The 103,902-nt window shown below is 30.7% G+C and overlaps 4 protein-coding genes and 2 pseudogenes across 5 annotated transcripts; 3 read left to right on the top strand and 3 right to left on the bottom strand.

Annotated features, from left to right (window-relative positions):
* Positions 1–15,437: 15,437 nt before the first annotated feature.
* Positions 15,438–55,288, bottom strand: LOC149894382 (properdin-like). Its single transcript, XM_090099837.1, has 13 exons — positions 55,177–55,288; positions 45,623–45,686; positions 43,695–43,856; positions 43,242–43,412; positions 42,408–42,590; positions 38,263–38,436; positions 35,426–35,596; positions 22,064–22,246; positions 21,565–21,738; positions 21,080–21,250; positions 20,224–20,259; positions 15,762–15,837; positions 15,438–15,588 (listed from the first exon to the last, which is right to left on the bottom strand). Exons 2-13 carry the CDS (start codon positions 45,666–45,668, stop codon positions 15,585–15,587), a joined length of 1,551 nt encoding a protein of 516 aa, XP_089955963.1. The 5' UTR covers positions 45,669–45,686; positions 55,177–55,288; the 3' UTR covers positions 15,438–15,584.
* Positions 17,055–18,335, top strand: LOC149894383 (uncharacterized; annotated as a pseudogene).
* A 719-nt stretch (positions 55,289–56,007) lies between the features above and the next one.
* LOC149894379 (properdin-like) lies at positions 56,008–101,736 on the top strand. Of its 2 annotated transcripts, XM_090095898.1 has the most exons (13): positions 56,008–56,155; positions 65,647–65,710; positions 70,511–70,672; positions 70,944–71,114; positions 71,769–71,951; positions 78,180–78,353; positions 79,287–79,457; positions 94,442–94,624; positions 94,995–95,168; positions 95,473–95,643; positions 97,860–97,895; positions 101,325–101,400; positions 101,576–101,736. In XM_090095898.1, exons 2-13 carry the CDS (start codon positions 65,665–65,667, stop codon positions 101,583–101,585), a joined length of 1,557 nt encoding a protein of 518 aa, XP_089952024.1. In that variant the 5' UTR covers positions 56,008–56,155; positions 65,647–65,664; the 3' UTR covers positions 101,586–101,736. The 2 variants fall into 2 exon arrangements, with proteins under 2 accessions (XP_089952024.1, XP_089952033.1); XM_090095907.1 differs by lacking the exons at positions 70,511–70,672; positions 70,944–71,114.
* On the top strand, positions 67,448–69,066 carry LOC149894381 (uncharacterized). Its single transcript, XM_090069706.1, has 2 exons — positions 67,448–68,347; positions 68,537–69,066. Exons 1-2 carry the CDS (start codon positions 67,747–67,749, stop codon positions 69,064–69,066), a joined length of 1,131 nt encoding a protein of 376 aa, XP_089925832.1. The 5' UTR covers positions 67,448–67,746.
* LOC149894380 (uncharacterized) lies at positions 88,465–90,324 on the bottom strand (annotated as a pseudogene).
* A 705-nt stretch (positions 101,737–102,441) lies between the features above and the next one.
* Positions 102,442–103,383, bottom strand: LOC149894378 (uncharacterized). Its single transcript, XM_090078121.1, has 3 exons — positions 103,249–103,383; positions 102,772–103,053; positions 102,442–102,672 (listed from the first exon to the last, which is right to left on the bottom strand). Exons 1-3 carry the CDS (start codon positions 103,381–103,383, stop codon positions 102,442–102,444), a joined length of 648 nt encoding a protein of 215 aa, XP_089934247.1.
* Between the last annotated feature and the right edge of the window lie 519 nt (positions 103,384–103,902).

Here is a 103,902-nt window from a genome sequence, read left to right as displayed (position 1 = left end):
TTCCGTAAAGTAAAATCCTTCCAAAGTCGTAACTTATCCACTCCTGATTCACGTATATTCGGGATAAGATCTAATCTTTATTTTATTAATATATGTAAGAAACATTTTTGAGTACTTTATATAATTTTTCACTTTATACTGTTTAACATTTTATGTTATTACTTCTTTGACAATTATCAAATTAAGTTTCCTATAATGTTTAAATAAATGTTAATTGTATATTCCAGGAAATACTGAAGTTGTTAAGTAGAGCTATTTCAATTATGTAGTACTTCTCGAATAATGAATCATTATTCAAAAAAAAACATTTTAACAAATTTTTAAATAGTATATGATGACAAAAATATGTTTCTTGTAACTATATTTGATATGTTAAAACAAGTCATACTATTAAAAAACTCAAATTCAAAAAATCAAAATGTCAATGAGTCCATAAAAACCTTGCTTCCGCTAAATATATTTTTCTTCAATAACTCTCTATGCTGCAGATGACCGCAGCAATCCCTTTATATTCTAAAAGTATAAGTGTTAATTAACTGAAAAAAAAATATATCTCTTTCGAACTCAGTGAGACATTTTTTTCAGCTGATATTTAAAATAAAAAAGTATGTATATATTCTATATTACTTTAGAATATTCTTCGAATTTAAACAATAAAAATTAGGATGCAATTTTATTATCCAATATATTTGAAATATGTTAAGTCGAAAGATTATCTTAAAAGTAAATATCTACTTTAATTTAGATTAAAAGGTTTCTATTTTTGCTAAATAAAAATCTCTCGTTATTTAGATTTCTTTAAAAATAATATTAAAGTATAACTTCTTTTAACAATGCAACACAAAATATAAGATTCATGAAAAAACCATTTTTATTTTTTAGATAAATAATCTTTTTAATTTAATGTTTTTAAAAAGTGCACTATATTTATAAAAAAGTTGTAAGGAGTTTATTTATTTGTTGTTTTGAGTCACAGTGAATCATTTTATGGCTGGAAAAATAAACTTTTATAGCAAAAAATTTTCTTTACTGCGAAAGCGCGAGTTAGATATTTATTTAATATTATTGATCTGCCTCGAAACGGTTCATAATTATCCGGGACACAACTTTTAAATTACGAGACAAAATTTATGTCCCGATTTATAAATTTATTCCGGGACAACCTTTTCCTTTGTCTCGTTATTTTTTTCCTGGAAATTTCTTGTCTTGTTACGACTGTCCCGGTTCATTTCAAGAAAACGATTCCGAGACGCAGGCGCTTAATCATTACAAAAAAAAATTATTATAATGGGCAATTACTAAAAAAACATAGCTACACTACGCAATGACAAAGTGAAATCATTAAAGGCCCAGAAAAATGTTCGATAGATCAAAAATAGGCAAAACAACTTAATTTCAGTGATATTGTGCGCAAGAAATAATACAAAATTAGTGTCCAGTAAAACTAATTTGGTAAAAATTGCTTTCCAATTTTCCAAAATTTTTCCGAAATCATCTAAGAGATAATTCAAAAATATGATTCGATGTGTTACTTTTTGTTTAAACTATACCATGTGAGAATATTCCTGTATTAAGAAATGGTGTGGCAAGTTGTTTGAAGGGTTCTACTGGAGACAGCTGTTCTTTCAAATGCGATGATGACTATTCATTAGCTGCATCTTTAGAGTTTATTTGCCAATCCAATCGTCAATGGAGTGGAACGGTAGTCCATTGTCAAGGTAAACTTTGAGACTATCTTTAAGTGCATATTCAACATTATAAGGTGTTAAAGTTTGTTAGAAACTTTACTTTCTCTAATTGCCGTAATTATTATCTTGTTTTTGATGGAAAACCAAAGCGCATTTGTCAACTCCACCCATGTTTCAAACTTAATGTAAATGTATCATTTATTATTTTTTTCTAGCTTTACAACCTGAGAGAATCCCTCCAATAGCAAACGGTTTAGCAAGTTGCTTGCAGAGCTCTACGGGAGACAGTCGTACTTTTGAGTGTAATAATGGTTTTTCACTGATCGGTTCACCACAGCGCATTTACCAACCCAACCATCGATGGAGTGGAACAACAGTAAGTTGACGAGGTAAACTTGTTCCGTTTTATTTACTTAGTTTTTTAAAATGCATTTGGTTTTTGTAACCCATATAAAATACAAAAACTTTACAAATATAAGCAAGGTTTCTAATGGTAGTTAGATGAAAGTTATAATAAGCGAACGAAAATTTTTTTTTTAGTATCTCATCATTATTAAAAATATCATTTTATAATAAACTACAAAAAAACGTTATTATACGGTTAATTCGTAATTACTAAAAGCATATAGATATATAAAAAATAGAGAGTAAAAAGCGTGAAACATCCAGAAAACTATTCCATATATCAAAATTAAGCATATTAATTTTAATTCTAAAATTTGGTACGCTACGAATAATACAAAAAGGATCAGGGAGATGATTCAAGAATATAATTCAATATGTAATTTTTAATGCTGTTTAAGCTATGCAAATGGTGTGGGAAGTTGCTAGCAAGGCTCTACTGGATATTCTTTAGCTGGATACTCAGAGCGTATTTGCCAACCCAATCGTCAATGGAACGTAATGCTTGCCCATATTTATCTTAATTTTTTATGCTTATGTAATAATATAAGAAATATGTAATCAGTAAATAGGACTGAATAAGAAATTTTCTAGTGGTAATCATGGTTTATTTAAAAGCATCTTTGTTAAATTTATAATTTAGAAGAAATGTTAGAAAAATAGAGTTTTTGGGCAAAAAGACCGTCCTTCACAATCGAGATATCATAGTTGTATTAGTAGTACAAATGGTGGTAATTGCAATAAGCAATTAATTTCAGAATTTCAGTCTTTTAATGTTGTTGTTCTATGTACAGGTAAAAAAATGGAAAAGTTCTTATTATTTGCATTTTTCTCCCCTTGTTTAAAACATTTCATATGCTAATTAAGTCATCAATAATCGTTTTTTAAAGCAAGGAGCAAACAAAAATTATATTATAAAGTCCATAGAAAGTTTTAGATCTTATTTTGTGTGTTTATCATGATAATATAATTTAGTAACGAAAAAAAAAAGCTACACCTAATTTATGCTTTTTAAAAGGTATACTAAGTATTAGGATCTCTTGGGGTGAATGCTCAGAGTCCTGCAACTCTCTCGGAGATGGCCCTTACCAACATAAATACCGTCAGTGCATAAATTATTCAACATGAAAACCTAATTTTCTTGGCTGCATTGACGTAAAAACAGTTGACAAACGGATGTACAATCAAGATACTTTCCTAAGCATTGTTTCAAATAAAGAGTTCATGTGCCCAGTCAAAATCTAACATCGGTTTTTATAATTTTTTATCAAAATTTTCTTGATGAAAATTGTCGATCAGTAAACTTTTTTCTGCTTACGCATAGCGTGAAAATTTCAGCAGTTCCTAAGGTATAAACAACTACCAAAATGCAAAAAATGCCTAAAAAACGCGCAACACCTGGTCAAAAGATTGCAAGTTGGTAAATCAAAAAAAATATACAGCTCTAAGCAAAATTTTATTGACTCTTAAAACCTTTCTAAATACATTTACTTTCAAAATAAAGTCAAAAAATGACTATTTAAACTATATTTTTTACATTATATTAAAAATTAAAAAGTTTTTGATTGCGATTTAAGATGTTTTTTGATTTTCTTCACCAAAAATTTACTAATAAATAGCTCAATATACTCTTTTAGTTCAAATAATTTACAATACTTTTTTAAATGTAATATCAAAATTAATATTTTTTAAATAAACAGCATTTAAGGATTAAGTTGTTTAAAATGTTCATTATAAACCGTAAGCTATAATTTTCTGCTTCTTTTCTCTAATAACTCAAATTATGCTAGCAGTTCTGTAAAGATGTTTACTTTTTAGATCAGTTATGTAGCGTAACAATCTTTCTTTGTACCCTGAATGGTTATTGTTTCGCTTATATCTTGACCATTATTGATAAAAATCTTGATGAGCAGTTTCGACAGTGTTCACTTAAGGGCCCCAGAGGGAATCCTTTGTGACTGATAAAATCTTAAATGCTTTGAATTCAATTAAAATTTTTAAAAATACTTTATATTCAGGACAGTTATAAGGTAACGAAATGCTTCCCTGAAAATTGAGGTTCTCTTACATACGGATGATGCAAATTAGATTTTCTTAGACTGCAATGTCACATTCCCAATTTGGAATATTTTTTTCAATTTCATTTAACCCTACTATTATGTTGAAGGCCAAACGGGTTGTTTGTTTTTGCACGAGTTGTTTATTTTTGCATTATATATTAATGTAGTTAGTATTTTTTTTCAAAATTTTATGTATCTGTTAAATATCAGAAGATGTACAAAGACCAAAAAAAATTTTTTTTGAACATTGCTTCCTTTTTTTAGTTATTTTCAAAATATACATTATGATGTTGGGGGTCCATATGGATCCTAACATAGTTTTTCTTATAAACTTAATTGTTTTTCATAACGTATGCTTTTAAAAACTGTTTTTTTTTTTTTTTTTTTTTTAATTTGTAACTCAATCTATTTCTTTAAATAAAATAATCAAACTTAGATTTTGTAACAAATATTAGAACTTAAGGCTGAAACTAAAAAAAGAGTTTGTATTAGATACACTGCTGAAAAGGTTCAGGCAGTGATATTTAAGTTCTAAATATAATTTCAATTTCCATTTTTACTTCGTTCTTGTAGCATTGATTTAATTTCTAATTTTAATTTTACTTCTTTTGAATCAGTTCTGATGAAATTAATTTCAGTTCAGTTCTTATGATTTTAATCATTTTAGTTCTTATTTCAGTTACTAAATCAGTTCATATTTTACTTCTATCAAATTTTACAGCAATTAGTAGTCCTAACGACATACTTTTTTTGAAAAAATTAAAGTGTAGTCTTGAAGTCTACGAATTTGGGTAACTTGTACTAGTTACATTCATTTAAAAAAAAAATCTTATGGCTCCTTCCTGGGCCTTAAAAAAAGAAAAACTTGCCCCACCCCGGGGTAAGTTGGCGCAAACTATAAAAAAGATTATTAACGTATTAATGAGTAAAAATGTATAAAAATTATTTATTATTTCTATGAGCTAGTAGCAGTTAGTAGTTTGAATATGAAGCAAAAACAACACCCCACCTTTGTTCCTAGTAACAAAACAACACCCCACCTTGGTTCCTGGTAACAAAATCCCCTAAAAAAATTTTTTTGTAAAAAAATTCAAAAGTATTTTCTTTGTAAAAATAAATTTTTTCAATATTGTTAGAAATAAAAATTTAAAAAAAATTAATTTTATAAAGATATTTTTTGTTTTCCAGCTTCCCCTGTGAAAATTTTGCCAATAAACCCTAAAAGCTTTTCAATAAGCTGCCTAAAGATCCTGAAAAACAACAACTACTAAAACAGCCTGACTGATAATAGTAAATCAATTGTGACTGGAATATTTATATTAGTTTTAGTCGTAGGACCCAAGATGAAATGGTCAATTAGGAAAGTTCCTTGAGATTTCTGATACTTTTTGATAAAAGACTCTGCAGATAAACGCAATTCGTCAACTTACCCCTGCTGAAAACTAGCCCCGGTCTCCCCTATCATTATTTCAAGAAATAATGTAATACATAAATTTCAAGAAAAATATTTAAACAATTTTTTAACTTAGTAACCATAGTAACCACCTTAGTAACATCTAAAAAAGGATAAAAATAGTCATAAAATAGTCATTCAATGATTCAATTGAGTTATAATAAGAAATTGAAAGAAAATATCTGGTTGAATTTAAATTACAAGTTTTTGTTCAGTTTCGTAAAATTCTCATCTCTAATGATTTTTTCATTCGATTGTGGCGACCAACAGTTAAAGTTCCACAAAGTGAAAATATCCTTTCTACAAACGCCTGTGATGCTGGGGCGGACAGTAAATCTTCAGCCGAAATTGCAATCTTGCTATACTTGCTTTTGTTTTGTTTCCAAAAGAGCAGGCCGTTACTTGGCAGCGCTTCATCACCGCTTATGTCTACCAAATACCTTGACAGCTGACTTGCAACAGTGAGGTTGTTTTGGTTATAAATTTTTCTTTCTTTTGTAAAGATTTTATTTGACAAGAACTTAAAGCGCTTTATGGCAGCAAATTCACATTCAGATCCATTTGACTCAGCAGCAGCTTATAATTCTTGTTCTACTCCACAAACTTTTATTATATAAATCTTTGCTGCATGGAGCAAGGTGCCCATTTCCGGTGTGAGGATAAAGACAGCAACGGTTGGATCTAACAAATATGCAGCAGACGGAAGAGGATTAAACGTATCTGAGTCCGGCTGCAGAATTGTTTGAAACCGTTGACGTAGATCTCCAAGAAGATTCGCTATCAAAGACTTGCTGGTAGGATATTCTTGTAAATAGCATTCCAAATTGAGTATAGATGGTAGAACCTGTGAAAGAGACTAGGCATCGGTCTGAAGTATATCTGTTTGCACTGCAAAGGGTTCCAAAAGTGAAAAAATGTTTTGAAGACGAACCCATTCATATGCTTTGAATGTATCGATTCTTAAATTTAAGTAAACCGTCTGAAATTAAAGTTTACTAATAACAATTGTAATAACTAATAATTATCATTGATATACGTCTCTTTTTTCCATACTGTTGCAATGTGATTTAAAAGGCAGGGTAAAGTATTTCCGTGTTATTAGTAAACCTAATTTAAAGACTATATACCCTGTCTTGTTTTTTAATGATAATGACTAATGAACTTCTTACAATTTATAACCATTTTCGTTTTTTTAGTTTATATAAGGTAAGACGCAATTTTGTAGACTTAATAAAATTCCGAAAATAATTTATACACACTAATAACATAAATAATAAAATAATATGTACCAATTTCTATAAGAACTTCATTCACCGATGTCTTTATTTTAAACAGCCGGTCAAACATCTGATATGTACTGTTCCATTTTGAGGTGCAGTCAGTTATCACAGACTTCCCACACTTGTCAATAAGTTTCTCAATTGCCACACTTGATTTCCTAATTCTTGATACAACTTGTCTCGTTTCTAAGGTGGTTGCACTATAATGTTCATAAACTGGTTTTATGAGAAGCTGGAGTGTGTGAGCCATACAGGGCATTCGACGATATGGAATATGATCTGGCAGAAATAAATCAGTTTGTTCTGACTGAGACTGGATCTCTTCCTCATCAGTTTCATGTTCAGACTCGTCAGATTCAAACTCATAAGATTCAGATTCGTCAGATTTTTTAGCTGCATACACTTCCTGTAAGAGCCTGATGGCTTAAATCATATTAGACCCGTTGTCTGAAACAATCAACATAACTTGATTTTCTCTAATACCCTACTGGTCAAGACATTTCTTTAAACATTCGGCAAGCATCTCACCCGTGTGGGGATGTTGGAGTTCTATCAAATTTAGGAAAGCATGTCGTGCTTTATCAATGGTGGTGTCATAGAAACAAGCAGATATTCCAAGGAACGATGCTGTGAGACGTTTCTTCGTCCAACCATCAAGACAAATTGTTACTTTGCGTGTACGATTCATCAAGTCTTTCAGTTGTGCAGATTGTAGAAGAAAACGCTCGTTTATCCGCTAGTTCAATGTTGCAGACCCTGCAATATAAAATTTAAATCAGTTAAAATTTAATGCACATCAGTTTGTATTTTTAGTTACTATAGTGTTACATTAATGATACTATAATTACAGGCAAACATTTAAAAATTGTTTAGCATTGAATGAATTTAAAACAATAATTTAAAAATTTAGTTGTGTTAATTATAACCTGGCAATTTAAATTTTGGGTCAAAAGTTTTTATCATCTTTCAAAACGACGGCTGATCTAGCAATACCATTGGATAGCTGGTATTAACAATCATTTCAATCACGCTATCCTGACGCAATTGATATTCATTTGATTCCGTTGGCCACGCGGTGATTCGGTGTTCAAAGCACTCTCTTATTGTCTGAGTTTTTGTCTTTCCACTATTTCGGGAAGATATAGAATTGCTGTCATCAATTTTACGTTTCAAAAATATTTTTTCTGCATTTCGTTTTTTCTTTTCATCCGCGTAACATTTGTTTGTGTCTTTATGTATTCTCTGAATGAGCGCCACCAAGTTACTGGAATTTTTTCCGGCAAGAGATGCGCCACATACGCTCTCATTAATTATGTCCTGTACTAGACACGTGGATTTGTCATTTTTTTCATCGTAAACGAAGAATTTCCATACAAGACTGTCACGCTTCCTACCAGCCAACAACCTTGATAAACTCATTATTCTGTTATTAATTTGCAACTCTTAAGAATCTTTAGATGTTTATTTTATTTTACAACAAAAGATTGAACGCATTGAATTTATACTTAACGTAATGACAAGCACGTTTTGTGGTCCATTGATACATTCTATAATCATTCCAAATATCATCGTTATGGTAAAACATGTGCGTCAATTTTAAAGCAAGTATGCAAAATTTGTAAATTAATTGTCAAAAAAAACTAATTAGTGTATCGAAATTTCTTTTAATATTCAATAATTTTCGTTCGGTAATAATTCCTAATTCTATTCCTATTTTCGTTTTTTGATGCTTATATTCAATTCTATTTCAGTTTTCGTTCTTCAGATATATCCTAATTTTAGACTTTTATTCACATTAACGAAATCAATTATTTTTACTTCTAATTTTACTTCACGTTAATGAAAATATCACTGGGTTCAGGTACTATTGTTTGCATCGCTTGATAAAGATTCATTAAGTGAAGAAGAGTTAACATCTGATGATGATGAAGAGGAAGAAGAAGTTGTTGAAGTAACAACAGACAGCTCAGAATATACTGAGTCATCAGATGATGCTCAGGGGCGTGAACAGGAATTTTTTTGGGTAAGACGCAATATTAACCCCTCCCCAAATATGTTAAAATTTTAACATTCCCCCCTCCCCCCTTCCTCATTGACAAACGCATATATGAGGTAAGACGGCTTAGCAATCGCCCGATATTTTATCGCACATGATGCAAACCGTTATCAAGCATCATCGCTTCGCACGCTATCTTTTTTTAGAAGAAAATGATGATAACCATAGTTAGCACCAACGCTTAACAATTACACACGACCTATTCTTAAATAAAGCAAAAAAAATTGTCTAAAAAACTGTCTAAATTTTATGTTTAAGAAATGTTTAATAAATACATACCAAACAGGGTGTATGTACTGAGGGAAGTCCAAATTTAATTTTAAATGTTTAAAAGCCTTTCTTTCTTTTTACATTGTTCAAAATGCAAGTAATTAAAAAGATACACAGCTTTGTATAAAATAATTGGGGATGTCCATTGATATATTTTGATATGTGCTTGTTGTTAATTATGGTCTTCTCCTCCTGATGATAAATATTAATAGAATTTGACTAAAACTTTACTCAGGGTGTAATTGAAAAGGTAAGTCCGGAATTTGTTCTCTAAGAAATAATAGCTTTTATTTTTTTAAGATTAATAAAAGAAAATATTTAAGAAATGAAGTACTTAATAACTTAATAAAAAAAGAGATGTCCATTTAAGTTTCTTATTAATTTGTTTAAGTCAAAAATTAAAACAACCTCCGTTTAAATATATAAATCGTTTTTTTAAATAAACTTTAGATCGTTCTCGATTTGACAAGCACTGTAATAAAATACCAAACCGTTAATCTAACTGTTATCCCGGATTAATAACTTCTTACCATCCGTTCGAACAATTAACCTTGTATAGTTTGCTATAATTATTCGCTCTGTTTGCTTTTATCTACCAACGCATCATATTTATTCAACAAGATATTGAAGTTATGAATATATATATATATATATATATATATATATACATATATATATATATATATATATATATATATATATATATATATATATATATATATATATATATATATATATATATATATATATATATATATATATATATATACATATTTTGGGTATGTCCAGCGACGTAGCAGACACCCCCTAGACACGCCCCTGATGCTGATTTTCAAGTAGATACTCCTGCAATTTCAAAAGTATAGAATCAGTCAACACCAGTAGTAGGAGCTAGAAGATGTAGAACTCGTGGTGGAGTTAGAGGCACTAGAAGCATTTATGGTACAAATAGCCAAGGGAGAATAAGTTATGCAATTCAGGTATTAGAAAGAGGAACGATACATAATGACATTGCTGAGGAAAGAAGTCCAGGTAAAACCAATGAAGTAGTTGAAACTGAAGTGGAAGTTAGCAATACAACAAATCTTTATAAGTGCCCAAAAAGTACTGAAATATGGCAAACACAAAGATTAAACAATTCTAAAAAGTTTGCAGCACAAAACGTCATGAAATTAAAACCAGGATTAACACCATATGCAATACATACTACAGATTCAATAAATGCTGCTTTTCAACTATTTTTTACCCCAAAGATCTTCAAGATAGTTCTAACTAAATAAAACAAAGAAGGTGAAGTTGTTTTTAAAGAAAAGTGGGCACCAATATCTGAGGCTGAACTAAATGGGTTTCTTGGACTTTTATTTTTAGCAGGTGTTTACCGATCAGCAGGTGAAGCTACAGAGGAGCTATGGGAAATTAGTGATGGCTGGCAGATTTTTCGTTCTGTAATGAGTTGTGAGCATTTTCATACCATTTCAAGAGTTTTGAGATTTGACGACAAAGCAACTCAATAATTTAGACGCAGCAATTACAAATTTGCACTTATTCTTGAGGTTTTTGACATTTGAGTACAAACGCTTTCAAATAGTTTTAGACCATATGAAAATGTTACTGTTGATGAACAACTGGTTCCATTTCGTGGACGTTGTTCTTTTAGACAATATATAAAATGCAAACCAGCTAAATATGAGTTAAAGCTATGGTTATTGTGTGATTCTAGTACCAGCTTGTCTTGAATGCACAAATTTATACTGGTTGTGTTCATGGGGATGGCCCAGAAAGGAATCAAGGGCAACGAGTAATACATGATTTAGTTGAAGTCATAAAAGGATCTGGAAGAAATTTTACAATGGACAGCTTTTTCACATCTGTACACAAGAACTTTTGGAGAAAAGTTAAGGCTAGTTGGAACGATGCGCAAAAATAAAAAAGAAATTTCAACAGAATTTTTACCTACTCGAACAAGAGAAGTCTACTCTTCATTGTTTGGTCACCGAGAACAATTAACTTTAGTCTCATATGTCCCAAAGAAAGGAAAGTTAGTCATTCTGCTGAGTAGCATCATGATGCTACTCAGTAGAATAACTAACTTTCATCATGATGCAGAGTTATCAAACCGCCCTGACAAAAAACCACAGTTATTTCTGGACTATAATTCAACGAAGGGGGGAGTAGATACTCTTGACCAAATGGTCTCTACTTTTTCTACACAGAAAATGACCTGCAGAAAATTATAAATATAGCAATACTCTATATAAGTGTATGAAATCTATTATTTATTTGTCCATTTTTTATAACTTAGGTTGCCTATGGAAATCTTTTACAACATCCTAGACATATTTGCTGTTAATGCTTTTGTTATTTGTATACATTAAAATCCTACAACTCGGTAAATCTCTAGTAGCAAACCAACTCCAGTCAAGACTATTACTTCAAAATTTGTCTTTAAGCTTACACGATTCTATATGCAAAACACTTGCGATTATTTCATCACGAAATGTTGAATTAATTTTATCAATGTTGTTATATATATATATATATATATATATATATATATATATATATATATATATGCATGTATGGTTTTATTTGCACGGTTTTCACAAAGAATTTTGGTGTGTGTACAACATACAAAGTTGTTACATTTATCACAAGTAGTTCGAACTTTTTTATCAAGTGAACTAACACAGAGCTTGCATCTACCTCGTTTTCTTTTCACGCCAAAATAACTATTATCTTTTGCTTTATTCTCATCATTGCTTCTTTTTGTGTTATTTTGTGGATCGTTCTTGCACAAGAACTTTTGGAGAATGTTTAGATTTTTTTTCTTAATAGCAAAGTAAGAATAAAATTATGTTTTTTAATCTGTTTAAACAAAGAATTTTTTTTATTAAAAACATAATTATTTAGTTGGGTGTAAGAAGTGCAAGTCAAGTAGCGACGGAATTGTAGGGTTAAAGGGTTTTTAACGAAGCTAATGACGCACTCTGATAATTGACACTTCGATATATTTTCAATAGTGCTGATGACATTGTATATTTGAATGATTGCGACATAAATGGTAGGTTCAGCTTCTACAGATTGTGTCTCTGACAAGGTTTTTAAAATCATAAGTATTGGGAAATTTTTTCCGAAAGAGATTATTCACATTTGTAAAAATAGCTTAATGGGTGTTTTTTCTGCTTAAACCAATAGACTTACAATATTCTCATTTCTTGCTATCAGCTCCTAGCCCTGAGTGTTATGAGCAGTAGCGGTTAAAGTTGGAACGATCGATAGGTATTAAAATATGTCAGGCTATAATACCTTAAACTGTTTTTCTGTAATAATTGTCATTTTGTAAAAATAAGAGTTGAACAACGACCTTAAGAGGAACATTTATGGTGTGACTGTAACTTACGATGTTTAGACTTGTAAAAATGTCTTCTTGCTGACAGAACATTTAGGGAAAATCGGGAAACAACCACATATGTTCCAAAGTAAACTGGACTCAGTTGCTCATACTCTTCATATTCTTTTAAAGAGAGCAAATAGTGAAGAAAAAAGACACCTCGCTGCATTTTAAGAGGTCAATGAAAGTACCGATGAGTGGCTCGTAGGTCTCCTGCAAAATACGCGCGAATTAACAGTATTTGTTTATCAGTCAACAATTTTCAAGTAGTACTTTAGAAAGGCATGTAAAAAGAAGAAAATAACTTTCAAGAAAATGATATCATCCCCCGAACCCTTTGGAATTCAAAAAGTGCCACCATCAAGTCAATCATGGAAATCAAACCGGCTCGGCTCCTTTTTGCTGGGAACACAAGACAAGAATATGATGCATTGGGACGAACAGTAAGTTTTCAGAAACTTATTCCAACACCAGACGAGTTCCGAAAGCTGGAGATATACAAATTCTTGAAAGAGATTCGACAGATTAGCATTGTCCCCACCACTCACCTTTTGGTTTCATAACTTCACAATCTTCAGGGATTTGCCAATTACATCCTAAGTGTTTTGGAAGAGAGGTTTGCTCTTCAATTCAACGCAGAAGCTAGCGCCGAAATCAAAATGTTTGGTTCCAAACAAGTTGTCCACCTGGTTCCAAAAAAATGACCCTTGTTACAAACGAAAAACCATTTAAAAAATCTATTAGTAAAAAGTTTAACTAGCTGTAACTATTTTTTTGCAAGTTACCAATCCAGTATTAGAGGTGCCAATTGTCAAAAGTTACATTTAAAGTTGCTAACAATAATAAACGCTGCTTATGATCAGAAGTAGTACAATCAGTTGCGAATAACAAAAAAAAAAAAAAAAAAAAAACAAACGAGTAATTGGGAATAAATTCGAATAGTTGCAAAAATGTATTTAGCTGTAAATATTAGGAACAAACTCGGTTAAAACTTGTTAAAGAAGAAAAGTGAACTCTGAAAGTCAAAAAAAACTTCTTTGCTATAAAGTTGATGACAACAGTGAAGTTGAGTACAAATAAAGGCACACATAGTCTGCGAAATATGCAGGTTATGTATGCCTGCTATGTGCTTGGAACAACCGAGCAATCTTCGCTTTGGTAGTTTACTTTATACATTCAGAGTTTCATTAGTCAACCGAAGGTCAATCGTCATTTGACTTTATCAGTAGCACGTGGAGTAACATTGGTTTTCTTGCCAGTTTTTAATAAGGATATCTAAAATTATCTGTAAAAAGTTTTAAAAGATCACTCTAGCGCAATGAAGAATTTTAGGAACATTTCGTCTGTTGAGCCAAAACCGATTTCAACTCAACGGAAAAGTATTAATGCAGAGCAAGAAATTAAAGTCATTTAGAATTCTCTTTATTTGAGCAAAAGTATTTAACAAATTAAATTAAAACCTCTTTTAACAAATGAACACTGAAAACATAAGTTTGTATTTTACTTTTAATTAAAAATCTCATCTTATACAAATAAATTGTATTAAAGGATGATACTTTTTAAGAGTTGATATTTTTACATATGATATTGATATTTATACATAGTTATTTTTTGTTTCTTTTATGTAAAAGTTCTACGAAAAAACTCTAGAAAAGGGTTTTAAAAACTGTCATTTTTTTCTCAAAAAGTTCTCTCTTAGTACTTAATCAATTTGATTTTTGGCTTTTTATGCAGCTCCGAAGTTATTGAACATTCCGTAAAGGGAATTTTTTTTAGGGTTAATTCCACAATTATAATAATCCCCACAATGTGGGGTCTGCAGAGTATTTTTCTAATTGCATTCAAAGCTTCTGTTCGGTTCCGCTAACTGCTGATACTGCTGAGAGATCTCTTAGCGAATAATAAATTTTTCTGTCAAAACTTACATGCATTCTAAAGTTATTTAAAAAAGAATCAGTCAATATGCAAGTTTTTGAGTTAAAGCTTATTGGCAAGGAAGCTTTATTTTTCTAAAAGAACTTGATACACTTGTGAAGAAGAAAGCGCTAGCAGTTATATAATAGATGGCAAAGGGGGATATTGACTTTCAAAAAGTATGTTGAGTTAATTTCAATTCAAGATTTATCTTGCATTTGAGTATTTAATGAATAAAATCAGTCGTTGTTACTTTTTATTACTTTGATATCACTAGTTTGAATGGAAGAAAATTATTAAATCTAGACGATTCAAATTAATTTTTATCCAAAAGTTAAAAGTATTTTTTTTCTTTTTTGTTAAATATGCATTTATTATTAAATGATAAAGAATTGTCAAAAAAACTTGCCATTGAATAAATTTATCAATTTTTGGTAAATTAAATCAAGATTCAATTATTTCAAAGTTTATTTTATTTTTAATACTTTATTTTGTGACGGAGAGGGGGAGAAAGAAAAAGAGTGAATGAAGAGGGAAAGTTAAAAATTGCGGCTTCAAAGTACATACAGGAGGGGGCTCTAAAATCCTGTCTATGGCGGTGTATGTAACGTCTTGTTATAAAAAAAACCCGACTCCGTATACAAAAAAACGCAAACTGTGTAACATCAAGATCAAAGATCTAGAAATAAACAGCATCTTTAAATGATTTATTCCCTTAAGACCATTGAACTCCCTTAGAAAGCTAGAGGTTATTGAAAGAGGTGGACATCGTGACACAGCTACATCTACAATATTAACTACTTGATAATTTTTTATAATATCATCTAAAGGAGGATATTATACAATATCATAACTTTACCGAGTGAGTCAATATCGGCAGGTGTATGGTATACTTAATGTTATTTAGAAAAAATAGCCTAATATAGATATTAACATTTCATTTTCCTGTGAGTTTAGAAAAGTAAAAATCCAAAAATATACAATTTGAATTTGAATATTGTTTGATACGAGTACTTGTAGCAAGCGAATGTGAGAAGTAATCGTTGATAAAATAGTCGAGATTGCTGTGATCATCTAAAAGAATTTGAAATAAAATGAAAATAGTTTAAATTGGAAACTAGTTAAAAAAAAAAAAATGTTTACACAACTAAATGAGTCTTCTTATAAAAGAAAATTATAACAAAATATTACATGCAAAAATAAATTTAAATTGAGAAAATTGTTATTAAGTAACATATAGACAATACCTAAATGCAAATATTATGCACATTTGCAAAGTAAGAATCAAATACCATCCAAAATGACTCAAAGCAATGTAATGGGCTAAATAAGGAAAAAATACTGTAACTAAAAATAAGTTACACACAAAGTTATGCCACAACTTACCAATACAAGATACTGATAAGCTCACAGTAAGTAAAATATAAAAAAATAAATATAATTCTAATTATGTAAAAAAAATTTATGTGAAAAAAAGCTCAGTCACGCACTAAAATATGTAACCGTAAAGTCGCTTGGGTATGTAAAATTCTTATGAATATCGCATAAAGATATTAAATTTAACTTATCGCGTGAATTGAACATTACAGCTCTAAAACTGTTTTAAAAGTTTTAAATTGTTTCCAGATGAAAAATCTTTTTTTATAATAGTACGACCCACAGTGAGCCACTGGCAGCAAAATTTTGGAAACATTTATGCCCTATTTATAAGAAACCATTAGGAAACTCTATATATGTACGTACAGTAGCGTGCAAAAGTTTATAACAGCTAAACTTTTCAAATTTTTTCGCCATAAGTTTTTGACTTTTGACTAAAAATGAATAAAATTTTTAATAAGTATTCCTATTATGTGACTAAATAGTATGATTTATTCAAAAAAATGATAACTTGTAATCGAAGGAAGAAATTCAAATTTTATTGAAAACATAACCGTGCAAAAGTTTATAAACATTTCCATATCCCATTAAGAAAATAAAAATTTCATTAAGAAAAATATATTACGTTAAAATTAACTTATCGGATTTAAAAATTAGCTTAACTTGAACATAAAAAATAATGGTTTGGGATCTTTCAGTCGTGATTCTAATGGTCCACTTCATCGCATCAATTATATTTAGATAAAATCGATGCCATGAAGTGGATAAATAGAAACAAGGCTGAAAGTAAATTGAAGCATCAATTTCTTTTATAAATATATGCAAAACGATGCATCAATTATATTTAGATATAATCAACAATTTTATGCTGCCACATTGAAAAGAGAAAATGTCTCGTGCTTGGATTTTCCAGCAAAACAACAATCTAAAGCACCGCACAAGTTTTATCAAAACTTTTTTCAATTAGAAAAAAATTCTTATATCGGACTGACCTTTTAAAGATTCAGATTTAAATCCATCAGATCATCTCTGAGAATGTGACTGGTTGTAATGTAGAGAAAATACTGGGTATTGTAAAGATATCATCTGGCACTGGACTGGCACAAGCAAAAGCAACCTTCCAGTTACTGACCATATGGAGTTTTGCAAATTATATTGTCGGTATGTGTTTTGACACAACAGTGTCAAACACGGGTTCCAAAAATGGTGCATGCATCTATCTAGAGAAGTTGATGGAGAAAAATCTTCTCTACTTTGCATGCCGTCACCATATGCATGAAGTAATTATTTGGGAAATATACTCAGTTTTGCTTGGACCCAGCACTGGGCCCAACATAGCTCTATTTGAACAATTTCAAAAGTGTTGGCCAAGCATAAATCAAGCCAATTATGCTCAATTAGATGACGCCCATCTTGCTGAACTACAGCTTCAGCAAATTAGATCAGATGCTGGCTGCTTTCTGCAACTTTCTTATCTGATGACTCTTCGTACTTACCTAGAGAAGACTACAAAGAGATGATCGAGCTATGTCTTTTAATTTTAGGTTTTCCGTTATCAGACTATGCCACCAAGAAGTATCGCTTTCGCATGCCGGGAGCTTATCACATGGCTAGATGGATGGCTAAAGTCATCAATTGTATGAAGATATACCTTTTAAGAAATGAATTCAAGCTGACTATGAAAGAACAGAACAACTTGTGCAAATTTTGTATTGTTGCTGCTCATATCTATGTACCAGCATGGATTGCCTGTCCTATTGCAAGTGATGCTCCAGCAAATGACCTGATGCTCTTCACAAGAATTAAACAATATTCTGAGATCAACAAGGTCAATTCAAATGCTGCTACAAAGAAGCTTCCAAATCACACTTGGTACCTTGGGTCAGAAATGATTCCACTTTCATTATTTTCTGACAGGGTTTGTGAAACAGAAAAAAAGTTGATTGCTGAAGCTATGATTCAAAGTGGAGCTGGTTGGAGTGTCAAGGGTATAAAGTGTTCAGCAGCAGAATTAAACAAGTTGGAAAAGAAAGCAACTTCATGAGCTTGTCACATCATCATCAAATGCTGCTTTGCAGTCACTTGGTCTCGATGTAACCATTTTATCTGGAACCGATCCAAAGACCTGGGAGGAAAGTGCTGAATTTCGTTATACTAAAGCAATTGTTAAATCTGTGAAAGTTATCAATGACACTGCTGAGCGTTCTGTTGCTCTTATGAGCACATTTAATCAATCCATCACAAAAACTGAATCTGAAATGCAGAAACTAATAGAAGTTGTTGAGGACAACAGAAAACGCATTCCAGATTGCCGCAAAAGCATCTTGATGACATATGCCACTGTTGCTACAGACTTAACTTTTGGTCGTATAAATAGTGCAACATTTGAATGTTATTTGCATTCTTTAAAGAATTTTTTGAAAATGATTAATGGTATATCATAGCTATAACTCAAGTTTTTTAAATATTGTTGTTGCGGCGAATGCTTTTAACACAGTAAGTTTTTATTTTCCTTGAGCAACCTCTAAATATTATCCAAAACACCTAAGATTTTGCACCGATGTTTTTTTCAATCAAAGAAATAATATTTAAAACTGTACAACATTTAATTCAAAAATTTCTTTTTTCGGACACTCCCAATATATATATATATATATATATATATATATATATATATATATATATATATATATATATATGTATATAATATGATTAATGAAACTTAACTCAATTTTCAACAAAGTGTTTGTTAAAATACTTTGTTGGCAATTGTTATGTAAATTTATGAATAGTTCACTCAGCCATTATTGCTCATCATTTTTATATTATTACTCTGAAAAATTAACGGAAAAACCAGCTGAATAAATCCTTAGTACAACAAAAGAATATTTTTTTGTCTGAAGTAAAGTAACTCGATTATTCAGATTTCATATCTTAAGTCTTTTTTGGCCGTCTCCAATCCAATATTTAAGAGAAGACTGCACATATATTGGTAAAGCCATGCCATAACTAGTATGACACTGATTATGCTTTGCAATCATTAAATAAGTAAATAAACAAAAACGAGATTTACTTCGAAGAATAGTTTATGTTTACTATTGTACGTATAGTAAGATGTATAATACTAAAAATGATATATACATTACGCATATACAAATCTGCAAAGTCCAAGTTGCTCTGAGCGTAGCATAACGCATGTACTTTCTTTTTATTATACTATACTAAAAATGTTCGGCTCGAGAAGCCCGCTTAAATTCCACATCAGGAACATTACCCTGCAAAGTTTTTCCATGTCCAAAATATCTTGGTGAAATCATTCAGCAGATCACTGATTTTTCCATAATAATGCAAGAAAAAAGTCCTTGCATGATACCAGAAAAAGGAAATTAAGACACATCGTACACCAAAGAGTTTTGTATGATTGCTTTAATTCTCAAACAGTTTCATAATGTTCCGAGAGCATTGGTTACCAAGAAAAACTTCGATAATTAAACAGAATGTTTTTCAAGAAGCCACTTAAATGTTATCTGAAGAGTGCTTGTAGCTATCTCGTTAAGTAACTTCCATGTGTTAGGTCTTACAAAACTTCTGTATTTGATTTTTGTGAAAAATATCTTTCTAGACAAAAGTGGTGGTGCACATAGAGAGCACCAATAACTAAATAAAACAATTATTGTGATTAACATTACCTCTCGCTATTTTTTCGGGATAAAACGAGAAAATGGAATATCAGGGTTAGTGCAGGGACAACTAACGAGCAAGAGTTTGTAACATTACTTTCGGCTATGTATAGGGTGCTTTGGAAATTGTTTGAGGGAATATAATGTTGGTGGGTAATAAATAAAAATGGGCTTCACATTTGAAAGCAGCGTAACCGATAAAGTATTGAGCGTTTACAGCATCACACATGGCACAAACTTCTACAAAGCATTTGAAATAACACTTAATTATAGAACTTTTATTCTGTGATGAATAAGTATCAAAAAATAAATGTAGATCTGATTTTACGTTAGCTTCTTTTTCTGTAGTTAAATGTTTATCTAATTTATACGAGTAGTGAACCAGGGCTGAAGATACTTCAAGAGATTCTCTACCACTTAGTTTCCAACCAGGTTTAAATTAAAGTTAAATCTTAGTTTTGCTATTTATGAATTTTTGCTGAACTTGATTTTTTGATCATTGTACAGTAATATAAACAAAATGCCACAAATTGCTTGATTCAATTTTACGTAGTAGTTTTTTCTTTTTTAAACTCCATTAAAAACTTTTTATAAACAGTCTAAGTGAAGCATTTATCAAAATAACTGAAGAACAATAAAATTAGTAAAATACCTTTGCTTGGCGAAGATTTCCAATCCCATGTTTGTCCTTAAAAATAGTAAAAAATCAAAGTAAAATGAAACACCCACTCCGAATTATGTTAAATTTTAGATTTAAATTTGTATGAAAAACATCAATCCATTAATGAAAAAGTCACAGCTATGCTTGCAAAAAGCCTAAAGTAACAAATATTATAACAAAATAAAAAAAAGATTATTTATTAATTACGGTAAAAAGGATGAAAAAAAACTTTTTGAATCATTTTTTATATAATTAAGATTGGGTTTGACTGAAATGAATAGTTTTCTGGCAATTTTAAGATTAGTTTTAATTACTCCACAGGATGAAAAGTAAATCTGCATTAAAGGATTTTATATTCAGGTCATAAGAAAAAATGTTAAGGAATGTTAAGGCCTAGTTTTACCTGTAAAAAGTTTTTCAATATAACTTTGTTCACATTCATTCTAAAAGTAGCGCTCAATTAGATTGTTTTGATTTATCCAGCTACATCTTGAACTTTGGCTGGAATGTAATTACAAATCTTCCTAAATGGTTTTGACTTTCATTGCATGGTATGGCCGTGATGCAAGTATTGCTTTTTTTCTGATTGTATAAATGCATTATATAAAACTTTGTAGTTTTGCGTCTATAGGTAAAAAACCTCAGTAGACAGTATTAAAGATGCTTAGTTTCATGACCATTTTTTTAGCACTTGAAATAAATCATAGTTAAAAGAAAAAAAAAGATCTTCCATTGCAAAATACAATGTCAAAAGAGCAACAGCCCCGGTTGCCGAGCATGCCAATTTATAGAAGTGCAACTTTTAACCTAAGCACATTTATTGAAAAAAGAACAAGTTAAAAAGTACCTTTGCAATTATAGCTCTCACATTCCTCAAATTGTTCTAATAGATCACCATTGCACTTTCCTCCAAAAGTAAATTGAATACAAGAACGTCTTCTTGACCTTTGAGGGATACTGTCAATAATTGAACAGTCTTTAGTGCACTGTGACCATGTTTCCCATTCAGTTACTTTTCCTAAAGAAATAAACTTAATTCAAATAGTTCTTAAATAACGCTGGTAAATATCGCCGAATTTCTTACGCTGTTGTAAAAATTTAAAAGCTTTTTAAAATTAAAAACCTAAGTTTTCAAAATTTAAATAAATTATCATTGACTTTGCTGCACTTCTAATTTTAAATATAAACCAGCTTTAATCATTCCTTATGAATACTGAAATGTTTTATTTTATTTTTTTCTTCAGAGAGTTTATACAGATTTAAACTCCTTATTCATATAACATCCAATTTGCCTCCATTGATAAATAAAAGCTAATTAAAGTAGATTCATACCTGGGCATGCAACCAAACTATTGCAAGATTTAGTTTCTCGGGCATTTCCATCACAGCCCCCACCCATAATATCGCCAATGCATAATCTCGCTCTATACTGAGATGGTGAGTATCTTATGTCACTTTGACAGGTCTCCGAACAGTCACTCCATTTTCCCCATTCGCCGTACGTACCTGAAATATTCCGATATAATAAACTAAATGATTTTTTCATTAAAAAAGAAAGGCGTATTAGGTATGAAATAAGAACACATTGAACATACAAAAATACACATTCAAAAGCAGTTGCTTGAGGTTTAAAAAAGTTTAAGGGAGTAGAAAACTACTTAGCCAAACAAGAAAACTAAAATTGAAAAATTAACAAGTTAGATCTTAAAAATACACAAAAAATCTCAGAGTAAATTTGAAAGAAATGTAAACAAAAAAGATAAGTTTATTATTTCAAATGGAAAACTGAAAAAATGATATAGGAATTTTAATCTTAAAAATGGCGTTTAACCTTTGCAAGGTACTCTGCCGGAGCACGGTTCCTCTTCCAATCTCGTATATCCAACACATCCAGTAAAACTAGGATCATATGTTGAAAAGCCAACACATGTTCTCGTCCTACTGTGCAATGCAGTTGAAGCAGCAGAACACATCAATGGGCAAAGACTCCAAGCGCTCCATTCCATGATAAATCCTTGATATAAATGTTTAGGTCATAAATACACTAGTTGATATACAACCACAAATATTACTCATGACTGGAAAAAATTTTTGCAGTCATTAGTAATATTTTAAAGAAAAAATTTTTTTGCAGCTGTGAGTAATATTTTAATATTTCATTTTTTCTCTTATTGTATTTCTACCTTATTCATCTCACCCTCTTACTCGAAAGTTGTAACAGTGAGGCTAAAACTATGCTAATTTTTAAAATATTTTACTAATACTGATCAAATAAAAACTTGCTTTTTTATAAACAAAGGAAGATTTGGTATGATTACATGAAACCAACGCTTCCAAGTGTACAAAATTGATATATGGGTTGAAAAATGAAGTGATCAATTGCAAAACAGTGCTATTAAGCTTTATTTTTCGTCTTTAAATGTTAAAGAAAAGAAATGTTGTTCCTTTGATCATTATGTTATTACTAAAAAGTCATGACTTTATTGATATAATATAGCTTCGCCATATATTACAAAGAAGCCTCTGGCCAACTTCACATAAATAAAAGCTAACAATCATTTTAAAACCAATCAAAGTTTTCTAAAATAAATTGAAAAAATCAATTCTTGCAATCTTGCGGAGATTTGTGTACTAATGGTCATTTTATATCGAAGACAACCCCAGTTTAATTTTAAAGTATCAAGATTTATTAGGAGGTTAACTTAATTTTGAGGGTTTTTTGAAATTTTAAATTTAATTTGATTTTACGTTTGAAATTATAAATAAGCACCTAATCTTGAAAATTTAGCACAATTTATTTAGAAAGTTTAAACAAAAGTTTAATTTTTTTTTAACCAAAAATGACCAGTTTTGAGCTATCAAAAGATCATAAACGACATTCGCTGCTTTTATTGTTTAATCAAAAGAAATTTACAGCCTGAAGTCATCGTTTGGTTGCAGAAACTTATGAAAAGCATGCATGTTGAAACATGCGAGTACTGGTTTAGATGATGATTTAGATCTAAATGACAAGGAGCGCCCAGGCTAGCCCAAAAACTTTAAAAATCTGGAATTGCAAGGATTATTGGACTAAGATTCAAACTCTAGAAACAATTGTCCGACGCATTAGGAGTTACTGAAGCAGCAGTTAGTAAGCGTTACAATGGATGAGAAAGATCCAAAAGAAGGTATAAGGGTGCCATATGCATTGAAAGAATGAGATTTGGATAGAAGATTGGTTGCAAGTGAAAATCTTCTCCAAAGGCATAAAAGAACATCTTTTTTGCATTGATTTGTTACAGGTGATGAATAATGGATCTATTTTGATAGACATTTGCGATAAAAATTGTGTTGTGACCCTGGTCAAGCGTCTACATATAGAAAAATGCATGGTTAGAAAGTTATGCTTTGCATCTGGTGGGACCAAAGAGATGTGAAATATTCTAAGCTGGTAAAACCTGGAGAAACTATAACAGGCATACGCTAAAAAAAATAATTTGAATCAAGCTCTCAAAGAAGAACTACCAGATTACGCTAAAAGATACGATAAAGTAAATTTTCAGCACGATAACGTATGTCGCAAAATGTGACTATTGGCTTATCAGCAACATTTTGCAGCTGAGAAATAAAATTCAGTAAATATATTTTCAATAAAGGGAAAAAACCCAGTACACTTAAAACTGGTAATCATATTAATTGGTACAAATGCACAAGAATAAGCCTGACCAATAAGGTAAGATATATCATAAATTGTGACTTGTTTGATAAGAGATATCAACCTATTATTCATGCCAATGTTGTAAAAACTTTCAAATAAGGGTTGCACTTCGTGGGTTGCATGAAAATTAAATGTCATTAAAATTACGCTTAAACTTTTAGCTCAATAATAGAAATGCTCACATAAATTTCATGATTATCCATTAATAAAAGAACTGGCTTTTAAACCAAAGATCGTGCATTAGGAGGAGGACCATTCAGCGTGTATTTCTTAAATTTAGGACATGGAAATACAAGTAATAGTGGGATGTTATTTCTAATAGCATTAATGGCATTATGATTCTTGCACTTTCGCCTCATTCTGCAATAGTCATACTTCCTACTTGTATTTTGCCTTTTGAAGCTATGATTTTTGGTGGTATGTGAACAGTTAAAAATCCTGTTGCATCACAGTTTTAACGGTTTTAGGGTTAAAAACGAAAATATATGGAAACATTTTTACAACTTTTACATTATTCTTATGGTTTCTTTACTAAATGCAGAAGGTCTGCAAAGATACATCAGATGTTGTTTACGTAGATAAAACTTTCATCATTTTTAACATCTCAATCCCCATTAAGGTTAAGAAATTATCATATGAACTTTTCCATAATAAAAAAAGATATTTGTTAATGTAATAATATCATGCATTAGCCAAACAACTTCGTGTGACAGTTTGATCATCAAAATAAGATAAACACAAATATTTACTTTTTCAAAAACTATAATTTTTCGTGGATCAACCCAGTCTATTCCATAGTTGAAATAATTGTTGTGATCCGCTTAAGCAATATAACCCTTTTATATGTTTGATTATATATATTATTTTAAGATAAGTCAATAATGATATTTTTATACAACTTTAATGTAACGCGAATTCTAATCTCTTTTAAAGTCCTTCTTTCCTATTTTTATGCACGTTTTTTATAATGCGTTCCACATGAACGCACTTACGTAATTTGTATTACATAATTACGTAGTTATCATTCTCAACAGTTCCCCCTGTTTGGGAAAGACTTTTCTTATCAGATTAGTAGATCTTGATACTTAATGATAAAATTTCACAGGTCTATGATTTCGCTTGGGATACGATTTTCTATCAGCTTTTGTTCTTTCGTTATCATTAACTTGCATTTCCTTTTGTATAAACTCATCAGGTTTTAAAATCTTTTTTATAAATTGTATGTTACGCGCCAACTCGTTTCCTTCTTCATCTACTACAATAACTAAACTTTGCCTTCTTTCTTTAACTATGTATTTCTTGTTTAGATATTTTGAATCTAGTTTTCCTCCACGTTCATGACGTTTTACGAGAACCTGGTCTCCTACTTTAACATCATATCTCTCCTTTGCGTTGTGTTTCTCATCAAAGTATTTTTTTACTTTTGCATACATTTTATTTTGACTTTCTCTCTCACTTCTTTATCGTATGGTGATTTCTAAACTATTATTGAAGGAAATTTATTTTTGATGTTTCTATTGAATAACAATGTGGCTGGTGGTTTTCCGGTTATAGCATGAGGAGCACATCTATAATTTCGAAGCATACATTGAAGTTCCTCTCTCCAGTTTCTGCCCATAAAGTGAGTTGTTTTTATTGTTTTCACTATTACTTGCATGAATCTTTCTACTATACCGTTTGCTTGCGGGTATCGCGGTGTTATTTTAATATGCTTTATATCAGCATTTTCAAAATACAATTTTAAAGCCTCACTTTGAAATGGTGGACCATTGTCACTTCTTATTTTGTTAGGATAACCAAATATAGAAAACAGTCTTTCTAGTTTATTTATGATACTTGGTGCTGTTGTGATTTTCATTATGTCAACAAATGGGTATCTGGAATATATATCTTCTATAACAAATAAATACTCTCCTGATGGTAATGGTCCAAATAAATCCATCGCTAATTCATCCCAAACATGTTCTGGTAAAATTGACATTTTAATTGGTTCAGGACCTGGCATGCGTGAGTTGGCCTGACATCCAAGACATTTTTTAATATGTGATTCAATATCACTATTCATAATGGTCCAATACACTTTTTGACGCAATAATCCTTTGCATTTTTCAACACTTAAATGTCCTTCATGTGCAATTTGTAAAGCTCTTTTTTGAAGAGACTTTGGTAAAACAATTCTTGTTTCTCTTAATATAATCCCCTCATGATCAGTTAACTCATTTTGAAATCTACGATATGGTTCCAGTATTGGGTTGTCATGCCATTTACCAGACACTAATGCATTCTTTACTGCAACTAAACTGATGTCTCTTGCTGTCTCCATTTTTATATCTTCAATTGATATTGATTTGGGTGTCATTTTTGTCACTAAAAAGTTTACATAAGCCGCCACTTCATTTTCATCTGACTCGTTGGGTACCTCATTTGGGATACAGTTTCTGGATATAAAGTCTGCAATGTTCTCTTCTCCCTTCTTATATAATATGTCAAAATCATATGCCTGCAATTTGATTTGCCATCTTGCAATGCGTGCATTTATTTTAGAACTGGATGAAAAAATAAACTTGAGCGGTTTGTGGTCCACTACGACCTTAAAGTTTTTTCCATACAGATACAAATGTAATTTTTCAATTGCCCATACCAAAGCAAGAGCTTCCTTTTCTGTAATGCTATATTTTAACTCAGCTGCTGTCAGTGACCTACTTATGTAGCAGATTGGTTTAATTCCAATACCTTCTTTTTGTAAGAGTATTCCTCCTATAGCATGATTACTTGCATCAGTAATTAACTGTACTTCTTTGTGCGGATCATAAAAAGCCAACACTGATTCACTTGATAACTCATGTTTAAGCATATTGAAAGCATCATTATGTTTTTTGACCCACTTAAATTTTGTATTTTTTTTTTAATAGTTCACGTAATGCTGTTGTTTTTTCACTAAAGTCTTTAATAAATCTTGACACATATGTGCATAAACCCAGGAAACTACGAAGCTCACTTAAGGTTGTTGGTGGTCTTGCATTCTTGATAGCCTCTAATTTGTTTGGATCACGATTAATACCATTTTTGGATATTTCAATACCAAAAAATGTTATCTTCTTTTGAGCAAAAATACACTTTTTTTTATTTAGCTTTAAACCTAATGCACGTGTTTTGATAAACAATAATTCTAACTTCCTTAACAAATCTTGTTCATTTGATGCATATATTATAATATCATCACTAATAAACTTTACTCCATCTATTTTACCATAACTTTGTTCCATTGTTTTTTGAAAAATCTCGAATGAATTGTTAATACCATATACTAATCTTTTGTGTCTATAAACTCCCTCATCTGTTTGAAAATTTGTGATCTTTCTGGACTCGGCATCTAACTCTAACTGAGTATAAGCTTCTTTCATGTCTAACTTAGCAAATATTTTTGAACCGTACATCTCATCTATTATGGAATTCAATGTAGGTATTGGGTATCTTTCGCGTTTAATTGCTTTGTTGATGGTTCTAGCATCAAGACATAATCGTACCGTTTTATTTGCTTTTGGTACAATTACAAAATTACTAACCCATTCTTGCGGTCCTTCAACCTTTTCAATAATGTCAGCCTCTTCAAGACGCCTTAGTTCTGCTCGAATATCTTTTCGAAGGTGATAAGGATAGCGACGTAAATTTTGTGCAATTGGTTGTATGTTTTCATCTACATGCAGTTTGCATTGAAAGTTTTTTTTAGCTTACCATGTCCTTTGAATATATCTTCATAATCTGCAATCAACTTTAACAAATCATTTTTGAATTTCAAAGTCACTTTACAATTTGCATCAAAATAATGCAAACTATTATCTTTTTGATTTAGTGGAGATTTAATTTCATCATCAATACTTTTACACACATTAAAGTGCTGCTTGGTTTCATTTGATTTAGCCACTGTATTTACACCATTATCTTTGTTGAGCATAAAGTTTCCATTTTCATCAATTTTTAAAATATTCAGCTCCTTTGCTGTTTCAATTCCCATAATATTTCCAGCATTATTTTTATTTACAACATAGATTTTGTTGGTAGTTATTTTGTTTTTTGTTTCAATTTCAGCCTTTAAACAACCTATCAACTTTAGTGGCGTTGAAGCATAGGGAAATATTACTGTTGATGATTTTTTTAGTAATAAGTTTGGATTGTGGTTTTTAATCCTTTCAAAAGTGTTTTTGTCAATCAAATTCACACTAGAACCTGAGTCAATAACCATTTTTATTATAACATTTTCTACCAGCACATTTATTGATTTTGTTTTATAGGATTGCCCTCTTTGTTTTGAACTAAATGTTAGGGCAAGCGCTTCCTCTAATTCATTTTCTGAGCTGCTTTCACTTTTGTTTTTATTATTTATCTCTTTAACTTGCTGTATTGTCCTGTAAGGTGTTTTTGAAAAACTTCTGCAACAAATGGCTAAATGATTTTTCTTTTGACATTTATAGCATGTTTTCCCATTAGCTTTGCACTCTTTTTGATGTCCAATAAAATATTTTTCGCCACATCGAAAACATAACAAGTCATTTTCTCTTTTACCTATATTTTCACTTTGATTACTTCCTGATTTTAAATCTGTTGCTTGTTTTTGTCTTCTGGAAATAGTTAATTTTTTAAAATGATCTACCACGTCAATCTCCTCTGTGGATTGATTTGTTTTCTTATTTGACATTTCTTTTGCTTGTTGTTTTGATATTTCCATGTTGCGACCAATTTCAACACATTTATCAATGTTTATTTCTCTATCCTTGAGAAGTTTTTGCTTGAGTTTCACAGAATGACATTCCGATATAAATTGATCCTTTACTGCCTCAGCGACATCTGAAAACGCACAATATTCGGCTTGTTTTCTTAACCGAGTAACAAAGCTCACAGTACTCTCCTCTTCATTTTGTTTTATGTTCTTAAAAATATATCGTTCATACGTAATGTTTTTTTTTTGGTTTAAAATATTGATCGAGTTTTTCACACATTGCATTGTATTGATCAGTATCGTTTCCTTTTAGAGTTTTGTATATTTCTTTTATATCTTTTCCAGCTAAGTGCAACAATAATGCCTTTTTTTGCGCCTCTTGCGTAACTCCTGTCGCCAATATATATAGCTCAAAATCTTCTCTCCATATTTCCCAGCGTTTATCTATATTTGTTGTATCATTTTCGTTTATAATAAATTGTTCTATACCTGGTAAATTACTAATTGCTTTTGCCATGTTTTTATCTTCGTCGCCAATTGTTGTGATCCGCTTAAGCAATATAACCCTTTTATATGTTTGATTATATATATTATTTTAAAATAAGTCAATAATGATATTTTTATACAACTTTAATATAACGCGAATTCTAATCTCTTTTAAAGTCCTTCTTTCCTATTTTTATGCACGTTTTTTATAATGCGTTCCACAAGAACGCACTTACGTAATTTGTATTACATAATTACGTAGTTATCATTCTCAACAATAATAAGTTAAGAAGAGTCGCCATAGAGTAATATTTCAAATAGCACTTCATGCGCTTTCAAAATGATCATTTTAAGCCCACAGGACGAAGTAACTCAAGGCATGACGTGGTCAAAAATGCAACAGGTTCCCCTATATGATTATTTTAGTTGTTGTTTTAAATTGTTTTTTTTTTAAAACAACATAAAATCTCCGATAAGAAGGTACCATTGCCTGATACCATTTCTTGAATATCTACACACTTGGAATAACTTAAAATTGAAATGCAATAGCCAGTTGTCGCACAGATGAAAGTGGGTACCCTCGATTGTTTACGTTGCAGTTGAAAATATCATTAGCTAATATAAAAATGGTTCTTTTTGAAAATATAAATCGCCTTAAAAATTCTATATTGCTGTAGACTTCTAAAGGATTAGCTTTGTCAATAATAAACCTTCGTATGTGAATAGGCATATTTCTTCTTCTTCTTCTTCTTCTTCTTCTTCTTCTTCTTCTTCTTCTTCTTCTTCTTCTTCTTTGTGTTTATTACTGAATGGAATACATTTTTATACTATATTACATTAAAGTAATAGAAGTAAATCGTTTGTTTAAAGCAAAACAGCGCTATCTTATTATGAGGCGTTAGCGAATGATGCGTAGCTAACTAGCCATCATTTTTAAAAACAAATGTTAGCGAACGTTCAGATGTTCCTTCTCTTGTTTTAAGTGCTTTAATTTATAGCTGGGTTATCGTTTAACAAATTTAATTTAAATTATCAACAAAAAAATTTATTAACGTTGGAGAATATGCAATTACTTGGTTTCCATTGAAAAATTATGTTCGTTGCTAATAGCCGTTGCCATTTTGAAATTGTTGACTGTTTTTCGTAAAAATTGCGCATGCGTATAACAGTGCTACTAAACGAGCGTGAAAGAGGAGTAAGAGAGTATTTTTTGTTTTTTTATAAACATATTGAATGAAAGAGTTCTAACCACTACATACTAATAATATGTTTATTAAAATATACTGTATTTAAAAATATACTGAGGACAGCAAACACAACCTTAATCCTTTAACAATTAAAAATTGTCCATTCCTAACCAAACTATTCTTAAACCTCGCCCTTTCCTAACCAAGCATTCCCCACATCATCAGCCTCAATCCCAAGCTCTAAATTCCATTCCATAGAACCCATTTACCTATACCTCTTTTAACTTAAACGTTCGTAAGATTGTTTTACTCTTTATTACTATTGATAATAAAAAGTAACATAATATTATGAACCATAATCTGTTTAGTTTTAAAAGTTGCTCTGCTGATATTAGGTTTACCAGAATGTTCTGTCCGTTTTTATCAAAATTAGATTTGGCAGTTAAACACGTTTATTTGGCGCATAGGTGCGTCTGCCTTTATCTCTTAATTGAATAAATGTTGACGTAGTATTTAATGTAAAATAAAACTGATTCCCGTTAGTCTTGTGTGTGAAGAGTTAGTGAACCCATGGCGACTGATAAAGTTCATTTATGCCACTGAATTTTATGCGAATTTCAACGGTAAGAAATGCTACAGAAACAGGATCCTTTTTTGACAACATAGGAGATCGCAAAGATGATTAACTCAGCTCAGCAAACCATTTCAGAAAGTTTTGGATTATAGAATTATTGTGGAAATATTCAAAACGGGTATCAACTAAATTAAGTAAAAAGAATAAGGATAGTCAAGTTGTTCTTAATAGAAAGAACTTTATAAAACATCATTATAATGCGGGCCTACATGAAGCTTTAAAGACACATCAAAAAATTTCTAAAAACTAATCTGGATAACTTTCTCTAACCCACCGCTTTTCCAGAACGCAGCATTCTCCGACTACCTTGCTAACGCACTTACAAAACTTTTTAAAGGGCAAATTATTCAAAAATGAAGAATTTATCAAACAAGCACTAGTTACATTTAATTACTGATGTTTTTTGTCTGCAATTGGCGTTTAAATATGAGCCTGAAGTAATATGTAAAAACAAATCAAAGAATAATCGAAACTTTAATTTTAAAGGAAAGCTAACGCAAAATAGGTTTTCGTAAATACTTGATCCTGCCATAGAGAAATTTTAAATATACTAAACAGCATTATCAATAGGCTAATTTAGAGTTAAAATTGAAACATTTAAAGTATAAAAACCTTTGTGTTTTATTTAATTCCTCTAAAACCTCTAATACCTTTTAAATACCTTTTTTGTCTAACTTCTAATAAAAATCAGCAAGAAATAGCAATAACGCCTAAATTATGATATATTAAAATCACTTATAAATAGCTGAATGGATATGAAAAGTATTACGTATAAAAATTGATATTTAATTTTGCAAGTAGGAATTGAGGTTTATTCCCATATAATATAGACTTTTCTGATATTGAAATAAATCAATTTAGTAATAGACAATATTTTGAAATTTCTTTTTCTAAAGTCAAAAACTAAAATCTCTAGAAACCAAAAGCATTAAAACTAATAGTTATGGCAAATTCCTAATAACACTGTAAAATTTTTTATATTTATATTTATATTAATTAATCATGTCTTAAAATAAAAATGCATTTAAGTGTAATAAAGTTTAAATTATTCACTTTGTAAAAAATATTATATTGCTTTTATTCAATAACTTGATTTTTGTCGTATTTCATATATGCGACAATTGCTTTCAAAAATATATGGCAATGTTTTAGCGATTACTTTAACTATTTCCATGCATTTTAAATAAATATAACAAGAAAGAAGAGAGAATTTTTAAAAAAATCTCATTTCCAAACACAACCTATATAAAAAGATAAAAAAATAAAAAAGTAAAAAAAAAATTATATTGGTACTAAAATCAAAAAAAAGGTGTTAAAAATGTAAAGTCAATAATTAAACGTTAACTCTGAAAATTTTTACTCGCTTCGACCAATACAAATTTCAAACAAACTCAAAACTTGTATTTCAAGAGGTGTTTCTATTGGTTAGTTCTGGCACACCAGAAGCAATAAAAGCTCCATAGAACTGTCAGCTGAGTTTAGTAATAAGACTGACTACGTTGGTGCTAGTTATAGCACAGTTATAAGGTGCCTTAAATAAAAAAAGGTATCCACTGTTATATTGCTGCCAGTAACAGCATCATCTTTAGCGATTAATCGAATTTTGAGGTGGTTAATCGTAAATCAAGGTTGTTAAAAGATTAGGTTTAAGGAATTATAAGGAAAGATCTTGTGTACCAACAGTACTAAGATAGGTAAATGGTGATATATTTCTTATTAGGGGAAAGGCTTTCAAAATTTTTATACAGGGAGAATAAACCAGTATTATTACAAAGAGAATTTGTAAAACAGGCTTTTACTTACTGCTAGATCATTTTTTGGAAGACGCAAAAACTGAATTTTCCAACAGGACGGCGCAACGTAGCATACTGCCAAGTCGCTGAAAGAGTGTTTTCAAAAGTAACATATTACTCTGCTACCCTTGCCAGCGCGATCAACTGATCTGAACCCCATCAAAATTATTGGGTCATGGATGGATCAGAAATTATGAAGAGAGAATGAGGAAAGCGTTGCGCAATTGAAACTTACCGTTGAAAAAAAGTTGTAAACTAAGTTGCAAAGGAATTATGAGTGCATCTGATTGAATATATGCCAAACGTATTCGAGCCTGCGTAAAAACATATTTGGTCTTGCAAAATACTGAATTAAAGCTTGAGCCTTTACTTTTGACACATTTTTTTATTATGGGTTTTTTTGACCTGGTTCTCCTTTCTTGATTGCATTTGGTAGCAAATCGATATTGTAAAAATGTTTTATTTTTAGTTATACAACATAATCCAAATAAAAAATTTTAAAAAATCTGTCTTCTTTTCTTTTGCTTTTTAAAAAGCATGGACATAAAGTCGCTAAAAATCGATAAAAAATCTAAGTAACCTTATATTTTTGAAAGTCACAGTATATTTTGTTTAATACAAATTAGTTTCAGATAAGTAATGTAATCTCAATCCTCGTTAGGTTTAATCAAAAAGAAGCTCGGTAAGTTTTAGGTAAAGATTAAAAAAATATTAACGTATTACTCATTCGAGAAAAATATGATAAGCAAGGTGATCTAGCCTAGTATAAAAGCTTTTAAAGTAGGTTATTTAGCTCTTAAAATACTTCTATTTACATTTTAGTGTTTAAATAAAACTTCACACTCATGCTTATCAATGTTAAAAACATAATTCACCATATAAAGAAAAAGCTCAACAATTTCTAAGATGTTTCAATATGGTAAAACCTATTTCAGGAAAGTTCACCAACATAATGAAAAGAAATAAGGCCGTATTCTTATTTATGGACTTTAAAATAACAAGGATAATTGAAAGAAAAGTCTTCTCACAAAGAAAGTCTTACATGTGCAGATTTGCAGATTCTAAAAAATAAAAGTAATTAAGCTGCATGCGGTATTGAATTATGATTTTTAACAGAAATAATTTAAAATATACCACTTAGTTTAAGAGAACCTGTTAATAGTCACAAATAGTATATTTGCTAAATAAATCCAATGTCTATTCTTTTTTAATATCATTATCTTTTAAAGTCAACTTAATTAGTATATCAAAAATTAGTTCAAAATATGAACATAGACAAGCTTACTCTCAGATCTTTAAAAATTGTATTGAATGTAAACTGGATATTAAAGTTAACATTTAAGTTGATAATAAAGATCAATGGGACATAAATTACACTAAATAAAAGCCTTTCCATATTTAAATATTTGAAACCATATTTATCATTTATCGTTAAAATTCTATTATTCAATAGCATGTTGAACACTTATAATTTTTGTTCATTTTGGTACATCTTATAGATATTGAACCTGACTGTTAGCATAAAACTCGGGTAGAAATGGAACACCATGAGATTTTACCATTCTCCGTACTTCTTTTACTTTCCATTATAATTTTCGTCATTAATAATCTTCCATAGATTATGAATCGGATTTGAATCTGAATGCTATGATTTTTGTTCCGTAACTGAAAATAAAGAATTTTTCAAATACCAAACTATAGCACATTTTGCAGAATGGTTCGACCATTATCCTGTTGGAACGTCCAAACAAGACAAATTTCTTCACCAAATTTTTATCTTTGAGAAAGTCTAGACCCCCGAACTGATTATAAACTTCTTAAATTAATAAATATGTTTAACCAGGAATAGCAACCCCTTCTTATAATTTAAAGCTTTTACTTTTATCGTTGATAACTACTCTTCAAAGTCATTTAACAAACCTTTTCCAATGATCATTAAGAAAAATCCATTTTGATATCCTTTTCAGTAAATAATTATTTCTCTTTTTAAACGCAAAATTACAAACAAAAAGAAGTCTGAGATAATGTTGTTTTTCAAAATAAGTAGAGGTTTGAAACGGAGTTTTACGAAATTATTTGTGAGGACTCAAAACGGTGCAACTTATAGACGACTTCCAGTAAAACTATTACAGCATAACATTTATATAGATAAAAGTTATTAGCGATATTGCGAGGAATTCCTTTTCTTAGTATTGTTTTTAGTTATGATAAGGTAACTGGTTAGGGCTTTATTAATGATAATAATGACGAGAAAAGATGACTGAATAACATTAAAGAACTATAAACAATGAAGAACAGAGTATCCCAAGAACATTGAAAACCAAGAGCTATTCCCCTTTACTTTTTGACACCGCTAATGTCTAAAGTTTAGAAATGGGTGAGTAAAAAATGAGAATTAACAATTTGCATATTTTAAAAAATTGCAATGCCTTATCAATGTTGTAAACTGAACAAATGTAAAATGGAATAGTTTAAAAAAATCATTCCTTCTCCAAAATATATATGGCATTGATTAGCTAGTTAAAAGACACTCTGCGAAATGATTACGCGTTAACTTGTTAAAACATTGCATTATATAAACTTTAAAAAATAAATGTAAACTGAAGAAAAAGCAATATATCAGTAAATATATAAGAGATTTAACATGTCAAAATAAGATTAAGGACATATGTTGAGCACCTTCACAGACCACTGAATTGCAGGCCTGACTTTCAGTCTCTCTTTGACCATCGCAGCGTTGAGAAAAGGTCCCTCCTGAGCAATATCGATATCTTGACTTTTGGGGTTGAGTTGAAGTCATTTGACAGGTTGCCGAGCAAACACCCCACACTGTCCACGTTCCCCAAGAACCTAAAATATAACAACTAAAAAAGATGTACAATTTAAAAGAGCGTTGAAAAGGTCAGAAAAAGATTATTTGCACAAAGTTGCAAGTAAAATTTAAAGTGCTATAGTAGTAAACACGCGAGTTCAAGTTTAAAATTTGTCAGATTTGAAAATGAAACATTTTAACAATTTGAACTCGCAAGACGCGAAGGAGAAATTATACTGATCTCCTAAAGTTTGACAAACTTGATTTTGATGGTTATGACCTGATTTTATATTTGTTTTGACTAAGTTTATCGTGTTTTTCGAATGTTTAGTTTTTTTCAATTTTTTTTGTTTTCTGGTTATAAATATAGTTTTGCTCTCTTCAGTTCTTACATTACTGTTAAAAGAATAATTAAATTCACAGTTTTATTTATTTTTTCCCAGAGAGTAACAGGATAATCCTAAAAAGATTGAATTGCTATCACTGAATTTGTTTTTAAACCAATCCAATACTGACAAGTTGAAATTTGATATTAATATTCTTCAAGAATGTTTGCATGAAGGTTTGTTTAAATATTTCTGATGCTGAATTTTGGTGCATGTTACGCGAGAATAGAGCAAGTGTTGGCCGTCAGTGTACACCGTTACAAAATCATTGAAGTTTGTTTTACAGAAATTAGCTATATCGTGTAATCAGTTATAAACCTTTCAGTTTGGACCTCTGTGCTTAATTCCACAGCTAGCTTAGCATTGAAACCCCGATCGTTTAAACACAATCAGTACGTTTCTTCTTGAAGTTAGCCTAACTTTGAACTCTGGTATAATTGTCTTGGAAAAGTCTTAAGCCCACTTTAAAATCGTTCCGCTGAAACTCGTATTTAATCAAATGTGTGGTGAAAGACAAAAGCATCCCAGTTCCTGCTTCTCAACGCATCAGTTGTGAATGCTACGCTACCAAGTCTTTTGCATGACATTTTTACCTCTTGTTGAACGGCATCTTGAACCTAGTCAACAATAAAGATAGCTCCTGTTTGGAATAGATTGTGCTTGACTGTCGTTTTTGGATACACTGTGATTATGTTTAAGTGTAATTAATATTTGAAAATCTTGATCATAAAGTTTTTGAGTTGTGAAAACTTTGATCGATACTTTTAAAAAATACGTAACTTGAAATACAGAGGCAAATAAATAAAATAATGATAACAAAATAGACCAAAACGATAAGAGCTACGCTGATTAATCTAAAAACTTACTTGGTGTTGGATGGTGGACTTTTTCTGGTTTAGAGGAAAATATGATCACAATAACGACGGTTCACTGGGGCTGTTTTTAAGTTAAAAAACAGCTCCAGTGAACTGCCGTTGCCATTATAAACAGTTTTACGTATTTTTTAACTTGTTTTTGAAAGAATCCAACTTTTATTTTTGATTTAAGATTGTACAGCTGACGATTGGCATTGTCATGCTATTAATATGATGTTAACGAAGTGTTTACATGTTAAAAAAACGACAACTTGGTACTGGATTGATTTATATTCTCAAATGATTCTAAAAATGAACATCTATGGTTTTTCTGGTTAAATAGATTATTAACATAACTTATTATTAACTTTAGGTTCGTTGAGATAATAAATTATGTTTACGGTGTCTTCCAGTTCACTCTTCATATATTTTGTAACCGTTCGACGCAGGTCTCTATTGTACGTTTACTAGGTATGGTAAAAAAGGTTAGTGAGATTGCACTAAAACTAATTTCAAGAACTTCGATGAAAAAGATTTTCCACCTTTGAATAACGTAATGTTTGAGTGGAGCAAAGCTTTCACTCGTTTACATGCATAGGCTGGATTTCAACATGCTGATGTTTTCTAATCAAATAAAAACAACTTTAATCAAGATAAATTAGAGATAACGCAAACCGTCTAATCAAGCTATTCCTCAATCTATCTATTACTTACTTCTACTTACTACTTCAATCTACCTACTAAAGCTATAACACCATTCTTCATGTGATGAATGAACAACGGCAGTGATGAAAGATCAAGAAAAAGCAAAAAAAAAACAAGGGTGATAAAAGTTGCACAAAAGCAAATTAAGTAACCCCAAAATGTAAACTATCACTGAAAGTTGGTGATGAAGTTGATATATGTAATAAACATCTAAAAATGATTAAATCCAGTAAATGCAGAAAAACGTTTCATGATGATATGTTAACATTTTAAAACGTTATGTGTGACCACCGTTACACAAAAAGATGTTTTCCCAAATAAAAATGCCATCGACGATGAATCTTTTGCGAACGAATGTAGATTATCATTTTAACATTGTTTTCACTGTTCTTTTAAGTGTAGTAGAATCGATGGATTTTAACCTTATCTTCAGTTTAAACACGCCAGTTTTTTATAATTTACTTTTATTTTTCTTGAAACTTAAAGTTTTCAGTAAAAAATACAATTTACATTAATGTGCGGTTTTCAAATTTCTTCAATAATAAAAGAGAACAAAAGTTCAAAAATCTCATTTAATAAAATGTAACCGCGTCTATTATCGGGTAGGACCCGTTTACCACGGTTTACTTTTCGAATTTATTGAATTTACAAAAAATTTATAGCTCTTTTGAAATTTGTTTTTTTTTTTTTTTGATTTCGAAAAATGAAATGATGTTAGCTTCCACTTAAAGAGTTTTGAAACAAAACTAAAAAATAAACCTGGACATGGAACCTGCTCGTTACAGTTCCTTGATTGCTGGTTATTTCCAGTGCAACCTCCTCCAAGATTATCTCCAACGCATTGCCTTACTCGAGATTGAGATGGTGAAGCATTCAAATTGCTTTGACAGGTTTCTGAACATGAACTCCAGTTTTCCCAATCTGTGTAAGTGCCTGGGTAATAAAATGAAAGTAAATAAGTTATATAGATTAGTGAATGATAATGATAAATTGGATTATACCAACTTAAACTTACAACATCGTCTTGCATTTAAAAACTTTCTTTCTAACAATTCAACCTATTTTTACAACAGTAGATTCAGCAATAACAGATGCTAGTTGATCAAGTGTGTCTACGCTATTAAGTGAGAGGTAACGATGGAATGGAAAACTAGTTTATAGAGGGGCTGGTTTAGCAGGATGCTTGAAATAGAAGACTGCTGGACTAAATGTTCGATGCTCTTTACTCAAATAGTAGCTTTAACTTATATAAAAATGTAGCCAGTCTCTGTAAGCAGACTTAATTGTTTATACTTCCAAAAACTGCAATTCAGAATCATATCGCTGTTAAGTTTCATTCTTTGTCTTCAAAGGGATGGATATTTATTGAAATAATTAAAGTTTTGAAATGAAAATCCATCAATTTTGTTCCTTTTGGAATTCTACGTTCTACAAGAATTTAAATTTAGAAACCAGTTCATGAAACTGTATTTGGGATCATTAGTTTGAAAGATGAAAAAAGCTTTTATTTTTTAAAACTGTCATTAAGTTTGATTAAGCAGGTGTAAATAAAACTTGAAAATATGGTTTTCAAATTTTATTTACACCTGCTTTCAAATTTTATTTACACCATTTAAGAATATTGTTACGAAAAGCTATGATCCTTTTACATAACAAAAAAAAAAAAGTAAAAAAAAAAAATGCTAAAGGCAATCATATTTAATAATCAGTTTTCAAAAGAAAAAAATTTTGTTTTCTTTTTAGTAGCGCAGCAAAGTTAAATATATCTATATCTTTTTTCTTACAAATATCCATCATAATTGCTCTGACTAAAAATGAAGGCATAAAATTTACACCCGGTTTATAAATGTGTTCATTCAAAAACGAAATTCCGCAACAATTTCTCAAATAATACTCATGACACGAATTATTCTTCTGATGATGAAACATTCTCTAATTGACTAAATCTAAACTTAAGTTTAGGAACAATGGGCTTATCTGCAGTCAAGTTTCACAGCATCGCGCAGAGTAGACATGAACTGTAAGCTAAACAAGTTTTGAATTAAGAAGTAAAGGGTAAATGAATGAAACACCTGGTATTGCTTTAGAAGAAACACTTGTTCAACTAGTTCATAAATTAGAAATATCAAGTAAAAAGTTACCTTGGTCAATCTATCTAAAGAAAATACATTTGAAGTATTCAGCAGAGAAAAGCTTAACGATATTTATGGAGTTTGAGTGCATTCGACTCGGAAAGTATAGTATCGAAAAACAACAATTGCCAATTTTATGCCCTCGTCTTATGTGCACCAGAAAATACTCTTTCAATAGTCGCAGAATGGTACATATGAATTTCAGAAGTATGCATAATACAAAGACCAAAAAAAAAGTAAAGAACAAAGTTTTTATTAAAAAAACATATTCATGGGATCAGTTTCCACCCAACAGTTGTCAAAATATTTATGTATGTCCCGTTGCTCTTGGTAGCTCTCCTGCATTATCTTAATATATCGGTGAAAGAGTTCATTTTTTTCAGCATATACTTTACAAAATGAGTCAGAAGTTCATTGAGATGGCTGTCGAGAATAATTCAATTTTATGTTAATGCGTTCCAAATGAGAATATCTTTCATGAACCGATATTACGAGATATTTCTATAAAGACTGTCTTTTTAATGACACAAGTATGGCGTTGAAACTGAAACAATATGGCGTTGAAACTGAAACAATATGGCGTTGAAACTGAAACAAGTATGGCGTTGAAAAAAACACAAGTATGCCGTTGAAAACGACTCAAGGAAGGCGTTCAAAATGACGCAAGTATGGCGTTAGAAAAGACTGTCTTCAAAATGACGCAAGTATGGCGTTGAAATGCTAGACACCTTGTTTTGGTGAGACTATTATAAACCCTTCTTAGTTTGCATTTATATGTGCCAATTCACTCTTTGTTGTTTCACTGATATATTTTTTTCTATCAAAAGATAGGCTCCATAAAAGATGGGTGCCTTTTTGTTAGTAGCCATTCAAAACTGTGTTCTAACGGTTGTTTCTCAGGCTTGTGCGTATTGTTTTAACAAAAATAAAATGGATTTTAAGCATCGTTACTATAAATGTTTCTGAAGCTTGTGTTCATCGCACACTTGCACAAAAACGGCTGTAGTAAAGATGAATTGATGATAATGGAAGTTCATAAAGTAGTTATGTAAAGAAGAAGATAATAAAAAAGGCGTCTTACAAAGATGTACGCACGATGACTTTATATTGTCAAGTAAGGAAACGATAAGTAGCCGTTAGTGCAAGTGAAAAAAAATTGTCAACGAAATTAAGAAAACAATAAAGTTTTCAAAAATTAACTGAAAGTTTGAAAGAAATATAAAAAAGAAAACAAATGATAAGAAAGTTGGCTAAAGCAAAGTCAGCGAAAGCTCTGCCACTAATGATAAAACGAGGAAGGAGAGATTCGTTTAGATAAAAGCTAAAACAGCAGAAACGGGGAAATTAACAAAAACAATTGAACATACACGTTTTTTTAGAAGTAAGAAGATACTACTTTTATTTTGTTGATGTTGTGAATAATAGAGCATAAACCATTATGCGTTAAGAAGAACTTGAGAACCACTGAAGTTATAACCCACTGAGGAAGAATAACTTAGTTCTAAGAAGTAATTCTTGCCCTTCCCAAACCAAAAAGACTGCGGAACCTTAAGCTCAACACAAGCCTCCATGCTTCCTCCTTAAGTTTAACAAAGTGTATTGAAGCTAAGGGAGATAATCTTGAAATGTAAACTTTACTTCATGTCAGAGACAACCTTTTTTTCGTTACTGTGTCCCGTTACCATGTAAAAATGGATTTCATAATTTCTTCATTTGCATTCCCGAAATGGTTTTTGAAAACATCGATAATAGATATACACGCTCTTTGTTTTTGTCAGTCTTTGAGTAAGTAAACTGTGAATCTTTTATTACATTTCAGAATTTTGTTTCATCAAAAACACCGGCTGGTTTTTCAGAACTCACAGGTGGAAATGCAAAACTAATGTACCCTAACTAGTCACATTTTACACATAGAACTACAAAGAAGTTGCCATGCTTGTCATGGGTCTAAATGTGAGGAGTTATTGTTTCATCCCTATGTTAATGTGAACACTTTATGATTGATTCAAATCAATATGTTCAGTATGAATAAGTTAACCTTGCTCTTCTTTTTAGTAGCCGATTTGCGCTTTGAGATGGACAGAGTAACTAATAGTTGCCTGGATAAAATAAAAATCGTATGGTGATTTACTTAAATCTTGCAAAACTATGCTTAGAGCAATCCATATAATGAAATGATATTGAGGCAAAAACTGATTCACAAGATGGCAACTCTAAATTAACTAATATCAGTTTTCAAAATTAAAAAGGAAAAATGAAATTTCAACCTTGATGATTGTGTAATCAATACAATCAAATCAAGAGCAATTTGGGTTTACGAAAACCACCTTTTAGACACAATAAACTTTATACAAACGAAAAACCGTTGTGAAGAAGCCTTAAGTGACTTGTTAGCAAATATCTTACGGCATCTCGCGTTTACACTGATGTAAACAAATGGAAAAGCAGAATTTTGAATGGCCTCTTTGCTGTCGTAAAATGAGTCGCATTATATTTTGAAACTCAAGAAAGTACAACGGTTAATTAGTCGAGTATCGAGATAGGGGACTTTTCAATAAATACAATTTCAATAATGACAAGTATGTTGGGGTAAATTAAGAGGATCTAAAGTTTATAGAGGTTCGTTGTTTATAATTTTCGAAATTAGGAAAAGGAGGTAAAGAAGACGAACTTAATGTCCTTAAGTAATGCAATAATAAGGAAATTAATTATCTCCCTGCAAACTGAAAATATGTTGATGGAAAATTATCCATTGTATAAAAGAAATCTTACCTTTGCAAGGAAATTTGCCGTAACACGGCTCTTCCTCTGATTTTATTATTCCTGTACATCCAAAAAAATTTGGATCCCACGTTGAATAACCAGAACATGTTCGCGTGCGTTTACGCGACGTAGTTGATGCAACGGAACACAGTTCTGGACAGACGCTCCATGAGCCCCAGTTCGATATTTGTCCTAGAAGCGAATATTCAAACACTCAAAGTTTCACACCCAAATAAAGTTACCAACTCACCGAAATTGTCAAATAATTACTCATTAAAAATAAATTATTTTTCTTAACCTGTTTCTTGGTATTCTAAGCAAAAATGTTTGACTTTTAATGAATATTTTTAGCAATATTGATAACAAAACTTTATGATGGTTTTGTTTTTAGTGATGATAATGTAGCTGGTTTGGATTTTGATAGCGATGATAGTGATAAGAACAGGTGACTCAACAACGTTAAAAAACTATAAACAGGGAAGGACAGAGAACACATTAAAACTCTTTGAAGAAAAAGAGAGTTTCTTTATTTTTTTAATACCACTAATGTCTGTATTGAGTGGGAAATGAATGAGAGTTCAATTTTTACCATTCCGTATAAATGATGTTTATATAACGAATGTAAAAGCGAATGGGTTAAAAGTCGCTTATTATCGAACATTTACATTGAATTTCCTAACTATTTAAAAATAATTCTGTTAAAAAGTTGCACATTGATTTATTTAAACTCTGCTTTTAACAACCTTTAACTATAAATAAAAATGAGAGCAAAAAGCAATTTATCAGTAAATAATTAAAGAGATTCAACAATCCAAAGTAACATTGAAGATAAATGTTGTGCACCTTCACAGACCACAGTATTACAGGCCTGACTTTCAGTCTCTTTCTGACCGTCACACTTTTTTTCAAAGTTACCACCTGAGCAAACTCGGTATCTGAGTGCTTGTGGTTGAATTGATGTTATTTGGCAGCTTGCCGAGCATGCTCCCCATGGCGTCCATAATCCCCAGGAACCTAAAGTAATCAACTGTTTTATATATAGTTCCTTTAAACGCATCAGTATTCTACATTTATAAGTTTTTTCAAAGATCGACATAAACTAAATCATCATAATTTAGATTACTAAATATTTTCTTGATATATCAAAGCAAATATAAAGTTTGATTGGTTTGAACTATTAAGATAACTAATTCAGCAACGCGTTACTGAACCACAATTAAATAATAATGATTAATAGATAATTATTAAAAGTCCATTAATGAACAAACTTAAATTAAATATATTTCAAATGCCTACCAGGACATCCAACATGAACATTACAGGATCGGGTCTGAATGGTGGGACCACTACACCCACCTATCTGACAGTCATTCGTCCGCACCTGAAGCGGATATGTATTGGGATCAGATTGACATGTTTCTGAGCAGGAACTCCATTCACTCCACTCAGAGTAAATACCTGTAATTGTAAAACTTGCATTCATGTTATACCTTTTTTACGATCACAACTTGCATTCATGCTATACCTTTTTTACGATACAGATGTTTACAACTAAAAGTTCTTTAAAAGTACGATGTATTAGCGATATTTGTTTTTTATCAACAATATTCTTTTACTAAAAAAGCAACTGGTCACTAGCGCTTCTTATTTTAATTGTTATTTAAAGATTATTTTCAACGAGACAAAATGCTTTTACCTATTTAAAAACTTTTGTGATGCGTTTTCTGCATTTTTTTTTTGGTTCTAACAAAATAAATATTAATGAACTTGAAATATCCTCGCATTATCGAATTCTTTCAAAAAAAATACTGTCTAACTTTGGCAAGGTTGCTCATAAAGTGACTTTCACGCAGTTCTCTAGGCTCATGCGCTTTAACTATTTTACCGCTGATATTAATTCCTGCTGCACTCCGTCTCCAAAGAAAGTTACATAGTTCTCTCCACCAAAAACTCTGGATATCTCACTGCTTTGATTTAGTGATACTAGTCTTAATACTTACGGTTATTGCTTCTTTTTATTATACTCTCTTATTCATAAATAAGTCATTGCTGTATTGAACGTCAGTATTAACAACAAGTAAACGCCAAAAACACGTCTGATATAAAACATCCCATTCTCTTGCCACGTGATTTAGATATTGCTGAAACATTTACTCTACTACAAAGTATGTTTTGGCTACAGTTACTGAGAAAACATTCCAAAAATCTTATTAAAAGGAACTAACCCTGATGTTTTCCCTCTTTTTAAATAACTCACTCTGATGCTTTCCCTCAATATTTAAGTAGACTTATTAGATGATCTTGCCTTTAAATCAATGATTGTTGACTAAGAAGGCCTTTCGTGTGTTTAGAATGTACCTGAGAGCACTTATAAAGTTTCTGTCTAATTTTCTCAGGACTTTTTCGCGTCTAGTGGTATATCATGGCATTTCAACTCCGCAACTGACCCTAATGTAGGTTAATCTTTGCTTCTAGACAACCAATAAACTTTAAATTGTGTTGCTTACCAGAGCAATCAAATTCAAAGCAGTTACTGAAGTCTTCATAGAGTCTGATAACGCCATATTGCGGGTTTATCGATTGCATTTTAAAGCAATATTTGGCGCAGTGATAAAATTTAATGAGTTGACGTGTGTTGCATTGTTGATGAGTGACACGTGCTGCATTGATCCCGTATCCGAACTTTAAACGCAGATTGTGAAAAACAAGAATAACTTAAATACTAATACAGGAACAGAGTTATTAGAACCACTTTTTAATGAAGAGTTAATTGACACGACCCAAACAAACAGCAACTGTTGATAAATGTATAAAACTGATTTTAAATTACGTCGGTGACTCATTTGATTATTTAAAAGTTATTCAAAAGAATTATTCAACTTTTTAAAAAGCATTTCTGCATACTTTATCTAGCATGAGAAAAAAATTCACTTCTTTGTTTAGATTCTTCGCTAAAAAATTAATGTTACCAACTTTTAACATCCTGATAATCCACAATAACTTAGATATGTAAAAAGAAAAGTCTGAAGGCAGTAAAATTAGTAACGGTACTTTAAATAAAAACTAACGCAGAAACCGCTGAAAATGTGCTTTCTGTAAATCAACTCAGGCATTTTTTATACTTTGTAAATTACAAACTTGGTTAAAAAATTAGAAAAAATATGCAATAGCAAAAACACTAAAAAAGCTCTTTAAAACATTCTTTCTTGAAAGAGTTTTCTTACCTTTTATAAATAGTACAATAAAGGTTAAAAACATTGATGGCTTCATCACTGGAGTCAAGTTTCCCTGCAAGAGAATTTTTGTGAACGCCATAATTGAGATATTTGAGAAATTATGTATGCATTAATTTATACACATATAAAAGAAAGAGAGATGAGCATCCGAACAAAAAAGTTTATGAAAAACATTCTCAGGCGAGTTGCTTCAGAAAATTATTAAGCTTTTAAAGAAAATTTTTATGATTATTCTGAAAACAAAATTTGATCAAGATTTCAGAAAACAAAAATGAAATTATCTTAAATTTATTCGGCCAAAATTTAAAAAAACATTCCAACTTTACAAAATTTCAATATAAAGTATCCGAATAATGATTTTGAAATCTAAAGTTACTCCTATTAAATAATTTTTATAAGTTTTTTATTATTGAGTTGGACCAATGTTAGCTCTAATGACCTCTGCGATTCAATTTTACATTGGTTCAACTAACTTCTATATCATATCTGAATCTTTTTGAGTCTAAGCTTCTTGAAGCAAGATCTTTAGCTCTTCTTTCTTTTTAATTCATCGTGCGCCGGCTTTTTACTCCATAGTAGCCAACAGGTGTTTAATTGGATTGAGATCTGGACTTTTAGCCAGCCATTCAAGTATCTCAATTTTTTTCTGAATGAAAAACTCTTTCATATATTTGACATCTGCTTGGGGTCTATTTTTTGCTGGAAGATAAAACATTTTCTCATTTGCAGTTTTCTAGTTTAGGCCGGAAACATTTTATTGAGAATATCGACATAAACCTTAGAGTCCATAGATACACAACAAAGTTCTTCTGTTTAACTTCAAGTCTTCGATCCCCACACCACAAAACTGCCTCCACCGAATTTCACTGTCCCTTAAATGCAACGATGAATGAGTTTAAATGCTTTGCCTTCCATTCTCCATAGATTTTGAGCTCCATCGGACTTGTAATTAAAACTTGTTTGATATGTAATTAAAACTTGTTTGATATGAAATTAAAATTCGTTTGACATGTAATTAAAATTTGTTTGACATGTAATTAAAATTTGTTTGACATGTAATTAAAATTTGTTTGACATGTAATTAAAATTTGTTTGACATGTAATTAAAATTCGTTTGACATGTAATTAAAATTTGTTTGACATGTAATTAAAATTTGTTTGACATGTAATTAAAATTTGTTTGACATGTAATTAAAATTTGTTTGACATGTAATTCAAATTTGTTTGACATGTAATTCAAATTTGTTTGACATGTAATTAAAATTTGTTTGACATGTAATTGAAATTTGTTTTAATATGTAATTAAAATTTGTTTGACATGTAATTAAAATTTGTTTGACATGTAATTAAAATTTGTTTGACATGTAATTGAAATTTGTTTTAATATGTAATTAAAATTTGTTTGACATGTAATTAAAATTTGTTTGACATGTAATTAAAATTTGTTTGACATGTAATTGAAATTTGTTTGACATGTAATTGAAATTTGTTTTAATATGTAATTAAAATTTGTTTGACATGTAATTAAAATTTGTTTGACATGTAATTGAAATTTGTTTTAATATGTAATTAAAATTTGTTTGACATGTAATTAAAATTTGTTTGACATGTAATTAAAATTTGTTTGACATGTAATTAAAATTTGTTTGACATGTAATTAAAATTTGTTTGACATGTAATTAAAATTTGTTTGACATGTAATTAAAATTTGTTTTAATATGTAATTAAAATTTGTTTGACATGTAATTAAAATTTGTTTGACATGTAATTAAAATTTGTTTGACATGTAATTGAAATTTGTTTGACATGTAATTGAAATTTGTTTTAATATGTAATTAAAATTTGTTTGACATGTAATTAAAATTTGTTTGACATGTAATTGAAATTTGTTTTAATATGTAATTAAAATTTGTTTGACATGTAATTAAAATTTGTTTGACATGTAATTAAAATTTGTTTGACATGTAATTAAAATTTGTTTGACATGTAATTAAAATTTGTTTGACATGTAATTAAAATTTGTTTGACATGTAATTAAAATTTGTTTGACATGTAATTAAAATTTGTTTGACATGTAATTAAAATTTGTTTGACATGTAATTAAAATTTGTTTTGTCAGTCGACAAACTTTCTTTCATAATGAAAGCGGTATGTTTACATACCACTTACAGTTACGGAAAAAAGTATCCGGACAAACTACTTTTAGGTATAATTCTATATTAAATGAAGGAGACCTCATACTGTTATATATATATTTGTAGCTCTCTACGAGCTCTATCTAAATGTACCATCAAACATTTACTACACTAAGTAGATGTCTCTTTTGGTAAGAAAAACTAAAATGACTGTGGAAAAAAGTATCCGGCAAAAATATATATATATTTTTTTGTAATTCATTTCTTTAATATTTAGTCCATCCTCCTTTATTAGTTAATACTTCGTCAATTCTCTTAGGCATTGACTCAACCAGACTCTTACACCTCGTTATATCTATAGAATTCCTGCATTTTCTGCTTCCTCAATATCGTCATTTTTCGTCAGTATGAGCTTACAAATTTCTTCCTTGACTACTTTCCATAGGTTTTCTATAGGATTCAAGTCTGGACTTTGTGCTGGCCAATCTAATACCTCGATATTTTTGCTTTGGAGCCAGGCTTTGGTTTTTTTTGCCGTATGTTTTGAGTCACCATCTTGCTGGTATAAGAATTCTCCATCGAATAACTCTCGAGCAGATGGTAGCATATGATTTGAAAGCATTCTAACATACTTAGGGGAAGTCAATGTATCCTCTATAACATGCATACGCCCAACACCATTCCAACTAAAGCATCTCCAGGCCATGACATACTTGTCATGCTTTATTGTCTGTTTAACATGCTTTTGTTGCATTAACTCACCTGGTCTTCTCCATGTCCAACGTCTACCATCTGAACCATTAAGGCATATTTTTGTTTCGTCTGACCATAATACCTTCTTCCAATCATCTACGGTCCATTTTTGATACTTCTTTGCAAACGCAAACCTCTTTGCAATATGTCGTTTGGTAAGTAGCGGTTTTTTGGTAAGTGCTCTACCATGTAAATCATACTCATGCAGCCTATTTCTAACAGTTCGAGGACTTATATTGACTAACTCGAGTTCTCTGAGTTGATTCGCAATATCTGTTACACTTGGTTTCACGGAATTCTCAACCAAAGTGAGGATTTTTCGATCAATCTTCGGAGTTGTTTTTCGTTTTTGTCCAGATCTTGGCAAACTTTTGAGTACTCCATGTTTTTTAATTCTCCCCAGAGTATCTTGAACAGTTGATTTGGGCATACAAAGCTGTTGAGCTATATCTCGAACAGTTTTGCCTTCTTTTGAGAGCACTTCAACCTCTTTCCTAGCAACTTCTTTCAATTCTTTACTTTACACCATGGTAACGGTTGTCAATAGGTTCTAAATGTTATAGAAATAGAAATTATGGTTTTTATCATTTTTACTTATATTATCCTAAGCTACTAGGATACTTATAAGATATTATGCCATTAACTTTATTGAAAATCTTGACCAAAAATTAGCAGAAAGTAACTGTCCGGATACTTTTTTCCACAGTCATTTTAGTTTTTCTTACCAAAAGAGACATCTACTTAGCGTAGTAAATGTTTGATGGTACATTTAGATAGAGCTTGTAGAGAGCTACAAAAATATATATCACAGTATGAGGTTTCCTTCATTTAATATAGAATTATACCTAAAAATAGTTTGTCCGGATACTTTTTTCCGTAACTGTAGCAAACGCGAATCCTCGCTCTCGATGGGTTTTTTAAAGGAATGCTTTCTTGCGAGGAACTCTTGCTATAAATCCAATCTTTTTCAATCGATTTTGAATAGCAAACGGGGTCACTGGAATTTCAAGTTCCTTTTCAAGAAAGTTTGACGCTTTTGATGGTGATAAAAACTGGTCTTGCTGCATCATCTTTACTATTTGTCGTTCGATGTGTCGTTTTGCGCTTTGCTCCTGATTTTGTGTAACTTTTCACGTATTCAAACCTTTTGTGTTTTTTAAATAACTCGCTGATGGTTCTTAATGCCATTCCAGCCGCTTTTTGTTTCAACCTGAATGTTTTACCATGTTTGAACAAGTCATTAAGTAAGTTGCGCAGAGCGTGCGACCATTCCTTGGTTTTAACTCAACTCCCATTTTTGATGGTTTTAATCACAGATGAAATAGCTTTGAAATATATCAACCGATTATTTGCGGTAACTCATTTTTTGATTATAAAATAACTTGATATATTGCTTAAAGATACCTTTTAATTACCGAGGCAAGTTGGCTACGGTCTTAGTTTTTGAGTTCTGTGCATTTCTTGGTGAACTTTTTTGAAGATATCAAACTGCAGTACAAACGAGTATGAATTTGGCAAGCATGTTCAAGTATCAATCATTATAAAAAAAATTAATAATGGCCCAAAAGGGGCTTCCAAAGATGAAAAGATTACGTGCCAACTTACGCCGGGCCGGGGTAAGTTGCCTACACCCTCAGGGTAAGTTGGCTCACCATTTAAAAAGAGACAAGTTTAGCAACGTTTAGCATCTGTTTCAAGTGTATCTTTTTCTACGAAAACTCTTGATAATTTTTATCCAACATTAATTTTTTGTCTTTAAATTTTATTGCCCTTATGTCAATCGATTAAACTTTCCTTCTATAAAAATAGCATCAACGGCACTTTTTGCAACATTTTTGGAATTTACAGGTCAGCCTACTTTCCTTTTTATAATTTCACAAAATAAAGTTTATAAAATTTATGTCTTTAGATCTGCAGTGTTATATAACTTTAGTTTAAAAAGTTGTAAGTTGTCACTTGTTGCTAACTAGCCCCGCGATCATTGTGCCAACTCACGCCAAAACCATTTTGCTCACAAAATGGCCTATTAATCCCCAAAAACGCGAAATATTGAGAAACACAAAGTGTGACTGTTTAGAGTGAACCATACAACACTTATATCTATTCGAGTTTACATGTAGTTTATGCTATTGCTTTTGAAAATTGAAAAAGTAGTAATTTAGTAACAAAACTACAAAAAAAAAAACACAAAAATCGCTATAACGCCTATGCGCATGTGTTTAAAGCCCTAATACTTCATTGAAAGATGAATTATTTAAGTAGGAAGTTCCATGTGAATTTTTGGAAATTTCTGGGGAAAGTTCCAAATTTAAACGCATCTGTCAACTTACTTCTGTAGTCAATTAGCCCCGGTCTCCCTTAAACTTTGTAAACGTTTTAAATACACTTTAAATACACTTAGAAAACGTTGTTTATGTTCGGATAATAATATATCGTCGAGATTTTAACACGCCTTAAGAAACCGTTTATTTAAAACGTAACTTTGCTTTTTAAATCTAAGTAATTTATTTCACTTATGGCACTGTTCTACTTGCATATTTAACTTTTAAAATGAAATTGACTTTTGATCAGCATTTGTCATTTGTCATTCTTAATGATGGTACGCAAAATGATAGAAAACGGGGAAGTTTCCACTAACAGACACTTAGATAACTCTCAATAGGGTAAAGGGGTATTCTATCGAATGCTTGTAAACAAAGTTAGTCATACACAAATAAAGCGGAACGTTTTGCTTCCAAGATTAATTACTAAATTTTAGGGCTATTTGTGGAACTTCATGAAAATTTTTTTAAACATACAGTGGAGAAAATAGAATTAGCCTCACCATGTGCTGATCCAATATTCTGTAAACAAGTTTGTGTGGTACAACTTTAGTATCCACACACATATAATTACTGTTACAAACAACAACTTTTTAGATTATAATATAGCATAATTAAATTGCGGTACATTTGATAAAACCATAAAATGTATAATACTTGATATTTGCGGTAACAATTAAAATTTGCCTCATCAATAATTATTTTCAGTTTACTTGTATATTTTGATCTGGTGATACGCATTTGTGAGTTTTTTATTATTATTTGTAAGTTAAACAAATACTGTGAAATCAGTGCTCATAAAGTTTAACATTTGGTTTTTGATACCTTAATTTGAAATGGGACGTGGTAAGCGTTTAACGAATGAAGAATTAGCATTAATCAAAGCATACAAAGATACAGGCTTATCTAATCGGGAAATTGCGAAGAAAATTAAAAGATCTCCAAAAGTGGTTAACAATTACTTCAAGATTGGCGTTAATTATGGAGCTTATAAGGGAAGTGGTGGCAAACGTAAATTGATAATCGTACTAAACGAGTTGTTGTACGTCGTGCTGCTGCTCAGGACATGACTGCATCTCAAAATCGTGCTGATTTACAATTACCTGTATCTGTTCAACGTGTGAGACAAATCTTACATGAAGATCCAAGTACAGTTTGGAAAAAGCGTAAACCAAAACCAAAATTTACTGCTCGTCATAAAAAAGTTACAATTGCGAAAGAACACATGTCTTGGCAAAAGAGTGGCATCAAGTTCTCTTTAGTGATGAAAAAAAGTTCAATCTAGATGGTCCTGATGGCTATCAATATTACTGGCACGATCTTCGAAAAGAGAAAGAAACTCGGATGAGTCGTAACTTTGGGGGTGGAAATGTTATGGTTTGGGGGTCTTTTTCCTTTGCTGGAAAACTTCCACTGGCATGGATTTCAACAAAAATGAATTCACAGGACTACATTGACTTATTAGAAATAAGTTTCCTTGAACATGGTGAGGAATTGATGGGTGAAACTTTCACTTTCCAACAAGATAATGCTGCTATCCATGATTTAAAGCTTACAAAAGCTTGGTTTAGAGAAAAAAATTTTCACGTAATGGAATGGCCCGCACGTAGTCCAGATCTTAACCCAATTGAAAATCTATGGGGAATACTTTCTAGAAAGGTTTATGAAAATGGTAAGCAACTTGAATGCACCTTGGAGCTGAAAACTCGTATCAGAGAAGCTTGGAATAAAATATCTATAGAAACTATCCAAAATCTTGTGACTAGTATGTCAAACCGCATATTTGAAGTCATTAAAAATTCAGAAAGCTATACTAAATACTAAATGAGCGTAAAAACAAAATATTTTCTTTGTTTTTTGTATATAACGTTTATGAGGCTAATTCAATTTTCTCCACAAATTGAATATTTTAAATTTTTTTTCCATTTGGAATTAATTAAACATAAGAATTTATAAACTTTTTAGTTGTAATAGAAGTAATAAGAAATAAAGTAGATTTCATAATTATTTACCTGCGATTTTTGTTAAATTAGAACAAAAAATAAAGGTGAGGCTAATTCTATTTTCTACGCTGTAGTAAAAAATTTCCCAACTTGTTAATAAAAAAGAAAGAAACTTTGTTTTTTGTTTGCGTTTTAAAATTACCGGCTAAGCGAGGAAAGGAAACTAAGTAAGAAATTATTTGAAGTGTTTGAAAAGTTTTATGGGTCTTCGGATGCTACTGTCTGTATACAACGAAAGAAAGTAATTACAACTATACAAAATCTAAAGCTGGAACTTCTTTTTCTAGCTTTAGATTTTGCATTTTGGAAAGCTGCTAATTCAGTCTAGAATGTTTTAAACATGAAAGACAAAATAAGACGCAAAGAAAAAAATAATAAAAATTGAGCCTGTGCTGTTAGCAGCATTCTCTGTAGATGCCGTACTGCATTTAAGCTTTTTGAAAGTTGCAAAAAAAAATAACAGAGAGAAAGCTAATTTATTTTTTAGCTGAATCAAGACAAGTGGTCAATATTGCCAAGTTATTAGAAGACGCGTTGAAGATTTGTCGTAAAATTGTCAGAAAGTTCATTATCGAGATTGCGAGCAGGTATGGACCCAATAAAGTTTATGTTGTCCAATTACTCAAAGCTGCAAGAAAATGATCGTAGGAGCAAAGAATCTGCAACCTCTCCCCTGAACAACGGCGGAGTTAGTGATTAAGTGATCCCGACTTATCTTTGTGAGCAACTGCTCAAAAATCAGCACATGTCTTAAGGGTTAAGAACTGTAGTTAAAACATGGAATGGACGGTAGGAAGTTGGTTGTTTTATTTTTTACCAATAGTATTTGTAAATATGTTTTAAACGGTTTTTAAAGTCAACTTTTGAGGGCTTTTTGTGGGATTTTATAAATAAACGCGAAAGTTTGCGAAAAAAAGATTTTTTATTAAAAAGAAGGCATCTTATTTTTGTGTTCGGTGTAAGAAAATTTGCTCGAAGAAAAGGCAAGTCTGAAATACCACTTATGCAGAAAGTAATCTGTTTGAAGTGCAAGAATCTTTTTGGAAAACAACTTCTGAATGTGTCGATTCAAGCAAAAAGTTCTTTTAATTTGATCTCAAGTTTTTTGCAAACAAATCAGCATTATCTTATATATTTACATTTAATACGTTTTCACCTATAAATCAAAATTTGACTAGATACTCAAAAAACTTTTTTAAACTTGCAATAATCTAGTTTAGGCGAAACTTTGTTTTCAATTTGTGCAGTGGCTTTTATCTTAAAAATTATCATTTTAATGGTAATCATTTTCAATTTAATTTATAGCTCACGAAATTTTAATAGATGCTGCGTTAAATTTTTCCTATTAATGAATACTTTAATCTTTTTTCACATATTTTGGCCTGACAAGGTGATATTAGTTATCAACAATTGGTATATCATTATAATACATAGCTCATGAAAACATAATGGTCAATAAGACAATGAAAGAGGTCAAAAAATTTAGCTATAAGTTAAAAACACTGCTATAAAGTAAAGAGATTTGTTGAACTTGATATGAAAGAGCCAGTCTTTGTGTTCCAGTAAAAGATAGATTTTAGGATCTATCTTTTACTGGAACACAAAGACCTTGCTGAAACTAGAATCTCATTATTTAGTTATCATATCTTGGATTTATTTTATGAAAAAGGTTTGCACATTTTTGATCGTTATATTTGCTACATATAGTTATTGTAATAGAATTTTCATGTATAGATATAAGAGAGATTTAGAAAATTTGTTTCATTTTTATTTTTAGATTTATTGCAGGACTCAAAATATTTGCATTTCTAGTGATGCCTGAGCACGCGTACTATTACAAAAAATAGTTTTTCGTAATTTTAATGGTAGATACTAAATACTAAACGAATTGATATGTATTGAAACGTGTCTTATTCTAGAGAACATTTACCTATATTAATTCTATTCTTTTAAGCTTTTTTCACCCATTCACCAAATGGTCTATTTCTTAAATATTGTTTTAATAACTTAAAAAAACCCACTTTGTTTTAAAGCAATGATCTTAGAAACAGAAAGTGACTTCGATTACTAAAAGAAAAATGAATTATACAAAAATAAAATACTCAAGATGCCTAAACAGCATTAATAGCTCGCTCTAATGAGCCTTGTTATAACAATTAACAATCTAGTAATTATCACTTTCTCTTTCCCTTTCCATAAAAATACTCTTCAATAAAAAAAACTTTTTCTCTCGGAAGTCGCAGAAAAGTATGATGTAAAAGAAAATGTTATTTTCAAATCTTGTATTTTGAGTTCAATGTTTCAAATATTTTATAAAGTAACAAAATTACCTTGAAGAACTGTTTACCGCTCACTCCTTTTAGTATTTTTAATAACTTTAAATGAAAAGTACTTAAAAAATGGGTTTCGAAACTAGTATTGTTTTACAGATTAAGTTTAAAATGCTTCATGATAAACCTTGATAAGAATATCTTTGATGAAAAGAATTAAAGTCTTTGTTGCTTCGTTAAAAACTGTTTGCGATTACTTTTAGTTAAAGCGAGTTAATATTATGGTAAGAATTAGGCACCCGTTTTACATGACGGTGGTAGCAATTTTTAATTGATATTTGTTCTGAAATATAACACATAAAAATTGTTAAACCCACAATATTTGTAAGTAGACGTAATAAGGTGATTTATCTAAATGCTAGTAATCCGAAAATTGCAAAGATCATTAAAAACGTTTATTTCTTAAAAAGTATTACAGCCATGCAAAACTAATTCCACAACTGGTATCTGCAACCTCAAACTTTTTAAGTAACATACAAACAACCATTCAAATAAGTTGTTTGTATGTTACTTAAAAAGTTTGAGGTTGCAGATACCAGTTGTGGAATTAGTTTTGCATGGCTGTAATACTTTTTAAGAAATAAACGTTTTTAATGATCTTTGCAATTTTCGGATTACTAGCATTTAGATAAATCACCTTATTACGTCTACTTACAAATATTGTGGGTTTAACAATTTTTATGTGTTATATTTCAGAACAAATATCAATTAAAAATTGCTACCACCGTCATGTAAAACGGGTGCCTAATTCTTACCATAATATTAACTCGCTTTAACTAAAAGTAATCGCAAACAGTTTTTAACGAAGCAACAAAGACTTTAATTCTTTTCATCAAAGATATTCTTATCAAGGTTTATCATGAAGCATTTTAAACTTAATCTGTAAAACAATACTAGTTTCGAAACCCATTTTTTAAGTACTTTTCATTTAAAGTTATTAAAAATACTAAAAGGAGTGAGCGGTAAACAGTTCTTCAAGGTAATTTTGTTACTTTATAAAATATTTGAAACATTGAACTCAAAATACAAGATTTGAAAATAACATTTTCTTTTACATCATACTTTTCTGCGACTTCCGAGAGAAAAAGTTTTTTTTATTGAAGAGTATTTTTATGGAAAGGGAAAGAGAAAGTGATAATTACTAGATTGTTAATTGTTATAACAAGGCTCATTAGAGCGAGCTATTAATGCTGTTTAGGCATCTTGAGTATTTTATTTTTGTATAATTCATTTTTCTTTTAGTAATCGAAGTCACTTTCTGTTTCTAAGATCATTGCTTTAAAACAAAGTGGGTTTTTTTAAGTTATTAAAACAATATTTAAGAAATAGACCATTTGGTGAATGGGTGAAAAAAGCTTAAAAGAATAGAATTAATATAGGTAAATGTTCTCTAGAATAAGACACGTTTCAATACATATCAATTCGTTTAGTATTTAGTATCTACCATTAAAATTACGAAAAACTATTTTTTGTAATAGTACGCGTGCTCAGGCATCACTAGAAATGCAAATATTTTGAGTCCTGCAATAAATCTAAAAATAAAAATGAAACAAATTTTCTAAATCTCTCTTATATCTATACATGAAAATTCTATTACAATAACTATATGTAGCAAATATAACGATCAAAAATGTGCAAACCTTTTTCATAAAATAAATCCAAGATATGATAACTAAATAATGAGATTCTAGTTTCAGCAAGGTCTTTGTGTTCCAGTAAAAGATAGATCCTAAAATCTATCTTTTACTGGAACACAAAGACTGGCTCTTTCATATCAAGTTCAACAAATCTCTTTACTTTATAGCAGTGTTTTTAACTTATAGCTAAATTTTTTGACCTCTTTCATTGTCTTATTGACCATTATGTTTTCATGAGCTATGTATTATAATGATATACCAATTGTTGATAACTAATATCACCTTGTCAGGCCAAAATATGTGAAAAAAGATTAAAGTATTCATTAATAGGAAAAATTTAACGCAGCATCTATTAAAATTTCGTGAGCTATAAATTAAATTGAAAATGATTACCATTAAAATGATAATTTTTAAGATAAAAGCCACTGCACAAATTGAAAACAAAGTTTCGCCTAAACTAGATTATTGCAAGTTTAAAAAAGTTTTTTGAGTATCTAGTCAAATTTTGATTTATAGGTGAAAACGTATTAAATGTAAATATATAAGATAATGCTGATTTGTTTGCAAAAAACTTGAGATCAAATTAAAAGAACTTTTTGCTTGAATCGACACATTCAGAAGTTGTTTTCCAAAAAGATTCTTGCACTTCAAACAGATTACTTTCTGCATAAGTGGTATTTCAGACTTGCCTTTTCTTCGAGCAAATTTTCTTACACCGAACACAAAAATAAGATGCCTTCTTTTTAATAAAAAATCTTTTTTTCGCAAACTTTCGCGTTTATTTATAAAATCCCACAAAAAGCCCTCAAAAGTTGACTTTAAAAACCGTTTAAAACATATTTACAAATACTATTGGTAAAAAATAAAACAACCAACTTCCTACCGTCCATTCCATGTTTTAACTACAGTTCTTAACCCTTAAGACATGTGCTGATTTTTGAGCAGTTGCTCACAAAGATAAGTCGGGATCACTAAATCACTAACTCCGCCGTTGTTCAGGGGAGAGGTTGCAGATTCTTTGCTCCTACGATCATTTTCTTGCAGCTTTGAGTAATTGGACAACATAAACTTTATTGGGTCCATACCTGCTCGCAATCTCGATAATGAACTTTCTGACAATTTTACGACAAATCTTCAACGCGTCTTCTAATAACTTGGCAATATTGACCACTTGTCTTGATTCAGCTAAAAAATAAATTAGCTTTCTCTCTGTTATTTTTTTTTGCAACTTTCAAAAAGCTTAAATGCAGTACGGCATCTACAGAGAATGCTGCTAACAGCACAGGCTCAATTTTTATTATTTTTTTCTTTGCGTCTTATTTTGTCTTTCATGTTTAAAACATTCTAGACTGAATTAGCAGCTTTCCAAAATGCAAAATCTAAAGCTAGAAAAAGAAGTTCCAGCTTTAGATTTTGTATAGTTGTAATTACTTTCTTTCGTTGTATACAGACAGTAGCATCCGAAGACCCATAAAACTTTTCAAACACTTCAAATAATTTCTTACTTAGTTTCCTTTCCTCGCTTAGCCGGTAATTTTAAAACGCAAACAAAAAACAAAGTTTCTTTCTTTTTTATTAACAAGTTGGGAAATTTTTTACTACAGCGTAGAAAATAGAATTAGCCTCACCTTTATTTTTTGTTCTAATTTAACAAAAATCGCAGGTAAATAATTATGAAATCTACTTTATTTCTTATTACTTCTATTACAACTAAAAAGTTTATAAATTCTTATGTTTAATTAATTCCAAATGGAAAAAAAATTTAAAATATTCAATTTGTGGAGAAAATTGAATTAGCCTCATAAACGTTATATACAAAAAACAAAGAAAATATTTTGTTTTTACGCTCATTTAGTATTTAGTATAGCTTTCTGAATTTTTAATGACTTCAAATATGCGGTTTGACATACTAGTCACAAGATTTTGGATAGTTTCTATAGATATTTTATTCCAAGCTTCTCTGATACGAGTTTTCAGCTCCAAGGTGCATTCAAGTTGCTTACCATTTTCATAAACCTTTCTAGAAAGTATTCCCCATAGATTTTCAATTGGGTTAAGATCTGGACTACGTGCGGGCCATTCCATTACGTGAAAATTTTTTTCTCTAAACCAAGCTTTTGTAAGCTTTAAATCATGGATAGCAGCATTATCTTGTTGGAAAGTGAAAGTTTCACCCATCAATTCCTCACCATGTTCAAGGAAACTTATTTCTAATAAGTCAATGTAGTCCTGTGAATTCATTTTTGTTGAAATCCATGCCAGTGGAAGTTTTCCAGCAAAGGAAAAAGACCCCCAAACCATAACATTTCCACCCCCAAAGTTACGACTCATCCGAGTTTCTTTCTCTTTTCGAAGATCGTGCCAGTAATATTGATAGCCATCAGGACCATCTAGATTGAACTTTTTTTCATCACTAAAGAGAACTTGATGCCACTCTTTTGCCAAGACATGTGTTCTTTCGCAATTGTAACTTTTTTATGACGAGCAGTAAATTTTGGTTTTGGTTTACGCTTTTTCCAAACTGTACTTGGATCTTCATGTAAGATTTGTCTCACACGTTGAACAGATACAGGTAATTGTAAATCAGCACGATTTTGAGATGCAGTCATGTCCTGAGCAGCAGCACGACGTACAACAACTCGTTTAGTACGATTATCAATTTACGTTTGCCACCACTTCCCTTATAAGCTCCATAATTAACGCCAATCTTGAAGTAATTGTTAACCACTTTTGGAGATCTTTTAATTTTCTTCGCAATTTCCCGATTAGATAAGCCTGTATCTTTGTATGCTTTGATTAATGCTAATTCTTCATTCGTTAAACGCTTACCACGTCCCATTTCAAATTAAGGTATCAAAAACCAAATGTTAAACTTTATGAGCACTGATTTCACAGTATTTGTTTAACTTACAAATAATAATAAAAAACTCACAAATGCGTATCACCAGATCAAAATATACAAGTAAACTGAAAATAATTATTGATGAGGCAAATTTTAATTGTTACCGCAAATATCAAGTATTATACATTTTATGGTTTTATCAAATGTACCGCAATTTAATTATGCTATATTATAATCTAAAAAGTTGTTGTTTGTAACAGTAATTATATGTGTGTGGATACTAAAGTTGTACCACACAAACTTGTTTACAGAATATTGGATCAGCACATGGTGAGGCTAATTCTATTTTCTCCACTGTATGTTTAAAAAAATTTTCATGAAGTTCCACAAATAGCCCTAAAATTTAGTAATTAATCTTGGAAGCAAAACGTTCCGCTTTATTTGTGTATGACTAACTTTGTTTACAAGCATTCGATAGAATACCCCTTTACCCTATTGAGAGTTATCTAAGTGTCTGTTAGTGGAAACTTCCCCGTTTTCTATCATTTTGCGTACCATCATTAAGAATGACAAATGACAAATGCTGATCAAAAGTCAATTTCATTTTAAAAGTTAAATATGCAAGTAGAACAGTGCCATAAGTGAAATAAATTACTTAGATTTAAAAAGCAAAGTTACGTTTTAAATAAACGGTTTCTTAAGGCGTGTTAAAATCTCGACGATATATTATTATCCGAACATAAACAACGTTTTCTAAGTGTATTTAAAGTGTATTTAAAACGTTTACAAAGTTTAAGGGAGACCGGGGCTAATTGACTACAGAAGTAAGTTGACAGATGCGTTTAAATTTGGAACTTTCCCCAGAAATTTCCAAAAATTCACATGGAACTTCCTACTTAAATAATTCATCTTTCAATGAAGTATTAGGGCTTTAAACACATGCGCATAGGCGTTATAGCGATTTTTGTGTTTTTTTTTTTGTAGTTTTGTTACTAAATTACTACTTTTTCAATTTTCAAAAGCAATAGCATAAACTACATGTAAACTCGAATAGATATAAGTGTTGTATGGTTCACTCTAAACAGTCACACTTTGTGTTTCTCAATATTTCGCGTTTTTGGGGATTAATAGGCCATTTTGTGAGCAAAATGGTTTTGGCGTGAGTTGGCACAATGATCGCGGGGCTAGTTAGCAACAAGTGACAACTTACAACTTTTTAAACTAAAGTTATATAACACTGCAGATCTAAAGACATAAATTTTATAAACTTTATTTTGTGAAATTATAAAAAGGAAAGTAGGCTGACCTGTAAATTCCAAAAATGTTGCAAAAAGTGCCGTTGATGCTATTTTTATAGAAGGAAAGTTTAATCGATTGACATAAGGGCAATAAAATTTAAAGACAAAAAATTAATGTTGGATAAAAATTATCAAGAGTTTTCGTAGAAAAAGATACACTTGAAACAGATGCTAAACGTTGCTAAACTTGTCTCTTTTTAAATGGTGAGCCAACTTACCCTGAGGGTGTAGGCAACTTACCCCGGCCCGGCGTAAGTTGGCACGTAATCTTTTCATCTTTGGAAGCCCCTTTTGGGCCATTATTAATTTTTTTTATAATGATTGATACTTGAACATGCTTGCCAAATTCATACTCGTTTGTACTGCAGTTTGATATCTTCAAAAAAGTTCACCAAGAAATGCACAGAACTCAAAAACTAAGACCGTAGCCAACTTGCCTCGGTAATTAAAAGGTATCTTTAAGCAATATATCAAGTTATTTTATAATCAAAAAATGAGTTACCGCAAATAATCGGTTGATATATTTCAAAGCTATTTCATCTGTGATTAAAACCATCAAAAATGGGAGTTGAGTTAAAACCAAGGAATGGTCGCACGCTCTGCGCAACTTACTTAATGACTTGTTCAAACATGGTAAAACATTCAGGTTGAAACAAAAAGCGGCTGGAATGGCATTAAGAACCATCAGCGAGTTATTTAAAAAACACAAAAGGTTTGAATACGTGAAAAGTTACACAAAATCAGGAGCAAAGCGCAAAACGACACATCGAACGACAAATAGTAAAGATGATGCAGCAAGACCAGTTTTTATCACCATCAAAAGCGTCAAACTTTCTTGAAAAGGAACTTGAAATTCCAGTGACCCCGTTTGCTATTCAAAATCGATTGAAAAAGATTGGATTTATAGCAAGAGTTCCTCGCAAGAAAGCATTCCTTTAAAAAACCCATCGAGAGCGAGGATTCGCGTTTGCTACAGTTACGGAAAAAAGTATCCGGACAAACTATTTTTAGGTATAATTCTATATTAAATGAAGGAAACCTCATACTGTGATATATATTTTTGTAGCTCTCTACAAGCTCTATCTAAATGTACCATCAAACATTTACTACGCTAAGTAGATGTCTCTTTTGGTAAGAAAAACTAAAATGACTGTGGAAAAAAGTATCCGGACAGTTACTTTCTGCTAATTTTTGGTCAAGATTTTCAATAAAGTTAATGGCATAATATCTTATAAGTATCCTAGTAGCTTAGGATAATATAAGTAAAAATGATAAAAACCATAATTTCTATTTCTATAACATTTAGAACCTATTGACAACCGTTACCATGGTGTAAAGTAAAGAATTGAAAGAAGTTGCTAGGAAAGAGGTTGAAGTGCTCTCAAAAGAAGGCAAAACTGTTCGAGATATAGCTCAACAGCTTTGTATGCCCAAATCAACTGTTCAAGATACTCTGGGGAGAATTAAAAAACATGGAGTACTCAAAAGTTTGCCAAGATCTGGACAAAAACGAAAAACAACTCCGAAGATTGATCGAAAAATCCTCACTTTGGTTGAGAATTCCGTGAAACCAAGTGTAACAGATATTGCGAATCAACTCAGAGAACTCGAGTTAGTCAATATAAGTCCTCGAACTGTTAGAAATAGGCTGCATGAGTATGATTTACATGGTAGAGCACTTACCAAAAAACCGCTACTTACCAAACGACATATTGCAAAGAGGTTTGCGTTTGCAAAGAAGTATCAAAAATGGACCGTAGATGATTGGAAGAAGGTATTATGGTCAGACGAAACAAAAATATGCCTTAATGGTTCAGATGGTAGACGTTGGACATGGAGAAGACCAGGTGAGTTAATGCAACAAAAGCATGTTAAACAGACAATAAAGCATGACAAGTATGTCATGGCCTGGAGATGCTTTAGTTGGAATGGTGTTGGGCGTATGCATGTTATAGAGGATACATTGACTTCCCCTAAGTATGTTAGAATGCTTTCAAATCATATGCTACCATCTGCTCGAGAGTTATTCGATGGAGAATTCTTATACCAGCAAGATGGTGACTCAAAACATACGGCAAAAAAAACCAAAGCCTGGCTCCAAAGCAAAAATATCGAGGTATTAGATTGGCCAGCACAAAGTCCAGACTTGAATCCTATAGAAAACCTATGGAAAGTAGTCAAGGAAGAAATTTGTAAGCTCATACTGACGAAAAATGACGATATTGAGGAAGCAGAAAATGCAGGAATTCTATAGATATAACGAGGTGTAAGAGTCTGGTTGAGTCAATGCCTAAGAGAATTGACGAAGTATTAACTAATAAAGGAGGATGGACTAAATATTAAAGAAATGAATTACAAAAAAATATATATATATTTTTGCCGGATACTTTTTTCCACAGTCATTTTAGTTTTTCTTACCAAAAGAGACATCTACTTAGTGTAGTAAATGTTTGATGGTACATTTAGATAGAGCTCGTAGAGAGCTACAAATATATATATAACAGTATGAGGTCTCCTTCATTTAATATAGAATTATACCTAAAAGTAGTTTGTCCGGATACTTTTTTCCGTAACTGTAAGTGGTATGTAAACATACCGCTTTCATTATGAAAGAAAGTTTGTCGACTGACAAAACAAATTTTAATTACATGTCAAACAAATTTTAATTACATGTCAAACAAATTTTAATTACATGTCAAACAAATTTTAATTACATGTCAAACAAATTTTAATTACATGTCAAACAAATTTTAATTACATGTCAAACAAATTTTAATTACATGTCAAACAAATTTTAATTACATGTCAAACAAATTTTAATTACATGTCAAACAAATTTTAATTACATATTAAAACAAATTTCAATTACATGTCAAACAAATTTTAATTACATGTCAAACAAATTTTAATTACATATTAAAACAAATTTCAATTACATGTCAAACAAATTTCAATTACATGTCAAACAAATTTTAATTACATGTCAAACAAATTTTAATTACATGTCAAACAAATTTTAATTACATATTAAAACAAATTTTAATTACATGTCAAACAAATTTTAATTACATGTCAAACAAATTTTAATTACATGTCAAACAAATTTTAATTACATGTCAAACAAATTTTAATTACATGTCAAACAAATTTTAATTACATGTCAAACAAATTTTAATTACATATTAAAACAAATTTCAATTACATGTCAAACAAATTTTAATTACATGTCAAACAAATTTTAATTACATATTAAAACAAATTTCAATTACATGTCAAACAAATTTCAATTACATGTCAAACAAATTTTAATTACATGTCAAACAAATTTTAATTACATGTCAAACAAATTTTAATTACATATTAAAACAAATTTCAATTACATGTCAAACAAATTTCAATTACATGTCAAACAAATTTTAATTACATGTCAAACAAATTTGAATTACATATTAAAACAAATTTCAATTACATGTCAAACAAATTTGAATTACATATTCAAACAAATTTCAATTACATGTCAAACAAATTTTAATTACATGTCAAACAAATTTTAATTACATGTCAAACAAATTTTAATTACATGTCAAACAAATTTTAATTACATGTCAAACAAATTTTAATTACATGTCAAACGAATTTTAATTACATGTCAAACAAATTTTAATTACATGTCAAACAAATTTTAATTACATGTCAAACAAATTTTAATTACATGTCAAACAAATTTTAATTACATGTCAAACGAATTTTAATTTCATATCAAACAAGTTTTAATTACATATCAAACAAGTTTTAATTACAAGTCCGATGGAGCTCAAAATCTATGGAGAATGGAAGGCAAAGCATTTAAACTCATTCATCGTTGCATTTAAGGGACAGTGAAATTCGGTGGAGGCAGTTTTGTGGTGTGGGGATCGAAGACTTGAAGTTAAACAGAAGAACTTTGTTGTGTATCTATGGACTCTAAGGTTTATGTCGATATTCTCAATAAAATGTTTCCGGCCTAAACTAGAAAACTGCAAATGAGAAAATGTTTTATCTTCCAGCAAAAAACAGACCCCAAGCAGATGTCAAATATATGAAAGAGTTTTTCATTCAGAAAAAAATTGAGATACTTGAATGGCTGGCTAAAAGTCCAGATCTCAATCCAATTAAACACCTGTTGGCTACTATGGAGTAAAAAGCCGGCGCACGATGAATTAAAAAGAAAGAAGAGCTAAAGATCTTGCTTCAAGAAGCTTAGACTCAAAAAGATTCAGATATGATATAGAAGTTAGTTGAACCAATGTAAAATTGAATCGCAGAGGTCATTAGAGCTAACATTGGTCCAACTCAATAATAAAAAACTTATAAAAATTATTTAATAGGAGTAACTTTAGATTTCAAAATCATTATTCGGATACTTTATATTGAAATTTTGTAAAGTTGGAATGTTTTTTTAAATTTTGGCCGAATAAATTTAAGATAATTTCATTTTTGTTTTCTGAAATCTTGATCAAATTTTGTTTTCAGAATAATCATAAAAATTTTCTTTAAAAGCTTAATAATTTTCTGAAGCAACTCGCCTGAGAATGTTTTTCATAAACTTTTTTGTTCGGATGCTCATCTCTCTTTCTTTTATATGTGTATAAATTAATGCATACATAATTTCTCAAATATCTCAATTATGGCGTTCACAAAAATTCTCTTGCAGGGAAACTTGACTCCAGTGATGAAGCCATCAATGTTTTTAACCTTTATTGTACTATTTATAAAAGGTAAGAAAACTCTTTCAAGAAAGAATGTTTTAAAGAGCTTTTTTAGTGTTTTTGCTATTGCATATTTTTTCTAATTTTTTAACCAAGTTTGTAATTTACAAAGTATAAAAAATGCCTGAGTTGATTTACAGAAAGCACATTTTCAGCGGTTTCTGCGTTAGTTTTTATTTAAAGTACCGTTACTAATTTTACTGCCTTCAGACTTTTCTTTTTACATATCTAAGTTATTGTGGATTATCAGGATGTTAAAAGTTGGTAACATTAATTTTTTAGCGAAGAATCTAAACAAAGAAGTGAATTTTTTTCTCATGCTAGATAAAGTATGCAGAAATGCTTTTTAAAAAGTTGAATAATTCTTTTGAATAACTTTTAAATAATCAAATGAGTCACCGACGTAATTTAAAATCAGTTTTATACATTTATCAACAGTTGCTGTTTGTTTGGGTCGTGTCAATTAACTCTTCATTAAAAAGTGGTTCTAATAACTCTGTTCCTGTATTAGTATTTAAGTTATTCTTGTTTTTCACAATCTGCGTTTAAAGTTCGGATACGGGATCAATGCAGCACGTGTCACTCATCAACAATGCAACACACGTCAACTCATTAAATTTTATCACTGCGCCAAATATTGCTTTAAAATGCAATCGATAAACCCGCAATATGGCGTTATCAGACTCTATGAAGACTTCAGTAACTGCTTTGAATTTGATTGCTCTGGTAAGCAACACAATTTAAAGTTTATTGGTTGTCTAGAAGCAAAGATTAACCTACATTAGGGTCAGTTGCGGAGTTGAAATGCCATGATATACCACTAGACGCGAAAAAGTCCTGAGAAAATTAGACAGAAACTTTATAAGTGCTCTCAGGTACATTCTAAACACACGAAAGGCCTTCTTAGTCAACAATCATTGATTTAAAGGCAAGATCATCTAATAAGTCTACTTAAATATTGAGGGAAAGCATCAGAGTGAGTTATTTAAAAAGAGGGAAAACATCAGGGTTAGTTCCTTTTAATAAGATTTTTGGAATGTTTTCTCAGTAACTGTAGCCAAAACATACTTTGTAGTAGAGTAAATGTTTCAGCAATATCTAAATCACGTGGCAAGAGAATGGGATGTTTTATATCAGACGTGTTTTTGGCGTTTACTTGTTGTTAATACTGACGTTCAATACAGCAATGACTTATTTATGAATAAGAGAGTATAATAAAAAGAAGCAATAACCGTAAGTATTAAGACTAGTATCACTAAATCAAAGCAGTGAGATATCCAGAGTTTTTGGTGGAGAGAACTATGTAACTTTCTTTGGAGACGGAGTGCAGCAGGAATTAATATCAGCGGTAAAATAGTTAAAGCGCATGAGCCTAGAGAACTGCGTGAAAGTCACTTTATGAGCAACCTTGCCAAAGTTAGACAGTATTTTTTTTGAAAGAATTCGATAATGCGAGGATATTTCAAGTTCATTAATATTTATTTTGTTAGAACCAAAAAAAAAATGCAGAAAACGCATCACAAAAGTTTTTAAATAGGTAAAAGCATTTTGTCTCGTTGAAAATAATCTTTAAATAACAATTAAAATAAGAAGCGCTAGTGACCAGTTGCTTTTTTAGTAAAAGAATATTGTTGATAAAAAACAAATATCGCTAATACATCGTACTTTTAAAGAACTTTTAGTTGTAAACATCTGTATCGTAAAAAAGGTATAGCATGAATGCAAGTTGTGATCGTAAAAAAGGTACACACTTGTCCAAAATTGGAAATAACTACTCCGAAGCTTCCCGAAAAAACCCTTTGGAGCGGAGTATCTACATATGTTCCTGATTAGAAAAATGAAAAAAATGAAATCCTTCATGACCGTCCGAGCGAGAAATTTCAGTTTAAAAAATAAGATTTTTGCCAAAAAAAATTTTAATTTTTTTTTTCAAAATTTGATGAAAAAATCAGTTCTTAAGTATTAGTGGCACATCCCTAATAAAATATTGAACCAAATTTCGGGAAAAGGCATTTTAATGACATATTCATGTTTTCATTCGTGGAATGCACAACTCAAAAATGCCAAACTCAGCAAAAAATCATGAAGACTGTCGGAAGTCAGTTTGTCTCCTCTGTATGAAAAAATGTTCTAGGGAGCTAACAAGTTTTCTTAAAGACCAAGTCAAGAGTCTGATTTCTCAGGATGTTGACTTTTGTGACACACGAGTCCCACTTGGAATGTGTGATTCTTGCAGACTGCTTCTGAGGAGAAAGAAAAATGGTGAGAATGTCTCTGTCCCTCCCATTTTTGATTTCTCATCTGTCATCCCTAGGCCTGAGACAAGAGGACAGCAGTGTGATTGCATCATTTGCAAAATTGGACACCTGAAAGCATTGCAAAAGCACCCATTTGAAATGCCACAACAGCCTTTACCATCCCAAGACCAAAGAAGATGTTCTGATTGCCTCTCCTTAATTGGAAGAGGAGTACCTCATCAATGCAATCAGTTCACATTCAGGCATAACATAAAGATGTTGGCATCAAAAGATTCCAAAGTCAGTGAACAGATTGCTTCAGCAGTCATTTCATCTAAAGAGGCTTCTCCTCATGGAACCCTAAGAATAGCACAAAGTGGTGGTGGGCGACCTTTGCCAATTACTCCAGGTAACAGTAACTTGCAAATCTTTTATCTGATAGTAATTAAAACTTTGTCATTGTCTTTGTCTTTTACAAAAGAAAAAACCTTTAACAAATAAAATTTGCAGTTCAAATCTAAACTTTACTTTCCATAAAGAAAACTTGGCTGTTTATGTGAAAAATTTGCTCCTACTCATAGCAATGTTTTAAATACAGGTGCAGCAAGCGCAAAAAGACTCTTTGGTGATGAAGTAGTTCTAAAAGCCCAAGACCTTGCAAACATTCAGACAAACACAGGGCTGTCTAATGCAAGCGTCAAAAAATTGGCCTCAACATTGAACCATGTTGCACAAGCCAGAGTTGTTGAACCTCAATTCCGGGCAAAATTCCATCAAATAGGTACACAACTATCTGAACATTTCACTCACACAAACATAACTGTGACACATGAAAAGTCTCAGACAAAGAAACAAATTGTGGTTCACTGCAAGAATCTCTCTGAACTTCTCAATGATGTCTTGCTCAAAAGACAAGTGTATAAAGAGCACATAGTCAAGCTTGGAATTGACGGTGGTGGTGGTTTCCTCAAGGTTAGCCTTGGGATTCAAGAAGATGAATTGATTTCTCAAGTTCAAGCTCCACCAGACAAGAAGACACTTACATCTTTTGCAGCAAAAGACAGTGGTGTGAAATCTCAACTTCTTGTTGCTGTAGCAGGGATGTACCAGAAAACTATGAGAATTTGAGAACAATACTATCTCTCATCTTCTCTGAGCGAGTTAACTTTCTTCTTTCAAGTGACCTTAAGGTGGCAAACCTTGTGTGTGGGCTTCAGTCACATGCCAGCTCACACCCTTGCACATGGTGTGACATTGACCACAATAGGTTATCACAGAATGGTAACTTTCGAACCTTTGGATCCATCAGAAGATCTTATGCCTCATTTAAAGCAGCTGGTTTAGACATGAAAAAGGCTAAACAATTTCAGAATGTGGTGCATGAGCCCCTCTTGGATTTTTCTGACAATGCACTTGTTCTTGACATCATACCACCAATGGAGCTACATCTCCTTCTCGGTGTAGTGAACCATCTGTTCAAGGCACTAAAGGACTCCTGGCCTGAGGCTGAAGAATGGCCTAAAGCTCTTCATATCAAAGAACAGCCTTTTCACGGAGGGCAGTTTGCTGGGAATGAATGCCGCAAACTCCTCAAAAATGTTGACCTTCTTCAAAGACAAGCAGAGAATTGTTCAGCTTTTCATGTTTTTCCATTCATCGACACTTTGAGAAAGTTTGATGCAGTTGTGAATGCCTGCTTTGGAAATCATCTGGATTCAAACTACTCAAAGAAAATTGACCAATTTCAACGGGCTTTCCTCTCCTTGCCAAAAGTAAGTGTGAGTCCAAAAGTCCACACTGTCTTCTTTCATGTCAAGGATTTCATTGATCGTCACAAAAAGTCTCTTGGACCATTCAGCGAACAGACAACAGAAGCCCTTCATCACAGTTTCCGAACCCACTGGGAGAGATACAAAAGGCCTCTGGGTCATCCAGACTATCCAGAAAAGTTGCTGAGTTGCATAGTAGATTTCAACAGCAAGCGTCTTTAATGCAAAGTTATCAAGAAAACATCGTCTCTTTGTTTCAGTTTATTTATGTTTTAGTTTTTCAAAAAAGCTTGACTAACTAACATTAAAGCTGCCCCTAACTCAATTTTTTAAAGAGTACATTGTTTTCTCACATTGTTTTCTCACATTATTTCTTTGTTATGTGTTCATAGAATAAAAAGAATAAAAGCAATCTACAGTGGACAATTGTTAAATCATTTTAAAAAAAATCAAAATTAAACTTGCTAAACAATCATTTTACTTTTGATTTTGAAGTTTTTTAAACATTTTAGTGACTTACCCATGCATCAGGGATCTGTTATGTAGTGTAGATCAATGTTTAGTGAATAAAAAATGTGTTTTCTTTTGATTGCAAAAAAATATTTTTTGTCGCAATTTCTTACATTTTAAAACTAAAATTTCTCGCTCGGACGGTCATGAAGGATTTCATTTTTTTCATTTTTCTAATCAGGAACATATGTAGATACTTCGCTCCAAAGGGTTTTTTCGGGAAGCTTCGGAGTAATTATTTCCCATTTTGGACAAGTGTGGGTATAACATGAATGCAAGTTTTACAATTACAGGTATTTACTCTGAGTGGAGTGAATGGAGTTCCTGCTCAGAAACATGTCAATCTGATCCCACAAAATATCCTCTTCAGGTCCGAAATATGGATTGCCAGACAAGTGGGTGTAGTGGTCCCACATTTCAGACCAGATCTTGCAATATTCAAGTTGGATGTCCCGGTAGGTGTTTGAAAGATACCTATATATTAAATTAAAGTTTTTGTATATTAAATTTGTTAAGTAATATTGTTTTTACATTAATCTGTTAAGTTTTAATATTTGTTTTATAGTTGAGTTACACATAATGCTGATCCTAATATCTTTTTAGCTCAAATCATTTCAACCTTTTATCTACTCTGTTATATCATGATATCGCTTGTAAGTCTGAGAAAATATAAGTTCTTTATGATATTTTTAAGTTAAAAAAAATTATTAAATTTGATTACATTAGGTTCCTGGGGATTGTGGACATCTTGGGGGGCATGTTCGGCAAGTTGCCAACTTACATCAACTCAACCACAAGCACTCAGATACCGAGTTTGCGCAGGAGGTACTTATGATAAAAAATGCGACGGTCAAAAAGAAACTGAAAGTCGGCCATGCAATATACTGCGCTGTGAAGGTGCTCAACACTAGTCCTTAATCTTACTTTGGAGTGTTTAATCTCTGTAACTATTTACTGATAAATTGCTTTTGCTCCGGTTTACATTTATTGATAAAGTTTGTTCAAAGCAAAGTTTTAACAGTTAAATGTGCAAACATTGAATAGAAAGATTTTTAATTAGCTAGGCAATTCATTGTAAAAATTCGACAATAAACGATTTCTTTAACCCATTCGCGTGTACATTCGTTAAGCTTACATCATTAATAGGGAATTTCAACGATTGAACTCTCATTCATTTCCCACTCAATACGGACATTAGTGGTGTTAAAAAGATTAGGGAAATAACCTTTTTCTTCAAAGAGCTTTTATGTGTTCTCTGTCCTTCCCTGTTTATAGTTTTTTAACGTTGTTAAGTCAACTTTGTTTATCACCTATTACCTCTAATAAAACTCTCACCAGTTACATTACCATCACTAAAAACAAAACCAACATAAAGTATTGTTACCCATATCGCTAAAAGTATTCATTAAAAGTCAAACATTTTTGCTTAGAATACCAAGAAACAGGTTCAGAAAAACAAATTATGTTGTATGAGTAATTATTTGATATTATGGGTGAATTGATATCTACTTTTGTGTGTGAAATTTTGAGTGTTTGAATATTCGTTTCTAGGACAAATATCGAACTGGGGCTCATGGAGCGTCTGTCCAGAACTGTGTTCCGTTGCATCAACTACCTCGCGTAATCGCACGCGAACGTGTACTGGCTATTCAACGTGGGATCCGACCTTTTTGGGATGTACTGGAATAACAAAATCAGAGGAAGAGCCGTGTTACGGCAAACTACCTTGCAAAGGTAAGATATCTTTTACACAATGGATATATTTCCTTTATCATATTTTTAGTTTTTTCAATTACGTAATTTACTTTTTATAGGACTAACCTAAGGTAACTGTTTTAATTTTATATCTTTTTTTATTACTTCGAAAATAATCATCAACTAATCTCCGTAAGCATTACATCCTCTTTTTGTTCATTACCATATTTGTCATTATTGAGATGACAGTTTTTACAAAGTACCCATTTCTCGATTCTCAACGAATTAAGCATTGCACTTTTTTGAGTTTGATGATACGATGCCACTTATTTTATGACAGTAAAGAGATTATTCAAAATGCTGTCTTTCCTTTCATTTATATTTGAGTAAAGGCGACATGTTGTAAGATATTAACTAACAAATCTCCAACGCTTATTCACTACAATTTAATGTTCGTATAAAGCTTATTCTGTCTAAAAGCTTGTTTTTTGTAAATCCAAATTGCTCTTGCTTTGAATGTATTGATTACACAGTCATCAAGGTTGAAATTTCATATTTTCTTTTTCAATTTGAAAACTAATATTAGTTAAAGAGTTGCCATCTTATGACATTAGTTTTTGTCTCAATATCATTTCATTATATGGGTTGCTCTGAACCCAGTTTTGCAAGATTTAAACAAATCAGCATATAGCTTTCTATGCAATGCAGGTAACACCGCACAATATATTTTTTGCTTCTTGAACACTGTTAGGTGTTTCTTAAAGATTTTTGGGTGCTGACCAAAAATATCACATCAAACTTTACGTATCACGTACCGTTTAAGAGAAATCTTCAATTTTATTTATGTTTTTGCTTAAATTTATATCCAAACATCTCACTCCAGTTAGTGACTCATCAGCAACAGTTTGTGCAGCTTGTGTCTGTGTGCATCATTTTAGTAAAGTACAGTGTCTGTATCAATATAACAGTAAGTTAATTTAATGCTATAGCCGTTTTGCTGTCTGGCGATGTCTTGTCAATGTTGTAATAGCCGCGATGTATTCTGCTATATCTGTGACAAATATACACTTGCGTCTCAGAGACGTTCTATAACTGCTCTTATGAAGAAAGCTTATCATTTGTATTTTGGCTGCAAATTTGGTGATGAAGACAAGGAATGGGCGCCTCACATTTGCTGCACAACATGCGGTGTCAATCTAAGAGCCTGGCTCAGAGGCACTCGTAAGAGTATGCCGTTTGCTGTTCCGATGATCTGGCGAGAACAAAAAGACCATGTGACGGACTATTACTTTTGCTTGACTAATATATCTGGTTTCTCTTCCAAAAACAAGAAGGCAATTGAATATCCTAATTTGCCTTCAGCAATGAGACCTGTGCCACATGACGACAGTCTCCCAATTCCGAAACCACTAGAGGATTTGACCTTAAATGAACCAGATGAAGAAACTCAAGTGCAGGTTACTGACAGCGACATTGACCCAGATTTTGAACCTTGCTTATCAGGTAATACACATATAATAACACAGTCAGAAGTGAACGATTTGGTTAAAGATTTGGGTCTGTCAAAAACAAAAGCCGAGTTGCTGGGTTCCAGGCTGCAGGGATAGTGTCTGCTGTCACCAGGTACGAAAATTTCTATGTTCAGAACCGGCACAATGGTATCACCAAGTTTTTGCTCAAGTCGACAGTGTCTGTTTCTGTTGTAACATTGAAGGATTGTTCTCAGCCTTTGGTTGTGATCACAATCCAGAAGAGTGGCGTCTCTTTATTGGTTCGTCAATGGTAAGCCTGAAAGCTGTTCTGCTACACAATGGCAACGTTTATCCGTCAGTACCTGTTGGCTACGCGGTACACATGAAAGAAACATATGAGGATATCGAGCTGTTGCTCAAGCACATCAAGTATAGCAGTTACAACTGAAATATCTGTTAAGATCTGAAAGTCGTTGCTCTGTTACTGGGATTGCAGCTTGGCAATACCAAGTACTGTTGTATCATATGTAAATGGGACAGCCGTGCAAAAGAGTCACATTATTGCCTACAGAGCTGGCCGCTACGCAAAAAGTTAGTTCCAGGAGAGAAAATTGTTGCAGACGAACCACTTGTCGAGCCAGCAAAGATAGTTTTGCCTCATCTACACATAAAACTTGGACTCATGAAGAATTTTGTGAAAGCACTGAACAAGGAAGGTGAAGGCTTTCGCTATTTAAGACAGATGTTTCCAAGAATAGGTGATGTGAAGATCAAAGAAGGCATTTTAGTTGGTCCCCAGATCAGACATGTTATGAGTGACAAGCGGTTTGAAGAGCTGTTAGTTGACCAGGAAAAAAATGCCTGGAAAGCCTTTAAAGACGTTGTTGACAATTTCCTGGGCAATTACAGAGCGCCAAACGACGTTGAAGTCGCAGACAAACTTATCCGCGCATACCAGAAAATGAAGTGCAACATGTCACTCAAGGTTCATTTTCTTCACTCGCACTTGGAGTTCTTTCCCGTGAATCTCGGTGCTGTCAGTGACGAACACGGTAAGTGGTTTCACCAGCACTTTGCTACAATGGAGAAACGATACCAGGGCAACTGGAATCCGTCAATGCTTGCTGACTACTGTTGGACACTGCAACGTGATGCACCAGAAGTTAAATACAAAAGAAAATCAGGAGCAAAATATTTTTAGTTTTGTTAACTAATGGCTCATGCGGAACATAAACGTGGATAAATAGGTAAACATATAAATGTCTATTTCTTAGAGTTCCTACGTGATGCAGTAAAACAAAAACTATATTTGTGCATACCCTATAGGTACCTGACACAATCACCTAAAACTTTTCAGGAAGCAAGACTATTTTAAAAATTTGTTGTGCAGTGTAATTATTGGTCACTCTGTGCGTCTCTTGAAAGCGCAAATTGAGTACTTAAATGAAGAGCAAGATTTACATAAATGTACTGAACATATTGATTTGAATCAATCTTAAAGTGTTCACATTAGTTTTGGGTTGAAACACTCACTTTTCACATTAAGAGCAATGACAAGTATAGCTACATTTTTGTAATTCAATATGTGATGTGTGACTGATTGGAATATACCTTTACGGGAATACAAATGAAGAAAGTATGAAACCCATTTTTACATAGTAACGAGACATAGTACTGAAAAAAGATTATCTCTGGCATGAAACAAAGTTTGTTTTTCAACATTGTCTTCCTCAACTTCAATACACTTTGCTAAACCCATGGGGGAAGCATGGAGTTTTGTTTTGAGCTTAAAGCTCTGCAGTCTGTTTGGTTTGAGAATGACAAGAGTAATTGGTTAGAGTTAAGCTATTCTTCCTCAGCGGGTCATAACTTCAATAGTTCTCAAGATAACGTTCTTCTATATGCGTAATGGTTAATACTCTCTCATTCATTATATCAACAAATTAAAAATAGTATCTTCTAACTTCTGTATTTTTTGTTTATTCGATTGTTTTTATTAATTTCTCCGTTTCTGCTCTTTTACCTTTCCTTTAAACGAATCTCTCGTTCCTCTTTTTATCATTAGTGGCACAGCCTTCGCTGGTTTTTCTTTAGCCAGCTTTCTTGTCATTTTCTTCGTCTTTTATGTTTCTGTCAAACTTTTTGTTTAATTTTGAAATCTTTATAGTTTTCTTAAATTCTTAAATAATTTTTTTTCACTGCCACTAACGTCTACTTATCATTTACTTATATGACTATATAAAGTCATAGTGCATACATCTTTGTGTGACGCCTTTTTCTTATTTCCATCTTTACATTAGCTTCTGGCTAAACTTCAATCGTCTTCAATTCATTTTTTCTACTGTTGCTTTTGTTCAGGTGTGCGGTGAACACAAGTTTCAGTAACGATGCTGGAAATCCTTTTTGTTTTTGTTAAAACGATGCTGGAAATCCTTTTTGTTTTTGTTAAAACGATCCTGTGTGGGTGGGGGCTTTGTTTGAGTCCTCCTTTAAAATCCCTTAAAACTCTTTTCTCTTAAAACCCTATTTCGAAGTCTCTTAAAACTTTTTTCACATAAAATCCTCTTTAAGATCTTCAAAACTACTTTCTCATCAGATTTTCTCATAAGGGGATTCTCTCAAAATCTCTTAAAACCTCTTTTCTCTTAAAGTCTTCTTTTACTCCCTCTCTTTTCTTTCTTTCCTTCTCGTCCTCAACTCCTCTTTTTCGAGCTTTTTATAGTTTTTGGTTGTTTACCGCTGCGTTGCTTATTCATCAATTATTTATCTGTAAGGTTGAATAAATCTCCATCTAAGGTAAGTATGGGTATTAAGGCCCACCTTTGTCGAATGCGCGGTAAAGAAATGCTGATTTTTTTTTGCTGCCAGTGATAAAACCAGATAACTCTAATATTTTAATGTCGAAAAAAAATTTCACAACTTATTTTTTCCCTAACTTTGGATTAGTGGGCCTTATTACCCGCCGGGCCTTAATACCCATACTTACCTTATACGTTTTTTTATTAGTTGTTGTTTTTAACTTTTCTTCCTTTTTCTTTATCCTTTATTCATATGAAAAATTCAATAAGTCTCCGTGTGTCCACCTGGTGTTGTGGATGTCTCGCTCTTTCCTTCGTTCGAATGTTGTATGTTTGAGTCGGGTAAAACTTGAAGATAATGTTTACAATTTCCTCATCTTCCCTCATCAGAATAGGAAAAAGCTTGAGAAACAACCATTAGAATACATTTTTGAACTGCTTATAACAAGTAAGCACCCATCTTTTACGAAGCCTATATTTTGATAGTAAGTAAGTTAGAGTGACACAACAAAAAGTGAATTAGCACATCAAAATGTAAATTTAGATGTGTTCTTATGAAAGTTTTAACAAAAAGAGGTGTCAGCCATTTCAACGCCAGACTTGTGTCATTAAGAAGACAGTCGTTATAGAAATATCTCGTAATATCGTATCATCAATTGGAATGCATGAACATAATATTGAATTATTCTCGACAGCCATCTCCATGAACTTCAGACTCATTTCGTGTAGTTAATGCTGAAAAAAATTAACTCCACCGAAATATTAAGGTAATGCAGGAGAGCTATCAAGAGCAACGGGACATGCATATTCTTTTTGACAACTGTTGGGTGGAAACTGATTCCATTAATATGTTTTTTAATAAAGACAGGGTTCTTTACTCTTTTTCTTTGGTTTTCGTATTATGTATACTTCTGTATTTCAAATGTATCATTCTGCGAATATTGAAAGAATTTTATCTGGTGCACGTAAGGCGAGGGAATAAACTTGGCATTTATTGTTTTTCGATACTATGCTTTCCGAGTCAAATGCTCACAAACTCTACAGATACCGTTAAGCTTTTCTCTGCTGAATACTTCAAACGTATTTTCTTTAGATAGATTGACCAAGGTAACTTTGTACTTGATATTTCTAATTTATGAACTAGTTGAACAGGTGTTTCTTCTAAAGCAATACCAGAAGTTTCACAAGAAAAAAGGATCACAGCTTTTTGTAACAGTTTTCTTAAATGGTGAAAAATTTTCAACAATTTTGTTTTCAACTTTTATTTATACCTGCGTAATCAATTTTAACGACACAATTTTAAAAGGTAAAGGCTTTTTTTCATCTCTCAAATTAAGGAGTCCGTCATAAACAGGTTTCTAAGTTTAAATTCTTGTAGATGATAGGGTTCTAAAAAGAATAAAAATGACGGACTTTCATTTTAAAAATTTTAGTTATTTCAAAAAAAATCTATCCCTTTGAAGACATTAATAGAAACCAGCCCCTGCGTTAGCTGTTTCGTTTCATAAGTGATTTTATATATCAAAGATGTGCAACCATCGTAGTTGAATCAACTTGTTTCCCTTTTAATTCATGGTATGTAGTGATGTTTGATTTCAGATACCTACTTCTAAAGCAGCGTCTAAAACGTTGTTCTATAGCATTAATCATTTTATCACCTGTCTTAATCTTTAATGATATTTTCAGAAGTATTAGCTGATATGCATCATTATGTATAATTGAGCCTTTGATATGGAAGTCAAAAAGGCATCTCTATTATGGTGTTGTTTTTTTTTTTCCTTTCTTTTCGAAAGTTTTGTTTACCATTCTATCGTTACCTCTCAAATAACAGCGAAGATAAACCTGATCAACTAGCAACTCTTATTGTTGGTCATTTAAGTTGCTGTTCTAGAAAGAAAGCTTGTAGATGCAAGGCGCCGATGTGAGTTTATATAGGTATAGTCCAATTGGTTATTCACTAATCTTTCTAACTTATTTATTATTGTTATATTATCCAGGCACTTACAATGATTGGGAAAGCTGGAGTTCATGTTCAGAATCCTGTCAAAGTAAATTGTTTGCTTCACCATCTCAATCTCGAGTGAGGCAATGCGTTGGAGATAATCTAGGAGGAGGTTGTGATGGAGATAACCAGCAAACAACGACCTGTAACAAGCAGGTTCCATGTCCAGGTTAATTATTTATTTTTGTTTTAAAACGCTTTAAGTGGAAGTTAATATAATTTCATTTTCGAAACAATAAAGGCGAAAACAATATTTCAATAGGGCTTTAATTTTTTTGCATTTAGGATATATTAGATAGATAAACAGTGCTATCCGGGTCAAAATTGATAATAAGTGCTTACTGATTGTGCTTAAGGAGTTGTGGTTTAATGCGAATCTATCTGTGGATTTAGGTTCAGAGATTTAAACTAAGAGGTTTTAAGCTGGTTACACGCTTTACGTAATTGCTATAAATCAAATTTCAAATGTTTTGGAACTGTGTGAACTGACGGCCAACTCTTGCTCTATTCACCCATATCATACATCAATTATTTTTGCGTTCCAGTCTCATTATCATCATCAGAATGATTTAAACTTTTATATAAACAATCTTGAAGACCTTGTGTATGTTCGAAAGAATTTTGAATTCAGTTTTTTATTTGTTAGCATTGGATTGATTTAAAAACAAATTGAATAATAGTAAATCAACAGTTTTAGATTTATTTTGTTTCAGTCAGGTAAAAAACCTAAAGCCGTCAATTTAATTTTTTTTTTTTAACAGTTATGTAAGAATTTCAAAGAGCAAAACTGAACTTTTAATCAGAAATCGTAAAAATCGAGAAATATGATTAACTTAATCAAAAAACAAACATAAAAAAAGGTTATAAACTTGAAAATCATGCTCATCACACTATTTGAAATATTTCTAAATTTTCCTTTACGTCATCCGAGTTCAAATTTTTAAATAGTGTTTTTTCTAATCTAACAAACTTCTAACTTGAACTTGCATCATCTTAACTTAAGGAATTTAAACTATACTTGCAACTTTGTACAATTAAAATTACATTAACATTCTCAAAGCTTTTTAAAGTTATAAAACTTTTTTTAGTTGTTATATTTTAGGATTTTGGCGAACCTGGACAGTGTGGGGCAGTTGCTCGGCAACCTGTCAAATGACTACAACTCAACCCCAAAAGTCAAGATATCGGTATTGCTCAGGCGGTACCTTTGCTCAAAACTGCGATGGTCAACAAGAGTCTGAAAGTCAGGCCTGCAATACATTGCGCTGTGAAGGTGCTCAAAATTTGTCCTTAATCTTAGTTTTGAGTGTTAAATCTCTATAATTATTTACTGATGAATTGCTTTTGCTCTGGTATACATTTTTAGTTTAAGTTTGTTTAACGTAAAGTTTTAACAATTTAATGTTCAAGCATTGAACAGAATTCCTTTTTTATAGCTGGGTATTTTCATATAAAAGTTCGACAATAAATGCTTTTTTTAACCCATTCGCTTTTACATTCGTTAAGTTTGCATCATCGGAGGGCATTGCAACCTTTTAAGAAATGAAAAGTTTGAACTCTCATTCATTTCCCACTCATTTTGAAAATTCGAACATTCGAAGTTGTTTTAAAAGGAATAGGAAAACAGCCTTTGTTTTTCGAAAAAACTTGAAGAACTCTCTGCCCTTCATTGTTTAAAGTTATGTAAAGTTGTTGAATCGTTTCTTCTAATCTCTATTATCACTAATAAAACCCTAAACAGTTATATTATCATTACTAAAATTTATTCCAACATGAGGTATTGCTAGCAATATTGCTAATAATTTTATCTATATAAACCGTTGTGTTATAATAATTCTGTTGGAGGTCGTCTATAAACTACATCTTTTAGAGATTGAATCCTCACTAATAATTCCATAAAATTTCCATTTCAAACCGCAACTGTTTTTAAATCAGTTGCGGTTTGAAACGTAATTTTAAAGAGTTGGAAAAGAGACTTTCTCATACTTCTTTTTGTTTATAATATTGCGTTTAAAAAAAGAAATCATTATTTACTGAAAAGGATATTAAAATGGGTTTTTCTTAAAGATCATTGGAAAAGGTTTGTTAAATGACTTTGAAGAGTAGTTACCAACGATAAAAGTAAAAGCTCTAAATTATAAGAAGGGGTTGCTATTCCTGGTTAAACATATTTATTAATTTAAGAAGTTTATAATCAGTTCGGGGGTCTAGACTTTCTCAAAGATAAAAATTTGGTGAAGAAATTTGTCTTGTTTGGACGTTCCAACAGGATTATGGTCGAACCATTCTGCAAAATGTGCTATATTTTGGTTTTTGAACAATTCTTTATGCTCAGTTACGGAAACAAAAATTATAACATTAAGATTCAAATCCGATTCATAATCTATGGAAGATTATTGATAACGAAAATTATAATGGAAAGTAAAAGAAGCACGGAGAATGGTAAAATCTCATGGTGTTCCATTTCTACCCGAGCTGTATGCTAACAGTCAGGTTCAATACCTATAAGATGTACCAAAATGAAAAAAAATTTTAATGATAAATGTTAAATATGGTTTCAAATATTTAAATATGGAAAGGCCCTTATCTAGTATAATTTATGTCCCATTGATCTTTATTATCAACTTAAATGTTCACTTTATTATCCAGTTTAGATTTAATACAATTTTGAACTAATTTTTGATATACTAAATAAGTTGACTTTAAAAAATAATGATGTTAAAAAAGAATGGACATTGGATTTATTTAGCAAATATACTATTTATGACTATTAACAGGTTCTCTTAAACTAAGTGGTATATTTTAAATTATTTCTGTTAAAAATCATGCTTCATTACCGCATGCAGCTTAATAACTTTAGTTATAATTATGTTGGTGAACTTGCCATAATTAGGTTTTAAAATGCTGTTAACACGAGGCATAAAAATCTCACTACGCGATTTTCCATACTGAAGCAGCTCAGAATTTGTCGAGCATATTCCTTTCATGGTGAATTAGTGTTTTCAATATTGTTAAATATGAGTGCGAAGTTTTATTAAAGCACAATAATGTAAATAGAAAAATTGTCGGAGCTATATAACCAACTTTAAAAGTTTTTACACTTGGCGAGATAACCAAGTGTCCAATATCATATTTTTCTCGAAAGAGCAATATACTAATTTTTATTTAATACTTAGCTAAAACTAACGGAGCTCGTTTTTGTTTGATCAAACCATGTCAAAGTTTAATCAATTTATTTAATTAAACGAGGATTATATTTAGAGTAAGATTACAACACCCATCTGAACTTAATTTGAAGTAAAATAAAGTGGCTTTCAAAAATATAAGGTTACTTAAATTTTATTGCGATTTTTAACGACTTTAATTCCATGCTCTTTAAAAAGCAAAAGATAAGAAGACAGTTTTTTTTAAAACTTTTTTTGGATTTTATTGTATAACTAAAGAGGAAACTTTTTTAAAATATTAATTTTGTACCAAAAACAATCAAGAAAGAAGAACCATGTCAACAAACTTATAATAAAAAAATAAACCTCAAGCTTTAAATCAGTATTTTGCATGACGGTAATGTACTTTTACGCCGGCTCGAATACTTTTGGCAAATATTCAATTAGATGCACTTATAATTCCTGTGGAACTTTGTTTTCAACTTTTTCATTGGTATGTTTCGATAGCGCAACGCTTTCCTCATTCTCTCTTTATAATATCTTGTCCATCCATGACCCAATTTTTCGATGGGGTTCAGATCACTTGATGGTTGTGGCCAGGGTCGCAGAGTAATATGTTACTTTTGAAAACACTCTTTCAGCGACTTGGCAGTATGCTACGTTGCGCCGTCCTGTTGGAAAATTCAGTTTTTGCGTCTTCCAAAAAATGATCTAGCAGCAAGTAAAAGCTTGTTTTACTAAGTCTCTTTGTAATAATACTGTTTAATTCTCCCGTATAAACATTTTGAAAACCTTTACCCTGATTAGAAATATATCGCCGTTTACCTTTTTTAGTACTGTTGGTACACGAGATCTTTTCTTATAATTCCTTGAAGTTAATCTTTTAACAACCTTGATTTATGATTAACCACCTCAAAATTCGATTAATCGCTAAAGATGATGCTGTTACTGGCAGCAATATAACAGTGGATACCTTTTTTTATTTAAGGCACCTTATAACTGTGCTATAACTAGCGCCAACGTAGTCAACCTTATTACTAAACTCAGCTGACAGATCTAGGGAGCTAAAACCTTCCCTTACCCTTTGATATAATCCCAAGAATTAAATTTTTGCGGCATACCAACTCTTGGTGACTCTTTTATGCCATTTGAAAGCTTTTAGTTTTTTTTCAGAGTTGTTTAGAACTAGCATAGTTAAACACTACATTTTTTAGATGAGTTTTTGTGTTATCTTTGGATATGTAATTTGAATAGACTATTTACCATTTGACTTTTTCTTATACTGATTTTCTGCACATTTTTTTGCTTCTGGTGTGCCAGAACTTACTAATAGAAACACCTCTTGAAATGCAAGTTTCGAATTTGTTTGTAATTTGTTTTGGTCGAAGCGAGTAAAAATTTTCAGAGTTTAATTATTGACCTTCCATGTTTAACACATCCTTTTTTTTTTTTTTCATAGTTATTGACCAGATTCTCTTTTTTGATTGATTTTAGTACCAAAGTAAATGCTTTTTTTACTTTTTTTTTTTTTTACGCGATGTATTTGAAAATAATTTTTTTAAAAAAAATTCTCTTCTTTCTTTTTATATTTATCTAAATTGCATGGAAATAGTTAAAGTAATCGCTGAAACATCATACATTTTTGAAAGCAACTGTAGCATACATGAAATGCGTCAATAAAAAAGTTATTGAATAAAAAAAATGTAATATTTTTTAAAAAGTTAATACCTTAAACTTTATTACCTTCTAATGACTTTTTATTTTAAGACATGATTAATTAATATAAATATGAATATAAAAAACATTAAAACCGCTTAGTTTTATTTAAGCTAAAATATTTTATTATGAGCGTCTTGAGTTTTTATATCTAAATGATGTGAATAATAACTTTTGATGCTACTCCGACTTGAGCTATAATAATTTTAATAACATTAGCAAAAAATAGTAAAAATCTACTTGACAGTGTTAATAGGAATTTACAATAACTTATAGTTTGAATGCTTTTCTTTTCTAGAGATTTTAGTTTTCGATTTTAGAAATAGAAATTTCAAAACATTGTCTATTACTAAATTGATTTGTTTCTATATCAGAAAACTCGATATTATAAGGGAATAAACCTCATTTCCTATATGCAAAATATTAAATATCAATTTTTACATGTAATATTTTTCATATCCATTAAGCTATTTATAAATGATTTTCATATTTAATACTTTTAGCGTTATTGCTATTTTAAAAGGTATTAGAGGTTTTAGAGTTTATTTTTTTCAATTTTTGCTCTAAATTTGCCAATTGTCAATACTGTTTAGTATATTTAAAATATCTCTATGGCAGGATAAAGTAATTACGAAAGCGTAAATGAACTTTATCAGTTGCCATGAATTTATTTAATTTAAAAGCGGTGGGTTAGAGAAAGTTATCCAGATTAGTTTTTAGAAATTTTTTGATGTGTCTTTAAAACTTCATGTAGGCCCGCATTATAATGATGTTTTATAAAGTTCTTTCTATTAAGAACAACTTGACTATCCTTATTCTTTTTACTTAATTTAGTTGATACCCGTTTTGAATATTTCCACAATAATTCTATAATCCAAAACTTTCTGAAATGGTTTGCTGAGCTGAGTTAATCATCTTTGCGATCTCCTATGTTGTCAAAAAAGGATCCTGTTTCTGTAGCATTTCTTACCGTTGAAATTCGCATAAAATTTAGTGGCGTTAATGAACTTTATCAGTCGCCATGAGTTCACTAACTCTTCACACACAAGACTAACAGGAATCAGTTTTATTTTACATTAAATACTTCGTCAACATTTATTCAATTAAGAGATAAAGGCAGACGCACCCATGCGCCAAATAAACGTGCTTAACTGCCAAATCTAATTTTGATAAAAACGGACAGAACATTCTGATAAACCTAATATCAGCAGAGCAACTTTTAAAACTAAACAGATTATGGTTCATAATATTATGTTACTTTTTATTATCAATAGTAATAAAGAGTAAAATAATCTTACGAACGTTTAAGTTATTTAGAGGTTTGGATTGAGGTTGATGACGTGGGGAATGCTTGGTTACGAAAGGGCGAGGTTTAAGGATAGTTTGGTTAGAAATGGACAATAATTAATCGTTAAATGATTGATGTTGTGTTTGCCGTCCTCATAATATTTTATTATATAATATATTTTAATAGGCATATTATTAGTGTGTTATGGTTAGCACTCTTTTATTCACTATTTTTATAAAAAACAAATAATACTTTCGTTCTCTGCTTGTGGTGTTTGATACTGTTTTTATCAATTTCTCATCTTTCACGCTCGTTTAGCAGCGCTGTTATTATACGCATGCGCAATTTTTCTGAAAAACAGTCAACATTTACAAAATAGCTTTGGCTCTCGGCAACGAACATAATTTTTCACTGGAAACCAAGTAATTGCATATTCTCCAACGTAAATAAACTTTTTTGTTGATACTTTAATTTAAATTAGTATAAAGAGAGTTCATGAGAAGTCGTTGTAATATTATGAAATATTAAAAAAAAATTGTTTTTAAACGTTTAAAAATGAGCTGCATTTTTGAAGAAGAAGAAGAAGTATACTTAATCACATACCAAGGTTTATTATTGAGAGAGCTAATCCTTTAAAAGTCTACGATATTATAGAACTGAAAAGGCGATATATGTTTTCAAAAAAATCTTTTGGATATTATTGATATTAGCTAATGACATTTTTAACAAAGTCGTAAACAATCGAGGGTGCCCACTTTCATCTGTATGACAACTGGCTATTTTATTTCAAATATTACTTCATGTGCTATTAAATTATGATTATTTTCAAAACACATGAAGTGCTATTTGAAATATTACTCTATGACGACTCTTCTTCACGTATGAGAAATTATAATTTTTGGCTTTTAAAAAGTAAACATTTTTGATTATCTTATTTTGATGATAAAACTGCCACAACTTTGTTTGGTTAATGCATGATTTTAAAACATAAACCAACACCTTTTTTTTGTTATGCAAAAGTTCAGATGATAATTTCTTAACTTTAATGGGGATTGAAATGATAATTGTTAAAAATGATTTTTGAAAGTTTTATCTACGTAAATAACAGCTGATGTATCTTGGAAGACCTTCTGCATTCAATAAAGAAACCATAAAAACTATGTAAAAGTTATAAAAATGTTTCGATATGTTATCGTTTTTAAACCTAAACGTTTAAAACTGGATTTTCAATAGTTCACATACCACCAAGAACCATAGCTTTAAAAGGCAAAAAACAAGTAGCAAGTCTGATTAGTACAGAATGAGGCAACACTACAAGAATCATTACATCCATTAATGCTACTAAAAATAACATCCCATTATTCCTTGTATTTCCATGTCCTAAATTTTAGAAATACACGCTGAATGGTGCTCCTCCTAATGCACGATCTTCGGTTGAAAAGCCAGTTCTTTTATTAATGAATAATCATGAAATTTATTTGAGCATTTCTATTATTGAGCTAAAAGTTTAGTCGTAATTTTAATGACATTTCATTCTCATGCAACCCACGAAGAGCAACCCTTATTTGAAAGTTTTTACAACATTGGCATGAATAATACGATGATATCTCTTGTTAAACAAGTCACATTTAATGATATATCTTACCTTGTTGGTCAGGCTTATTCTCGTGCATTTGTACCAAACAATATGATTACCAGTTTTAAATGAACTGAGTTTTTTCCCTTTATTGAAAATATATATTTACTGAAACTTATTTTTTAGCTGTAAAATGTTGCTGATAAGCCAATAGTGGATACTGAGGTTTGTGATTTATTGATACTATAAAGGTAAAAACCACTCCTTGCAATTTCCATCACCATTAATTTTTCCACCTAATATAATAGGACCTACCCGAAAGCTAAATTAGTAAAGATAACTATTACAAAAAGGTGCGAGGGAAAATCACGTAGTTTAACTGATACACCTGAAAAGAAAGTTATTATATATAAAACCTAACAACGAAAATGTCGAAAAAAACTCTCCAAGGAAATTAAAACCAATACCAAAACTAAATACAAAAAAAATATTTTACCTCGTTTTGTAAAAATATGGAAGAGGAAAGAAAAAAAAGTTTATTTAGATCATCAGAAATTATTTTTCGGTTTTAACTTGCCGCGGCAACGTGCTCCGAGACTTAGAATAGGATTAAAAGAAAAAGAAAGGAGACTGATATAACCAAAAAGCTGACTGAGTTGCATAGCTTAATGGGAGGTTAACTTAATTTTCAGGATTTTTTATTATCATAAAATATATATTTGTTTCTAAATGATAAAAAGTGTATTTAATCAAAATAATATCCATTGTTTGCAACAATCTTTTCCCATCGTTTTGGTAACATATGAATTCCATCTTAAAAAAGGTTTCTTGTTTTTGAGCTATCCAGCTTTCAAGCCAATTGTTGGCTTCTTCAAAAATATTAAAATGCTGCTCTCGATATGTATTGACCGAAAAAAATGAAAATCTGATGGAGCTATCTCTGGTGAATATGGTGGGTGGGGTAAAACACCGCATCTTAATTGTTTCAGCAATTTTTTTACGCATTTTGCGACATGCGCACGAGCGTTATTGTGCTGAAAACTTACTTTATCGTGTCTTTTGTCGAAATCTGGTTGTTCTTCTCTGAGAGCTTCATTCAAATTATTGTTTTTAGCGTATGTCTGTTATAGTTTCTCCAGGTTTTACCAGCTTATAATATACCAAACCTCTTTCGTCCCACAAGATGCAAAGTATAACTTTCTTACCATGCATTTTTCGATTTGGCGTATATCTTGACGCTTGACCAGTTTTTACGCGATGTAAAATTTTTGGGCTAGCCAGGGCCCTCCTTGTCATTTAGATCTAAATCATCATCTAAACCGGTATTCGCATGTTTCAACATATGCTGTATGCTCTTCATAAGTTTCTGCAACCAAACGATGACTTTCAGCTGTAGATTTCTTTTGATTAAACAATAAAAGCAGCGAATGCCGTATATGATCTTTTGATGGCTCAAAACTGGTCATTTTTGGTTAAAAAAAATTAAACTTTTGTTCAAACTTTCTAAATAAATTGAGCTAAATTTTCAAGATTAGGTGCTTATTTATAATTTCAAACGTAAAATCAAATTTAAATTTAACATTTTAAAAAACCCTCAAAAATAAGTTAACCTCCTAATAAAACTTTATATTTTAAAAATAAAGTGGGATTGCCTTAGATGCAAAATGACCCTTGGTACACAAATCTTTCCAAGATTGCAAGAATTGATTTTTTTGATTTATTTTAGAAAATTTTGATTGGTTACATAATGATTGTTAGCTTTTATTGATATGTTGTTGGCCAGAAGCTTCTTTGTAGTACATGGCGAAGCTATATCATGTCAATAAAGTCCAAAAAATTTATAACTTTTTAGTAATAACATAATGATCAAAGAAACAATATACCTCGGTCAAAGGCACAACGTCTATATTATTCCATTGATTATTTAACTAATTTTTTAAAACGCTAAAAATGATACCTCTTGGCCTATTGAGAAAAAAGTCAAAAGTATAATTTTTGCGCCAAACAGAGAATAAGAAAAACATCGAATGGTTTAAATTGATTTAAAGTTGTCGTATACCATTAAAAAAAATTTTGTATTTCAACTTTTTTTTCAATTTTTAATAGTGCATAACATATATTATATGACTAAAATAATAGTAAAAATTTTAAAATTTGAAAAAATTAATTATGCGCATAATTATTGATAGACAAAACCCTAAAAATGAATAACTGGCGACAGGGTTTTTTCAGCAATAGTAAATAAATTTGAACTGAAATTTTGCCTTGTGATCCTTTACATATGCAATTACAACATACACTAAAAGCTTTGGGTTGTGATCAAAAAAAGTCAAAGTATATGCATTTTAGTCATATATGGAAGTTTTGGTGTTATTTGAGAACACAAAATCACTCACAAAAGTAGAACGCAATTAGCTGTAAACATAATTCTAGTAGAGGTTGCAAATACATGTTACAAAAAAGTATGCCAAATTTCAGATCAAATCGGTTATCTGTTTGAAAAGTATCTCTGTCGCCAGGCTATAAAACATGATTTTGAGAAAAATTCAATTAAAAAATAAAAACAAAAAAAAGTTGTTCAAAACTCCCCACTTCCATAAACTGTACCTTCTAAAGTTTCGTTTTGATCACGAAAACCTGTTTGTATAGCTCTTAATTTCTTGCGTCTTAGTTTTACTATACTTGTGCATTTTTTTTCTGCTTTAGAAATGCTCTTGAGTCGTTTATAAAGCAAAAGTTATGTAGATTGCAACCTACCGTTATTTTAAGCTAATCAAATAACATCTCTAAAAATTGCAGTCCATTATTAAAGTATAGGACAGCTGATGCTACTCCAACACATAAAGCAGTTCTATCAACAAATATATCTTTGGGACACCAATTCCAAATCAATCTATTCAAGGATTTATTAGGTTTTACCGTGCAAACACCTTTCTAAAAGAATATCACTTCTAAGATCAATAAATATTAGTTTTACAAAATCTCGAATAGCAGCAGGAATACAAATATTTTCTTTGTATGTTTTTTTTTCCAGTTACTTTATCAGCCTGGAATTTGCACCAAGAATCCTTAGTGCGCAAACAAAATTGATGGCGTGTTTCATTGTCATAACTTTCAGAACAGTGAAAAAGAACAGCTGCTACACTTTTTTTCATTGCATATAAATTACCAATGTTCTGTCTGATTGCATTGCCATAGTAATTTTGCAATGTGTTAATAGCATTTTCTGTCAAACGACCTGCTCCTCCTAGTTTTTTACCATCACTTTAAATTTCTTTGCTGTTTTTTTTTAAGTTTCTTAAACGCGTACCAACTCGTTTTTGAATTTGACCAATGCACTCTGCTTTTTTAATTTCTACATTATGTCCATAAGGTTTAGCAGCAACAACACTGGTATATGAACTACTATCTCCGTCACCAAGATGTGTGGTATACCTTAAATTGTTTTTTTTAGAACGATGGAAAAGTTTTAAAACACCACTTGATTCCATAGCTAATGATGATCCAATATGACTAATTTTACACTTTTGGTAATGTGATGACTGGAACTTTCTTCATATTCAACTGGATACGTGTATTTTTTTAACTTCCATATTGAACATAATTTACTTGTTTTTGTTTCTATTTGAAAATCAATACATTTACCACTTTCAACAGAAATTGCAGAAACAACTCCGTTATTTGAAGTAAAATCACGCTTTTGCCATGAACCATCAAAGCTACACATAACGTCTCTTGATGTTTCAACTGAAGGGATTAATTCATCAGCAGCATTTTTCATGCTCTGGTAAACTAATTTTTGATAAACATCTAACAGGTTATATAAAGTTTTATTGAAGCTTTTTTTGTTCATAGGTGGCTTCATATTCATTATTCCATAAAACTTCTCTAATGATGATAACCCTTTACCCATTTCATGAAAAGCCACAATGAAACCTGATTAATATCAAATGGTTTTGTCCACTACTTTTGCTTTTACTAGGCTCTTGTTGTACGATTAAATTTTTTTTTAAAAATGTAGCAGATGAAAAAAACTCAGTTTTCCAATTGCAGCTGTTACAACATATTTTTAAACCAATACTTAACCCGAACTTTTTGGAGAAATCAAACATTAAATAAACATTATCTTCACACAAATTCGGGCATTTCAGTAGCAATATAATGTTTTCCAACAGACTAAAGTTCAAAACAAAGTTAAAATCTGTGCTTTGAAAATCTTGAAAATCTCTATCAGCAATATTTAATTTTTTTGAAGAAGCAGAATGTGTAACAGATTCAACAAAAGATAAAGTTTTAGTTTCTGAAGAAGAAATCTTTGTATATCTATTTCTACGAAATTTTGCTTTTTATTATTATATATTCTGTTTGATAATTGTTTTCTCTTTGATCCACCCATTTTATTTTTATTTTAAAAAGATAAAAGATATACCATAGCATAAATAATAAAGTTTGAATGCAGCTTAAAACAAGAAGCGAATTACGTCAATAAAGCCATTATAATAAACAAATTAGCAAGAAGTCGTTGCATTCTACAACTTCGCACTTAAAAGAGTTGACAAGATAAGTATTTTATGGCTTTTTTGTGGTTTAACTTGATTCTGAAGCGCATAACAACGGAATAAACAAAGCGTTGCAAGGGGGGAAAATAAAATACATTTTATACCGACACATTATAAACAAGATTTAACATGTGAAGTTTTTTTGTTTAGTTAAATCAACTAAAAATTCGAAACCTGCGATGATTATATTAGTTTAACAATGAAAGTAAAAAAAATTTCTTTTTTTTAACTTTTATTGGTGTAAGGGAACCTGTTGTGCCTCTGACCGCTTTTGCTTCATGGCGTTTTTTGTCTATGCTATTAAGGTTACCACCTTAATAGCATAGACAAAAAACGCCATGAAGCAAAAGCGGTCAGAGGCACAACAGGTTCCCTTACTCAAGTAACAATAAATAAAGTACTTTATACTTAAACTTGTATGGTCTGATCTAATTAAGTATATTAGAGAGTGATAGGTGATTTTGAGCAGCTTAAAGTTAACCATTCAACTTGTCGAGTATTAAAAAAGATTTCTATTCAAATTGCCAACAAAAGATATCAGAATATACAGTTTCCAACGGAAGCTGAGTCTTTCATAATTCAGCGAAGGAGATTATAAGTTTTCATTATATGTTTATTATTTCATTATAAGTTCATTATAAGTTTTCATTATAAGTTTTCATTCGCATTTCGCTATTTCCTATAAACTTTAAAATTTTCTTTTATAAAGAAAATATTTATATTTGTCAACTATTGCTTAGATTTTACTGAATTCAAAGATTCCTAGGATGGATGGAGCACATATTCCTATAATAAATCCGGTGGAAAAAAACGCAGAAATTTATCAAAAGGGAAAGGGATTTTTTTCTTTGAATTGCTAACTAATTTCAGGAGCTTCAAAAGAAATGTTATATGCTAATGTTCAAACGCCTGGAAGTGTTATTGATTCACGAGTTTTTACTAACTCAGTTATTAAACAAGTTTTAGATGCTTGCCAACAAGCTCATGTTATAGGTGATTCTGGTTATTGTGAGGACGGGGGTTTTGTTAAATTTATTTTTATGTTTTTATGATTAATGTGATGATTAAAACATGGTTATAGCAATGATGGATAGAGGGAGACAGCTATAATGACAACAGCGGCTTGAGTGTGAGAGGAGCACAAATATAGTGATAGAATGTGAGGTAAGACTGTCAGTGTATAACTCAGAAATGGTAGAAGTGCAATAGGAACATCAGACAATTTAATAACAATAATAAAACTATTAATAATAATATTGCTTTAACCAAAATCCAGACAAAAATAAAAATACTTACGATTGGGTATTTTCCTCTTACTTATTTTTCTCAATCAATATTTTCAATTATTTACCTTCAACATATTCTCTTATTATTAACTCATACAAATAACAATAGATATAATATCGCATATATATATGTAAAGTTTCTCAAATATATTTCTTTACCAATCCTTTTCATAAGCTGCTTTTGAAATTCTCCATAAATTCTTTTCATTAAAATCTCTTTAAAATCTCTTAAAATTCTTTTAAATTCATTTCTCATGTAACCTCCTAAAGCTTTTTCTTAACACATCTTCAAAACTCTTTTTAAAATAAAACACTTCATCAAAATCTACCCTAAAAAAATCTCTCCAAAGAGACCAAAAAAAATCTCTTCTCATCCCCACTCTTCTCTTAGATTTTCTCGATCGCTCCATTTTATCTGTCCGCATTTTATCTGTTCTTTCGAATTCTTTTACAGACAATGGTATTCTTTTTGATAAAGAATACCATTGTCTGTAAAAGAATTCGAAAGAACAGATAAAACGAGAATATATAATGATATTTATAATATTCTCATTTTCCCTCCTCACACTATCCTTATAATATTTAATGACACAACAATATGTTATATTTATTAACACCTTTTTCTAACCCAAAAAAGGAATATAAAATCCGATGGAATTGCAACTTGTGAAGTACACGCATGTCAGTTAAATGTTGTTTTGGGATATTAAAAAAACAATTTTCTTGAGTCAACATTCCCTTGCAGATAAAACTGGGAGCTTCCATAGTTTTAGTAATACTCTGTTTTGTGCTTCACACTATTTCCCTTCTATAAAATGGTTATTGGGAAGGCAAAAAAATACAAAATAGCAATGAAGAAGAATGAGCTAAAGCATTCACAAGAAATTTCTTTGGAGAAACAAAGAGAAATCAAACTGTGGAGTGATTTTTTAATTTTTATGTAAGTGTCGAATCATAGATAAAATTCTAATAATAAAAACAGTATTTGCAAATGTTTATAGTGGAAAGTTTTTAAAAGAATTACATTTTTTATTTTAAATTGGTATTATATATAAAAAAACAATTTCACTAAAAAATAAAGTAATAAATTAAACATTCCAAAAAAAAAACTAAATCTGATGTTGTTTAAAAATGGTATTTCTAATAGACTATTTCTGTTGAATTGTTTTTTTTAAAACTTATTACTGTGAGAATTTTTTTGGGTAAGTTTCCATTTTAATTTCGTTTTGTATTTGTTTGTGTTGTTGCATTTGCTGGGAATTGTTTATTTTTATTTTAGCTGATTCTATTCGTTTTTGCATTAGTTCTTTATCGAGATTATAAATTTCGTTATATTGCTTTTTTGAATATTTTTTATTATTGATATTTTGATATTTTGTTTTACGTTAAAACTTTTTTTTCAATGGTATTTTAAATGTTTTCTTTTGTGACTTTATTATATATATATATATATATATATATATATATATATATATATATATATATATATATATATATATATATATGTATATTGTGGTGCAGCATCATCCCGAAAAGATTTCAAAATAGGATTCTTTATTTACTAGAACGTTTCCTTGTATTTTAATTTAAACTTGCCTTAATCACTTAAGTGTAGTATAAATAACCAACAACTTAGGATTTTGAACTGAAATTACCTAGAAGAATTTTTTTTTTTAATGAAAAATACTTAACAGGACTGTTTTGTTTTGTTTTTTTAACTATGTTATTGACTTTTTATTTAATCGTATATTAAACAATTATCATTAGGTGAGTTTGTTTCAGGGAAAGATTTTTCCCTTGAAAAAAATGCATTACCGATATTGGTTTCTAAGTATATTTTCCGATAAACTCCTCGAATTCGTCATCTTGCTTGTTTTTCAAGTTCAACTTACTCAAACACGAGCTTGAAATTTTCAAGTTTTGTTTAGGCATTCGCTCAAGCCGAAGTTTGACTTGACATACTCAAACTTGACTTAAGGATCTTTTTTTTTTTTTTAAATAGGCCTCTCTGCAAAAATTTAGAAACAATTCATATCCCGCAATTAAATCAACTTTTTGTAAACAAAACCATAAAAAGCAATACTATATTTGAAATATAATAATTCAATTATTTAATGACATTCAATATTTTGTAAGGGAACATCGTTAGAACATCATCAATTGTATCATATTTTTTTTTAATACTTAAAGAACAAAAATAAAACTTCATAGCACTGTTTTGCTGTTGATCACTACACTTCTCACTCCAATTACTAGTTTTCTACACTCGGAATCGCTGGAAACATCTACCCAGCTAACATAAAACGTTCAAGAAACGTTCGTAGAATGTTAGAAACGGTCGAGGACGTTCGAATAACGTTCTAAGAACAATTCCAACGTTCTTCGAACTTACTTGAACGTTTTATGTTAGCTGGGTAATCATTCCAAATGTTCCTTTGTTTATAAAAAGCAAGTTTTTATTTGATTACTGATAATGAAATATTAGATTAGTAATAGTAAATATGAGAACTTTAGCCTCACGGTTAGATTATTACAACTTTTGAGTAAGTGGGTGAGATGAGTAAGGTATAAATACAATGGAAGAAATGTTTATTATGCAGTCATAAGTTATATTTGCGGATGTAAATCAACTTGGCAAGTGTATTTATGTCTAAACATATATTTCTAGGAAATATCTTGGAATGGAGCAACTGGAGTCCTTGCCCATCACTGTGTGCTGATGTATCAACTACTACGCATAGTCGGACGAGAACTTGTGTTGGTTTTTCAACATACGATCCTAGTTTTACTGGATGTGTTGGATTTACAAGATCGGAAGAGGAACCGTGCTCCGGCAGAGTACCTTGCAAAGGTAAGATGTCTTTTACTTTGAATAAGATTCCTCTAAATCATTTTTTCAGTTTTATATTTGAAACAATAAACGTGTCCTTTTTGTTCACGTTTTTCAAAAACTTTCAATGAGAACTTTTTGTCTATTTTTAAGAAGAAGTACAAGTTAATTTTTCAATTTTAGTTATCTGTTTTGGCTAAGTAGATTTCTATTCTCCTAAACTTTTTAAAACCTAAGTAACTGCTTTTTAAAATCTCTAAGTAAGTTAAAAAGTAACTGCTTTTAAATGTGTATTTTTGTGTTTTTTAGTTTAATGCGTTCCTATTTCATACCTAATTCGTCTCTTTTTTAATGAAAAAAGTATTTAGTTTATTAAATCGGAATATTTTAGGTACGTACAGCGAATGGGGAAAATGGAGTGAATGTTCAGAGACCTGTCAAAGTAAAATTAAATATTCACCAACTCAGTATAGAGCGAGATTATGCACTGGCGATAGTTTGGGTGGGGGCTGTGATGGAAATGCCCGAGAAACTAGAACTTGTAATAGTTTGGTTGCATGCCAAGGTATGATTCTTTACTTTTTTAACTTCTTTTTGTCAATGTAAACAAATAGGATATTTAATGACTAAGGTTTTTAAATCTCTCTCATGAAAAGAATAAACAAAACATTTAAGTATTTTTAAGGAATGATTAACGCTGGTTTACATTTAAAATTAGATGTGCAGCAAATCAATGAAAAAATTTTCAAATTTGGAAACCTTAGGTTTTTAATTTTAAAAAGCTTTAAAATTTTTATAGCAGCGTGAGAATTCCGGCGATATTTATCAGCGTTACTTAAGAGCTATTTGAAATAGGTTTATTTTTTTAGGAAAAGTAACTGAATGGGAAACTTGGTCAAAATGCACCAAAGACTGTGTAATCATAGAAAGTATCCCTCGGAGGTCAAGAAAACGTTCTTGTACTCAATTTACTTTTGGAGGAAATTGTGATGGAAGCCCGTTAGAACAATATGAACAATGTGAAATTTTTGATTGTGAAGGTACTTTTGAACATGATCTTTTTTCTCTAAATGTGCTAAGGCTAAAAGTTGTACAGCCATAAATTGACATGGTTAGCTAATCCAGGATTGTGGATGTTAATTTAAAATTATATCTTGCTATGGAAAATCATTTTCTCTTTCAATAATGTTATATTTCAAGTGCTAAAAAAATAGTCATTAATTTAAACTTTTTGAATACTGTCCACTAAAGTTCTTTTCTTATAGAAACAAAACTGTTTATTCTTATATTTTTCAATTATGCAATCAGAAAAAGAGCCATATGGCCATACAATACACTGAAAGTCAAATCCATTTCGGTTACCTTCTAGCTAATAGTTACCTTCTAGCTAAAATTCAAGAAATTGTAACTGGTTAAATCAAAACAATCTTTCTATTAAATCAAGTGTTACTTTTTGAATGAATTTGTTGGACAATTTAGAATCTTTAAATAAGTTTTATATTTTTGATCTAAATGCTTAATTGGTATATTTTTCTTCCATGCAAGGTAAATCTTTTTGTAAAAGCGTTGGGCGGCTGTTAAACTGTGCTTTAAAAATAATCAAAGTAATTAACATAATGTATTCCAGATTCCTAAGAGTTGAAATCAGGAATCTAAGCTTTATATTATGATATTCACCAAAGCAGACTACCAATTGTTTGGTAGAACAATTATGTACAATCATTTAATGCCTCTTCGCTCCAAAACAATTAGTTATTTAAAAAATTACACAAGATAAAATTAGTGATATATTTTTTTCATTGTTCCTACAAAAAAAGATTTTAAGAAATTTATCTGAATGTTAAAAGAATATATTACATGGAATGAAGTTATAACGGATTTGGAGGGCGGAGAATTTTATGCTATAGTCAGATTCATGCAGTATTGATGAGTGCTAGCAACTAAATTCTAAAGATATATGTTTTCCCCACCTTCAAAAATATTAGGTAGATTTGGATTTAAAAAGCAAATCAGTCTTTTTGGTAATGAAGTTTTAATGGCATTTTGACGCTATTTTTTTCTTTCTTTTTGTTACTTGGTTGTTATATTTCCACTTTTCATTCTTAGGGCTTCGCTTTTTTAATCTTAATACTTTAAAGGATAAATATCAAATATTAATAACGGTCCAATATTAGGACCGTTCAAAAGACCATTCTCAAATTAATGCTATAAAAACTTTAATATTTGACTTTTATCCTTTAAAGGAAAAAAATCAAATATTAAAGTTTTTAAAGCATTGTTTTGAGAATGGTCTTTTGAACGGTCTTAAAATTTGGTAAATAAACATAAGGAAAGTTCCTCAAACTATTCTCAAGATATTAAAGGCCAAAGGTGATTTTTCCCGTTGTCTCAAAAATAAAAACTTCCCACCTAACACAAAACGTTCAAGTACGTTCGAAAAACGTTGGAAACGTTCTTAGAACGTACTTAGAACGTCCCTGACCGATTATAACGTTCTACGAACGTTTCTTGAACGTTTTGTTTTAGCTGGGTTCACAATGATTCAACTTCTAATTTCTCAAGTACCATACTTTAATTCTTTGTTATGGGCTGCAAGTTGTGCAAAGAGAAACCTTTTTAAGACGTGAGGATAAATCTTTACATTTTGGTACTTTTGATTTTATTACACTTCACTTTTCTCTCTCATTAGAATATTTCATATATTCCAAGCTTCTTGGTGTATGCACCGCATTTACTATGCCAAAGTCTTTAGTTTTTGATGCTCTTTAATCAGCCTTCGTAGTGATAACCATTTTATAACAGCGATTAAAAGCCCAGTATACAGCTAAATCCATTTACAAGTTTTACAATTTATGTTAAGGAATAAATAAAAAACTTTTCACAGGTAAAACTAGGTTATCTTAATATTCCTTAACAACTTCTCTTATGACCTAAATATAAAATCCTTTAACGCTTATTTACTTTTCATGCTATGGATTATTTAAAAGTAATCTTAAAATTGCTGAAAAACTATTCACTTCAGTCAAACCCAATCCTGATTATATAAAAAATGACTAAAAAAATTTTTTTTATCCTTTTTACTATAATTAATAACAAATCTTTCTTTTATTTGTTATAATATTTCTTACTTTAGGCTTTTTGCAAGCATAGGTGAGACTTTTTTCATTAACGGATTGATGTTTTTTATACAAGTTTAAATAGGACATAATTCAGTGTAGATTTTTGTTTTACTTAACTTTTTTTTATAATTTTTAAGAACAACCATCTGTTCAGCAGCCTAAGTCAAGCAAAGGTATTTTAGTAATTTTTTTTATTCTTCAGTTAATTTTGTTAGATGATTCACAGAGTATGTTTATAAAAATATTTGAAAGGAGTTTTAAAAGAAAAAACTACTCTGTATAATTGAATCAAACAATTTACATGACATTCTGTTTATATTACTGTACAACAACCAAAAAAACTCAAGTAAGGTAATAATTCATGAACAGCAAAATTAAGATGAAATTTTTATTTATACCTGGTTGGAAACTAAGTGGTAGAGAATCTCTTGAAGTATCTTCAGCTCTGATTTACTATTCGTCTAAATTAGAAAAACATTTAACTACAGAAAGAGTAGCGAACGTAATATTTATTCATCACTGAATAAAAACTCAATAACTTTGTGCTGCTTCAAATGTTTTATAGAAGCTAGTGCCATGTGTAATGCTGTGAATGCTTAATATTTTGTTGGTTACGCTGCTTTCAAATGTGAAGCCCATTTTTACTTATTACCCACCAATTTTTCATTCCCTCGAACACTTTCCTAAGTACCCTATATATAGCCGAAAGTAATGTTACAAACTCCTGCTCGTTACTTGTCTCTGCACTAACCCTGACATTCCATTTTTTAAATATAACCCAAAATAACCCAATATTTGTTTTATCTAGCTATTAGTGCTCTTTAGTTATAACCCTATAATTGTTTTATCTAGTAATTGGTGCTCTCTATGTGCACCACCTGTTTTGTCTAGAAAGATGTTTGCACTAATACTTTCCGCAAAAATCAAAGAGAGAAGTTTTGTAAGACCTTAATGGAAGCTACTTAAAGAGATAGCTACAAGCACTCTTCGAATAACATTTAATTGGATCCTTTGAAGGCATTCAATTTCATTTTCAAAGTTTTTCTTGGTAACCAATTTTCTAGGAACATCATGGAATTGTTTGAGAATTACAGCAATCATACGAAGCTCTTTGGTGCGCTATATCTCTTAATTTCCTTTTTCTGGTATCAGACATTTACTTTTTTCTTGCATTATTATTGATAGTGTCAGTAATGAGTTTGTTGAAAGATTTCTCTAAGATGTTTTAGTTATGGAAAAACGCTACATAGGCTAATGGTCAGCTGGAACGCAAATTGACTTTAGTTGAACTCTGCAGCACAATGTTCCTGATGTGGATTACAAGCGGGCTTATCGAGTTAAATATTTTTAGTGTAGCATAGTAAAAAGAAAGGACCTGCATTATGCAGCGTTTAGAGCAACTTAGATTTTGCAGGCTTGTATATTCCTAATGTATATACGATTTTGTTAACAATACATCTTACTATACGTGCAATAATAAAACTATTTTTCGAGATAAATCTCCTAGTTTTTGTCAAATTTAATTAATGATTGTAAAGCATAATCAGTGTTTCTCTAGTTATGGCATGGCTTTTCAATAGACATTGGTTTTATAAAAAATGTCAGCTTACCAATATATGTGTGGTCTTCTTAAAAAAAAAGGTTGGAAGATAGCTTAACAAGAGTTAGATTTGAAATCTTAATTATCGAGTTACAGTAACTCAGACAAAAAATATTCTTTTTTTGTACTATGGATTTAGTCAGCTGGCTTTTCCGTTAATTTTGCAGATTAATAATATAAAAATGATGAGAAATAATGACTGAGTGAACTATTCATAAATTTACATAACAAATCAATTTGTATCTTAACAAATAGTTTGTTGACAATTGAATTATTTTTCATTAATGATATTTTATGTATGTATATATATATATATATATATATATATATATATATATATATATATATATATATATATATATATATATATATATATATATATATATATATATATATATATATATATATATTATACATGCAAACAATCAATAAAACGAAAATAACCAAAAAAGTTAAAATTACAATAATTTTATATTATGAATAAGTAAAGTTTCTAAAACTCTTATTATCGATTATGTAAAATTATTGTCGCTTTGTTTATAGCTTGTATGCAGTTAAACATATGGTATATAACAAAAGAAGATACAATATATAAATTATATATATTGCATCTATTTTAGTTATATTCCATTATTATTAAACATGAATTTAACAATAATGGTATATTATTAAAATAGATACATAATATACAATTCAATTAATAATTTCATATCTATATATCATAGCTTACATCAGAAGAATATCATGTATTAACTTATTTTTAATAACGCATAGGAGGTTCGCAATCTTTAATAACATCAAGTCCGCAATAAAACTACACTAATCAAACGCTTGAAGACAAAGATAAGCATAATTTACAATATCAAGAAAAATTCATATCGCACACAGAGAATGGCTGCTATACGTTTTTTAAAATCTTAGAAAAATAGTGCGTGAAAAAGACAGAGTTTTATCATCAAGTGATTAACTTATAAAGTTATTATTAGGCTAATTATAGTAACTACCAGAATGTATATATATATGTACATACATACATACATACATACATACATACATACATACATACATACATACATACATACATACATACATACATACATACATACATACATACATACATACATACATACATACATACATACATACATTCATACATACATACATACATACATACATACATACATACATACATACATACATACATACATACATACATACATACATACATACATACATACATACATACATACATACATACATACATACATACATACATACATACATACATACATACATACATACATACATACATACATACATACATACATACATACATACATACATACATACATACATACATACATACATACATACATACATACATACATACATACATACATACATACATACATAGTTTTCTAAAAAGTTCCTAAAGGAAAATTTTGTTGCCAGTGGCACACTTTGGGTAGAAACATTTTAAAAAAGATTTTTCATTTGGTAGCAACTTAAACTTTTTACAAAAAATTTGTTGTCAGTTTAATCCACTCAACAAGTAAAATATAATATTTTATACGATGTTCACAAGAGTTTTACAAACCTTATCAACTTAACGGTTAAATATTTTAGTGAGTTACTGCGCACATTTTTACGTTAATTCATTTTAGAAATTTTGCTTAACATTTTTTTATATTTTGCTTAACTGAGCTAATCATTCTATAGTATAGGTAAACTATGGCATAATTTGTTGTCAGTTTAATCCACTCAACAAGTAAAATATAATACTTTATACGATGTTCACAAGAGTTTTACAAACCTTATCAACTTTACGGTTAAATATTTTAGTGAGTTACTGCGCACATTTTTACGTTAATTCATTTTAGAAATTTTGCTTAACATTTTTTTATATTTTGCTTAACTGAGCTAATTATTCTATAGTATAGGTAAACTATGGCATAATTTTGTATAAAACTTATTTTTAGTAACATCTTTTTTTCTTATTTAGCCAATTATATTGCTTTGAGTCATTTTGGATTGTATTTGATTTTAACTTTGCAATTATGCATAATACTTGCATTTAGGTATAGTCTATTTATCACTTAAAAATAAATTTCTCAATTAAAACTTTAATTCGCAATAAATGTTTTGTTATCATTTCTTTTCATAAATATCTTTGGATAAAATTCATTACGTTGAGTGATTTTCTTTTTTTTTTTTAACTAGTTTCCAATTTAAATTATTTTCATTTTATTTTAGACTTTTATAGATGATCACAGCAATCTCGAATATTTTTTCAACTAGTACTACTCACATTCTCTAGCTAAAACTGCTTGCATTCTGCAACATTTAAAATTAGTTTGTATATTTTTGGATGTTTTTTTTTCTAAACTGATAGCAAAATGAAACAATGATATCTATATATGGCTATTTTTTCTGTCTAATTAACATTAAGTATACCATTCACCTGTCGATATTGACTCATTCGGTAAAGTCTACGTTATGACATTGTATAATACCATCTTACTTTAAATGGTATTACATAATATCAAGTGGTTAAATTTGTACGTGTAGTTGTGTCATGATGTCCTCCTCTTTCCATAACTTATAACTTTCTAGAGGAGTTCAATGGTCTCAAGGGAATTAATCATTTTAAAAAGGTTGTAAAATCTCGAGGATTAAAAATAACTGAACGTTTGGAGAGACAATATATTTTTAAACTAGTACAAATGCAAGAGTGTCTATGCTTCTCCACCAACAGAATATATAATAAAAAAGAGGTCTGTGGAGAGCACGCACCAATAAATTGCCCATTAACAATAATAACAATAATTAAGTTACAAATACCACATTTAACAACACCCACATACAGTAATAAAATAATAAATATCACTTTCAACATGCTTCTTTACAATAATTAATTTTTACTATCACTTTTAACACACTCCCCCCTGTTGACTTGTCAACAATATTTTTCTTTTAATTGTCTTAGATATTGTCCATCAAGTGCTGCCTGTCGGGTTGGACGTTTATTAATTGACCTGAGCGCCGCATCATTCTGCCCAATCTCGGTTTCAACTGCACAGACATTTTTCTTCGAACTATCTTTATCTTTGTTATCTTGTTCAATATCGATCTCCAGAGGAATTTAATTTTTGGACCGGTCGGAAACATATCTTGGATGTTCCTTTATTCGATATAATCTTTAATTTAGCTCCACGAATCGCTTTGTCTTTTCCTTCAATAACTTCCACAACTCTTGCCATTCTCCACTGACTTCGAGGTGTCATATCTTTGTCATTAATTAACATAATATCATTTACTTTTAGTACCTTTTCTTGTTTATTATCATTAAACTTATTATATAAATGTTGTTGTTTTAATTCATTCAAAAAACGCTTTCGATAATTATTAATTAAGTTCTTTAAGTAGATGGCACGTTTCTTGATATTAACCATATCAAAACATAAATTTGATTCCACATTATTCCTTAATATATTTCGTCCATACATCAAGTGAAAGGGAGTAAGCGCTTCTTCATTATCATCTTCACTCATGTAGACAAGTGGTCTACTATTAATTACAGATTCAATATCGCATAAAACTGTTTGCAGTTCTTCATAAGTAACGAGTGATTTTCCCATAACCTTCAATAGTGGTATCTTAATTGATCGTACCAATCTTTCCAAAAATCCTCCCCACCAAGGGGAAGCAGGTAGTATAAATTTTTGAATAATCTTATTATTTAAACAAAACATTTTTACTTCAACCGATTTAAATATTTTAAAATTGTCACAAGTAATGCTATCAGGTATGCCCCTGCGTGCAATAAAGCATTTGAGTGCTCGTAGGAAAGCAGGGATCTTCATGTCAGGAGTTAATTCCAGATGAGCAGCACGACTAGAGGCACAGGTCAAAATCAAAACGTAAACCTTAGATACCGCATCAGTTTTTAAATAACTTTTTACATATAAGGGTCCAGCAAAATCTATGCCAACAGCTTGAAACGAAAACATAGAAACATTAACACGATAATCGGGTAAGTCAGGAGTTTGGGGAGGCAGCATTGTTCTTCCATTAATCTTCTTACAAATAACACACTTACGCAGAACATTCTTGACAGTTTTTCTTCCTTTAATAATCTAAAACCTTGCTCTAACTTGACTTAATGTCATTTCAATACCATGATGCATAACACGTTCATGGGCGTCACGAATAATTAACACTGTAAAATAGCTATGTATTCCATCACGTAAAATAATCGGATATTTTTCATTATAACTCAGTATCGAATTTCCAAATCGTCCTTTTAATCGCAATATATTTTGTTTGTCAGTAAACAACTTCAGGGATGAACTTAGCTTCTTGTAGTTATCTTGATTTCGTAAATAAAACTGTTCAACTAATAACCATAAATTAAATGCCATATCATATTCATCAAGTGTCAATATATTTTCTTTAATTATTCCATTGTTCTTCTTAATTGTTTTTATCAAATTACTTGCAAATCTATTCACATATCCAGTTACCATTATAAGTCTGTTCAATGTGCTAAACTTCTTAATATCTATCAGAACACCAATATT

The sequence above is a fragment of the Hydra viridissima genome, unplaced genomic scaffold (assembly GCF_058129835.1).
Source record: "Hydra viridissima isolate aposymbiotic clone 2 unplaced genomic scaffold, HvirCarnegie_v1 scaffold_1, whole genome shotgun sequence".
In the NCBI taxonomy this organism is placed as follows: domain Eukaryota; kingdom Metazoa; phylum Cnidaria; class Hydrozoa; order Anthoathecata; family Hydridae; genus Hydra; species Hydra viridissima.
The sequence above is the reverse complement of the archived record's forward strand: the minus strand, read 5'-3'. Positions and strand labels throughout refer to the sequence as shown.

Bases quoted from the DNA above. Each gene is read 5' to 3' on its own strand.
- LOC149894381 (XM_090069706.1), top strand. From the start codon at position 67,747: ATGCACAACTCAAAAATGCCAAACTCAGCAAAAAATCATGAAGACTGT. The intron at 68,348-68,536 runs GTAACAGTAACT...TTTTAAATACAG, and splicing joins ACCTTTGCCAATTACTCCAG to GTGCAGCAAGCGCAAAAAGA.
- LOC149894379 (XM_090095898.1), top strand. From the start codon at position 65,665: ATGAAGCCATCAATGTTTTTAACCTTTATTGTACTATTTATAAAAG. The intron at 71,952-78,179 runs GTAAGATATCTT...TATATTATCCAG, and splicing joins CGGCAAACTACCTTGCAAAG to GCACTTACAATGATTGGGAA. The intron at 94,625-94,994 runs GTAAGATGTCTT...GGAATATTTTAG, and splicing joins CGGCAGAGTACCTTGCAAAG to GTACGTACAGCGAATGGGGA.
- LOC149894382 (XM_090099837.1), bottom strand. From the start codon at position 45,668: ATGAAGCCATCAATGTTTTTAACCTTTATTGTACTATTTATAAAAG. The intron at 38,437-42,407 runs GTAAGATTTCTT...TTTATTACCCAG, and splicing joins CGGCAAATTTCCTTGCAAAG to GCACTTACACAGATTGGGAA. The intron at 22,247-35,425 runs GTGCTCAACATA...ATTTATATCAAG, and splicing joins CAATTCAGTGGTCTGTGAAG to GATTTATCATGGAATGGAGC.
- LOC149894378 (XM_090078121.1), bottom strand. From the start codon at position 103,383: ATGCTGCCTCCCCAAACTCCTGACTTACCCGATTATCGTGTTAATGTT. The intron at 103,054-103,248 runs GTTTACGTTTTG...TTAAATAATAAG, and splicing joins AAACTGATGCGGTATCTAAG to ATTATTCAAAAATTTATACT. The intron at 102,673-102,771 runs GTTAATATCAAG...TTATATAATAAG, and splicing joins CAAATTTATGTTTTGATATG to TTTAATGATAATAAACAAGA.